The 121,896-nt window shown below is 43.8% G+C and overlaps 3 protein-coding genes across 3 annotated transcripts; 2 read left to right on the plus strand and 1 right to left on the minus strand.

Annotated features, from left to right (window-relative positions):
* Positions 1-41,157: 41,157 nt before the first annotated feature.
* ZDHHC15 (zinc finger DHHC-type palmitoyltransferase 15) lies at positions 41,158-64,664 on the plus strand. Its single transcript, XM_039731110.1, has 13 exons — positions 41,158-41,231; positions 42,830-42,924; positions 48,584-48,610; positions 50,675-50,769; positions 51,434-51,554; positions 52,559-52,628; positions 52,996-53,028; positions 54,098-54,218; positions 55,572-55,704; positions 56,873-56,999; positions 57,538-57,647; positions 58,793-58,873; positions 59,832-64,664. The coding sequence occupies exons 1-12, from the start codon at positions 41,173-41,175 to the stop codon at positions 58,834-58,836; spliced, it is 1,035 nt and encodes a 344-aa protein (XP_039587044.1). The 5' UTR covers positions 41,158-41,172; the 3' UTR covers positions 58,837-58,873; positions 59,832-64,664.
* A 2,295-nt stretch (positions 64,665-66,959) lies between these two features.
* Positions 66,960-80,503, minus strand: UPRT (uracil phosphoribosyltransferase homolog). Its single transcript, XM_039731111.1, has 7 exons — positions 80,188-80,503; positions 74,765-74,807; positions 71,135-71,204; positions 70,060-70,122; positions 68,637-68,798; positions 68,085-68,183; positions 66,960-67,356 (listed from the first exon to the last, which is right to left on the minus strand). Exons 1-7 carry the CDS (start codon positions 80,472-80,474, stop codon positions 67,250-67,252), a joined length of 831 nt encoding a protein of 276 aa, XP_039587045.1. The 5' UTR covers positions 80,475-80,503; the 3' UTR covers positions 66,960-67,249.
* Positions 80,504-84,630: 4,127 nt separating this feature from the next.
* On the plus strand, positions 84,631-120,099 carry ABCB7 (ATP binding cassette subfamily B member 7). The gene is made up of 16 exons (XM_039731091.1): positions 84,631-84,708; positions 90,494-90,571; positions 92,043-92,129; positions 96,990-97,109; positions 104,341-104,473; positions 105,321-105,589; positions 106,745-106,833; positions 107,355-107,442; positions 108,080-108,254; positions 109,636-109,793; positions 110,323-110,486; positions 110,656-110,785; positions 111,289-111,460; positions 114,967-115,070; positions 116,526-116,633; positions 119,106-120,099. The coding sequence occupies exons 1-16, from the start codon at positions 84,631-84,633 to the stop codon at positions 119,322-119,324; spliced, it is 2,172 nt and encodes a 723-aa protein (XP_039587025.1). The 3' UTR covers positions 119,325-120,099.
* Positions 120,100-121,896: the final 1,797 nt, after the last annotated feature.

Here is a 121,896-nt window from a genome sequence, read left to right on the forward strand (position 1 = left end):
AATGCCAGACCTGCCTGTGTTTGTTGCTGGAGTTGTGCTAAGGAGGTCTGTGATGGAGTTAGGGTGTTATGGCTGTGTTAGAGTGGCAGGAGATGCAGGACAAGTTGGGTTTGAGGGTGAGGGAGGACATGTGGTCATGAGGGAGGACACTGCTGCAGTCACATAGTGCCCAACAGGTCTTAATTTCTTGCACACTAAATAGGAAAAAGACTTCTGGATCTGAAGGCTGGCTCTTGGAGGAAAGCAGGAATGTTTTCCTTACAAAGTGGGCCCAGTGCTCAGCTGCAAAGAGTTACTGCCCCTGGCTCAGGGGAGCTGTGTCCTGAACAGCTGAGAATCTGTTACAACAAGAGAAAGGCTTAGGAATTGCCCCAGCCCTCTCATAAAGAAACAATGAGTAACAGAGATTGAAGTGGCTGAAGGACTGGAAGTGGCTCTGAGCTTGCTCTGAGGTGCTCCCAGTGCTGCTGGGCAGGCTGTGCTGTGGGATGGGCAGTGAGGATGGTGCTGGGGCTGTGCTGCTGGCAGGGACAGCCCTGGGACAGCACAGAGGGGTGAAGGACACCTTGGCACAGCCGGCAGCTCCTGAACTGCTCTGGGAGGCTCAACGTGCTCCAAGGTGCTGCAGTTGGGACTGATTCCTGCCTCGAGTATTTTGTGGAGGGAAATCTCTTATTGCCCAGAGAAGTCGTGGGTTCACCATCCCTGGAAGTGTTCAAGGACAAATTCACCAGGGCTTGGAACAACCTTGTCTGGTGGAAGGTGTCCCTGCCCATGGCAGGAATGAGATGACCTTTAAAGTCCATCCCAGCCCAAACAATTCCGGGATTCTGTGCCCCCATCTGGGAAAAATGGGTGATAGAGCTGTGACTGCAGGGTGAGCTGGGTCAGGCATGAGACAGCTTGGGAGTCTCCAAACTCTTCCCAAGCCAGCTGAAAATACTTGCACACATTCATCCATGCTCAGAACGTGAGCCATGTGATATCTGCACATCTCGCCAGTGGAGCACTTCGGGGAACAGAAAGCATTGTTTTTGTGATATCCAGTACTAGGCTGCTTCAGCTAGTCTGAGATTTTGTGTGACTTTCTCTCATTTTTTGTTGATTGAAGCCAACTCTCCTATCCTGGTGTTAGTTACTGAGAACCCTTTCTTCCCTTCATCCTTCCATCCTTCCTGGTGTGTTCCTCCTCTGGGAGACTTTCAGTGCAGCACCTGAGAATCAATGGAAGGAGCCAGACAAGACAAGACCAGTGTTAGTTACTGAGAACCCTTTCATCCCTTCATCCTTCCATCCTTCATCCTTCCATCCTTCCTGGTGTGTTCCTCCTCTGGGAGACTTTCAGTGCAGCACCTGAGAATCAATGGAAGGAGCCAGACAAGACAAGACATGTTGTACAAATATTTCATTTTCATATTTATCTGACTTTCTTGTCATTCACTTTCCTGCAGTCAGAGCACCAGGTTTCACCAGCAGTCCCTCAGCATGGCTGTGCTCTGACTGCTCAGCACAAGCTTTCTCCTAGAACAGTTTTTAAGGTTTGATTACTTTTTTATTACCTTGAAGCTATTCCTCCATGTAAATCACAGTAACACCCACCTGTGCATCTGCCACATGAACAGAGTTGTTGGACAGAAAGCTGTTTTGCAAATTTTCATAGTTCCCAACTCTGTGCTTGGGGAATGTTGCTGTGGGAATTTTCATCTGATGAAAGGTCAGTTGGGAAATGTGAGGTCTGACATTTCTGTTTTGCACAGACAGCTATAATTATCGTCATACTTTTTTGCTCCACACTTATTGGAAACAGATTTAAGGAAAGAAAAAAGAAAGCAAAACTTTAATTCAAAACTCACTAGAAGAAAATGCAGGCTATTTCCATGAGCTCCCCAGCCAGTGCTGAGCTTTATGTTATTCCTGCCTATAACCCACTTCTGTCCATTGCTGCCTGTAGAGATTCTGGGACATCTCTTTTATCCTGAGACTGTGTATAAAAATATATTTGTGTATAATAAGAAAACAAGAGTGACTTCACTACGTCCAGAGTCCAAAATACAATGCCCACGGAAGAAATTGGAGTGAAATGATGCTTCATCTTACATTCTTCCCAGTATTTTCATTAATAAGGTCCAGCTAGCAAAAAAACCCAAGAATTCCTTTTGATCAAAAAACAAGGATAATTTTTCTCCCTTTCCCAATGTGTCTCTGTTGAGATGGACACATACACACACACATGTGCAGAGACAACAATGGTGACTATATTATTACAAGGTGTTCTCAAGTTTTATACCCAAAGTGTGCTCTTAAGTAATTAGTTACATCAAAACAGCTCAGTATGTTCACTGGGCAAAGCAATAGCTCATTGTATTCTATTGGTACAAAGCACTTAACATCAATGATTTATTGGCAAGAGTTTACAACTAATTATTTAGGCACGAATGCTGCTCACTAAGGCATGTATCTTTTGACTTCACATATCCCTGATGTGTCTCTTTTATCAGTTTCCATGCTAACAGCCTATTGGCAAGAGTTTACAACGAATTATTTAGGCACGAATGCTCACTAAGGCATGTATCTTCTGACTTCAGATATCCCTGATGTGTCTCTTTTATCAGTTTCCATGCTAACAGCCTTGCTTTCTTCCCTGCTATGGATAAACCCCTATTTTATCAATTTCTTCTGCTGCTAACTCAGTTGTTTGGCCTGCAGAGCAGCTGCTAAGCCTGTCCACACCAATGTTGGTTGCCTCAGTGGAAGAAGTTCCTGTTCCATGGCCAGTGAGTTTGTGAGTGAAAGGTCCAGGCCAAGGGAGGGTACCCAGCTCCTGACTAGGGTGCAGCAGCCTGTCCCAGGTGGGACCTTTTGCCATCAGCTTCATTTGCCAACCAAACGATGTTACTGCTAACACTTTACTCAGACTAAACTGAATCCACTCAGCAGTGTGTAAAAGAAACATAACTGGCCTCCTTCTATAGAGTGTAATTCCCTCTGGCTTCATAGATCAGCCTCTTTCCAGGAATCTTGTGGATATGAGGAACACTGCTTTGTGGTGGGAAGTTCTGCTTTATTATAGCTTTCTGCTCAGTGCTTTCTCTGCTGAGCTGCATTTCCAGCCCTGCTGTGGATTTGGTTTCCAGCTGGTGCCAAACACCAAAATAGATGTTTATAGTTGTTTGTAGATGTTTATAGATGTTTATCACATTGGCCTTTTTGCTTTGCACTTGTGCCATAGCTTAGAAATATAATAAATCTGGCTTTCAGATTCCTGGTACCTGATAAGAGTTCAGTATTCTCCTAGTTTAAATCACTGAGATGTGTTCAGATTATCAGAGGAGGTTAAATCCATGCTGATTGACTTTATTCTGGTTCAGAGTTTCTCTGTGGTACTGCTGTGCTTTTATGCTTGGTCTGATATGCTCTGCTGCTGGCAGGGAGCCATGGAAAACTGGCACAAACTCCACTTTGGGGGTTCTGGCTAATTTTAGAAACATCTGATCCCGTGCCCACACCTGATCTGGATCAAATTGTGCCATGGGGTGATCTGGTAGTGCATGACCTGGCGTTGGTGCTGGTGTAAGTTTCAATAACCTGGAGATGAACCTGATAAGTTCAGACTGATGCTGGTTTCTCTCCTGAAAACAAATCTACAAGCATTTGCATGTGAAGGATCTCGCACAGGATGAAATAGCAGCACTGTTACATTTTCTGAGCTGAAAAATAACATTATTTAAACAAAGTTCCTGTAGATAAGTCATACAGTCCTAGCAGTTATTCAGTACTTGAACTTCTCACCAGTTTATCAGCCTTTGTCTTTGCAGAATGTCATGCAGCCATCCTTTTTTGTTTTAAATGAAAGTTTTATCCCTAAGTCAGTGTGAAACTCAGTTGCAGGTACCAGAACAGAGCCAAGGTGGCAGGAGGGGGATCTCTGGCACAGCCAGTTGTTTTGGGCTAAAACCTTTGTGAGAAAGCAGAGGCTGCTCCCTGCCAGCCCTCCCCTCTCTGCTCTGCTGCCCAGCTTCAGGTTGTAAGACCTTTATCCTGAATAAAGCCTAGGAAAATACATTGAAAGAAAGGATTGTAGCTGACCAATGTCCATTCTTGCTGTGATAGTCTCTTCACTCTTTTACTCCTGTTTGCCAAATGTCTGGTTGCTATTTTCATTTGCGTGGATGCTACTTCATGGCCTTGCTGTGCCCACTCAAAGCATTCCCAAAACTCCTGTGGGAGAGCAGGCAGCCTTAAAGAATGTTTGAAGGTTAGAGAGTAGTGCTTGTTGGTTCATTTTTAAACTTTGTCTAAGTCTTTAAGGAAGTGCATCTTCCAAACTCTTTTTAGAGAATTTTAAACATATTTTTCTACTAAAAGTATTTTTGCATCTGTTCTTGCTTTTTCAAGTTGGTTCTGAGTTTAATTCAAGCAGAATGTTTTCATGCTTTCATCTAAAAATAGTTTGCCTGCATTTTTTACCCAAAAATTTAGTCCAAAAGAGGCTGTGGCTCTGTTCTCCCACCTCATCATCCTGTTCTTCCTCAGAGGGCAGCAGCAATGCCAAGCTGTAAAGATCCATTCCAGTGCTGCTGTCCGGCCTCTCCAAGCAGTCACACGTAGAAAACTGCTTGCACAATCCAGCTGTGGCCTTTGGATGTGGTTGGACCCATTGAGGAGTGGCTGAGGTGTCTCTGGTGTCTGTGGTGGGTTCAGTTCCTCTGTTCTGCTGCTGCAGTGCAGGCTCCTGGAAATGCTTGGTGATGTCGTGGAAAGGAAAACTGAAAAATGGGATATCTGGTGTCACACTGGGGGCACATGACCCAAGGAAAGGGAGCCATCACCAGGAACCAAAATATTGATGTTTGCACCAAAGTGTGATTTCCCAGGAGCATTGTGAGTGGCTGCACAGAGATTAGGAAACCAGGAAATCCCATCAGCAGAAACAACAGCACATGGAGGGAAACTGGTGTGAGTTTGATTGGTCCCTTAGAGCAGAAAGCAGCTTTGGAAAAACAGCCAAGGGACACCTGCTACCTTAATGTGGGGGCTGCACAGTAAATAACTGCTAGGTTTGTGTTCTCAGGGACTGAGCAAGAAGTCCAGTCCCTGACCAGCCTGTAGCTCCTGCTCAGCCTGGCCTTGCAGCCTGGGAAGTTGGCAGATTGTGCAGAGGCAAACCCCCCACCAGGGAACTTCCCCAGGGCTCCCCTTGGCACAAATCCTGGCAGCCTGTGCTCAGTTAGGATCAAGGCTCCCAAATCCATCTGGGGACCATTTCATGCCTATCCCAGATCCTTATTGATCACATTGAAGATGGAGCTGAGAAATTTCTGCCTTTCCCGAAGCCATGCTGGGCGAAGTCATGCTTTTGGAGAATGTTCCCATTCCCTCACAGCTCAAGTTTGCTGTGGGCTTCCTGTGGCTGTTGCATTTGGGGAGCTGGGTCTTTGCATACTTGATTGGGTGAGTGTCCATTTTATTTTGTTAATCAAGTTTTCACATGATTCTGCTATTGCTGTTGTCTTGAGACAATGTTCAATTCATTTGTTTTATTTCCATATATTCATTGACTAATTTCTGTGCTGCTCTACAAGGCCTGGCTGCCTGAGTTGTGGCCCTTCTTAATTTCAGTTTGTGTGACCTTAGAGTCATCTGTAAAAGGTATCATTAATGATTTCAGAGCTTGAGCCATGAAAGCTGAAGTGGTTTGAAGTTTAATCACAGCACACAAGTGACCAAACACCTCTGGGTTTGCCAGACCATTTGGAGTTTCATTGACTAAGGGGCAGCATCAAGGACGTTCACTAAATTTGAGTGTGAATTGGGATTTAAATGACTGGGGAGGTAGATGGGACCTTCAGCAGAAGCTCAGGAATCTCCTGGATGGTGCTGGATGGGGGAGGAAAAGCCATTGCTGCGTGTGATCCATGAGTGCCCTTCCCATGGCTCCAGTCTGGAGGATTCAGGAACCCTCTCTGTGGTCTTGCTGAACATGTTCCTGCACTTGCATGGCCTTGTTGTGACTTCCTTTTGTTGTGACAGCCTTGCAAAGCTCCTCACCCTAATTTGAACCACATGCCTGGGATGGTGTCATGCTTGGAGAGGAACCCATCAAACAAGGCACGAGGGGTGGGCTGGCCTCACTTGTCTTAACAAAATTAAGTAAAACATTTCTAAGAGGATCTTCCAGAAAAACCAAACTTCCTCCAAGGCCATGGAACCGAGGGGTCAGCTCATGTCTCTCACTGGTTCCCAGTTACCTCTGAGGGAAAACCAACTCAGACAAAATTTGGATTTACAGTGAGCTCCATTCTTTTGTTGCACATCCCTGGTTTTAATTAAGGACATAACAGGTGGAACCATGAGCACCAGTGTCTTCACACACTTTTACAAATGATTCTGTCCAGTGGAGATGTTGCTGTTCGTTTTGCTGACACATCTGATCGTGTGCCCCACAGGTTCTTAAAAACGCACATGAATCCTCAGAGTTGTTCTGCTTAAGTTACTAAAATAAACAGTGTGAAGGAGGAAATTGGTGGTGGAGGGCATCAGAGGACTGATAATCCTACCAGCTAAAGGGAAGGAAGGGAAATAGTGGAATGTTTTAATTACCAGATGTTAAATCATTATTTCTAGAGTGATGTCTATCACAGATGTTTTTCTGAGGCCATACCGTTATTCAAACTTTAACAGAGTTATTTCACCTTTTCAGAGCTATCATCATATTAAATTCTTCCTTAATAAGGAGTGAAACAATTTGCAAGATACCATAATTTTATTTCTGTAAGACACAGAAATTGGCTAGCATATTCATGTAAATATGTATATTTATAGGTTATGTTACATCTGTTTGATTAGTCATAAACAATATTAAAGTCCTGGCAGGGACAGAGGAGAAATTCAGCAGGAGAAATAGGTTCAATTGCTTGTGGAAGTTTAACTTCTACATTTTTAGTCAAGTCTGTCTAGTTTAATAACGTTATATAAATCTAGTGGAATACATATGGATTGTTACCATGAATATGGTTATTTTTTTAACTGAGTTCCCATCATACAACAAACTAGCAGGTAGATATTATATAATGAATAATATTATTGCCCATCCAAATTACCAAATTTCAAATGCATTTTTGCAGTTCTTTTACATCTAATACCAATATTAGCTCTTCATAATCTTCTCTTTTTAACCATTCCAATTGCATCTCTTATTAAATGATGCATGGTGTATGGTTAGTTTTTCATTATTTTAACCCAAATCTGTGTTTCTGTAGTTCTAGGATTTTATTGTGTCACCTTCTTACATTCTAATTTTTACATGTTGCTTTATAGAAGTTATTTGCTACAGATAAGTAGCTATATCTTGGTTTATATTGGAAACTCCTTGATTTTAGCTACAGAAAATACACATTTCAGCCAGTAGCATGTAATTCCTAGTCTGTAATAGTCTTGAACTGATTAGAAAACGTATTGAGATAGAGTTTCCTCTCATTTTTAGTGACAAATTTCTGTTTATTCCACAAGTTCCACCTTCATTGCTGCTGTGTGGGCTCATGTTTAAATCCCTTCCCACAGCTCTGTTGTTGCAGAGGCTGCAGATGGATGAGAACAGGCTGCTTACAAGGGTCAGGCCTCTCAAATCTGCTGAAGCTTGCACAGGGGCTACCAAAATCTTTGAATGTATTTGATTTTATGGTGAAAAGACAAAAAGACTGCTGGTAGCACCCCGTTTTGCATTAAGGAATTGATTTTTCTGCTTCTAATGTTTCTTCAAAGTAATCAACAAAACTTCTAAGGGGTGATCCCACCATAGAAAGGGAGAAATGTGCTTTAGGTGTAAACTGAAGCCTGTTTTGACTGAGTGCAAGCGAGGAAGAATTTCCCTGCTGCCAGTGGATTTCTGTCATCACCGAGCAGGGCAGAGGAGCCATGAACACAAGGCATGGCACTATAGTGCTTCTTCTCTGCCTCTGCCAAATTTTAATGGCATTGCTTGGCAACTTGGGGAAACTGGATAGGGCTGAAGTTGCAAGAGGCCCATTGTAATGGCTGTGGATGTTGTTTTTATTTGATATCTTCAGCAGATACCCCCCAAAGAAACATTTTTGGTCATAGTTTTCTGCCCTGATCACCATGGAGCTGAGGGTGAGAAGTTTCCTCACCTCCTGTAAAGTGTTCCCAGCTGTGCAAAGCAGCAGCCCCAGTACAATCCCAACAAATATGGAAAAGGGTGATCTTGTTTCCTGGAGTCTGGTTTTTGTTTATGTTCTTTTGTGACCAAGTAGAGATAATAATTCAGCATTACTTCTTCCAACAGAATGTGCACTAGGAAAGAGCTTAAGATTTTTACTCAATGATTATTAATTCCTCTTTTCCATATTCTCCAAAAGGCTTTGTTGGCAGGTTTTTTTTCTCACTAAAAAGAGAATTATTGGCTAATTATTACCCACAGATGTGCTCCCGGATACCCAGATTTGACTCCACTGGGTGCAGTGGGTGGGATGATCAAATAGAAGAATTGAAGAATTCTTGGGCATCTTGAGTTGTTTTCCAATAAACTCACAATAAATGTTCTATTCCTAAGTGACCTAATCCTCCTTATGTCGAGCTCAAAGCAAAAGTATGACAATAAAACTCAAAACACTTTATTTTGTAATCCTGACACTCCCTCCTCTTATCCTTTAAAGATGCATCTTTCAGCCAATTTGCTTTTTGTTCCTAAATCTCTCTCCAGATCCAGCCTATAGCATAATTATATACTTTGATTAATTTTCAGATGGCAAGGTTATATTTGCATTTCTGTACATGCCTGTGTGTGAAGTTCCTTATATCAGAGCTTTGTCCAAAAGGGTGATTGCACACATCTGCTTCAGTGCTCCTGCCTCTGTATTCCCAGCAGTGACCAAGAGACAATTTTGTTATTCCCACCTCTCTCTGGGATAAACCCTACCTGCAGTTAGTCAGATATTTAGGAAATACTATTAGTTCCTCCTCAGCTTGATGTACAGCTGGTCTCAACACTGAATTGGAGAAGATAAAGTATAAATTTAATATTACTCCTTTTATTCCAAGGAAAGTGTGGTTATTAGGATGAGGAATGAAGAAGAAAATTTTAAACTTGAATCTTGAGGTCTTGTCTCTGCTTTATGTAGTTGAAACCACATAAATTGAAAATACTTGTGTGTGCTTGAAACGCACTTGAAAGTTCCCAGAGCAGTTTTCACAGAAATGGAGTTTTGACAACATTATCTTTGCCAACGTTTGATTTCCCTCAGACGTTCTACAACGTGTTTTTAGTTGCCACTGTCTGCCACGAGAGTGGCTCTGTTTCAGTGGCACTGGAGTCATTTGTGAGTGTTGGAATGAAGTGCTTGGTGTAAAAACAAGATTTGACACCAGTCAAATTCGTCACCCCTTGTTTGGAGTGTAGTTATTGCTGCTCACTCAGGGCACAGGCAGAAAACTCCTCTGTAGTGCCCAACACTTCACCAATGTGAAACAACCCCTGAGCTGCTCATGACTGCATGGAACTGGGAATTTTCTGGCTGTTTTGACAAGGACAATCTGAGTTTTAGCAAAGATATCCTCGTGCCACCAGACTTGCATAAAATGAGGATATTTCCTGTAAATATTCCATAGCAATTGTCTCTGTTGCAGTTTGTAGAAAGCTCTGTGTTTCTCACACCTTTTCTTGCTTGAGGCACTCCTAGTGAGGAAATGGTGTGGTGTAAGTATTTATATCAGTTGGGAGGGTGGGGTATCTTGCCTAACCCCCTTTATTTTGGCTGAATTGTTCTGTAACACCTGTACATGAAGGAAGAGTTTCATTTTCAAAATCCTTAGCCTTAGCTGCAAGCCCAACAGCTGATATCTGAAAGATGAAAATCCAAGCTGATCATCCAAGAGGCTCCAGAGAGCAGCTGGTTATCAGTGTGGTACCTGTTGTATAGACACAGGATTTACAGGAGGTGTTCCTGCCTCCAGAGATGTTTTTCAGTGCACTTTGCCTGGTGGTATTTGTTTTTTTGGAGTCAGAGCTTTCCCTGGGATTTCATGTGTAACAGGGAGCTTGGTGCCCACCCTGCCCTCTGTGCTCATTACTGTGAATGGAGGAGTGAAACCACACCAGCATTAGTACTGATCCTGAAGATTTAGTAATTACAGGAAAAAGCCTGAAGGTCTGTGATTGTCAATATTTCACTGATAATCTGCCAGGAAAACAGAGAACTCTTAAACCGTTTTTAGTGGATGCCAACTAATTTAAGAGCCTGGTCCCATGCTGTGTGGGAGCCAGAAAATCTGGTAATCAGAGCAAGGACAATCTCTGTCGCTTCTGTTTCCCAGCTGCTCCTCTTGGGATGCAAATGGAAATACAGAATTTCCTTGCAAAGGCTGTAATGCTGTAATCCAAATAATTATCTGGATTATTATATATCACAGTCTTTCTGTGATTTCAAATCTCATCAGGACTCAGGAATGAAAAACATTTATTTCGGCTATGTGTTCTCACCTGCTAAAAGAAAGCACCAAAATCATAAACAAATCACCTGCCTGTCACCAGAGGAGATCACCAAAACTTCTGAGAGGGGGCAAAAGCCACTTAAAAGTTAGAAACAGCAATTGCTAGAAAAGATCTGACTTTGTGCTTGAAAACAGTCCAACGTCAGGCCACTGCTCCAGCTCCCAGGCTGCCCATTCCAGCTGGGCCTGGCTGCTTGCACTGCAGAACAATGGAAATTTGGGTAATGGAAACTCCCTGCACAACAGAACCACGGAGGGTTTAAGTGCACCTGCAGTCTCCTTCTCTGTCTGTGGGTCTGTCCTGTAAAAGGTAACACGGAAATGTTATGGGAAAAGGTAGAAAAGACAATGCTACACAAAAGTTCCAACTGTCACAGCTCTAAGTGGGGTAGGGGTACACCCAAGAAATGGGGCACACTAGGTAGGTACCTACCTCTAAGTAGGTATCCCTACCCTAATTAGAGCTGTGAGATTTTGAAGAGGGATTTTGAAGAGTTTGAATAGTTTATTATCCAAAGCAATGGTTAATCTGAGTGAAAAGCTGAAGGTTTTTGGGGTTTTTTTGGCAGCTTGTTCCAAGAGCTAGAACTGAATATTTGGCCCTTTTGATCTCTGGAAAGGTTCAGCTCCAGACTGTGCAGGCAGCTCTTCCTTCATTGCAGACTGAATCAAAGCTTGAACAAAGGTGTCCCATTTGAATCTGGGCTCAAATTTGGTTTCTGGGGCACCTCTCTTTGTCAGTGTCCTTGTCAAATCCTCCTCCACACTGCAAAATCTTACAAAAATCTTACAAAGCCACAAAGTGTGTGAGCCTTCCCCTTGTGGATGGGCTGGAGAGCAGAAATGCTCACATGTGGCAGATTTATTGTTGACTGGTGCTGTGGATTTCCCTGGCTCACCTGGCAGCCTCTCCATCTCTAACTCTGGAGTCTGATTTTCACAGTGTATTTTGGATAAAGCAGAAAGAAGTGGAGGAATGTCTAGAGATGTTGAAGCTTTGTGTCATTTGCTGAGGTGTTTGTGTGCCTGATTAATTATTGCTTAATTATAAACCCTCAGGGTCATACTTTTCACCAGTGAGAAGAAAATGTCACGCAGACTGCCAAGAAATATCAGATTTTCCATCCCAGCTGTTTTCTGATTAAATGGCTGCACCATGAATTTAAGTGAGCTGTTCAGCTGCACTTGGGGATGGTTTGCCTTTTGTTTATCCCTCTAATGTCATCTCAAGCAGAACCTCCACTTTTCCTCCCTCTCAGCAGAGGATTTTTTGGTCTAGCAGCAGTGGATAGGTGCAGCTGAAATGACACACTTGCTTTTCCCTTTTTGCACCCCAGAATGTTGCTGTGCCCACGCCAGGGGAAGGGGACACAAACACAGTAACACTCACACTATGTACTGGGCAAAGGAACAGTGGAATTCTTTCTTTTTTCTTTTTCTATTTAAAGACAGAACAAAACTGTTCAGAAAACTTTGGAAAGGGTTTAGATGGCTAAAGGAGATGGTGGAGCTCCTGTTCCTAATTTCCCAGCTCTTTTCAAAAGCAGAGACTTAGTCCTTGACACTGCAGTTCACAAACACCCTCAAGTCTCTTCCAATGCCCTTGAGAGCATTTTGGAGCCATGAGCAGCAGAGTTAGCATTGCCTGTGTGAAAAATAGACCCTGGGATTGGTGCTGCTCTCTTTGGTGCTGCTCTGAGGGAGGTGTAAGGGGCAGGTTTGGTCACAGGGCTCTTTCTGGCACCACATTCCAGAGTAAAAAGAAGATGCAGTTTGGAGAATTGCTGACCCCTGGGCTGCTGGGGTAGACAAGGACTTCCTACAAATTCAAAATAGTGAGTGATGGAGAACTTGCAAGTCCCTAACAAAGCATGAAGCAAAGACAGAAAGGATGATATTAAGACAGTGTTTTGTGCAAGTTAAATGATCTTTAGTCTTTTGCAAGAAAGGAGCAGATTAAACTGGGCATTTATCAACAGCAGAGCCATTTAATAGACGTGCAACAGGTTTACTGCTGTTTTGACATTTGTCTCTGGCAAAGAACTGTCACAAATATGAAAAATATCCATGACAAAAAAAAAAATTAGGGACCAGCAAGTGACCTGAGAAGAGCACAGGTGAGAAATCTGGGTATGAGGGAGCTCTGAGGAGCAGCTGAAACACTGTGGGATGTGTGGTTTAGAGAGTGATGGCTGAGGGGAGGCAGTGCTGGGTGGAAGAAGGCAGGGAACACCCTGCTCTAAGCAAAGAAACAGAATAAAAACCAGCAGGTAAGAGAATTCCAGAGTCAGACATTTGTGAAACATGTTTAAATGCTGATAATTGTTCACTGGGAGAGATTCTTCAAGGAGAGTCTCTTGTTGTAGACTGCAAAATCCTGTTGAGATAAACACCTGTTAACTTGTGTAGAGCTGTTCTAGCTCATCTGGGGTGAGCTCCATTTTCTGGGGACTGTATCATGAGTCTGTGCAGAAATGGAACATCACATTTCCATTAAAAGGCAACATGAAGAAAGTTTTCATTTTTGTCCAGCTGTGCTTTATAGGAAACTTAATAGTCCAGAATGATGTTCACTTTTTCTTAGGACAGAAAACAAAGACTGTTGTTAGAGCTGTGCTATATCCATTAGGAAGTCACTGCCCTGTGTAATTTAAACTGTGCATAGGAGTGGATATCTTAAAGGTATCAAAAACAGGAGGACACCTGATCTAATAAGCAAAATACAATTGCTTCTAGCAAATGTCTCTCTATATCTACAGCTAGAAGAGAATTTTGGCCTTGGCAGGTTAGCCCATACATACATGTGTGCCAAGGGGCATTTCAAGCCACTGCAGTGTCTTGTTTGGAGGATTTAATGCAGAGCTGTGTTTGAGATGAGGTACTTCCACTGTCAAAGGGTCATCATCAACCTGGCTCTCCTGGGAGGAAAACCAAAACATCCCATCAAGCAGCTAGTCTGGTCCAAATCTTTTATTTACTTATTTATTTGAATATTTTCCTCTACTCCTTGAAATGTGCCCAGGACCAAAGTGAGTTATTTGGGGGTTTAGATCCAAAATTTTTGTTGATACTTACTAAATATGCCAATTCCCAGTCTGTTCTGTGCGCTGCCATGTTTAGCCATCTTGCCAAGCACCTTCTTTCTTCTATTCAAATCTGATAAGGTCATCTATAAAAATCTTTTATCAGTACTTCAGAATGAGCTTTACTCATAGGTGTTTGCCTGGAAGCTGTTAGCAGGAGAGTTGTGTTTGCTATGAGAGAGGAGAAACCTTCTGCTGCTCACTGCAAAACATTAAATTCTCCTGTTTCTGGCCTTTAAAATATCAAAATTTTCAGTGTTGACCTCAGTACTTGTCCTTAAGCACCTGTCCCTGCCCTGCAGCTTGTTCTGAATTCAGCCACTGTGTCAGTACAGCACCAGCACTAATGGAACACACTTGGATTTGTCAGCACAGGGAGTTGTTATTCCTGAGTGGAGAGCAAATTCAGATAAATAAACTGCTTCATTTCAGCATTAATCCAAAGGGGAATGGATCCCTACAATGAATCCCCATTGGCACACAGTGGTTCTGTTTGACCAGACTGTTCACCTCAGAGTGCAGCTAAAATGATTTTGTTGTAACACCCTCACTTTTTTTCGTTTTAAAATATTTGTGCAACATTTTCTTCTTGAAAAAAAACGCTATTTTTGCATTAGAGGATTTGAAATTGACCTGTTCCTCAGACATATGAGCAACAGGCTCGTGGTTTCTTCCCCAAGAACTTAATCCTGCAAGCACAGCTCACATGGAGCAAGCCCTTAGTCACAGAGCAGTTTGTTTTGACAGTCCTAAATGATCCATACAAGTCACCCTTGCTGTACAAGAATTAAGTAATGTCTCCATGTCAACACTTTGTAGAGAGCATGCTGAAGTTAATTTGCACCCCAGGTCAGAGCCCAGATTCTTTCAAAGGAGTGACATTGAGCATGACTGGTTGGATTTCTGTAGCCCTTGGCAGCAGGGTTTGTGTGAGTGTCCCGCACAGCACCGCTGGGAAACCAGAGCAGCGAGCTGCTCACAGCCTTGGGCTTGACTCATGACCAGTCCCAGAAATTGTCCAAATTCATTTCACTGCTGTCTGCATCAGCAAGTGAAGAGCTGTGAAATTGCCAGTGGTAATTGCCATCACTTGTTTGTGATACTTTGTGTTTAAAAGATAAATTAAAAATTCCCCTGCAGGTCCTTGGTTTCAGTGTGCTGCCTATGACAAAGGAGATCCACAGCTCTTCCCGCACTTCCCTGCTTTTGCTGTCAAAGTATGAAGCCAGAAACTTCATGTAATCACAACGCGGTAGAGAGAGTAAAAATCAATGACAAACATCACTGTAACCTTAATTTTCCTGTCATTTACCCATTTAAAATGATGCTTAGAATCAGCATGCAATCAATTATTATCTTCAAGAGAAAAAATAATTGTGCAGAGTCAGATCTTTCTTTTTTTGTGTGTGAATCATCCCTAATTGCCTGCATTCAACACAGGACAATTCAGTTTGTATGGAAATGGAGGAGATTTCCAAGGGAGAATAGTGTTAGCAATAAACAGTTCCTTCTTGATGGAGCCGTGATGGACCAGTATCAACAGAGCCAATCCCAGCTGCTGGTTATTTCAAATTTATCTAGCAAAAGAGAAAAGACCTGGAAAGGGACCCATTAATAACCATCTTGTTATATTTTGGATAGAATTCTTGATGCAGAAAAAAAATTAATTGCAATTATGATTTTGCTCAGCCATTGTTCCTCTGTTCCCAGTAAAACTGGGGTTTTTTTCCCTTTATTTTGTTACAGCAATAGTATGGCAGTTATCTGAAGTCTTTGTAACTCACCCCAGTGATTTAGATGGGAGCCTGCTGGTGAGATCAGCCCCAAATTTTTTCTTACTTCATTTTCATCAGTAGTTTCCATGTGAAGAGTTTGGTGCTCTGGGGATTGGTAACCATGTTCCATAGGGATGGAACCCAAACTCACAATTGTAAATATCTTCTGTAGTATTTGCAGCCCTGCTGCTGCCAGCTGCTGACACACAGAGTGTGGGATTGGGATTTCCCAAGGCTGTCTGGTTCATGCAGAGATCATCAGGACCTTCATCCTTCCAGAAATTCTCTTTGGTGTTTTCCTTTGTATGTAAAGATTGTCATGAGCATAAAATTATGCCACTGTGAGATGGGAGTAGAATAAAAAAAAATACTGGAAGCTATGTTTGAGAAAAGGGAGTAAGGAACATCCCCTCTGCCATCTGTGAGGTGGGAGGGTTGACCCTAAAATCAGCTCCTGCTTGCTGGGACTGCAGGCGGGCTGTGATGCTCTTCTTTTGTGGACATCCAAGAGCTGCAATTCCTTGGGGAAAGGGAGGCTTTGTTATGAGAAGCAATCCCAGGGACTCACTTTTTCCAAAAGGTACCTTGTACTTGCCCTAAGATTGTTGCACTGTGTGGTGATGAATAACACTTGGAAGCAGATGTCAAAGGCATCAGTGCTCAGTGGAAATAGTACATTTTTTCCATTTTATGTCTAGTTTAGACTATATTAAGGAGGAGGGAAAAAATTTAAAAGCTGAAAACATGTTGAAACAAGTTACGGTTGTAACAGAACTGACGACAGCCAGGAAATTCCAAGTTAGGGTCCTCACTCCATCCTCTCTGGGCACTCAGAATAAGAGTTCAACATCCAAGCCCTTGAGTTAGTGCTGGTCACAACAGCTTCAGCCGTGTTATTTGCTATGATGTGTCTGCCTGTTTGGTGCTGGCTGTTTTCCTCCTTCCTTTTGATCTTTCACAAAAATGTCTGAAGTCCCTGTTCTGCAGCATGTGCCTTCATGCCGGTTCAAAGCTGTTAGGTAACTATGAACTTTGTAAACACTGGTCTAAAATGCTCTGCATCTCAGAAAGGTCACAGAAGGTTTGTTCTAGAGACAAGAATGAACACAATTATGAACTTCTATCACTGTTTATTAAAGCATGTGATATTCACATAAACATTGCAATATTTTCTTTGCATGTGTTAGTAATAAAAACATGCCGCATTACTAAAAGATGAATATTTAAATCATGTCATGTTGTTTTTTCTTGAAGGTAATATCAAATTTTGCTCAAATGTTGACAATAAAAACTGCTCTGAGTGGGTTTGCTTTGATGGCACAGAGCAGTTCCATTAGACATGGGGAGGCACAGGCCAGGTTACGCATTAATAAATGCAGTATAACCATGCCAGCCTTGATGCCTCTGCCCTGTTTACCCTGCCCCTCTGATGTGGCTGGGTTGTGAATTTCTGCCATTTGTTAGATTTGGGAAGGTGATATTATCTGGGGACGTACAGATCATAAAGGTTGTAGTCAGAAGTGAACTCCTGTGGTCACGTACAGCAGTTATGGATCACTAGGCTTAATCCCCGTTGAACAGGAAGAATCCTGATCTTACAGTTTCCACTGATTCATCACAGTCTGTCTTCACTTATTCCAATAGTTGGTAACCAGAGTGTCTAAATTTGCTCCTTAACTCCTACTCTGTGTTTGTGCCCACTGGACTTGAAAGCATTCTTGTCTCTAGAATGAAATGTGCCTCTTCTTGGATTTCTTCTATTTTTTTTAGGTAGCTAAAAAGTTAGCACAGAATCCTCTCCTTAATAAGTTAAACCAGTGTTGCTCCTAGGCTTCTTTACCCAGATCAAGCTTCATTTTTAATCCTGAATCAAACTAAATTAAGATTAAGGCAGATTTTGTTGATACCAAATGTTGGGGTGGTACCTGCACCACCAGTACCATACCCTGAGATGATGGAACCACACTTCCCAGATGGGATATTCCACCTTTGGGAGTTCTTGATCACTGGGTTATGCAGTGGGATCCCTGCAGAGGGTCTGGAGGGGTTGTGGAGCAGAGGGAAGTGGCTGCAGCAGGAATTTGGCTGCTCTGGGGCTGCTGCTGTTGCTCAGCTTCCCACGTGCTGCAGATCACAATCAGTGACCAATCTCTTCCTGCTTCCTCCTCCCATGACGTTCTTTGCACCCACCTTTGGTCAAAGTTTATTGTTTGTTTCTTCCAGTTAACAAAAAATGTTCATGCAGTCTCACAGTTACTTTGGGATTCAGTAGGCAGGTACATTTCTCACTCCCCATTTAATGAAGACAAATATCCTTTAACCAATTTAAAATCTTAATATCTACCATGTTGATTTTGTCTTTCTCCCTTCTCAATAAGCAGCTTTTGCTGGTGTTCTGCCAAAACAGTTTTCTGTAAACCTCTGTTGATTTGGATTAATTGGGAGTCCTCTGTGAGCTTCATGGGTTGAAACATGTGCTGTTATCCCTATATTTTTTTGCCTGGGAAGTGGGGCTGACCAGGCTGTCTTTGCCAGACTGTCCAACTACCCTTTTTGGAAAACTGGCACACCACCAGCTTTCTTTTAGTTCTCTGGAAATTCCACTGTCTTTCAAGAATTCCAAGTATTCCAAGACTTACGATGTCGTGCGATCCTGAATCCAAACTCCCCACCACATTTCCCTTCACAAAAATAACTATGAACTTTCTAAATTAAATTTATTTCTTTAAAGCATTTCCAAAGGTATAATGTTTTGTAGAATGTCTTTTATTGCAAAACCTAAATTTGAAGCCGAAAAGCTAGTTGGCTTTATCTTTAAAAACATGTTTTTTAAAAGATTCTCATTGTTCTACCCAAGCAATTCCAGTCTGTGGTATAAATAATTGTTTTAGTGTCTATTATGCTTAAGCACACTGTGTGAAGAAAGTGAAATTCCAGCTGGACATGTGTAGATAATTAATTTTGGGAGCAAGTTGTATCTCAAGTATACAGGGTTTGAATTTTCTGTTTGAAGTAAAATCATTATTTATCTACACACAAGGCATTAATGTGTACTTCCTGAAGGAATACCATCAAAAACACACTTCAGAACAGGTGAAATTTTAATAAACAGAGAAGCTGGACACCCATGAGATGTTTAGGGCAGGGAAAGCTATAAATTATCAACTCCAAAGTGCCTAAAGAGAAGGGAAGGCTTTAAAGGACAAGTGTCAGAAGGGCTCTGGGATCACTTGGAGTTATTTGTTAGACTGAGAGCAGGGTTTGGAGATTTCAGGGTTTGAGGAGGAGATCACAGCATGGAAAGAGCAGGGTCACAGTGAGGACATCCTGGTGGTGCAGTCCAGGGTCCCTCTCATGGGAAAGGATGATCACAGCTCCTGTGGTTTTTGAAGGCACGTTCTAAACTTCAAAAGTCTCTTGTCTGGAGCTGCTGCTCTTCTCCTGCCCTCTTGATGTGACTGGGAAACCTTTTAGCACTTGAGCAGGTCCTTCAAAGGTCTTTGAGGAGCAGAAGCTGCAAACAGGACCGGGACCATCACTTGTCTGAGCAAGTGAAGGATCCATGTGAATTTTAGCCGCACAACTGTATTCTCCTGATAGAACTGTATTCTCCTTTGATAAAACTATTTGTTCTCAGAAAACCCCAACAATGGAACAGAGGCCAGATGCTTTTTCCTAATACTATTGGTTCGTGCTACAAGCTTTTAGTTGTTCCTCGAGGCTTGATGCCTTCAGTGGTTTGGTTTCTCTAAGATGCCACTGGAAATTGTCACACATGAAATTAATGTCAGTTATTGTCTGTTTAAAACTGAAAGTGCCTCAGTGGCGTGTGTATATGGCTTACAAGTTGAAAGCATTTTAAACCCTGTAACCTATTAAATACAGAACAGTTTTGTAGCATGAGAACCACTTTTTGTTTTACAGCTGAGGGAAGCTGATGAATAAAGAACACCAGTGGCAGAGCTGGTGGGAAAACTCTCAAGTGTTGAACATCAGGGCACCTTCAAGGACCCTGATTTTTTAACCTCAGCTCATATGGCTTCTATTATTTATTGCATTTCACTTTTTTATCGGTGGCTTTAATATTAAAAGATGTTATCCTTGGTGAACTTCTGTTCAGCAAATGTGCTTTCTGCCTTTAATCTGCTACACACAACCCAGAGCTCCCAAGGTTACTGCCAAGTTACAAACCCCTATGAAAATGGGCAAAACAACCAAAATGAACCAAAAGGAGACCCAAGATCAGTTTCCCTACCCCAGTTTTGTTGTCAGGGAACATAAGGACTGCTGTGACCTCAGTGGCCTCAATGGAATATTTAGAAGTGCTGCCTTTTGGGAGCACAGCTAATCTCCAGCCTCCCTGCCAGCTCATGCTGCTGGCCATGTGTGGCATTTGTGGGTGAGAATGACTTTTTGATGCTGCCTTTTATTAAACTGAAATAAAACCAGCTCCAGTCTCATGCAAGCTGCTTCCCACCCCAGTATCTGAGCAGGCAGTGCAATGGGATATTTGGGGTTGGGTGATGGGGGTGATGAGGGACATTGTTTTGTTATGTCCATCCAAAGTCTGTGGCACTGACCTGGCTGTGATATCTGCTCCTGGTTGTGAATTCAGCCCTGATTCATTAGGCAACCACAGGAGGCTGCAAAACATTACTTGGCCCTGCAAGTGCTCATGGTGCTTTTTTAGGTTAGGGGTTTCTTTCCCTTTTCTTTCCCACACAGTTTCGGACATATTTCTAAAACGTGATAAACTAAAAATAGTAATAACAGTCCAGAGGAAAATTCATGATCCTAAGTGAGATCTGGCTTAGGTTTTAGGCTTTGTTAAAAATCTGAAAATCAAAACCTGCATATTTGTGGGTTTGCAGTGACCTCACCGTGAAATCCTGGCTGCCAGGGCAGCACCCAGAGCCCTGGGACCCTTCTGCAGGGCCACTGCCACCCTTCCCAGCCCTCCACACCCCACATCATGAAACCTTGGGAAAATTTGGTACTTACAGGTCTAGCACAGGAGTTGAGGATTTCAGCTATGCTTCTGTATGTTTGGGTCTTCAGTTTTGATTGGAAATCTTTATTCTGCCAATGTGCTGCTCACACAGCGTGATACCAAGTGTTCTCACTTCTGAAAGTCTTTGTAGCTGGAGTATGAATTTATTGTCTCTGAAAACAGAGTTGATCTTAAATTAGGATGCTTTCAGCTTTGCCAACCTGAAGCTCATCAAGTAATTAACACATCGAGTTAGTGAGTCTTTGTTGTTATTATCTGTAGATGGTTCCCAAAATGCCTTTACTCCCTACTAGAGCAATAAGTCTTCCCTTGTACTTCTGTGAACATCTGCAGTCCCACAGGAAAAGATTCTGCACAATTACACTGATGCCTTTTTCCAGGAAATATCTGCAAATTGTGTCAGTCAATCAATAAACAAAACTCCCTCTTGTTTTTATCTTTGGTTCTTGTAAATGCTACGGTCAAAGCACTGCCTCTATTGGAAACTTCTTTTGCAAGTGCTGTAAGAGTTTGGGAAATGTGTCAAACATCCCGAGCAGCTGCTGAGCAGAGCCTGCGATCCCTGTGTGCTTTGGCACCGGGGGGATGCACAGGAGCAGCGAGTGAGTGGAGGAGCAGGGCTTTGAAGTCTGCCTGGTGATGTTATATTATTCTTGGCTCTCTGCACTCTGGAAAATCCACTGCAGCGAGTTCTCAGCGCTGCTGCAGCACACGGCTTTTCTGGAGGCTGGGGAAGGGTGGTTGAGCATTGCACTCGCCTATGAAACACCTCGGGCCTGTTGCTGCTGACATTATGTTATTTTATTCAATTCCCATGAGGTTTTTCCTTTTATGATTGGAGCAGTTTCTTGGGGTGTTTCATGCTCTCACCACATCGCTGATGAGTCCCCTCCTCTGCATTTGCAGCAGGGGTTTGTAATGACAAAGTCACAGCTGAATTTTCTGCTTTGTAATTGGATTCACCTACACCTCACACTTGAAAAATAGAGTTACTTCACCTTCTATTGCATCTTCCACCTCCAGCTGAAAAAGCTCTTTACAACCTGTAATGTACTCAAAAGACAAAACCACAGTTCTGGGGCTCTGCATAATTGGAACATGGGATGTTTTCATGGTTATCTGAGTGGTGGCCTCTGAAGGATGGATGGGAGTCAGTGAACTCTGGGTGAGGAAAGTGCTGTGCTACAATAATTCCTTGTGAGGCAACAGCAACCTATGCTTTTGGAACAGGAGTGTCTGGAAGGCACTGCCACTCTCTGAGTGGCCAAGTGACAACAATTGGGCTAAGCTGTTATCTCAAACTCACCCCAGTGCTCTCCCTTTAGCCAAGAGAAAAATAACAGTAGGGAAGATTCAAGGAAGGGCCAGTGGCAGGAGAGAGGTGACATGAGATTATTTAAGACACAGGAAAACGCTTTTTTTCTCAAGGCAGACTTGAAAACCCATAGGGCTGTTCAGGTGAGTCTGAGTCTCCCTCCAGCTGCATCCCAAGGATCATCCCCCTCTGGTACAAATAGTGTAGTTTGCACTCTTAACTAGAAAAGCATGTTGAGTCCAAAGTGCCAAATTCTGCTTGCCAAATATTGCTACAGATCTAGAGCCTTTCTTCTTCTTCTGTTTCAAATTTTTGGGTTGCTACTTCATGGCTTGGTAATGTTTTCCTACATGCACACTGGCATTCCCATTTCTGTCCTTCTTCTTATTATTGTTTGTTATTATTAGTGTTCCTGTTGTTATTTCAGTGAATGCCTCACAGCTGCATTTTTCTCATCTCTAAATTGCAGTGGAACATTTTAAAACCCATTACATTATCTCCCCTCCTGACTTGAATGAAGTGTTTCCTTCAGAGTTTCTTTATACCTCCATGTCCAAAAACCCCCACATGGCTCAAACCCCAAAGCAAGCTGTAGATAAACAGTTCATCTCAATCTGGCCTTTGGTTGTACTTCAAGATAGGTAGAAATAATAAAGAACAAAGGAATTCCCACGGACTTGTAAACCATGGTGAGCCTTTGGTGTGGGCACAGTGCATGGAGTCATTCAAAATTTGTAGCAGGACCCAAAAATTTTTTTATTTTGCAAAGAGTCAAATTTTTTAAAGTGCTTCACAACCTGATTAACCATGTCAAGTATTCTTGCAAATGAGTCCCATGTCATGTGAGCAAAGGGTGTTGAAGCAGGCTCTGAAATACTACTGATCCAAATTACTGCTTTTCTCTCTCTTATTTTGGATGTTTTTGTCTTGTTGTGCACATTAAAGGGATGTGAGGGGTTTTTCCTGGACTACTGTAAATTAAAAATAAATATTATTATTGATAATATGCACTAAGATTGGAGAAGAGCTCAGTTGTTCTCAGTGTGGGCATTAATCATTGTTAGAGGGGGTTCAGCACCTGCTGCTTTGACTTGTGATCTTCCAGTAGGAGCAGTTGCTGCATTTCTGCTTTTCTGCACAAATCAGGTACATGCAGCTCATAGGTGAGGAGAAAAGAAAGGAAAATAGGAACAATAGCAGGAATGGATATGTAAGAGAAGTTAAAAGCTTCTCCTTGAATTTGTAAGTATTTCTGTAGTTCACCAAAGTCTAATTTATTATTTTCTTTTCCAGAAGCAGTAGGGGCAGAAGAGCCCTGAAAAGGGGCTCCTAAGCCTTTAGGTGAAAGGGAATGTTTAGAAAAGCAATGGACTAATTCCAGGAATGTGCCAATGACTGCAGATGGGTCTGAGCATCCCAGAGCTGCCATTAGGGACAGTGGGGAGCTGCTGGGGCACTAATTTACTGTAGTTGTGCACTGCCTCCAGTCACATGTGGCTGGACTTATTCCCTCTTTTTTCAGTCACCAGTTTTGGGGTCTCAGGTACTGAGATTTTACAGAAACAAAAAACCCTCAGTACAGGGACTCAGAGAAAATAATTTATTGCCACACTCCTAAAATAGTTTTATCAGCCTCTGGTTTGCTACTTGAAAGACAAACAGGAGTTTAAATATAGGACAGATATGAGTTCACAAAGCAGAAAAGTTGCTTTACCTTCTTCTACTCATTAATTTGAGAATTCTCTCCTGTCTTTTCCTGTTTTCCTTCTTGTCACAGAAGTCACTCTGCTGGCCTGCAGGAGATGCTGAGCCATGAGCACAGGACACATTTTACTGTCTTAGACAACAGAAAATCTCTGAGGCAGCACTTGACTGAGGAAACAGGATTGTGAGTGTGTCACAAGCATTGACAGGAGTGCTCTGGCTCTGCAGCATCTGCTCTGGTCCCCTCCTGCTGTAATGTTTTGCTGGTTTCACAGCAAGAGGTGATGGCTGGGTGTCCCCAGAGGCTGCTGGTGGCAGCCAGCTCCTCTGGCTGCACAGCACAGCCACTCACCTCACCTCTGTGGGTCTTGTTTGGTGTGTGCCAGAGACACCCTCCTTCCATGCTGCTCTCGTCTGGCAGCACTCCCAGCTCCTCCTGCAGACCAGAGCATCTTTCCCCTGGGAAATGCACATCTCCTCAGAGCCTGGGGTTGTTTCTGAAGGATCTTTGCAGCTGCTGAAGGCACCAGAGGTGCAAGCAGGGTTTAATTGCCCGTGCAGCAGCACCTCTCCCAGCACGTGCTCCAGACAGCCAAAGCCCCAGAAATTTGATGCTCCATGTGAAGAACACAATGTTCACCTGGTGCTGGCTGCCAAGACTTGAAGGATGATTTTTGAGACCAGGGCAGCCTATAAACTCACACATTAGGCTGAGTCACTGTTCTGGCAGGATAGGTCTAATTTCTCTTTATATAAACTTATCTCCAAAGTACTTTATCATCCAGCAACTGCTCAAACACAACAGCCTCTGAATGGCTGAGCATTGCAGAAGCAATTATTTACATCAGGTGGGGGAAATAACTCTGTGGTAGGTCTTCCAAAGAAATGAAACAAACCCAGATATTTTATTTTTGTGCTTTGTTTTAGTGCTCAACTCCCCTTTGGATGATTCAGATCTCTCAGTTTTCCATGCCAATTTGTCTTATCCTTCCCAAGAGCATTGGGTCAGTTCGTGGAGCTTTTCATAAAGGCTCCATCTCTTCCACAAACACACACGCACTGACAGCACTGAGAAATGGTCCCTGGTAAACAAGAATGGTAATTGCTGGTAATTATAGGCCACGAGGAGGAGGGAGGCATTTAAAAGAAGCTGCAGACTTTGGAAGACAACAATTTGTAGCTGGATTAAGCTGGAATAAACCCAGCTCTCAGGAGTGAAAAAACAGCATTTCTAAGCCTAAAGCAACACTTGTCTGCCAGTTAGCTTGGAGTGTGCAGTGCCCAGTTGTAGTTCCAGGTTCTCTGGAAGCATTTCACAACCAAACATTAAGGGGACAGGAGCTTAACCCTTACATGTTGGAGGGCTGAGTTGTTTAGGATTTTCTACCTGTATATATGAGTCTAGGAGGATGGTTAATAATTTTTTGACCTAAACATAACAACAATTATTTTCCTGTAGTATCTCATGAGCATCACTTGCTTAAACAGCCACTTCAACAGTTAAAAGCATTAAGCTGAAATTCTTGGATTTTACTGGAAGGGCATCCTGTCCCTATCCATCAAGGTCTTGTTGCCAACAGTTTTGCCAGAGATTTTGTTTTGAAGAGTGATGGATGGGCAAATGTTTGTTAAAGTGTTTATTGGAGAGATTTTGTTCTGAAGACTGATGGATGGGCAGATGTTTGTAAAAGTGTTTATTGGAGACTTTTCTAACTCCAAGAGCACATTGGCCACGATGCTTATCTTGACAGACGTTGGAGAGCGGTGTGCAGGACAGGTATATTGTGATTTTGGGCTGTGAATGCTTTGCAGAACTTTTCTCTCCTGGAGTGTTGGTATTTCCAGACCTGAGGGGATTGTCAGAGGTCAGAGTTTCGAAGAAATTAATCCCTGTTTTGGACTGTCCCAGAGTCTTTATGTCAAACAGCACAGACAGTTTGTAGCACATGGTTTGGGTAGTTTTTCCTTTTCCCCCTTTTCTGGCTGCAAATGCAAAGAGCAGATGCAAATCTGAGGTTTTACAGAAAAGTGCTCACAGGAAAAAAATTGTCCTCACAAAACCTGGGCAAACTTTAAAGGGGCCTGGAAAATTATTGGCTTCATCAGCATAACTCACGACTGTTAGATAAATATACACAGCAGAAGCGTATTTAAAAATTATTTTTCTCTGCAGATCCCTGTGCAGAACTCCCTTGCAGGAGCTGATGCCATCAGGGATTCTGGAAGGAAAATACTCTGTTCAGGGCTGGGTTTTAGCAGAGCTTCTGGGAAATTGATGCTTCAGAGGTGAACTGCAGGACAAGGGCAAGTAGGGTGTGAAGGGGAAGATGGTGTGGGGTCCATCAGGATCTTTTTAGGTGGCTTTGATGCTACAGAAAATACTCATGGAACTGCATCCTCAGGTTCTAGTTGTAGTCTCCTAGAGCATTCTTTAGGGCATGCAAACAGATTAAAGACTTGGCAGGGTCTTTATATAATAATCATTTATCTATATGGAGTATTCAGTGTCTTTTTAAGTCTTCATTTTCTAACAAAGCACATGCAGCAGAAGAAATAATTTCAGGCTTAACGTATTTTGTGTTGTTTTTCAGCTGTTGCAATTACATTTTCTGAAGTTTTCCTTTAAAAATGCCAAGCATATAAGTCCAGCTAGCAGCTTTCCCAGCCTAGCAGCCTCTTGCAGGGTTAAAGTAAAAAAGCAACAATTGCTAGATCTTTTAATTTCTGGGCCTCGCTGAACGTGCTGCCTGTTAACCCCTGAGGACTGCTGAAACATTTGTGCTCTGCAGGCCCGTGGCCAAGCTTAGCATGCCACAGATGAAGTAATGCCATACCTGTCCATCTGTTTGGCCTATTGCTTTACAATATTTGGAATAAAAATTGAATTTCATCTCATTTTCTCTGACATTGTTTAGAAATAGACCATTCTGACGTGTCAGAATGAAATGCAAATCACCCCTTTAGCAAACCAAAGTGTGATTTCTGACTGATATTTTGCAAGCCCTGACTGTTATGATTGCTACCCAGTTGTATATCCTCCCCTTCCTCCAGAAGAAAATGTAATGGAAAACGTAACCCTGACAATTACATACAGATGGCACCATCCCATGATTTCAGCTCTGCGTGGTGGCTTAGATTTCTGTGCTACAACTGGTGTAAATTAAATTGTAGTCATCCCCTGCACATGGATCATATTGTATCTGCAGCAGCAGTGAGAGCTGCACATCTGCTGGGTGAGAGGCCGTGCTGGCAATATTCAGTTTATTTGCTTGGGACACATTGCAAGTGCCAGTGAGGGCCCAGGGATCCAGCTGAATTTGCTGGAGAAATGCCTCATGTCACCCCAGCCAGGATTTATCATCTCTGTCTGGTGACAGAGCAGGCTGGGGTGTCATTTTTTCTTCATCTTCTCCCATGCTGGGAACAGCAGCCTTTTCCAGTTGGGGTTGTGGGATCTGATACGGGATCATTCTGAGCAGGGGGAGAGAGGTTGGGTTTGTCAAAGCAGAGGAGGGCAGGGAGGGAAACAAGAGTCTGCACCCTGCCCACCCTTGAAAATCAGTTTTCTCTCTTTTTCTGTCTCTCAAATGCTTAATTCTTCTTTGAAAAAGAATCAGAGTAAGGAAGTGTCCCTGAGCCACACAGGGTCCAGCTCAGCTCCAGTGACAGCCACCACGGCCAACACTGCTGTCACTTGTCCTTCCCTAAACCCAGCACAGTTCTGCAGCCTCAGGAGACTTGGTCTTCAGCTGAACTGGGTGAGAACATCTTTTAGAGACAAGATGAAATTATTTTGGGGCTTGTCAGAAGAGTCAAAACATCAGCAGTAGAGCTTTATCCACCAGTGTTCCCAGGGCTCTTGCTGTAGGCATTTGGCTAATTAAAATGACTGTTACCTACATTTTCCTTTACTGCTTCAGGTGGTTATAAGAACCTTCATTTCATGTCCCCAGCTATTCTAATGTGTAAACCAGATGCTCTGTTCCACTCCAAAGTGGCAGCATTTCAACAGTGGATCAAATGATCCTCCTGCATAAGATCTGTTACTGGCTTGTGCCTTCGAAGATTGTGGCAAGAATTTTAATGAAACGTCTAAGAATAAGATGAAATTTTAAGATTATAAGTCTTTGTGCAGTATGAAGTGCTGGTTTTATTTGATTTTACCTTCTTTCCATTCCATGGGTATGTGTGTGTTTATGTGTGTATATATATGTCAATAAATTAAATTAGGAGCTCTTTCTAAAAGACCAGGCTGTGTGATTCATGCAGGGGAAAAGGGACAATACCAAACATGTGAGTTGTTGCTGTAAGATTATGAGCCCAGTCTTATTCCCAGGGAAATTGGTTTAAAGCAAGGCCTACATCCTTAATGTTTTCTACAGAAAAGCCTGAGACAGTAACCTTAGGAGAATGAAATGTGAAACCCCCGGGGCAATTTAAGTAGGGCCACAGTTGAAAAGCAGCAAGAACAGGTTCCCTTTGTACTTGTCTGAGCTGCACTTGGCATCCCTTGGGGCAAATTGGGAGAATTTCAGCCTTCAGTGTCTACACAATCCCTCATTTTTCAGGAGGGAGGCTGTTACAGAGGAATGCTCTCTGTTCTTGGGAGCCTGGAGTGGAAGGTGATCACTGATTAAAGCAGAGCCTTTTGATTAAATGATGAGGCTACTTTAGTGATTAAACACACACGAGAAGGTATTTTGGAGGGTGCCTTCTGCAGAGCTTGGGCAGGAGCTAAAGTAGAAGGCTCAGTGGTGGTTTGGTGGTTGGGAAGGTGCACGGCTTGGAAGGGGAAATTACAGATTCAGGGTTATGCCAGTATTCATCTGTAAGTGGATCTCTGTTTATTTTTGTTTCCTGAGATGCTGTCACAGGCATGTATTGTATTTACCTTTGTGACTGCAGACACACAACGCTGTGTCACTCATCACAGATAAAAGGCTTCAGTGTCCTCGGGTAATTACGGAAGTTTTATTAGCTATGATGAAACAATGATAAAAGGTATCAGGCCTTTGATTCCATCTTCTGGAAGGGAGCCTATTTTTTTGTCCACATTTTCCTTTTATTGGAGCAATTTTTAAAGGCCTGGTAATTTTTTAGGAGTCAAACTACCCATTTTCATGAAGCTTTTACCCACATTCTCAAGGCATTGACTTCTGTAATTACCATAATTAGCATTGCACACAGACCCACTGTTGCAGAATGATTCATTAGGGGGACTGCACTGAAATCTCCTACCCAGTAATGGCAGTGCACAGAACCACAGAGGTTTTGTTCACCAGGACAGGAACTCTGGTTTATGTGTAACTCTGCTCTGGTTTGTGTGTGCAATCCCAGCTCTGTGGAACTCCTATAAAATCGTGGAAAAAGGCTGTTCTGCTAACATTTGTTTCTATGTATTTTGCTGAGTTGCTATGCTTGCATTTTTTAGTGTTTACATGCTGCAGGGATGTAAAAAGCACAATGTTATGGGGGAAAGGGCAGGGCTTGCTTCAAATTATCATTGAAAGAAAAAAAATGCAGAGAAATGTCAGGAGATCTTGATGAACATGTTTCTGCGGGAACTGGAAAAGAGACCAAGCCACAAAATTGAGAACTAGATCCAGATTCCATATCCTTCAGCCTCACCCCTAAGGGGATGAGAAATTCAGAGCTGAAATACCACAAGTTTGGATGAAGTTTCTTGACTTCAGCCCCTCTCCCCACAGCCTGGTTACACTGATAACCTCCTCAGAAATGTCAGTGGAGCAACACCTCTATCTGATTGTTGTATCTGAGCATAACAAGAGGGTTTGCAATCAGACCAGGCATAAATGTGATTTCTCCCTATTTTTTCCAGTATGTGAATGCATTGTTTGAAACAAGCAGTTAGGCTAAATATTACTGAGTTGCCTACAAAAACATTGTGAGATGTTTTCTGCTTTTAAATTCAAACTAAAAAAATCATTGAACTTGTTTACACTCTGGCCCTTTAACCGATAAAACATAAATTAGTGGTTGTAAAAGATGGGCAAACATGTCAGCTTTTGGACTGCAAGTCAGAGGGTTTTTAAATCTGAAAAATTAATTTGATTCCAAGCCAAACCAATCCACAAGCCAATACCAGAAGCTGCATTTAACAAAATAATCCAGCCTTTTCTCCCAACTATTTAGATAAATGAATATTTATGTCAGAAATTTGTGATACTGCTTCTTATTTCTAAATATCTTGATGACATTAAGTGAGAACTAGTTGTAACATGTCTTTGGGTACCACAGAATTTCCCCTTCCTGCATAGCAACATTTAAGACAAAGCAAAAAACAAAATCTTCCTGTGAATTTTAAGATTGACATTAGAGTTGTTATAATAATTAAACGAAAGTGAGGTTTGGTGTCTTGGGTTGGCAAGAAGAGATCAGAGGATGTGCTGATGCCAGAGGTGCTGGTTCATGACCCAGCTCCAGGCACCTGCTGGGATCCCCCAGGTGTGATTAAAGCACAGAATTGATGTATTTTGTCCTTCACTGTGGTACAGAAAATGGTCTGTGTTGTACAGTACAGTATTCTGCTGCCTTACCCCAGCTGAGACTTTTAGGAGCTTTAGTCATTTAATTTATTATGTAAAACTCTGCTAATTATCTTCACAGGCAGGATGTTCTCCTTCCTATTTTCTCTCTTCTGGCTGAATTCCTCTGACAAAACAGAAGTGAAACTGTACAATGATGGGAAGGAGGAACCACATTTCTTACTCGGGGTAGCCAAGACATAAAAGATGAGATAAAGAGACTCAGGAATAAGAATACATCACATCAGCCTGATCCTGGCTGTCTGCCTTGTGCCTTTTATCCTCTATCACAATGGTACCTGCTTGTCTCTCTCTAAGTCAGAAGTTCTGTATCATTGATCTGCTGCCAGGTCAGCTATGACAAAAAGAGTTTCTGTAAAGAGAAAATAACAGTTGAACAGGCGAAACTAAGTATTTTGGGAAAAAATTATAGAACTATAATTTATAGAATTATTATAGAATATTTTATCAGAATGATTCACAGCACCAGTTCAGTTGGTTCAGCCTACCTGCTCATTAGAACTGGCCGTACCAGAGCAGTTTAATTGACTTTCAATAGCAACCATGTGTTTATAACTAATCCTAGTTCAATACCTTGACTTAGGTCAATTAGTTTATTGATTAGGACTAGGAATATTATAACCTTTGTGTAGAAGTCTCATTTCTTGCACTGTTTTACTCTGTTCACATGTTGCAATTCATTTAAAAACACATGTAGTAGATAAGGGTGATATTTAGGTGCCTTTAATCTGATCTGAGTTCTGCAGAACTCCCTTATCTTCACCTGTGGATCTCAAAAGCAGGAACACAAAGCTGTCATTGCACCAGAGCAGCAGCAGCTGAGCTCTGAAACATGTGAGGATGAGAATCACCTTCAGCCTCTCTCCACAGATTCTGTCTTTTGACAGGACTCCCACCAATGTGTAGAAACATTGTCCTAGTAATGAGAATTACCGGGATTTGTAATTTTGGTTTTTGGGCTGTCTGTCCCGGGTTTGTGCTCTGGTCCAGCAGCAGCCCAGGAAGGGACTGTGGGAGCCCAGGGGACCAGGCAGGAGGGGCTGCAGGAGGAAGGGGCTGGAGGAGGTCAGGAGGAGCCGGGGTTGCCCCTCCCAGCCCAGCCAAGAGCCAGGGCCAGTGGTGGGGCACAGGAAGGGAACGGGCTGAAGGTGTTTGGAGACTTAAATCATCACAGCTGCCTTTTTCCACCCGGTTTTGTTCTGCCTCCTCTGAATTCCGACACCTACACAGTGCTCTGTCTTTTCAAAACAATGTTGGAGTTCCTGACATTGAACTCTGCAAACAAGTGTGTTCTCAATTAAGGGAAGAACTTCTCCTGCCCCCCCTGCTCCATCCCAGCCTTGGCTCAGATGTGCCGGCCTCCAGAGGAATCACACCAGCACATTTTTCACAAGGTTTCCCCCTCCCAAAATCCCATCGAATGGCTGTTTCTTATAAACCAATGGAGATAATTTCATGGCTTTTCCCTTTCATGGCCACCCACCTCCTCTTCCCAGCTAGCTTTGATATAAAAAGACAAATCCTTTCCCATTCACATCAAAAGCAGGAGGGTCGCCCTGTGTCACCTATCCTGGGATTTTGACTCAAGCTTTTGGAAAAAAATTAATGGAAAGAGCAACTTGGTTTTAACTCCACCACAGTGTGTGTCACCGAGAGTTTTCAGGGTCATTGACAGATCAGTTTCATAGACCAAACAGATAAATAGGCACAAGTTATTCTTCATTATTATTGTTCATAATTTGTTCATGCCATAAGTGTGCTGAGTGCACTGCAGGGATACCAGCCCTTCCTCAGGGAATGCAGGGTCTAAGTTGGACATATGTTTTGTATATTTTCAGTGTGTATTCAGGCACCTCCAGCACTGGATAGGCACTTTTAAAAACAAATTTGAAGTAATAACAATAACATGCTGAGTGATAACAACAGGCATGAGGGTGAGAGGAGGACGAGGGTTACAAAAATAAAGATCATGTGAATTGTTTGCTTTATGTCACACATGAGGCTTGGGATCTCTCTGTTTTTCTTTTTCTTTGAATGCTTTTGTCATTCCTTTCTCTTTGGCAAGAAAAGCTGACAGACTTCAGAGGCAGAGGAATTGCTGCTGGAGTGAAGGAGCAACGAGGCAGAGGAAAGGGGCTGCTCCTGCTGATACCTGAGAAGCCTCTGGCCTTGCTGCAGGCTGAGAGCTGACACAGAGAAGGGGAAGAAAAATCTGAACACAATTTCTACCATCTCTGGTGTATGAGGGTGTCCCTAGTACTAGGCTTAACACTGATTTTTTGAGGGTTAAAACTAGAAATACCTTTCTTCGTTCTTATTCCAGCTGCCTCTAACAACAGTGAAAGTTTGTGAAAGCAGGAGAAAAACTGAGTGAAGTTCCCAGGACTCAGCATTGATAGTTCAGTGCTCATTCTCAGCACATTTACCTGCTTCTACACATACCTGGTGCCTTTCCCTGAGTCCTCTCAGTGCTTGGAGCAATCCTTGCATATGGTGGATGTTTCTAAGACACCTTTAGCCCCAGACAACTGCTGGACACTCTGCTCTTCTGAATGGTTTAATCTTCCTCAGATCCATCCTTGAGCATCCTTCCTGGTGGAGGATACCAGGAGCTCTGGGTAAACTCCTTGTGGTTGCTGTTTGCTCCTGGGGGTCTCTGAAGAGGCTCTGAAGAGCTGTGTGCACACTGGAGGATCTGCTGAGGAGCACAGGCAAGTCCCAGCTCCACAGCACCCTCCCTGCCCCGGGCAGAGGGGACAGCCCAGCCCCAGCACAGATCTGTGTTTTCCTGTGCCCTGGTTGCTGGGCCAGCCCTTGGACAGAACCAGGAGTCAGTTGGACTCGTGGAGGGGGCTCTTATTTTGTCTCAAAAAGTGGGGTGTAAATTTACTACTTTCTTTGACAAGGTTGTCATTACACAAATGCCTTTTTGCCTGTGCCTTACATCCTGCAAATCCCTTCTATTTCAGCATGTTCCCACCACTGCATTCCCAGTGCCAAGGTCTGTGCCTGCCAGGAGATGTGGGCTATTTGTGCTTTTGTTTCCATTAAGTCTATTTTTTCCCTCATCAGTGCTTGAGAAATGCTGTGGCCTGTAGAGATAGAACACATTTCTACATTTTCTCCATTGTGTGAAGGAGTTAGCTGCTAATAAAGCCAATTCTTTTATCAGATGCTGTTTGCAAAAATATTTGTAACACATGCTGGAACTAATTTTTTTATCAGTTATTTGCTTCATGTGGGGATTTCAATGGGCTGTGCTTCATCTGATAACTTTTGCAGCTTATTAGATGTGAATTTACTAGCTGTGAACAGTTGAATAATATAAAACTCACAGAAGAAACAAGCTGCACCATCACTAGTGTAACGATCTCTCTTAAATTAGCTCTGGCCGAAGTTCATATTTCACAATCCACTAAATAGCTTTCTTATGGATCATGAGATGAAGATACTCTGAGTGAGGCAACTGAGTTTGTAATAGCTTTGGTATAAGGTGAACACTTTCTAACAGATCATGACATTATCAAAGTGCTATTTGAAATTGACTCCATATGCTGCAGCAATGCTGTGAGATTTCACCCAGAATTTCATTTTCAAATGTTTTCCATTCAAGTTCACTGAGGGTAAATTGGAAACACTTGGTTATATCCCACTTATGGACCTGTTAAGTCCCACTTAATTTTAACGTGTGGATGTGCAGGGAGAGAGGAAGGGGAGGGGAGCTGTAGGATGGGGTGAGCAGGAATGACTCTATCTGCTGATGGCTTTGGACAATCTGAACAGCGTGCCTTGGGTAGGGGTTGCACAAGCCCTGCTGTAAACCCCCTCACCAGGGCATGACTTGTGTGAAGGATGGGACTTTGCTCTGGAGGGGGTGACAGTCAGCCTTTGGCTCTGCCTGCTGCAGTTGGAGCAGGCACCAAGGAAGAGCCAAGGTAGAGCTGCACTGGAGCTGTGCTGTGGCTGGCAGGCTCTGGGCTGGCTGCAAACCTGCCCTGCCAGAGCAGGGTCTGCTCAGGGTGCTCTGAACCTGCCCTGCCAGAGCAGGATCTGCTCAGGGTGCTCTGAACCTGCCCTGCCAGAGCAGGATCTGCTCAGGGTGCTCTGAACCTGCCCTGCCAGAGCAGGATCTGCTCAGGGTGCTTTGGGAGCAGGGCTGAGTGTTGCTCACTCTGCTTTGTTAGGCTCTGCAATGTGGTGATCTCAATATCGGGTTTTTTTGTGATTGTTGGGTAACAGATTCATCGTTGGGTTTAAATTATTTCCTTTCTTTAGAAGAAACTGTATGAGGGACTTCATTTTGCAAGGAAGGATTCAAGTTTCTAATTTCACCAACAGGATGAGCTGAGGAAGGGACCAAACTGCTTCAGTGGCCAGTGGCTACAGAGATGAGGAATCTCCAAGAGCTTTGTTACACTTGGAGGCTAATGGCATTCCTTATGTGAACATTCTGCATCTGCTGCTAGGAATGGGTATAAAAAATGGGAGTTGGTAGCAGTACTAAAGAGTCTTTTTAGCTATTTGTATAAGATATTATAAAGTACTTTAGTATGGATCCCTAAGGCTGGACTCGATGATCCTTGTGGGTCCCTTCCAACTCAGGATTCTATGGATCATGATAATTAATTCAATTTAACAGGTTATTTGGAATAATGCCTGAAGGGGAAAAGTGCAATTTTCTTAGTGCTTGTTCAGTTCTGCATTTACATTTATCTGTGATATTTAATTATGGGCAGAAACACTGACTATTATTTGCATTAAGTATCTCTGTACCCGTCTGGTCCTATTAAATATATTCAATTTTTCTGGTGCTGATAGTTGTTTTGTAGGTTAACCACATTCTCTAAACGTGTGGGTTTTTATCACACTATTTCTAGCAGGTTTTCAGTGCCAGACAGGACATCTTTTCCCTAAGGGGAAAATGCAGAAGAGAGCTAACTGGGAAATGGGATGCAGCAGCTATCACAGCTCCACCACATCACCCCGCAGAAACCACGGCAGGGGCGGTGATTGCACAGCTTGTCCATGGCTGGAAGGGTATGGTTCTCATTTGGAAACTGCTATTCATGTAAAATCTCCAATTCTTCTGCCCTCAGCGTGAGTGTTTCTGAGTTTTGCATCAGAGCCTGGAGTGGAGCCGCACACGTGCACACCTTTACATCTGGTGTTTTATGGATCGTTTGGAGGAGCTGTTACTAAGCAGCAGCTATATCAGGGCTCCATTTTATAAAGAGGAAGGGCTGTGTTACTCATTTTGTTTCCAAAAAATTCATTTGTTTTGCATTCCCAGAAGGTACTTTTATTCTCCCAGAAAGGTCAAGCAGAAACATTGATGTAAGTCCTGTTTATGGCAATTTTGTTAGATTTCCAGCAACTGCAATGGAACATATTTATAACAAGTGTGTTTCTCTCTGGGGTGATACCATTAGTCAAAATATGCTTTCTCATATTTCCTCTACATAAACACAAATATGTTTTAAGATTCAAGCTCACTGGTCTTGAGGATTCCCACAGCCACATCTCATTAGAGGTTCAGAAGGCTGCACTAGCCGTGGTTGCAATTTGGGATGAAAAAGTTTTGTTAGGAGAAAGAACTTCAACCAAACTAGAAGGGTAAAAAACAGGATAATATTCCATGTGTGGGCTGTGGTCCTGAACAACACAGCAAGCCTGAGAAGTCCAGTGCTTTAAACACACAAGTTGTGATTTGATGTGCTGAGGACCCAGGTCTGGGCTGGGACTTGTGCCATTTCTGTAGCAGTCAGCATCTCCCAAACTTCCACTCAGCGTGCTCAGGATCCAGCTGTCATCTGTGGTGCAGTGCAGCCACGGCCTCTGTTCTCTCCAGGTATCCCAGAATATGTGGGGTCCTAGCAGAAAGTGTAAGGAAGCAAACTGTGCCCTGCTACAAATGTCAGGAACAGACTTGTCAAGTGAAACTGATGGCTGGGAAGGAGACCAGGGGTTGGGAAGATCAGAAGTTGGGACTGATATAACCATGGGGATAAAATAAGTTCTATACCTGCACTTCCATCTCATTTCTTCACTCAGAGGGCTTCTCTTTCAATAATCCTAGTGTTAATCTGGGTTACTGAAAAGGGTTCAGACAAAGAGGTAAAATCAGTCGAGCTGAAGTGACATTTTAGATTTCAATGTAATAATGAACTGGCCACGAATTAATTATTGAAAGCAGAGCCTTCTGTGATGTCTTAGGAGGATATGTCTGCAGTATGTGTCAACTACATTCTTCCATGGACGTCTCAGTCTGAACAGAGCTCGGTACAGACACAAAAACTGGTTTTATAGGAATTTTAGAATTTTGGGACCTCGAACTCTGCATTTTAATGCAAATTTCACTGATGTACATGGAACAAAAGTGAATAAAACTGGAAAGTGCAAAACCTCTTTTTTTCCCCCTCCTCCTGCTCCAGTTGAAGAGCAGCTGTTTGAAATGCAGAGGCCCCCCTTCCTGGGGTCTACCAGCACATGCATTAACTATTTTTTGGCAGCAATATCTCCAGCTGATCTCCATGTCCTAGGACCTCAGTGAGTTGAACCAGAATTTCAGGCCGAAGTTCCAAGGAGCAGCATTAAGGGCGTTGTTATGTATCGCTGTGTTAAAAACACTAACTACAATTCAGCAGGAAAAAAGCTGGCAGAACCCTGCCTCCTTTGCTCTGCCAATATTTATGAGCACTCTGGGGGCTCATCGGCGCTGCGAGGCAAGAGCAAAGCGAGTGCTTAGATTATGTTCTGAATATTCGGGGCCAAAACTTGTTTTTTTCACACAGCATTTCAAGAAAATTATTTTGTTTTTCCCACAGATTAGAATGGACAATTGACAATAAATTGCATTTTTCTCAGGGTCATCAGCCATCCTTCCCAACACCCATCACATCCCTTGCAGTCACAGTTTAGAGGAGCTGGAGCTCATGAAAGGCAAAGAGAAAAGGGACGTGGGCTGTCCAAGGTGGGTTTGACCAGCAGCAGCCACTGCACTATTATTATATATTTTTGTACATTGAAGGCTAAAAGTGACAATGTCAGATATTTGAAAGTGTCCTAGTTTTGTGTGAAATGGATTTATTGGAGATTCATAACAATGAGAACAAAACATTCATCGCTGATGGACTCAGTTGTATCACAGTGAATAGAATTTGCTGAAGCTAAGATAGACCCCATGGCAGCTCAGAAGAGAAAAATCATGTGCTAGGAATAGAGAACAATTTAAATTACACAATACTCACCAAATCTTCTTTAGTAGCTCGTTAATGGAATAAGAACAAGGGAAAAAAGGTGATGGAGAAACAGAGTTGAAGAATTAAATAATAGTTTGGGAATCACTTGCTCTGCAACCAACTTTCTGCCAGCTAAAAATAAGTTTAGAAATAAAGCCATGTGGATAATGTGGTCCTTTCTTCTGATTGCTTTAGCTGGACCTCATCAATTGTGGATTGCTCTACACCTCCAGCTTCTCTACCCCAAAGTCTCTATCAGACAATGAAATGTCTGATGAAATGAAATTCAGCAAAGGAAATGTATTGGAACTGAAGACAAAATAATAATAACGAAGAAAATGGATATTATCTCTAAAATGTAGAAAAATGAACAATTCACCCATTGGAATTTTATGGACAGAGCAATGCAGAGTCTGCTGAGCACAGTTGAGAAGACACATTCTGAGATGATTCCCACTAGGAAATGTTTCCCTCTGTGCACCACAGTCATGCTGGGGTCTGTCTGTCACTGCTGGGGTGGTTGAACATTGTGAAAAGAAAAACACAGGGGAAGATTGTCATGATTGACAAGAGATTAAAGGATTAAACAATAATAGCTTGGATAAATGACAATTAAGGGTGAGAAAACTTTCTGAAAGTAATTGAAGTTGAGCTCTGGAGAGCGAGTAGAACTGCTCAGGGTTTTTCATGGGGCCACAGTGGAATCTGAGAAAAAGAACCTGGTAAAACTGGGAGTAAACCCTGAACTTTGGGGCAGTGGCTCTGGTTAAGGTGGTACAAGCTCTATCACCAAGTCCTTTATATTTCAATGTTATAAATCTTTGTATGCTGTGGGGGATGATGTGTTACTGTCAGATGTGTAAACTAAATCTAACATTCTTAATAGATATTGTCTTCTATGTGCCCTTTCTTCTTGGATAGGACAGCAGAGGAAAAAGGTCATGGAATTAACAATTCATCAGCTATCATTTGTTTCTCTTTAGGAATCTATCTTACACATATAGTAGTAGATTCTTGTGGGCTTTTCCATATGTTTTCTGAGTCAGGAGTTAATATATTATAAATGAAAACACTAAAAAATTGTTCACAGGACCAGCTAAACTTTTGTATATCTTGGATTCATAGCTTTAGAAAGGCAAATATTTGAATAGATCTTTTTGCCAAAAAATCAACAATTCCAGTGTCCTAGCAACAGTTCCATAGTTGATTACAAATATCAGACTTCCCAGAGTATTGTGGAATTCATTCTAGCAATCCAATTTAATTAATTCTCTCTTCAAACTGATCACCAGACTGACACAGATTCTGAAGCTTGGAGGAAAGCTCAGGTGTGAATGAGAGTGGAGCATCCTTCAGGAGATGGGCATGGATCTGTGAAAAAAGGAGTAAGAAAATCCATTCCCAGTAGTGATGGCACTGATTTCAAAAAGGTGTCTAAAGCCAAAGCTTATTTCTCTTTCATGCTAGCAGGATTTTTGAGAGATTTCTGCAGCACTTATCATTGTACTAAAGGAATGGACACTGCTGCTCCAGAGGAGACCGTGCCTCAGGAAGTGCAAAACCTGAGAAATCAGCTCAGAAGGTTCAGTTTGTGTTTTACTTTCAGAGCCTGAAGAGCAGTGAACTGCTGGAGTCACACCAGCTCTGTCCCGTGGGACATGGAGGGTGTGAAATCTTTTAAAGAAAAAAATAAAACTCCAGGAAGATAAGGCAAAATTACATAAATAGAAAAAGACAGTTGCTTTTTCCATATGAGTGGTTCTGTAGGCAAGAGAACTTGAGTCAAATGCTGAAAATGCCCCCCTTGGCTGATTAAGGACGGCTCCTCCTTGCCCTGATTAGTCTAAATGAGAGTTCTGTGCCAGGGGCTCATCAGCAGGACCATGGGGTTGGATTTCTGGTGTCCTGATCCTGTGCAGGCTCTTCCTCAGGCTCTGCCTGGCAAGCCCAGTTCTGTGCTGCTCTGCCTCGGGCCTGAGCTTTCAGTCACAGCGCAGGTTCTCCTCACTGAAATTCATTCATGTTTCATTGTTTTCAGAGGAGAGTCCTGCAAGGACCACGAGCAGTGTTTTCAAGTCTATACCTTGAGTAGAAACTCAAAGCCACGTTGTTCTCCTGATTTCCTTGAGATTTTTCCTCCTTCAGTGCCTGGGGGATAAAACCAGTAATTTGAAATTTGCATCCATATTATCTGCTGCCTTCCCCATCCATATGCACTGTCTCCAAGAGCCCAGGGCAAAGATGCCATTATGCTCAGTCACTGCCCAGCCAGGTGCAGTCAGGAGATCTAACAATGTTAATAAAAGGGTTGATGAAGAACAAAAAATAAACAAACCTGCTATTGTGCCTGTAAGAATTGCTGCTACCAGGAAATTAAAAAATTACACGTAGCATATGCTGCCTGGCTGCACTCAGCACTGCTGTTCAACTCTGAAATCATGGCCACCAGGTACACAGAAAACCAAGATTTGCAAAAAAAAAAAATTTACAAAATGTGGTGAGGTTACAAAAATGTCGCTTTCTTCTCTGCATCTCTGAGACTGCATATTTATTTTTATGGCTTAAAACATAACTCTAAGAAATCACATTACCGTGTACATCTCATTCTTGAAAGATGGCCTAGACTTAAATTTAAAAAAATATTGCTGAAGCTTCACCACACTCAGAGGACTACAAGCCCCACAGTGTGTTATTTTAAAAGATAAGGAAATAAGAAATTGGCTGGGAGAGTGTTTATCTACTTTCAAAAGTCAGTAATGTGAGGGAAAAAAGATATCAGGGAGTGTTTGAAAAAGACACAGATTTAAAAAAACTAATTATAGAAGGCAGCTATTTCAGAAACCAGACACTGGGTATCCTGCTGTAGTGCTCACAGACATGGAAGGATGGGAAACATGGAGGAACTGAGTCAAAAAAGCAGATTTCTGTCATATTTATTTCATCAGACACTGCTCCCACTTCTGTGGGACCGAAGTCAGGGTTTGCAGCCCTGCAGGTTCTGCAGGGGCCTGGGCTGGTGGAGCCCTGGGGCTTGGGAGATGCTCCTGCTTCTTTTGGAGAGCTGCACTGATTGAAACCACTGGAAAGCAGAATTTTCTCTTGTTTGTGTTCCCCTCGTGGGGTTTTCTGTGCACAAACATTTCAGGGACAGAGGGTGGTGTAGCCCAGAGGAGCAGCAGCACACACTCACCTGGGACTGGTGGGATTCAACAACCTTAAAGGTCTTTTCCAACCTAAAATCTGTGATTCCAAGACTGTTTTAACCACTGTAGCAACTCAGGATTTGTCCCAGCATTCATCCCATCCCTTCCCTTGAGGCAGTCAGGTGGGACAAGGCTCTTTTGGCTGAAAAGACAGAGATTTAAGACATCACAGAGGAACCTCTCTGGATGTGAAGTTTCTCTCCATAGCTCTCTTTCATGTGAGGAAGGCCTTTATTCTTCACAGAGTCAAGGGAAAAAGAGCCCTCTATCAGGTCAGTAGAGTCAGTCAGTGCCAACTGCTGTGGTTAATCCAATGTCAAATAGCAAATGGCCGTGAGAGAAATTCAGGATTCACTTGGTCAGCCCAGGAGAAGAGGAGGGATGAGTAAGACAGCTTGGCTGCAGGTCTGTAGAATGATATTTGTGTTAATGTTTTGCTTTTGAAAGGTATGAAAAGATAGATAGCAGCTGTCTTACTAGAATAATGTTATTTAGGGTGCAAAATGAAGAATTTAGAAAATAGGAAATGTCAGGTTTATGATATTTCATGGCACTTTTAACCTAAATCTACCTTTTAAGTGCATTTGATCAGACGTGAGTCTTTGTGGGGTCTGTGAAGACAATAGCTGTGGGGAAATATTTCAGTGGATATTTGGGCAAGGCTTATACACGTGACAAAACAGGATTATGGTTTTTCATCCCCAGATTTGTCTTCCTGAGACTCTGCTGTCCCTGAGGAGAACGAGCAGCTCTGGAACTGGATGGGGCTGGATGTGGATTGGGATTGTGTGGACTCCAGCACCCCCTAATGGTGCCAGCACTCGCTCCCTGTGCGTCCCTAAATCCTTACAAATCCTTTCAAACTGTGTAATAATGAGAACAATTCTGCTGCAAATGGCCAATTTTTCACTCGGTGGCAATTAACAGTTTTGTGCTATTTTAAACAGCTTTAATTGCAGTCTGTGCTGTCAGACCCTGTTGCACACTCCATATATCCTGCTCGTATTTCCACGTTAAATTAGGATAAAATGTTCCAGTGGGGGATGGGACAAATGAGAAATCGGAGTGGGCAGATGCAGGTGATGACTAAGAGCAAACAACACCCCGTGTGCAGCTTGGCAGGGCTGCTGCTGCTGGGTAGGACAAAAAAATCTGAGAAACCTGAAGGGAAAAAAGTCAATCCACTTTGGTTTCATATTAATGGAAGGATAATTGTCTAAATCTAACTTTTGTCTGAGAGGTGAAGAGAAACGTTAAAACTGAATGTTCAAACAAAGCTCCACCTGCTTCATTAGAGCCCTGCTGATTAACATGAGTATGTGCTAGCAGTTTCCTCATTGACTTTCTCCACTGCGAGGTAGCATCCATGGGTTGTATGGATAAATTAAAAAATTTTAAATTGTGTGTGTGCACAGGACCATTGTGTGTGTGCACAAACTCCCGTGAAATGCAGGAGTCCCAGCACAGAGCTGCAAAATCCTGCTGAAATAACAAAAACTAGCTTTTCCTGGGGTTTCTGGGAAGGTGCTAATGTGTAAATGTGATGGCTTATCCCACATAGTGGAGAGTTCTTAATGCTTGTAACAAAAATAAGCTTGCTGGTAGCTCAGTACCAATCCTCAGTGCAAGCTCTGGAAAGCTTTGCCTGGCTCCTCTGGGCTGCAGCAGTTCTGAGAGAAAGCCCAAATCTGATACGATAACATCGAGCATTTTAGATGAGATTCCTCTTATCTACAAGTACAATGTGAGAAAGGCCAAGATGGGACTGAGATAGGGAGGGTTGCTGTGTTTTCCTACAATAAAGGACAAAAATGGGCCAGCCTTGGGGCTCACAAGCTTTTTTAGCTCAGCAGGAGCTCAGGAGCCAGTCAGGGTTGGGTTTAGTTCCCATTTTAGCTCATGGATTATCAGATCTTCTTGGATCTCTGTCACTGATAAGCAAAACCACGTGTAACCTACCCTGATAAAAATATGTCTGATAATTGGGTCACTCCTTTATTTTACATGCCCTGGCTTCAGAGTAGTTGGAAAAGTTGGCTCTGCCCAAGGTGTGGCTCCCTGCAGGTTGCAGGGGTTGCAGCTCACTTTCCCCACAGCTCCAAGGCTCGTGTGTCACCAGCTCAAGCAAGTTTGGAAATGAACAGTGGGGAAGTAACTTGTGCAACTTTGGTTTTTGAATCAGAATATAATTTTGAAATTCAGACTAACCCAAGCACAGTTTCACATTCAGCACTGCAAAGACAAACTGCATTTTCCAGTTGTGGTTTTTTTTTAACAGGACAATTGAGCATTTTCTACCATTAATGATTTTTAAAGCATTTTCTCACAGGCAAGAGCATCTCAGTGAAATTTGTACATGTAGGGTTTTCTTCAATTGTACACACTGGCATTTCTTTCCTGATTTCTACTGTTTCCTGATTTATTTTAGCTGGTTTTGGAGCAGTGCCACAGCCATCCTAGCAGCTGTCAGCCTTGGTCTTCAGCCCTTGGGGATGACATTCCCTGGTGTCCAGAGTGCCACTGGTGAGTCACCACCATCTTCCTTCCTTTAAGCACCCAGCCATTTGTTTCTCCAGAAGAACCAGTGATAATGAGCCTTATTTAAATTACCCTCAAGCTGCTGGGACTTGGGGCTTTTCCTGCAGTCTGTGGCAGCAGTTTTGGACAGTGTAGCTACACCGTGAGTGCAGTCACAGCTTGCTGAACTCTGCAGAATTCCTCTCCCTGTTGAAAGCTGTGTGAAATGTGTCTTAGCAGGAAACTGCTCATGGTCAGGTTAAATTTAAAGATAGGGATGTTAATTAGGATAATCTCACTGTTGTAGTTCTGTGGAGCCCAGTCAGACTGCACACCCAGAGAGGTTTTTCTTTCCTTTCACAATTGGCTGAAGGTCAGTTTAGATTTAATATTTACTTTGAATAACACATGCAGTATTGATTTCTGGAAAGGGCACAAGGTGCCTTATCCCACTTACATCTCACTCCAGATTTTTCAAATGGGGAGCTACCAGCAGAACCACAAGTGCAGAAAAACATCCTAAGAATCACACGATTTAAGGTCACCTGATTTTTTTGTTTTAAAGAGCTGTATTTGGGGATCTCACCTCAGATAAGCTCGTGTTTCTATAACTAAGTGTCCCCTGCAAGCCCAGGAAACAAGAATTTTGAGGATGATCCATGTGGACCTTAGAGAGCCTAGAAAAACTGGCTGTTGAACAAAAGAAAAAGTCTTAACTTTATTTGCAGAGGCTTTACCTGACACAGTCTGCTCACTTTTGCCTGTTCTTTGCTGTCTGTTGGGAAGGTGCCTTCCTGCTTTACAGGAACATGCAGGAAAAATGTCCCATGGATGTGCTGTTCCCATCTGGCTCAGGAGAGGAGATTCTGTGAGTTGCTTCAGGGAGTGATCTAACTCACAAGAGTGATTTTTAAATCTTAATGATTATAAAATGTATTGCTGGCAAAAATATTCCTCCTCAGCACTTATGTAGTGGGGGGAGGAAGGAAAGCAAGGGGGCACTCACATCTTCTTCCCCTGAATCCTCAAAACTTGGGGTGTTTGTGTTCTAAATCCCCTTCCTGAATCTCCTGGGAGGAGGTTTTCATATGGGTGTGTATATATGTAAAAATAAATATCAATTTCTAGTTTAGGGTCACATGCAGCTCAGGCCAACCTGTGTTGTCCAAGGCACTTTTGGACAGCAGGGGCTACCCAAAATCTTGGTTAAGTTCAGCCACACACAGAAAATTAAAACAAGTACCAAAAAGTTCAAGTTTTATATTAAAGAAAGAATTGAGTAGTCTGGAGAAGAGGATAATACTGATTGTAAAGCCTGAGCAGGGTAGAGAAGAGGTTAAGACAGCTGTCACCTCAGTAGAGAACAGATTTTTTCAAAAAAACCCCAGAGGTTGTAGATCATATCCATCTTAAAATATTGAGAGAGCTAAATATGGAATTACAGGTGTGGTCTGAGGACTTTGTGGTGCCTGGGTGTACCACAGGCACCACAAAGAGAGAAAAAGAGAAAAGGATTGGTAGAGGCAGCACAGCTCTGAATGTGATCCCAATAAGGGAAGTTTTAGAACAAATTCTGAGGGGAAAAAAACCTTGCTGAACAAAGAGGTGACCAGAAAGCGTCACAAATTATACTAGGGGTTTATCAGAAGAACATTCTACCAGAGAAGTCGTTCTCTTGATGAGAAAACTAATTTCCTTACCAGACATGATAGAGTGGAGTTAATTACCTGGAGCTGCAACTCAAATCACTGAGAGTGAGAATGAGGAGATTCCTGCCAAAATTCAGAGGGGGTTGTGGAGCACTCTGGGGCAGGGGGGTTTATTTTGTTTTATTTTTGTACATTAAATGCCGTGTTGGAGTGGGCACTCCTTTTGTTCCACGAGGTGTGTGGAATCTGATCCTCCCATGGCTATTCCATAGTAACAAGTTTATTTTGTTTTATTTTTTGTACATTAAATGCCATGTTGGAGTGGGCACTCCTTTTGTTCCATGAGGTGTGTGGAATCTGATCCTCCCATGGCTATTCCATAGTAACAAGTGAATATTACATATATATTCACTTGTATATGTGTATATGTATGTATGTATGTTTACACACTCCTAGGTGTGTGCTGAAGGAACTGAAGGCAGTGCCAGGCTGCTGTCTGTGCAGGGGACAGGACAGTGCCACAAGGTCCAGGATGCTCAGGAGGGGAGGCACCACATTGGGTTTATCTGGTGCCACCTCCCTGCTCCAGCAGAGCCATCCCAGAGCACGGGGCACGGGATGGTGTCCGGACAGCTCCTCCCAGGGAGGAGACCTCCCAGCCTCTCTGCTCAGGGCTGGGCACTGCCAGGGAAGCTCTTCCTCATGTCCAGCTGAAACTTCCCAAGCATCAATTCCTCTGGTGCCATTGCTGGGCCCCCGCAGCAGAGCCTACTGCATGCTCCGACACCTCCTTTTAGACGTTTATTTATGGATGAGCCGTCTCCTCCCGAGGCTGCCGAGCCGCAGCTCCCTCAGCCTTCCCCTCAGGGACGCTCCATCCCCTCGGCAGCCGCGGGTGTGCTGCTCTGCGGAGCCCCAGGGCTGAGCAGAGGGGCAGCAGCGCGTCCCCAGCCCAGGGCCATGGCAGGGCAGAGCAGAGGTTCAGACAGCTCAGGGGTTCAGACAGCTCAGGGGTTCAGGCAGCTCAGGGGTTCAGACAGCTCAGGGGTTCAGGCAGCTCAGGGGTTCAGGCAGCTCAGGGGTTCAGACAGCTCAGGGGTTCAGGCGGCCGCCTCAGCAGCGGGCGGCTGTGAGGGGCAGCGCGGCTCCCTCAGCCCCAGCGCCCCCGCCCGCCCCGCCAGGGGGCGCCGCGGCGCGCAGGCCGCTCAGCCGAGCAGGTCTTGCCCGTGCTGCTCATCGCGCTGCTCCTGCTCTGGTCCTACTACGGATACGTCTGCGAGCTCTGCCTCGGTGAGCGCCGCCCGCGCCCGGCGGGGCCCGCCCGCCCCGGGCCGCGCCTCAGAGGGGGAATGGCCCGCGGAGCTGCGGGCGGGGGGCGCGGCGGGCCGGGGGCTCGGGCATTCCCCTGCTCCCTCTCCGCTTCCTCCTCCTTCTCCTCTTCCTCCTTCTCCTTCTCTTTCCCTCGTCCTCCTCTTCCTCGCCTTCTCCATTTCCTCCTCTCCTCCTCGTCCCGTGTCCGCGGGGTGAGCGGCCCGCGGTGTCCCGGGCTCCTGCCCGGCCCTGGCGGGCTCGGCGCGCTCCGGGTCCCGCGGGTTGGTGCCCGGCCGGGCGGCTGCGGGCTCTGCCGCTGTTCGGCACTCGTGAGACTCTGTCCCGGCAGGGGAGGGCCGGGCCGGGGATCCCGCCCTGAAAGGCAGCGTTGTTGGGGTTTGATAACGTCCGGCTGTGATTTATCAGCTAAACAGTAACAAACAGTCTGTGCGCTGCCTTACAGTCGTTTTATGTTTGTGTTCTGAAAAGGAAAGAAATTCATTCATATGAAATCGCACTGGGGCGTGGAGTTGTTACAGTAGCACAGAAAACATTGCATTTTAGAAGAGGAAGTTTTATGCTGGCTGGTAATTGTATATTTAATGTAGCAATTTAACTGTATAGTAAGTTGCAAAGTTTCTCGTGTTTGTTGTTTCTGGTTTAGTGTGCTGTTGGAAAAAAGAGTTGCCAGCTCTGGTGGAGAGAAGAGCTGGAAGCTTGGATTTGTGAAATTGTGAGGAGGAGCTGTGGCTCCTCGGGACAGAGTGAGGCAGACAAACGAAACCAGAGGTGCCAGAAAGGACAGTCTGAGATGGTCCTGGGGCAGGAGCTGCCTTCTGGTGCTGCTCAGTAAATCAGGTGTGTGTTAGGGCTGGCAGTGCAGTGGGACCTGCTGGTTTTCTCTCCATGGGAGCTGGAATGAAATGCAGCTTCTTTGGCCTGTTTTAATCAGCAACTTGGCAAAGCCCCCAAGCACTTCATCACATTTATCCCATCTCTGAGGCTGTGGGCTGTTTCCTTCAAGAATTCACATGGGATGATATCTCTGAGGTGCATGGAACATGTGAGAAAAAATATGGAGTCTTTTCCTGAAACTCTGTCAGTCTTTTGAGATGTGCTGTGCAGATTCAGTAATGCTGAGCAGGGGCTGGGCCCAGGTCTCAGTGCAGCTGCTGCAGGAGGCTCAGGTGATTTCAGTGAGCTTTGGACTGGGGCTGTGCTGCTCTGCAAGTGCTGGTTCAGCTGGCAGGAGCTCAGCTTGCTCTGTGGAATCACAGCTTAAATTCATTCATTTGCCCACACCCACCTGGTTTTTTTGCCTCATTTCTCTCTCGTTTCTTTTATTTGTGTGTGGAGGAGTTTATCTGCGCAGAAGTTGAAATGATTGAATTATTTCAGGCTTTGAGCCTGAACTGTTGGCCTGTGCTGTTCCTTGCCAAGGAGGATGTTGTCTCTCCACGTTTCCAGCACAGCAAGGCTTGCTGAGCTGGCTGCCTCTTCTCAGCTGCTGTAAACAGTGACTGCTTTGTCTGGAATCTTGCTTTGCACTTTCAGCTGTGCCCAGCACTGCAGTGCTGTGGGGTGACGGCTGGGAGGCATCTCCTGCTGCTGGCTGTGAGCTCTCAGTGCTGGGGTGCCCGGTGAGTCACAGCAGGAACCTCAGTTCTCGTTTGGCTGGTGGTTGCTGCCACGGTGACAGCAGTGATCCTGCCACAGAGCCTTTTCTGTCACTGTGGTTGTGCTCTTGTCTCAGGTGAATCCTCAGCCAGGCCCTGCTGCAGGTGTGGTCAGGAGGGAGCCAGGCAGTGCTTGTGAAAACTCATCACAGCTTGACTGGCAGCAAAGCAAAGGAAAAGCTGAAGTGTTGCTAACAGTCTTGTTTACCTGAAATTGAGTGAGCAGAGACACGGCACAGATTGTTTCTTTTTTCATCTGCATTGCTGTGTGGCACAAAGCTTTGTCTTCCGAGCAATGCTCTATGAAAACATCACAGAACTCCCTGTTTGCAGTGCAAGAAAGCTGTCCTTGTCTCTTCTGTCAAACCTGGATGCTGGCTTTTAAGATAAGGGATAGATTTTCAAATAGTCACTACATTGAGCAATGCACCTTTTGCTGCTTGCTCAGAGGGCTTCTGTTAGTAGGGGCTTTTCTCTCATTGTGGTGGAGTAAGAAGGGGTTGTAAAATTTCTGCTGGTGGGTGTGTAAAAACAATGCAGTCACTGCAATTGCTGACTTGGCCCAAGCTGGGAAATTTATAACTTTTTAATCCTGCTGATGCAGAAATGCTTTGGGACAGTGCTTACAGTGGAGGGTCAAGGCCACCTGGAGACCAGTAGAAAGCAGCTGCATGTATGTGGTAAATGCAGAGATACAGGTGCTAGAGGAGCCCTGGTGATCTCCTCACCATCACCAGAGGATTGCTTTTATCATATTCCTAATGCAAAATATACAGGACACATTTTATAAGCAGGGAGAACACAGCACAAGTAAGAGTGAGTGAACATCTTGCTGTGGGTGTGTGCGTGAGTGAAGAAGAGTTGTTAGGGATGCTCTTGGTGTGATGCTGAGCTGTGGGCTCTCTCTTTGCCTCTTGAATTTGAACATTTTTCCTCAAATGGCTGTATTTCACATAGAAATGTTAATTGTCACAAACTTCTCTGGGATTCATATTTCCTCTGTGGACACATGTTTTTTTTCTTTTCCAGTGACTGTGAGCAACCCTGTGGAGAAAGGTACGTGATAATTTATTATTTGCCATGCAGTCTTCCTGGAAAAGGACTCACAAATGTTCTGGCTGATACATCAGAAATATTTGCTGTCATTTTTTTAAAGGTACATCCTCTTTCAGTGTCTCCTTCCTGTAAGTGCACCCTCCTGAGGAACTCAGCATGCTGCACCTCCTGGGTGCTCTGGGACATGCTCTGTCTAGTCACAGTCTGGGCAGAGCATGGAAAGGCTCTGATCCCTCTGACTCTTCCAGGAAAAGCTGTGTGTTTCTGTGCACACCCACACCCCTCTTCTCCCTTTCCCCTTCACATTTCCAGAGCTGTTTTTACAAGCCAAACAGAAAATACTAGTTCCCATCTGCAGCCCACCTGGCTTTTTTTGCTGTTCCGTTTGATCTTTCAGTGAGAGCTATTTTTGCTAAGTTTTCTCTCAGTTCTGGTGCCCACTAACAGCTCCTGAGTCACAGCACAGTAGGATGGCTCAATGACACTCTTCAGACCGGTGTGTTGGTGGAGGTAATGGCCATGTTCTAAGAATAAGGAGTCAGTGGATATTTTAATATTTTTCTCCTTCTTTCCTGGAGGTGCTTTGGATGCTTTTGGCTAATCCAGGTGTTCTCCTGGTGACTTCCTCCTTCAGGGGTTATGAAGGACAGAAGTAGGTGTAGTGTAAGCTGTTCCATGCAGAGCATAGCTGACATTTAAAGATCCTGCAGATTGCTTCATCCAGTAAATTCTCTTTCCCCTGTAGAGCAGTTCTGATGTTTGAAATTGCTACAGAGAGACTGCAGAAAGCAGGATGTTAATGACTGCTCTGCAGAAGAAAGTTAATTGTTGCCTAATCTGTTAGTGCATCTCCAGGTCAGCTTCCTCTAATGTGCTGCTAGGCTGATCAACAAAATTAAACCTGTTGCAAGATTTATCTCCCTCCATATTAATTAAAAATGGCTCAGCTCCACCTGTAGTGTGAGGATAACATCTCAAACCAGCTTGGAGCATGAGAATGACTTAGCTGTGATTCACAGCTCCTTCCCACAGTCCATCACATCCTTGTGAGATGTGTCCCATCATTTGCTGTCTCATTAGAAAGTCTCACTGATGCATTTGGCCTTTTTTACCAATTTTCACACAGGAAAAGAAGTGTTTTGACATAGTTAAGAAGTGTTTGAATTTTAGATTTCACTTTCCAACTAGTTATTTTAAGCTTATTTTTTAGAATTTGAAGCTTAAATGAAATGGGGAAACAAGATTGTTACTGCAATGAAATGATGTGTTTAAATAAAACCATCTTGTAACTTTGATAATGTCTTAATGAGTTGAGTGTTAAAGAAATGGCAAATAGCCTGTGGAGCTGAAGGACAGCTCCTTTGGCTCCCTGTCCATGGAATGCCTGCTAATGCCAAAGGCTCTGGAATCAGGTTTGCACATAGAACCGACTGTTCTGACATGGGCTGGTTTGCAATTCTTCCTCAGCCCTATTTTGATCAATTTGAGGGAAGTTTTCCTGATTTATTGTACCAATTGTGGCAAATGTAAAAGCTGTTTAATAAGGCATTTGGCTTTTTCTGGTGATGTAAAGCTCATATTATTTCTCTCTGCTCTCACAAGAAGAACATGGTGCAGGGATGGACAGTGCACACTCTGCTTCCCACTGCTTTTAGTAACAACTGAACCCCAATGCTGGGAGGTGCAAAATTCACCCTTACAGTGCTCAGCAGCTGCCAGTTCTGCTGGGCTGGTGCCTGGGATGTGGGGAAGAGACAGGAATCCTGTCATTCCCAGGGATAAAGGTTGTCACCTGCCCTGTGGGACAATTCTCTGACAGCTGTATCTTCCTCTCCCACAGAATGGGAGCAGGGGAGGATCTGAGACTGAGCTCTGGATGCTGCTGACACTCAGCCATGAATTTTGGCTGGACTGCAATAATGGGTGGCACTGGATGGACATCTGTCTTTTCCCTTCTTTTTTTTTTGACATTGTTGTGAAAAATTTGAATTATGCCCATTGTGGATGAAACCTTTGCTTAAGAAGTCATTACTCTGTTTTTTTCTTTTCTTGTTTTGTTTTTAGTGGCCTATCTTGTAGTATTCCATATTCTCTTTGTGCTCTTTGTGTGGACATACTGGAAGTCTGTTTTCACTCTCCCAATACCACCAGGCAAAAAGGTAAGAGAGCCAACACCTTTCATTCCTTGCAGAACAAAAGCACAGATGTTAAAGAGAACTCAAATATCCTTCAGTCTAGTTGATCTGAAGAGGACAGTCAGAGGCAAATGTGTTTTAGTTATTTTCAACCAAATATTTACTTTGTCATGTTGCTTGGATAAGTAGATTTAATTTTTTTTTTCACATTTTGTTTTACCTCTCTATGAAATACTAATAAAGCACTCAGATTGAAGCAACAAAATGAGCTCAGTATTTGTGCACTCCAAATATACTCAGCCTTGCTCTGATCCTGATTACAAGAATGTAAATTTATAAATAACAGCTAATCCCAGTTTTAAAAATTTAAAAATATAAAGGTTCTTGCTCACTGGAGAGGTGCTGAATGTATTACAAAAGTGAGTAATGGTATTCATCTAGGGCAGCAATAGGAGCAATTCTAATAAGTTGTTTTATGAGCCTTAATTTCACTTTTTCATTTCTTCTTGCCGTGTCTCTCAGTATCCTGGCTCTCCAGCACTCACTGCCTCCCTTTGTCTTCTTAACAACCACATTTTCCCACTGCATTAATCTCAGGATGGGAGGTAAAAACGTGTCCAAGCTCACCTGTACTGGGCAGGCTCCGTGCTGCCCCGGGTGAGAGCTCCCTGCTGCCCTCTGCTTGCAGTTCCACATGTCCTACGCTGACCAGGAGCGCTACGAGAGCGAGGAGAGGCCCGAGGTGCAGCGGCAGATCCTCGCCGAGATCGCCAGGAAGCTGCCGGTGTACACCAGGACAGGCAACGGAGGTCAGCCCACATCCACCACACACCCCAGCAGCACAGGCTGGCACCAGGGGATCCTGCTGACCAGCAGCACTCCCAGGCACCCACTGACTCCTGCTCTCCTCTGCCGTGCTCACAGGGAAAACAAAAAAGGCATTGAACCCTCTAATTCAGTGCAGTAGCAGGTGCTGCCTTTGAGGAGCAAGATGTTACCCTTTGCATTTACAGTCCAACAGCCCACATGTGCTGTCTGCATTTAGAAATAGCAATAGAATAATTTAATGTGTCGTAATTTTTGCTAAAATGGAGTCTGGCTTAGGGATGCAGGACATATTTCTGTGACCAGTTTTCTGGACTGTGTTCAGTGATTAAATGCCTGCTGCACTCCCTTCACAGCTTAAAGAAATCTGTGTTCATATTGGAGGCTCTGACCTGTTCATTTCTGTCAGGCAAGCCAAAGAATTTTGAAGCAGAGAACTGGAATAAATAGGGAATTATCAAAATGAAGTGTAGGTAGTCTGAGTAAATGTGGAGGCAAGTGTGCAACTTTGGTTTGTCACCTTTGAGCTGGCTGCATGGGTTAGAGGAGGTTTGGGATAGATGTTAGGAAGGAATTCCTTCCTGTGAGGGTGGCGAGGCCTGGCTCAGGTCCAAAGAGGAGCTGTGGCTGCCCCTGGATCCCTGCAAGTGTCCAAGGCCAGGCTGGACAGGGCTTGGAGCAGCCTGGGACAGTGGGAGGTGTCCCTGCCCATGGCAGGGGGTGAAATGAGATGAACTTTAGAGTTCCTGCCAATCCAAAGCATTCCATGGTTCTAGGATTTTATGCTTTCACTGATTGTTGCCCCATCTGTGAGTCTTCATCAGAATTATGAGTGTTGCTTACCTGATTGTGACCTGCAGCAAACACCAGGTCACCTGCTGAAGTGACAGAGAAAAGAAGAATAGTTAGGAAATGAGCACAGTATCAACTAGCACGTGAAAAAAGAGCCATTTTTCATAGTTTTGTGTTCATTTGTCTCTGATTCCAGGGATTCGGTTCTGTGACAGATGCCAGCTGATCAAACCTGACCGTTGTCACCATTGCTCTGTTTGTGCCATGTAAGTCATGGGTTGCCCTTCACCCAAGTGCAGTCACCACAAGGCTTTGGGAGTGGGCTGCTCCTTCCTGTGTCTTTTTACACAAAAAGATTCCCCAGGGTCTCTGTCACAGCTGCAGCTCTGCAGCTCTAGGGCAGAAATCATTCTCATATCTCTACACAAGGACCAAAGGACATTGGTTGGTCTTCAAACACTAAGAAATGTATAATCTTAAAATTATATCTACCTTTAAAAACTTAGAGACAGTATAATTTTAAGCATCTGTTGTGTAGAAACCTCACAAAAATAAAAGTTTTGCTGTTGATCTGCAGTTGGTAATGAAGTACCAATTAAAAATCTTCCATTTTTCTTTTTTGTCCTTTTGCAGGTGTGTGCTAAAAATGGATCATCACTGTCCATGGTATGTCCTAGATACTGGTTTGTGGTTTTCTGAAAGGAAAGGTTACTTAGATATATTTCTGTAAACCCCTCATGTCTGTATTCCTCTCACATTTTAGGCCATCCATCTCTTTAGTTTGGGAAACTTATAAAATAATTGCACTTTGAAATTGCTTGAAATTAAATCTTAACAAAACATTCATGTTCACTCCATAACCCATGTGTAAGAATGCTATTACACTGATAAAATTTAAACCCCAACTGCTAATTCACTCATTAACTATTATTTAAATTTGGAAGGAACTCCAGCTTAGCCTTTCCTTTGGGCTCTCTCAGTGTTTCAGCTGCACTTGGGGTGTTTCCTATAACAACATTTGCACGTGGATTGTTTCTGAACTGATGCTGGTCAGAGACAGTCTGCAGAAAGCTGCATGGAATAATTGAGCTTTCACCTTTCAGAGTTGCTGCCACTAAATTTCTTAAACTCTTCCTTTTTTGGAAAAAAAAAAAAAGGAAGATTTAAGAATTCAGAAGCAACACAAACATTTCCCTACCTGAACCTTCGTGGTGATCAAAATTGGAGAGGATTTTCCAAACCTGAGTTCTGACACAAACACCCACTGGGGTTTCTGTACATCCCCGTGTTCCTTTCTGGAGTTGTCCTGTGCATGGAGAATTCTAACCAGGAGTGGGGTTAACTGGGCTGTGTGTAAACAAACAGCAGGGGTGAGGTGGCTCCTGAGGTTTGCAGGGGAGTAAAGCAGCACAGAACTCCCGGCTCTGATTTCCTTGGCAGACAAGAGCCAGACAGGAGGAACGAGCTGCTGCCTCTGTGACCCACTCACCTGTGGTACCAGCCTTGAAACAATTCCAAAAATCTGAACTGCGCTTCTCCTCGGCCCGCAGGAAGGGTTGGAGGGAGGAGCAGAGCCATCGGTTCTGTTCCCTTTCGGCCACCAAGGGGAGCTGCTCCTTGGCAGACGGGGTTGTGTGATCAGGGGTTTCAAAGCCCCCAAAGCCATCGTGCTCTGTGTGTTACAACCACCGTGTGCTGCACCAATCCTGATTTCAACTTTGCTTTTGTCCTCCAGGGTGAATAACTGCATTGGATTTTCTAACTACAAATTCTTTCTACTGTTCTTAGCCTATTCTTTGTTGTATTGCTTGTATATTGCTGCAACAGTCTTCAAGTATTTCATTAAGTATTGGACAGTAAGTCATGAAATCCGGTTACTTTTTCATCTCCTGTCAGTCTCGTGGGCTTTAGTGACTCTTGGTGCTTTTGTTGCTGTCAGGCACTGGAGGGGCTGCATTTTCCTGGGAGGTGTTTCCTGGGCCCTTTGGGAGTCCACCTCCTGTTAGATGTCCAAAATGCACAGAGCAAGAAGCAAGGAACTTCAGACTGTAGATTTTTTTCTGGCAGAGGGGCTCTATCCCTTCCCTGTCCTTGTGTTTGCATGGGTGTCCCTTTGAAAGTTTGGCTTCGATGTGTAAGGTCCTGGCAGTGATTTGTACATATTTTACTATGAAAATAAAAAATTGGGTTGAAATCCCTTGTTCATGATGTGTAAGGTCCTGGCAATCATTTGTACATATTTTTACGGAAGAGAAAAATCGGGTCGAAATCCCTTGTTCATTTTCTAACTCCCATAGGCCTCCTTTCTCAATTTAAAAACAGCGACCCAAAGGAGGCTTTTATGCAGATTTCGGGGGCTGTCCCGGCGCGCGCAGTGCAGGCAGAGCCGGGGCAGGGCCGGGGCAGGGCAGGGCCGGGGTTCTAACCCCCATAGGCCTCCTTCCTCAATTTACAACCAGTGACCCAGAGGAGGCTTTTATTCAGTTACTGCTGATTGCTTCTATGCAAGCAAGGCCAGCTGACAGCTCCTGCAAGACACTGGCCCTTGGTCTCTATTTCTGTCCCCTCTGCTCAGTAACTGTGTCTGTTTGTGTTTAAGTACCTTTGCTGTGCACTAATTGTTCCCCACACTCAGCAAGGCACAGCCCTGAGCCCAGGAGGTCCCCAGAGCCTGCCTGTGTCCCTGCTGGGCACCTCTGGCACGTCCTGCTGCAGAGGGAAAGGAGCCTTTCTTCTCCTTGGAATGTCCCACTTGGCTTTTAGACTTTCCCCATCCATCTGTGCTCATTTCTAACACTCCCCAGTAGCTGCAGATGTGGAGGGCAGGTTTCTCTGGGCTTACCTTGAGCAAGGTGCAGAATTTTAATGTGTGCACAGGAAACTCAGCAGAACTTAAACAGGGCTTCAAGAGCTTCTGCCTGCTCATTTCCCACGGGCACAGGGTGTTCATGCCCACCTGGCAGCTGTGGTGGGCTGGCTCGGAGCCATACCAAGGGTTAATGACACCCCCTACTCTTTGTGCTGTGGTACAGGAGGGGAAATGAACCACATTCATTTCTTTGTCTCTTTTTGCTTTATATATAATATTCACTTTGTCTGTAAAAGTTTGAGAACTCACAATAAGAGTTTTAGAGTTATATGTCTAAGTACAAATAATTTCCATCTTTAATTTGTTCCCATCACTTGTTCTGTGTTGCTTTCCTTTCCAGGGTGAGCTGACCAATGGACGTTCCAAATTTCACATCCTTTTCCTTCTCTTTGTGGCAGTCATGTTCTTTGTGAGCCTCATGTTTCTGTTTGGCTACCACTGCTGGCTCGTCAGCAGGAACAGATCCACTCTAGGTAAGGCTCTCTGTCTCTTCCTTCTAGTAAGACACCAAAGGTGCTGTAAGAAGAAAAAAAGAGAAGAAAAGAAGGCATTTGTTCTATTTCTGTACATTCCTGCTGGTGTATGAGGGGAGGAAGATTTAAGGTCTTGGTACAAGCTGCAGAAATTGGTCTCTGCAAAAGAGCTGCATTTATTAGCTGGTGTGACAAAAGCTTTTTTAGGGAAAGCAGAGCCTTAGAGTGTAGAAGTCCAATTATAAAAGTGTTAAGCATATGTAAAACTGCATTTGCTGTGAAATGAGTGCAGCTTTTCAGGAATAATGGCTTATTCCTGTACTGAGGTGCTCCCCAATCAGCTTGGTGAGCTTGGGAAACACAGTGTCCATCTTTACTGATAAAGGCACAGAAGTTGTGACTGTAAAATTAAAGAAATTATAGTCTAAAATAGTATCATTTTGCCAAAGTTTCTTTGCTTGTCCTCAGATAAATGTTCAACTTACAAAGCTTTTGGGATAAAGTTTTGTAACAAAACAGACACTCTCAAGAGAGAGCAAATATTCTGATTTTATCAAGTGATTTACTTCAAAAGTCATTTCATGGGGCACTGAAGCTCATCTATCCCAAAACATCAGACCTGTGCAGCAGCTGAGAGGGGAGATCAAGCTGTTCCTAAGGCACTCAAGGTTCTTCTCTCCTTTCTTTTCTTAATTTTATGCCCCAGCAGAACCCAGAGTATATTTGCATTTGTTTGTCCCTGGTGCTTGTTCATTCTAACATTAACGAATGAGGTGATTGAAATCTGCAGTGCCACTTCTGGAATATGCACTGAACACCAACCCACTTCATCCTGCAGAGTTTTTTACTTAGAATCCTTTACCCTCTGAATTTCATCAAGTCCCACAGGAAAATCTTTTCACTCCATTCTCTGGATGAAACAACCCATTGTGGGTTGGTTTGACTGTTCTCTAGGTTCAATTGCACAACCAAATTCCTGCCTTCAGCTGGAAAGTCTTTACAGGCTGTGCAAAATGGGAAAATCATTATTTTGAAACTCTGTAGTGCTGTATCTCTATAATCTGTTACATCACGTTGGCTTTAGATGGTTACAAGATGCACAACCTTGTTTCAGAGTGTTTGCCATTGATTTTCATTTTTTTTCCACTGAAATTGCCTCTGTTTGCAGAGGCTTTCTCAGCTCCAGTGTTTCAAAATGGCCCAGATAAAAATGGATTCAATCTTGGCTTTGTGAAGAATCTCCAGCAAGTGTTTGGGGAAGAAAAAAAGCTCTGGTTGCTGCCTATTGCCTCTAGGTAAGTAACCCTGCTAAAAGCTGATATAATTACAGTTTTTCACATTTTGTGTACAGGCTTAGGTCACAGGAAAGTGAGGGTTTTATGTGTCTTTCAGTGAGAGTGGGACCATTTTCTGTTGGGTGTCACTCAAACACAAGTGAGATTTCTGCCCTGAAGAATCTGTGGGATAAATTGATAAAATTTATACCTGTTTGCTTAGTTTTCGTAAATGTTTTCCTTAGTTCCTCTGTCACTTCTAACTGCCCACATTTTTCCAGGGCTTTTTTTCTGTGTTCAAATTGCTTGCTCAAATTAGCACATTTACCTTCTGCTAAAAATTACTGGATTCCAGGCCACAAGTTTCAACTTTTGTACTCCAGAGACCTTGAAAAAATGGAGAACCAAAAAGAAAGATAAGACATGGTGCTTTGCAAGCTTAAAGATGATTTTAAATAAACGTGGAAAATACTGGCAACAGAAAAAATGTAGAGAAATGGTCATCTTTTAGAGTCACCTGCTGCTTTTGCAGTGTCCCTCTCTGCCTTTTCCCTTGCAGCCAGGGGGATGGACATTTCTTCCCAATGAGAACCTTGAGTGAAGCTCGGAACCCTCTCCTGACAAATGAGGAGCAGTGGGAAGAGGATGGAATAGATGAAGAGCCTCAGGGTAAGGAATTAATGAAATTAGTTGTCCTGACCTACAGTGGCCAATAAATAAACTATAAGAGCTAATAAAATAAAAAAAACTGTGTTGGTTAAATCTCTGGGCAGCTGGGACTTGATTAATGAGCACAGACTAAAAATAAGCTCTGCTTTGGAAACAGTTCTTTCTTTTTTTTTAATAACTTTCTACTTGCAGGTGAATGAACTTAAAAGGTGTTTCAAGGGTTAGAGAAAATTAAGTTGCCACAAACTGAGAGTGTTTACATGTAAATGTTGCTGCTTGCAGCCCAGTTATTTGGGATGTAAAGTGTGCCTGCAAGAAGGAGAATGTTTAGATTTTTTAAAGTGTATTTATCCTGTGCCAGTGTGTGAAATCAGGCATGCAAACACAGGAGTTCAGGGATACTGCAGTTTAGGAAGCTGCTTTATATATACTTTGTCCAGCTTTATTTCCAGAGTAAATTTACCTCCTCTCCCTGGTTGGTTCTATACATTTTGGTACTTACACAAGGTAACACAAATGAGTTTTAAAACCAACAAAATATGCTTTAAAAATAGCAAACTATGGCATTTCTGTGAATTTTTAATGATGTTTAAAATAACTCTTGTAGGAATGAGTCAGAGCTTCTTCCAATTTTTACGAACTTCAAATTCTCTGAATCAATAATTAATTCTTCCATATGAAAACAGTGGCAGTGAGGTGATTTTTGGCTAGATCAGACCCCAGACTATGGTCTGGAGCTTATATGAAGTCTTCCAATTTATAGAGCTTATAAAATAACTGACATTTCCAGGCAGTTGAACTGGATGATCACTGTGGGTCCTTTCAGCTGAAATATTCAGATTCTCACTTACACAACAGAGGTAAGCCAGTAAAAATGTCTAACTAGAAAGACCTGAAATGTTCCATTAAAACTGCAAGACCTTTATTTGTCTTTGTGGCTTTAAAGCTTGTGACTTGGTTATGAAATAAATAAAGCCAATAATAGAGTAATCTCAGTTTAAAACAGCTGTTCAGTTCTCTCTGACAAGTGCTTGTCTATTTTTGTTTGTAATTATCCATAAAAACACAACCCCATGCTTAGTGAAATATGTATTCTCAGTGAGAAAACCAGATTTATTTGCCTCTAACTGCTTTGCTTTTCACAGGTTCTGGTGAAGCTTCATCCCTTGCCATAGAAAGGGAGACATAGCAGTGTGAAAACAGTGGTGTAAAGCTGGATCAGAAAGGTATTCCTTTCTTTATTTCCCTCAAATCAGTGCTCTGCAGGGAGTGGGGAGGTGATGTTGAAAAGGTTTGGGCTTTAGCAGAAAAATATTTCTCCAGCTTGCCCAGAAATCCCTTGTTCAAGGGGCCCTGAAGGGAAGCAGAGGCTCTCAGAGGCCCTGGGCTGGGTGTGGCACAGGTGACACCAGAGCCACCAGCACTCTGTGAAGGGCAGGACACCGACCCTGCAGCTCCTCTGGAAAACATGGACAGTGGCAAGATGGAAATTCTGGGATCATGGGAGGTGTGGGAAGGGCAGGTGAGCTGTTGAACTGAAGCTGAGCACAGCCAAGCTGCAGCTGGGGATGCAGGGAGGTGCCTTGTGATGTCACATCAGCTGTCACTCTTCTCCAGGCTTTCTCTCCCCCTGGGAAAGGCAGGTCCCACAAGAGCTGACACCAGCTGGGGCAGGTGCTGCTTCCAGAACATTCCCTGCTCTGACTTGGAGAACGGGGGAGATGCTCCACACACACCCTGCCCCAGGAGCTGCAGGCAGTGAGGAGGGCACAGTGTCCTGTTGTCCCAGGGGGATGACCTGACCCAGACTGCAGCAGCATCCCCTGCTGTCCCACTGCAGAGGTGCAGTTGCCAGGTGCAGTTTGCCCCTCTCAGTGCCAAGGCAGTCAGGAACTGGGGGCAGAGCACTGCAGCCCCTGCCTGGCTCCCCTGGCAGACAGGGCCCCTCCACACTGCTGGCTGTGGGCACCCTGTAGGAGTCTGCCTTGTCCCACTAAGAGAAACCCCAGAGTGTTTTTCTGTCAGCACTGAGGGCTGCATCCTGCCATCCCAGCAGGGCAGGCAAAATCAGCATTTTCCTGTTGTTCTTCATGGCTTTAAAACGACTCCCAAAGCCCAGATCAGCCCTCAGTCCCTCCTAACAGCACTGCTGTGGTTGCACAATTGTATTTCTTTAAATTTCAGCTTCCCTCTCAGGAGCCAACATCCCTTCTCTTGGCAAGGACTTCAGTTTTGAGGGGCAGAAAACAGGTGGATCTTCAAGATGAGAAAACATCCTGAAGTATTGTCTGATGGGAATCTGCATTCCAGAGTGTTCTCCAGGAATCCTGCTGTCCAGATGTCCCAAGGCTTTATAAATTTAAGTTACAGAGTTAACAGAACAATTTTACAGAGTGATTGTGGCCAATCTTCTTTGGCCTGCTCTCTTTATTTTATAAATACTCTATATTTTTTATTCAGAATGGGTAAAAATGTTGATGCGAGTGTGTTTCCGAAGGCCTTTTCATTTTGCAAACATCAGGGACTCAAGCTCTTGAAATTCTTCCAAGCCATAATATTCTTGGGGATGGTTATTTATTTTGAGGCTGATTCTCCAACCTTCTCTGACAAGTGGCATTTTCTAATGTATTTAAATTCTGAGTTCAGCTCAATGCAAGACAGACCCAGTTAAAGCTGGCACTAAATTGGTAGCTGAATGTGAGAGTGTTGAAAGCAAAAGTGCTGAACATGCACATGTACATGTGCAGCTGTGAGTGAAAATAAAATTTCACATTGCCAGTATCAAGATTCAAGAATATTGTGGCCATAGGTTCTTTAAAACATTTTTAGGGGTGTTATTTTCCTTGAGTTTGGGTTATAGTGCTCTTGCATCCTACTTGCAGGCTCCTAAAATGCAAAAGGGAACTTCAGACAGTCCAGTTTGCATTAATTCCTAGGGTTAAAATATCATCTCATTCCTGGATCAGTGTTTGATGGAGATTTGTGTGTTCATGGAGTCAGAAAGGAAGATGTGAATTCAAAACATGCACTGAAAGTTTGGCTCCAAGAGTCGTGTTTGGAGTTTGCACTCCACAGGGGTGGCTTGAACCCCAAATTGCTGAAGACACAATTGAATTTTTCAGACTTCTTCCCAGCTCAGTGCACTGACTGGCTTCAGGGGTTTCTGCACAAGAGGTGATCAGATTTGTTTCTGCATTTTGCTGCATTTACAGTCAAAGAGGTGTATCCCTGTTTTTGTTCTGGGGAGTGGAACTGAGACGTGGCTGGCTGGATTATGGATATTTTTCTAGACCTGAGTCCTTTTTTTTTTAATCTGCATGATTCAGCCCAGTCCATCATTCTTGTTTGAATTAGGTGCATGCTAAAAGTATTGGTGTACTGCCTCTAAGATCATTTAGTACCATTTTCTATCCCATTTTTGTGTTTATCAGCCCACTGGTGTTGGCAGTGACTACAGGAGCAGCTGTGAATGCCAGCAGAAAGGAGCTGAATTTGGAGGTGGAGGTTTTGCCTACAGACTAAACCCCTTTTTCCTCTGTTCCTCTGCTGCTGCTGCCACAGGGAATGTGTTTGTGAGCCAGGAGAGCCTTGCAGAGGTTCCTTCCCTAAGAGAAGGTGTCTCACTTCTGGCTGATCCGTGCCCTGTGGGCAGGAATTTTGTCCCTCAGCCTCTGCAGTCTGTGTGGAGCAGGCAGTGCTGACCTCCCTGCGATGTCTCACTGCTGCATTTGGCTGTGAGGGGCCAGGGTGGGCTGGCCCAGGCTCCTGTGGGTTTGTGTCTCTCCTCAGGGTGGCCCTGAACACTGAAAATGTTCCTGCTTCAGCCACCTGAGCCCCATCTGTTGAGTGGCTCTGCCACCACATGGCTGCTGAGTGCTGGAAGGGTTTTTCCTGTCAATCTAAAGCTGCATTTCTAATGCAAATCTGGTGTTGGACCTTGTGCTGTGTGTGATGCAGGGTGGCAGCTGAATTAATCCCCTCATTCCTGGCAAAATGTGCTCTGGAGGGGGAGCGTGAGAGGATGATGGCAGCTAAACACAGCCAGAATTTAGCACCTGCAGAGGTGCTATTTGTGCCTTTAAAAACTTTAAATTCCTTGTCTATAAAACCAGGAAGGTGATTTGGTGACTTTCTGTTTCATCCTGCCAGCTGAAGTGTTTGTGTGGATTTACAGGAAGGTTTTTTGGTGTGAATTTACAGAGCTTGTGTGGATTTACAGGAGTTTTCTGAGCAGGTCCTTGTCCCCCTCCTGGGTTTGGCTCTGGTTACAGCCCTGCCTTTATTTGAGTTGTTCCTGTGCCAGGCAGCAGCAGCAGAGCTGTGCAGGAGCTCCCCTGCCTGCTCCTGCTGCTGCACTGCTCATTGGGGAGTACAGAAAATCAGGTTTTGTCTTCTAATACTAAGGCAGATATCTTTATGATGGCACTGGTTCCAAGCTCAGATTGAGAAAGGGATTTACATATTTCCAAGTAACTTTTATTTAGTCACTTTTCTTGTAATTAATTATGGTTATCTCTTCCCTTTCCTTCAAAGCAGCTCAGCCTCCCGTGGTTGTAACAAACTTGTCCAGGTAGAAACAACACAAAGTTATCACTTCAGAGCCACTTCTTAATATCCACACATCAGATGCTGGAAAGCTTAATGAAATGTGAAAGAAACCCAAAGTTGTGTAAAGTGAGGCAGAACAAAATGGGAAAAACCCACATGTCTGAGTGAGCAGCTCCATTTTGTTCCCTTCTGCTCACTGAAGGTGATATCCTTATTTTACCCCTGGCCTTTGTCCTTTTTATGCTGAGTAAATGCACTGGAAAACAGTTCCTCAGGCTGCAGGTGACAAAAGAGAATATTCAGCCCAGTGTGTGATAGGTTTTTTTAACCTGCAAGTGGCCCTTCAGGGGCTCTGACTGCAGCCCACTGCAGCACCTCCTTTGTTTTCCATGCCCTGATCCTCATCCAGAGGCTCTCCACCATCATCACTGATTGTAAGGGCTGTATCACCAAACCTCTCCCCCACCTGCCCTGCCTGCACTCTCCATCCCAGCATTCCAGGAGTGGCACTCATCCCCCAAGTCCCATCAACAGCAAGGACACTGCAGCTCTGGGAGCTGGCCAGTGATCCCAGCTCATCCTGGGTGTATCTCACACTGCCTGTGCTGGTGGCCCAGCATTCCAGGTGCACCCTGAGTGCCAGGAGCACCCCAGCAGTGCTCACTGTCACTCTGGGTGTGTGCTGTAGGTGCAGTCCATTCAGGGAACCTGGAGAGCTGTCAAGGTTCCAGTCCCAGTTCTGCTGTCAGTTGTGTGGCTGCAGGGGCTGCTGGAGGTGTTCCACTGTGGAGGCAGCAAGGGAACTGTCTCACCCCCTCCAGGGGCTGCTTTCTCTGCTTAGCACTGGATCTACACTACAGCTTTCTCAGCTTGGAGCAACTTTTCCAAGTGATGTCACCATGGAAAGGAGGGAACTCTTTTGTTGGACTTTACTGTGATGCCTCCATTGTTATCCCTGTGCTCCTGGATTCATCCTCTGAAATAACTGACCACTAACAGCCACCTGCCCACCTCCCCCCCTTCTGTCCCATTTACATTCAGGTCCAAAAACCCAGACAGAGCATCACATTGATGTTTCTCTGTGCAATTGTCCTTATCCAGCCCTGGGCCAGCAAGTCCTGCCCAAGGAACCAGGACTGTGCAACCCCCACTGCGCTGCCAGGTTTCTCTTGCTGAGTTGGAAGTTTTTGGAGTAGGATAATCTTGTTTTCCTTCAAGCAGGGAGCATTCTGTATGTTTGAGGAGGCTGTACCCAGTGTGTGTGTGGGGTGCAGTCACTGGTGAGAATCAGGAAGCTTCCAAATCACACTATGCAATGAATGTTTGCTTCCTGGGACAAACAGGAGTGGATTCAGCAGAATCCACACCAGCTGCAGCTCTGTACTTCTAGATGCTGGTCTGGACTGAAAGCACAACTTGATGCATAAAGTCTGTCATGTGATATGAATGTAAAATATAAAGGGGAAAAAGAAATTACTGTTTTTCCCCTGAATTTAGCTATGAAGAATGATGTACTGAGCAGTTACTCTGTGCAGAGTTACTCTGCTGAGCAGTTGCTCTGTGCAGAGCTGAGGCACTCATGGAAGGGTTTAATTAGCAGGGGAAAGGAGCCACTACTGACCTTGTTTATTAAGCCAGAACTAATTAACTCAAAAGGGTCACGTTTTCATTTCTGTGACTCCTGTGGTACAGATTTCTGAAATGGATCCATAGTACTTGAAAATACCTCAATTTTATTGATATTTTTCCAATTCTATCAGCTTCTGCTTTATTGCAGAACTCTTGCAAACCTAAACTGACTCTGAACTGATCAGATCATTCAGATGACTGAAGGTGTTTGCATGGCAGAGGGGCTCTGGCCTGGCAGACCCTGTCCTGGCTCTGCCATGGGCTCTTCCTGCCCAGTGCTGCATTCCTGCCCTGGTCACAGGCACTGAGCTCACACCCACTGCTGCAGGGTTTTAGTCTCTTGTCCTTTTCCCATCCCACTTTGAGTCTTCCCTCTTCCTCCTGAACATACAGTTTAATATTTTCAGCTGTGAGCTGCTTGTGCTGGTTTTTTGGATACTGTGAAGGTGAGTAGGTGTCATTTTATGCAGTTGTGCCATGTTTTATTTGTAATTAATCTCTGTTTGTCAGGTATTGGTTTGTGGTTCCCATCATCAGGCCCAGCTGGCTTTGCTTAGAGCAGGATCCCACTTCCTGCATTTTCTCTTTCCTAAAAGCCTCATTTCTTCATTCTCCAGCTTCCGTTTGGGATGTAAACCTTGTGAAATAAAATGTAAGTTTACATTTCAAATACAAGCCTGTAAGTTGCTCATGCCTGCATGCTCCTTAAAATACTATTTTTTTTCTGTATGAGGTTTTAAGATTTACCAGCAGCATTTGTAAAACTTCAGTGGGTAACAGCCATTGTTTAAAAAAAATATGCTAAGGAGGGGGGAAGCCACAACCACAAAAAAAAAAAAATCCAACAAAAAGGACAAAGGGATCATCTCTGCTTCTCATTCCAGCTGTGCTTGAAAAGAAATGCCTGCTTGCATGCAGTGGTGGTGCCAGACAGCCCTGGGACACACAGGTACCTCACCTGACAGCTTCCCTGCTGTTTCAGTACTTCCTGAAGCACTTCCTTGGGTTAAACCTTGGACTAAATCCCACTGGAAGCCTGAAACCCAACAAAATCAGCCTCCCCCTCTCCCTTCTAACCTGGGGAAGGTGTGTGCAGCCCCTCCTCAGCACTTCCCTCTGTAAAAAAAGCCCACAGTGAAAGTGTTGGTGTATTATTCCCCCCACACCTGTTCTGGAGGATCTGGGAGCCTCCAGGATGTGTCCCAGAACTCCCTCAGCACCTGGAATGCTGCTGCAGTCATGAACTGCTGGGCTGGGGCAGGTGACCTTCCCTGGGAGGGACAGGGCTGTGTCTGAGAGCTGGGTGAGGAGGTGGAGCTGTGGTTCCTCTGTTCTCATTTAACTCCATCCTTCTTTGGAGTTAACTACACTATGGAATGGCTTCCTGCTGTACTCATGGAGCCACTCAGTGATTCCAAATCCATTGCTGGAGCAGGGAACTTTGGGTTAGGAACACAAGAAGTAGGAAAGGTCTTGTTATTTTATAAATTTATCATCTGCCTGCTCAGATGGCCGCTCCTCATCTGAAAATGCTGCTTGTGGTACAGAGGATAGAACTGAGTTAAATCTCAGGATCAGAAAACAGCAGAGCATGGTGTTGGTAATTAGCAGGAGGGTTTAATGTCAGCCCAGGAAAGCCAGGGGGTTTCACACACTGGAAAAAGGGGCTGGAGCAGAACCCCACTGCAGGGGCTGCTGGGGCCAGGGGAGCCCTTTGGGAGCTCCCTCTGGGCAGGATCAGCCATCCCCATGGAGCTGACAAACTGGGACACAGCAGCCATCCCTGCAGTGGGAACTGCTTCCAGCTGCTTCTTAGGAGCCCAGCAGGGCCTGGGGCTGGCAGCTGCTCCAGTCAGAAGGGTGCCTGAATACACATCCCTCCCCCTAATTCGATGGGAAGTAATTATTTTCCAAGGAATGTCACACCAGGATTGCCCACCTTTGGGGTGTTGTGTTCAGGAATTTAATGCTGCTGCTGCTGGCATTGAGACTTTTGATATAAAATGGGTTTTTACAAAAGCCTTGGATACTCATTTTAACTGTCAGACCAATGCTCTGACTATGCTGATGCTCTGTGGAGTTTCACTGGTATTTTCCAAGTGTTTGTACAGTTTTAACTGTCAGACCAATGCTCTGACTGATGCTCTGTGGAGTTTCACTGGTATTTTCCAAGTGTTTGTACAGTTTCTACAGCTGAATATCCTGTATGTTCTGCTTTGTTGTTTTTTATTATGGTTTATACTGCACTGCAGGCAAGGACTGCATTAAAACCATTTTTGGCTAATGAATTAGACTTGTGAATGGTTATTTCCTATGCTCGGGCTAAACATTTCCTCTCTGGAGGTGTTACACAACTTTAATTAATTGGAATTACTGCTTGGAAGAGGGAACGTTCTTTATCTGTGACAAAAAGATTCCTTGGTGTGGGCAGCCCAGACCTCAGCACTCCACTCACCTGGTGAGAGGTAAGGACACTACTGGAGACAACATTCCCCAATCCTGCAACTGTAGAATATGGATACATGTAAAAATAATAATGGCTTATATTGTGTTCATGGATTTCCCCAAAGTTCCAGTAAGGGCAGGTTCTGGCCAGCTGGGTATGGTGTGCTTGATGCCAGGGGATTCAAAGAAAGAAGGGCTTTGGCTGCAGATTTAATGTGACCCAAAGAGTGCCCTGAGGCTCTGGAAAGGCTGCTGGGCCCTGAGGGCCACGCTTGTCTTCTGGCTCTGGAGCTCTGTGAACAGGGCTAAAAATCGAGTTCCAGCTTTTTGCTGCAGTTTTCCTGTCTTTTAAAGGGTTGGTGAGACTGATCCAGCCACAAGTTTTGTCTCATACAACTCCCAAGTTCTGTATGTGTAGAATTTCCACAAGCAGTGCTGCTCCCACCCCCAGTTCCCACCCAGTTTGCAGCTCTGCTGCACCAGGAATCTTCCTGATTCAGGAGCCCAGAGCAAGACAACCAGGGCTGTTTCACTATTTGAGAATAATGTTTGCAAAATTCCAAAGTTGTATCTTTATTACCAGCCAAAGACCAAAAATCCATGTGGCTGCTCAGGAGGACCCTGGGATTTGGAAGCACTGGGAGTGGCTGTGGCTGGAGTGATGTGACCCTAGAAATGAAGGACACTCCCTTGGGGTTTAGTTGGGTTTATTTTGCTCTTGCAGGCGGCCACGGACAGGCTGGAGAAGAATAAATAGGAATAAAAGCAGAGTGTGGCAGTTACAGAGCCCCAACATGGAGATGCTTGACCATGTAGCCAGAGTGCTTTGTCACTGTACCTGATCCCTGTTCAGGCCAGCACTAACCTAAGTTAGTTGGCCAAAAAGGTTTTTAAACATGCCCTCGACCAACTCAATAGTAATAAAATGTAAAAAAACCTCTTGTAATGCCATAGAGTCATATCCAGTTGTTCCAAGACTGTCAGTCTGTCCCAAAATACTTCTGTCCAAAGTGTGTTGGTGCAACAGGATGCACTTCTGTAGTTAAAATGGTGATGTCTGGGAATTCCTGGATGATGGATTTGGCACCTTGGAAGAGACAGCAAAGGCAATAATGACTACAGTGCTTCAGCCCATGTCAAACTGTGATCAGCAGCATTCCAAAAGTAAGTCAGGCTCTGTGCTTGTCTCCTCTTCCTGCTCCTGCCTTAGCTAACCATCTCTGAGGAAAACTGCCTGGCTTCAGGGGATTGTTTTTTTTAGGTTTTCTTCTTTGGAATTGCCTTTCCCATATAGCCATACTCCCAATTAAAGTGGTTACAGGCTGCTCTGCAGTTCAGCTGAGTTTTCTGATAGAGATTTCTGCCATGGCCAGTTTCTAACACAACACACAAGATCCTCTTTCCTCCCAGAGAAGCAAATGTTCCTCATTTAGATCTGCTTTCACCTTTAACCTGCAGCCAGGCCAGTTCTGTAGCTCCATTCAGCTCCCACTCCTGGTGTTGCTCTGGAGCTGGGCCAACCCCCACATTCCACAGTCCAGAACAGCAGCTGGCCTGGCACTGCTCTGTGAGCCATGAACTGGCAGTGCTGCAAACTCCTGCTCTGAGGAACACTCTCCCTTGGCATTTTGCCACTCAGTCCCCTCCTCACTGCCCACATAAACACAGCTCTCTTTGCTCAGTCTTACAATTCAGCCAAAACCCCAAATCTGCTCTGAGCAAAGCGATGCTGCCATAGGCTCAGCTCTGTGCCCTGTGTGACTGATGGCACTGTCCCCAGCAGCCAGCTGTGCTCACTGCTGTGCCCCCACTCACCGTGAGGGGTGGAGAAGAGGCTGAGCAGGATGATGACGCTGGGCTGCACCCCGTGTTCCACGAGCACCTTGACAGCCTCGATGACCGTGTTCCCAGTACCTGAGAGGGCAAACAGGGAGAGGCTTTAGGGGTTTTGCCCTGGTTGATGAACTTGTCCTAAGCTGTCTGAGAATACCTCTGGTACAGTTGTGACTGAATGGTGACTCTGTCCTTTCCCACAGGAAAGGCATCACCTCTGCATGGACTCCTTGTTCTCCTAATGGCAGAACTTGGAGTGGACAAGCAACCTCATCCCAACAAACTCCTTATAATATTAATCTAGAAATGTCTCAGAATAAGAAAAACACTGTTTGAGTCTTTTCCCAAGGTCAAATTCATATAATTAAATTTATATCATGTCTTAATCTCATCCTTTCTCCCAAGAGTAGCCATACCCAAACAATTTGCTCTGCATTCACACTGGTGCAGCTGAGGAATCCCAGCAGAGCCCCAGAGTGTGAAGTTTTCTCGCTCAGCGCCCGGCGGAGCCCGGCTGTCCGCGCTGACACTCACTCAGGATCGGGTACATGAGCAGCACTTTCCTCCTGTAGATGTCTGGGGGGAACTTGGCGTAGTACACCTTGGCTCGCTGCGTCTCCTCGTCGCTCTGGATCAGGATCTTCCCGATGCGGATGGAGCGGCAGCAGTCCCGCAGGCCCTGCTCCATCGCCTCCCCTGCAGGGCCAGCACAGACACAGCAGCCGATGTGACACTGGGACAGGGCTCGGGGCAAGGGGCTGCAGGGACGGGGACAGTCCCAAAGGAACAGTCCCCAAAGAGACAGTCCCACAGGGACAGTTCCCAAATGGACAGTCCCCAAAGAGTCCCAAAGGAACAGTCCCAAAGGAACAGTCCCCAAAGGAACAGTCCCATAGGGACAGTTCCCAAATGGACAGTCCCCAAAGAGTCCCAAAGGAACAGTCCCAAAGGAACAGTCCCCAGAAAAGGGACAGTCCCAAATGGACAGCTCCAAATGGACAGTCCCAGAGGGACAGTCCCCAGAATTAGAGTCCGAAAGGGACAGTCCCAAAGGAACAGTCCACAAGGGAACAGTCCCAAATGGACAGTCCCATAGGGACAGTCCCCAGAATTAGAGTCCAAAAGGGTCAGTCCCAAAAGAACAGTCCCCAAAGGGACAGTCCCAAAGAAACAGTCCCCAAATGGACAGTCCCAAATGGACAGTCCCAGAGGGACAGTCCCCAAAGGGACAGTCCCAAAGAAACACTCCCCAAAGAAACAGTCCCAAAGAGACAATCCCAAATGGACAGTCTCAGAGGGACAGTCCCCAAAAGGACTGTCCCCAAATGGACAGTCCCAGAGGGACAGTCCCAGAGGGACAGTCCCAAAAGGACTGTCCCCAAATGGACAGTCCCAGAGGGACAGCTCCCCCGTGCTGGTGGACAGTTCTGAGCACTAAAACACCTGAAGCTCTTCCCCTTTTTCTCCTGTTTCCAGCAAACCGAGTCTCCTCGCTGTTGCCGAGCCCTGGTTTGGCGCTCCCAGCTGTGCTGAGCTCCCACAGGACAGAGCTGGAAGGTCAGAAGGGGCGGGTGGGGTTTGGGGACATCCCGGTGACAGAGGGTGGGGCCAGAGCTGGCTTGGCCAGCACAGAGCCAAAGGTTTGCCCAGCACTGGGCACTGACAGGGACTCTGCCCCCACCGAGCGTGGCTGGCTGGGGCCCTGGCTCTGGGCACCAGAGGGACATGGGAGGGCACTGGGCCCCTCACAGGGAACAGCTGCCAGGGAAGGGGCCACAGGAGATCTGTGCCAGCCATTTGTCTCTTAAAGGTTAATGGGAGATACTCCTGGACAGTCTCTGATCAAGGATACCTAAGAAAGAGTTTGGGTAAACCTGTTGTTGCACATCTTTGAAAGGAAGTTGCTTCCAGGCTTCCAAAGCATTTAACGTGTCCTGCAGCAGCCAGCAGCACCTACCACTTCTCATGATGCTGACCCCGCAGTTTCCCTTTTCGAATCGGACTCCTTCATACTTGTGTCCTGTGAGGGAAGAAACCAGAGCTCAGTGGCTGCTCCCTTCTGGCTCTCTGAGCAGAGGTGGTCCTGGCTCTGTCACTGCCTTAAGGGAACAGATGTGACACCAATGCTCAAAGCTGAAAGGGGCTGCTGTTTGATGTAGAAATGGGCACAGGTAATGGATGTGCCTCCTGGGTGGGTGTCTGAACTCTGCTTCCAGTTGAGGGTTTGCAGTTCATCATTTCTCTAATTGTAAGTACAACCACACCAATGCTTTACTGCAGTGAGAGTGTCACCCTGCAGGAATGCAAGTGGAGTTCTCAGGGGGACAGGACTCAGCTGGTGCACATCTCAGTGTGCTGTGGGTCACACCACAGAGCTGACAGTTCCCCCAGCCTGCTGATGCACTCAGCAGCTGCCTGAGTAGCTGTAACCTTACAGATCTTCACAGCTGACAGGAGGAACCACAACTCCTGCAATGGTTTTCTCCAGTGCCACTTTGCCTTTCCTGCTCATCCTCACTCCCAGCTGGCCCCAGCTGCAGGGCCAGCTTTAGGCTGGCAAAGCAAAGCTGCTTGTGCCAAGCACTTTCTCCTTAATGGGCATGTGAAATGTCATCAGTTTTAGTTCAAGGCTGTGGTGTGGGCAGGTGAACTGATCTTGCACATACACTGGTACATTTTCATCATGGTTTTGCAAGACCACTGTAATCCTTAGTGAAATGACAGTATTGACTGTTTTGCTCAGTTGTGACGTGTGCCCTGTAGCTTTCTAAAGCAGCAGGGACAGTCACTCTGCCCTGCTCAGAGCTCCCCAGGGAAGCACTCGTGGCACCAAGTCTGTCAGAATTCAAAGACCATCTGGATGTTGCAGGGTTCAGTTTTGGGCAGTTCTCTGAGGAGCAGGGAGTTGGACTCAATGATCCTCTGAGTCCCTCCCAGCTCAGGATACTCTGTAACTCTTGTAATAATTCTGTGTATTTTGATGTCAGTATCAGTTCCAGTCCCACCCAGGCCAGGGGTGATTTCCCACATACCTGTTGGAGTGGTCACAGTACATTCTGTGTAGGGCAGTTGATTCAGTCCCTCTTCAACCACGAGTCTGATCTGTGGAACCAAAGAGGTGGGCCAGCTTTAGGGGATTGTTATCTCTGGAGATAAGGCACTACATGGCAGTAGTAGCTACAAGGTCTGGGTGAGCCCAAGTGGCCTAAAAGGGTCACTTTAAATTCAGACCCTAATTGCTGTTAGAGACCTTTTGGGGGTGAGCTCTATGTTTTGGCCACAAATCAAACAAAGGCATTGCAGAACAAAACTGGGAGAAGCAATAAGCAATATAAAGCAATCATAAGCAATCATAAAACTGAAAACTGACTGACTTTACATCTGGTAGGCAGAGGCTTCACAGACAAATTCTTCTCAACAACAGATGAGTGAGGCACCAATGTAACTCCATTTGCTGACAGGAAATCCTGCTGAGGGAAAGGTGAAGTTCCCCCTCAGCCAGGCTCCATTTTCACATCCCTGTTTCTAGGACTGAGCTGCAGCTGGGCTGCCAGAACAGCCCCAGAAGCTGCAGCAATGCACACACACCACCAGTGCCCAGGAGTGTCTTTATCACCTCCACCTCCCACTCCTGCCAGCTCTGGTTTCCAGGTGGTGCTGCCAATCCCTGCACTTTTGGATGGTGCAGGTGGAGGGGCAGCTCGTGAGCCCCCAGGCCTCCCCTGGTGCTGCCCTGCAAAGCACCAAACACATCCACAGAGTGGCTGTCCTGGAGGATGCTCTGGGGATTAAAGATGTGAGAATTCTCTCTGTTCATGAGTCAAAGATTCACAACCCAGAACTGCTCAAGGAAAGCCACTGCCAAGCAAGAGCTTTAACTAAAAAAATCACTGATTATTCAAAATTCACTGCGGGATGGAGAGTGAGGCAGTGCTCCTGGGATGCAGCAGGTACTGCTCACCTCAGGCAGTTCTTATTCCAGAGGGCAGCCTGGAAGGTTTTCCTGTCCTTCCATTCTGCCCCAGTTCCTGGCACACAAGCAGCCTCTGCTGGAAATGGTCCCTTACATTTATAATCTCTCTTTCAAGGTATTTTTAGTCATTTTAATACAACTTATTCTTCCTAGAGCTGTGTTTGTGGCAGCCATACTCAGAGGTTGTGGTTAGTTTCTGGGACATTTGTACCCAATTTTATTTTATATTTTTGAACTTAGTTCACCAAAAAAAAAAAAAGCACACCTATTTGCCAGATTTGGAAGAAAAGCCTTTTTCATCTTGCTGAAGTGCTGACATTGCTCCACATAATCTACCAAAAATTTAGAGTAATCCAGTAAAGGTCTTATGGTCAAATAATCTCTGTGATCTCCCTACACTTATCAGCGTTTTACACAAGGGCTGGAAGGATCCTTTGTAAACTTGTCAGTGTTGATAAAACATTTATTTTTGCAGTGTGCTTCCTGCCACCTCCACACTCAGGGATTAATTTCCTCTCTCTTCTCTCATGCCCCGAGAACCAGCTGCTCCTGTCCCAGAGAGGTGGCTGCCATTGCTCAGAAGATAAAAGCAGTGTTATTACAGCCCCACGTGAAACAGGAAGTACAGCTTTGGTCCCAAGGCAGAAAATCCTCTAACCCATTATGTGTGGCTGTTCTTGGAAGCTCAGGAGGAGGCAGAGCATCTGTACAGCTCTTTGCAGCTCAGCATTTCAAACCATTTTGAATGCTCACCCCTGAAAGAGGCAGGAGGGCAGAAAGGTGAAGTGACCTGGGCAGTGTTACACAGGGAGCTGCTGGCAGGGCTGAGAAGTGAATTCATGGCTCCACCTCAGGCCTCCAGGCACCCCCCAAAATGTGCTTTCAGCAGCTGTGACACCAGCTCGGTGCTTCCAGTGTGGGTGCTGGTCAGGGGGAGCCTCCTGCCCCCAGAGGAGCTCTGTGCCCTGAGTTCCAGCTGCCCCCAGTTCCACCAGCAGCAGCCACAAGGACTGACTGGCTCCCATGCCAGGGCTGCTTCTCCTCCTTCACAAACACCACACAGGTTTGTCTTGGTCCTTCCTCCTCACAACTTTAACCTCACTTCTTTCAATTCAGGATCACCGCAGTGGCTTTCAGACACTCCCTGCCAACCTCCACTGCCCATTAACTCCTTTTTCTCACAAGTATCTTCAAACATTTCCTTTGTGTCATCTCCTTATGTGTGAAACAAACTGCCAGAAGAAAAAACTGCACCACCAGCAATCCATCACCTTTAGAATCCCTCCTTAAGTCTTCTCCCTCTGGTGACCTCAGGAGACACTGCCCCTAACAGCTGCCAAGGCAGCTTAACTTCATTCTCTGCATTCTTCTGCCCAAGCTTAACTTCATTCTCATTTCCTCACTGCAACAAGGTGGATTTTCTTCCCCTATAATCCCACACTTTTCTTCACACATTGCCTCTTGCCATTAAACTCTGTTTGCTCTCTGGGTGAAAAACATGGCAAGTCATAACTGTTTGCACCTTGCCAAGTTTAGTAGAGACCAAATCCCACATGAAATTATAACTGTTCTTTGTCACACCTAGGAAAATATTCAGAAAATGAGAGTCCTACATATTCTTTTGTGCAAAATTCCTCCTACAAGATGGAAAACAGAGCAGCAGTTCTGTGGCAAAGAGCTGCAGGACCAGCACACAGAGGACACTGGTGCAAGGACCTGAACTCACTGCCTGGATCTGCAGTTTCCAGCAATGAGAGGGGGGGAAAAAAAATCAGTGTTTGTCTCAGAACAGGGCAGGACACCCAAGAAAGGTGAGAAAGTACATGGGAAAAGGTCCTTCACACTAATTACTGACAGTAAGGTACTGCAATGCAGGAAACATCCTCAAAAAGGGGAAAGTAGGGGGGAAAGTGGAAGATAGCACTGCAGTCACAGCCTGTGGTCATATCTAAACCTGAGCAAGCCTGGATTAAGCTTGGGCTCATCACAGGAAAGCTGCCTGCTGGGGCTGTAACTGTGAATGGTCTCTGGACTATGCTGGAAGGGGAAAAACACTGCCCTCTGTTAATGAGAGTGGATTTGAAAGAGCAAACACCCTTGTGGACACAAGTGTGTGTGGTAGCAAGTGCTGGGGTTTTTTTAAGCTTGTAATTTAAATGAGATAAAGGCTACACTCTCAGCAGTCTTTGTTCTGACTTACTAAAACAAGTGAAAACTTCAAACTGCTTTGTCCCTGCCTGTAACCACCATATGGCTAAAGACAAATTCTCCATGTGGATGCACCCAGAGCTAATAATCTAATACACAGCAAGTGCCAGGAGGCACTTCTGCATGCAAGCAACTGGTAACATCTGTAAGAAATTGTACTGCTCTGTTCACAAGATCAAAAGTGCTGCTTCAAACTAAAACTCAATTAGCTGCAACCTCTGTGCATCTGGTTTTGCTCAGAATTTTCTTATTACTGAAGGCCTCTGTCTTCAAGTAGCTGTGTCTGGTAACAGAATGGTTTCTGGAACCTGTTGAGATGAACAGTGAACAGAAGTCCCTATATAGAAAGTTGCAGTCACACAGCAATTTCCTTTGGGTAGAAAAGTCACTGTCACACTCCCACACTCCCTGTGTCCTGAAAGACCCATTTCATGGAAGAGTTGCAAAGTACAATATCAAGAACAAGAAATTCTTCACCTACCAGACGATCAGCAGAAAACACGAAGTCTCCTCTACTGGATTTCCTGGAAAATGTAATAATTTACTTGTTAAGTTGGGGAATAACTTTAAGAACGTTGCTTAAATACAATATTAAATACTATATTCCAAGACAGTTCAGAGAAATGTCTCCTATCACATCCTGAATTTATCCCAGAGGTTCTGTGTCCTGGGTTTCCTGGTTGGTGGCAGAGATGCAGTGACCCAGCACTGGGGTTTGCCTCTTGCTGCTGCTCTGTACCAGTAGCAATTAAACACAAGAGGATGATGTTCTCTAGGTTTCCCATGGTACTGCTGCTCCAGCTCAGTTCCAAAACACCTCCTAAGCTCAGATATTCCTGCATTCCCTGCAGCTCTGAGCAAGAGAGCTTTGCTTGCCTGTCCTGCAGTCAGACAGAAGCTGTGGGACAATGATCATGCAGATCTAACCCAGGGCTGACAACACACCTGATAAGCAGGAGATACATCCTATCTTATCTGGAACTCACTGAGTGTGATTAGATCTGTGAACGTGAGGTTAAACTGAGCAGGGATTAATGAGCATTCCCATGAAAACACCTCTCTGCCTCTTAGAAGTTTGGGTACAACCTTTTGCTCGTGTGCCTCTGTGGCTTTTGGCCCCTTCAGAAGGCAAAATGAAAGGTTAAAAGTCTGAATTTTGAAAGCAGCTTTAACACCTTGCTTCCCATGCCAAGAGCAATTCTCACTACACCAGAATAGGACACATTTCTGATCAAGGAGCCAACACTCACAGGACGGTGGCTTTGAAAACCCTGAGACACAACACCAACATGCCAAGAGATCCTTCTAAATGAAATGTTCTCTTAATCCCTCTCATGTTTTCAATATAATACTCTGCATGTCTCCTTAAATGCCATTTTGTATTTAATCCCCAAGATTCTGAGACACCTCATGCTTGCATGAATGAAAGTCAAAAGGTTTGCCTGCTCATTGCCTAGAAACCAGTCACTTATTCCCACTGTAAAAAAGAGGTTTCAAAAGAGCATTAACTTAATCTAGTATCATTCCTTGCACTAAGAACACACTGTTAAAATACTGTTTGCTTTTCTTTTTTCTTCTTTCTGGTACTGACAGGATATTCCTAACTTTCTGCTATTTTGACATTAACTGGACAGGCAATGCTCAAAAAGACCCCAAAAATTGGGGGGAAAAAAACCAAACCCAAATCTGTACAATTATATGACCCAATTTTATTAAGGCTTTTGGAAAGTTTCATACTTCTATCTGTAGTGTAGGTAAGTATTTTTAAAAGAGGGAAGTAGCTAAGTGGCCTATCTAGGTTCTTCCAGAACCTAGAAATTTCAGAAAATTTTGCTGAATTTCACAAACAGGTGTAAGACAGACCCAATAATGTCCAGGCCACAGTTTTGACTCAAAGTGATAATGTGTTCTGAGTTACTAATGCAGATTATGAGGCTTTGAACCAACTCCTCTGTCCTTGCAGAGACACAGATGTTCCTCTGCACAGTTCACTGAACACCCTTCATTGGTCACACCTGGTTTTTGAGAAGGGGAGGGCAACAGAAAATGACAATGCATACAAATAACAGTAATACAGAAAATGTCAGACCACACGTACAGGGGCAGCTGGAAAGCTCAGACCATATCTCAAACCCCACAGCCTGTCAGAATTGCCAGGGGGCAGGGAAAAAAAAAAGGGCTTATGTGAAAACACTGTAACTGTTCTGCCTAAATACCAGATAGAAATACATAAAGCAACAATTCATGTCAGACTAGAAACTGTTTCAGCTGCTTCATCAAGTAGCAAGACAACATCTAAAAATATGAGGCATTAAAACCTAACTTGTAGCAGGAACATTGTGTTACACAATATAAATGAGTTTCACTTTGTTTCTGAAGGCAGGGGAGTGTGGCTGATATCAGTGTCTGTCTTGGGAGGTGAGAAGAAATGGGTTTTTTGGGGCTGTATTGTAATATAAAGTAGCTGCAGGGTTTCTTCCTGCTTTAGCACTTGGTGACAAACATTGCCAGGTCTGCAGGTATTGGGGCATCAGTAATTCCTGTTTCTCTCATTTCCTCACAGAAACTGTTGAGAGACAGCCAGGGTGAGGGCCAGGCTGGAAAAAAGCCACTTCCCTACAGAGGATTTGTAAAAGGTTTTTAAGAAAACTGAAGGCACTGGATGAGCTGTTGGCACTCAGGGAGATGATGTAGCTGGGAACAGGTCCACGTTCTACCTGCAGCACTTCAGTACTTAATGGACTGCAGTCCTTAATTTTTCTCATGCTGGGGCTGGGATGCAGAGTGATCCCACCCTCCCTGCCTGCAGCAGCTCTCCTTACCAGCACAGGTGAGTTCCACCCTCCTGAATCCCCTGCTCTGTGCAGCAGCCAGGACTGCACATCCAGCCTCTCTGCCATCTGCATTTCTATGTTCTGTTCCTCAGGGAATAAGAAGCTTTACCAGAATACCACAGCACGATCTCACCCAACAGACACAAGATCCTTAAAGTACCTGGATTTAAATTGTAGTTCCTGTTAAATCATGAGTTAAAATGACACTGCCAACCTGAGCTAATGAATTTTCTTCTATATAAACACACTATTCATTTCAGCTTCCAGATCCCTGCTTCACATCTGAGGGTAGAAATTACCTTGAGATCATTCTCTCCTTGAAAAGAGACTGTAACTGTTCTAGAATGTTCAGTACTTCAGTGCATCAGCTCACACCCCATTAGAGCACTCGAGGTCCATCTCCCAGTCAGGATAAAAGGCACCTGCCCCCATTAAGCACTTGCTGAGCAGAAAAGTGACAAGGCTGAGGGAAAATGAGGAAACCCAGGCACAGTGATCTATCCATCTCCCCAACCCTGGCACACAGACCAAGTTCTTGTTAACTTTAAGGAAGCAAAAGTGCCATTTCAGTCTGCCAGGAGGACATCCCTGTCCCAGCCAGCCACCTCTGAATCCCGTGAGACACCATGACCAGCCACAGGAAGGTGGGCTTTTCTTTACAGTAATACCAATTGAAAGGCCATGATTTCTTTCTCTGAATCCTCTCAGGAACAAGGAAAGAGCTTTCCACTTCTCTGAGCAGCTCATGCTACAGACAAAATAGTCCTCAAAGTCTTCTGCATCTGGCCTGACCAGACCTTAGCTCCATCCCACTCACTGGGATTATCTATCTGAGGATTTACCCCTTCCTCACCTACAGTAATAGTCCCAAACTGACTGGGTTTTCCCCCTACTTTTGTTCCATTTCTACCTCCACAGGAGCTTGCCTTTTAATGTCTGCCATTTTCAGGTATTGCTGTATTTGGAACATCCATCCTCTGCAGCCATTGAGGAATCTAAATATTCTCCTTGAGTTAAGGTGTTACCTGCTCTTTTTTAATCCAGAAAGTCTAAATGACAGCACTCTAATTTCCTGTAGATAACAGCTTCTCCTTCTTCCCAAACACTGTATGTCAACATACCTCTTTATCAGCTTAAATTGGATTTTTTGACCAGTAGCTGCTCTGAGCCACATTGCTGCCAGTTCACAAACAGCTCTGAGGAGAAGGAGTTTCTTTTAGCACCTGGTTTGAATGCTACAGTAGCTACAGAGTTGTCTTAGGGCAGATTGCAGCAGTCCAGGGTAAGGTTAATGAACAGTGCCTAAAAAATCCTCTTCTCCCTTCAGCATCTTTCTGAATGACAGGTATGAAAATAGGTCAGTCCGAGGCCTCTTAATGAGATGCAGCTGAATTCCTGGGACAGAACACAAAAATAATATTTCCCTACTGTCCTTACCTACAAACCCAACCTTGCTGAGCAGGCTGCTATCTGATTTTCCTCACTGGTTGGGAAGGGAACTTGGAAGTGACAGCTCCATCCCCACTTCCAGGGCAACATCACACTCAGAATAAAGTACAGCCCGTGATTGCTGCAGCTGCTCTGAGTAATTCACTGTTTACAAGTCCTATTCTAGACTTCCTCTTACCAAAGTCTTGCGCAATGAAGCAGATGTAACTCTAAAAAATGTCCTTCAAGTTCAAATTGCAGCTGCTGCTTTCTGGATAAGCTCACTGTAACCAGAAACCTCTTAAATGCATTTGAAAGAGGTCAAAACCTGTGTACAACAAAATAATAATAAAACCCCCGAGTAAAGTAATTACATTGCTAGTATTTGTCTAGACATCAAAACAATATGGTTTTCACTAACCTCAAAACCTTTCACAGGCCATCACCAAGCCTAGTTTGGATTCTGTCTCTCCCTGCTTAGCTCACTCCCAGCTTCCTTTTCTGCTCCACAGAGAAGCTGCCAGGTGGGTGTTCTCACCTGCAGAGATCTTCTGTGTGGTCTTGCCAAAAGTGCCCTCCTTACATGAAGACTGCACTGCCTCTGGTGCTCCTGCTGCCAGGTTTCATTTTCCCCCACAATGCTTTGAAAATTAAGGAAAATCCTCTACAAACTAGTTTAAGGGAAGGAGGCTCAGCTATATTAATAAAATTAATGGAGGTACTGTCTTTGAGAAATGGTGATCAGTTTTGCATTAAAAAATTAATTACAAAATGAATTTTAAAATGTTACCTACAAAGTTGAGCCCCAAGAGCCAGAAAATAGCAAAACATGGACTGTGCAAATGGACAGATGAGAAACACAGCAAAGAACAGTGTCTTTGCAATGACTTATTGAAGATGTCAGAAAGCCACTGTGTCACAGGAAGAGAGGGTTTTATTCAGACCTGATCACTCTATTAATAGGCTTGATTTCACACCTCTTTGCTGGTGGTTCTTGCAAACCAGTAGTTTTTAATAAATAGATGGATGCTACTGAAGTTTGTCTTATATTGTATGCTATATTTAACACTTTCCACTATCACCTTCTCAGTGCTGAACAAGCACAGCTACAAACGCGATCAGTGGGAGGGACGCGTTCAGCACCTGAGCTGCCTTGTGGAACACGGAGCTCACAGTTAGAGCCTGGGAAGGGCTCCCCGCCCCTCGCTGCCTGCAGGATGCGCTCTCCAGAGAGCGGCGATGAGCCCCGCGGGACCCTAAGGTGCAGCCTCCTTTCTCAAGGGCTTTACACACCTTGTGCTGATGATGTGGCACGCAGGCTCCGAGCCGCCCGCCGGGCGGAGGTGAGCAAACACCCCACCAGGGACCGTCCGAGTGCGAGAGGGGTTCAGGGACCGTCCGAGTGCGAGAGGGGTTCAGGGACCCGCCGAGCCGCGCAGTGCCCGGCAGCCCCGCGGCGCGGGTGGGCACGGAGTCCCGGGGGCTCTGCCTGCGCCGGGCACGGAGCCCCGGGGGCTCTGCCTGCCGGCTCGGCGGGGCTGTGGAAGGATGGGCTGAGCCACAAGCGATGATCCCCCTCCTCTCCCGGCCCGCCGCGGGCCCTCCCCAGCCCGCCCGGCCCGGCCCGGCCCGGCGCGCTCACTTGTCCCTGATGATGGTCTGCAGCTCCCGCAGCTGGTCGTTCATGGGCAGCAGCTTCAGCTGCGGCCCGATGGCCGGCACGCCGCCCTCCCCCGCGGGGACCGGCGCCGCCACCACCCCGTTGCTGCTGCTGCTGCTGCTGTCCGGGCTGGGGCAGCCGCTGTCCTCGCTGGGCTCAGCGAAGCGGATCAGCCGCGATCCTCCGCTCGCCGTGGCCGTGGCGGCCGCCGGCGGCTCATCCTGCGGCCGCGGGCCGAGGCGCTGGTTCTGGCAGGGCATCGCCTCCATGCGCCGGGGCCGCGCCCCCGTGCGCGCCGCCGGGGGAGTCACCAACTGCTGTGGATTCACTGCAGGTTTGATCTTCTCACAGGCAGTAAATCCATGACCTGGGCAAGGCTGGATGCCTCTGCTCTGTGCTGGGCTGATGTGCCACATTCAATTATTTCTTGAACGCTTTAAGGGATGGTAACTCCACCACTGTCCTGAGGGACTCCTTCCAATGCCTAACCACATCTTCAGTGAAAACAACTGGACTTGTCATTCTTGTAACACAATCAAACACATTTTAAAATATAGCTTTTTAATGCTACTTGTTTAATTGGCTGTGAGATATAATTCAGACTACATTTCCAAAGTGCGTGCTGCTGGTCAGTTCTTAAATGCAAGGTCTGAGGATTAATAGTTCATATTTTTCTAGAAATAAGTGCAACAGTTTCTATCTCCAAAAGAGCACTGTGCCTTTCAGCACACATTCTACTTGCCAAAATTATTTTACACCTCTGAAAAAGGGCTTCTATCTGCCCTTAACCTTGTCCCGTTTTTCTATTTTTATTTTCTTTGCATTACTTCATTCTGATTAATTTTCCCTCTTGCTTAATATACTTCCTTGAAGCATTCCCCTTCTTGTGTTCATAGCCTTCCAATACCATTGATTGTAAGTGACATTTGAATATTGACACTTCTCTTTTTCCTCCAGCCTGACTCCTGGATTGATTTGGATTCCCATAGACCTGGGGACTTTCTTTCAGGCTGATGCCTGCCACAGCTGGAACTGTCAATGTTACCATACAGAACAGAGGTTTCAGTCTCCCTTTGGCATACTGATTATCTGGAATTCAGTGTTGATCCTTTCCATTATGTAGGAATGGTATTAATTATAAATCTGACTTCTAGAAGATATAAATACTTACTGCTAGAAGTGAAATTCATTACAGCCCTAGAATCATATTAAGCGCCTTTAATGAGAAAGAAGCTAAGAATTTCAAGAAACTCTAAATAAAATGTTATTTCACCTCCACAAGATGGGTGTTGTATTTGTGTTGCTGAGCTGCTTCTATAAACTTTTCTAGCTGCAAAACTAACATGCTCTCATTTAGTACGCTGACCTTGGTCTCAAGCCCTGGTTTGTTGCCTACACAGCTCCTGGAAAAAGGCCAGATTAGATATCTTTTAGGATTCTATTCACAAATCTTCTTCGTGGTGAGTTATTTCCATTACTGGAGCTTCTATTTCTTCAACTGAGCTGCTTCTGTCATCTTTCCAGAGTGCCAGCTCTGGAGCAGGCATTGATTTGTCTGTCTCCAAGGAGATCCTCTGCTTCCACAGCTAAATCTGCAGAGAAATAGATATTTATTTTGTGGTGAGCTACTTTAAACAGTGAAAGTTCATAAAACTCCTCTGCTGGCTTTCTGTGTCTCTATCATGAGCTCTGTTCTCCTGGTTCAGTCACTCTGGGATAGAGTGACTGAACCAGGAGAACCAGTGGAATGCAGGCTCTTTTCAGCCTGGATGTCTCTCAGGGTTTGAGCAGTGTCTCGTGCAGGTATCAGTAATCTGGGATCACATAAATTAAATGGTATCAAAAGGAGAAAGAGAAGATCAGAACAGGAAACAAGACTGAAATATTAGCAGGAGGAAATAAAGCCAGTACCGTGGAAGAGTTATTAAAGAAGAAACAGCTAAAGTAAAATTTGCAGGGAGAATACTCATATCAAATATATTACGTTTGGAAAAAATAAAATGGTACATTATCTAACAAAGACAAGGCTGAGATGATGCAGGGGTTGTGTAGTTTGACAATAACCATTTGCTGAGGGATTTGTAAGTCTCTGTTGGAGGCATTGGAGCTGTGAGATCCTGTGACACCACAGCACAGGGTGCTGTTATCCCTGTGCAGGACGTTCCATAGAGCACATGTCCAAAGAGCCTGACATGGTCAAAATACTGGACACATTTCACAGGGCCGAGAGCCTGGGCTGCATGTTGGACTGACCCCTAAAGCACCACACGTGCACACAAACACTGTGCATGAAACCATCGCAGCAGTGCATGTGGGAAAACTGCAGAAACATTTGAAATCACTCCAAAGATGCTGCCATGCTGGCCAGCCTGTCTGTCCAGGCCATCCCAGACAGAGCTGTGATTATCCCGTTTTGCCTGGTCAAACTTCCATGTAGAGCACAGCACAGGGAAGGAAGCAGATCTATGGAAGGCAGAAGCCCAGAATTCCTGTTTATCCCTCTGAATGATGCCACGGGGAGGCACTGTTCAGACCCAGCTCTGCCAAATGCAATTATGATGAAGAATTAGATTAGTGCCAGAGAAATGTCGTCTCTGTCGTTTGAAGTGGATCCTGGTCAGGAGCAAAGATGCGTATCAAAGTACAGACTAGAGAAATCCTGCCTCATTAAAAATCGACTTTAAGCCAATTGTCCTCTTCCTTTCTGTCTGTCTGTCTGTCTGTCTTTCTCCCCTGCAAATGAGCTTACAACTCTCCCTCAAGGCATGAGCATCAGCAGTCAAGCTCTGGTAGCTTTGAAGAAATCTTTGTGTGATTAGAAATGCCACACAGAGTTACAGCCTTCTGACAGCTCTGCATGCCGATCACATGGGAGTATATAGGCCATTGGAAATGTAATCCATGGCATAGCTCTATCTTCCTAAGTGGGTGTTTAATTAGGAACTGTACTATTGCTGCATTATTCTGGCTCAAAGGAGCTACGGCTGAGCTGTGTGGGCTGGAGGAGGCCTCTGAGGCAGCTCAGAATTTAACCCTGGGAAGGGTGTGGAATATAGGATTAGGTCTGTGTGGAGATGTATCATCCCACATGCCATCCACACCTTCCCCTCCAGCCTGTGCTCCCTCATGGTGCTTTTCTGCGCCCCAGGCAAGGAAACTGCCTGGGCAGCTGCTCTGTGGGGCACCCAAAATCCAGAGGGACTGTGTGCCAACTGGAGCTCCTCCTTCTGTCTGCAGCAATGTCAGTGTCCAGCTGCATCAGGACAAAGCATGGCAGTGCTAGCAGCTTGGAAGGAGCACCCTGCATGGAGCACTGACAGAGCTGCTGACCAACATGAGCGATGCTTCCAGCCGTGCGGTTTCTGCTGAGGACACCCATATTCCAACAGCGCAGTGTCTCAAAGAGAAGGCTTTTATCTGCACAGTCTGAACAGAAAGGCTTCTGAGAGGCTCAGAATGGCCTGGTTCATTCTGGCTTAGAAGGGCCTGGTAAATCCCCAGCTCAGCAAGGGTGTGCCTGACCCCTCAGGGCGCCATGGCAAGACTGAGAGCAGCTCTTTTCTGGATGCTGTTGTGGGACTGATAACAGAAGGGCTTCTGAGAGGGGCATGGCTCAGAATGGCCTGGGTCGTTCTGGCTTAGAACGGCCTGGTAAATCCCCAGCTCAGCAGGGGTGTGCCTGTCCCCTCAGGACACCATGTGTGTCCTGAGGGGACACCATGTGTGCTGAGAGCAGCTCTTTTCTGGATGCTGTTGTGGGACTGAGGGCAGCCCCTCTCACTGCGTGCTTTGCTAGGGCTGTGGGCTGCTCCTCTGGCATTGCCATGGTGGCACTCAGGACACTTGAGACAGCATAGCAGGGCTGAGGGCTGCTCATCTCTGGGCTCCATGATGGGACAGACAGTAGCCCCTCTGAGAGTGCAACGGCAGGACTCAGGGCTGCTCCTGAGTCCAACAGTGGGGCTGAGGGCAGCCCCTCTTTGAGTGCCATGGTGGTACTGTGGGCTGCCCCTCTTTGGGTGCCATGGTGGGACTGAGGGCTGCCCCTCTTTGGGTGCCATGGTGGGACTGAGGGCTGCCCCTCTTTGGGTGCCATGGTGGGGCTGAGGGCTGCCCCTCTTTGGTGGGCTGCCCTTCTTTGGGTGCCATGGTGGTACTGTGGGCTGCCTGCTCAGGGCACCATCGTTCAGGCCACCTCCTTTCGTGGCACCATGAGGAATGAGGCCGGCTCCCCTCACGGCGCCATGGCAGGGCTGAGGGCTGCCCTTCTCAGGGTGCCATGGTGGATCTGAGGGCAGCCCCTGTCAGAGTGCTGTGGTGGTGCTCAAAGCTGCCCTTCTTGGGCCACCATGGGGCAGCTCCGCTCACAGAATGCCAGGGGGAGGTCCAGGGCAGCCGATGGATCAGAGGGCAGCCGAACCCACCATGGCACCGCGAGCCGCCTCCCCTCAGAGCGGCCGGACCCGCCCCGCCCCGCCCCGCCCCGCCCCGGGGGGCGCACAGGTGTGTGGGGGCGCCGGGGCGGGCGGTGAGGGGCTGAGGGGGCGCCGGGGGCTGGGATGGCCGAGGGGTGGGCGGTGAGGGGCTGAGGGGGCCGCGGGGCCCGCAGCGCTGTTCCGCGGGTTCTGCGAGCACCGCCCGGTTCGTCCTTGCCGGTATGGGCGCCTGCTCGCCCCGTTGCCCGCCGGCCCGGTGTCGGTGCCCGCCGCGCGGGGCTCCCGGAGCCGCGGGGACGCTGGTGCGGAGCGGCCGCGGGTGGCGTGGGCTCTCTCTGGGGGCAGGCATCAAACCCTCGGTGTCTTTGTGAGGGTGCTGAGTGCGTGTGTAGTGAGGAGCTTGTGCTGACGGCTGGTTCCGCCGCTGTGCGCGGAAAGGCAGCTGGAGCTGGAATGCTTTCTGTCAGCTGTGGAGCGCTGTAATATGTCCTAGTGGGTTATTTTTATTACCAGTATTGAGTACTTTATCTCAAACTAAGTCCAGCTTTCAGTAATTCACGTGCATTTTTCAAAGTGGCTTAAGGAAGTGTATCCCAAAGACTGAGGCAATGAACTTTCATAAACTCTCAGCTGGTAATTCTGTTTGATAATAAACTTTTTTATCGTCTCGAATTGCTGCTGGTTTTGAGTAACTTTTCTTTGTCACCTGCCTTGATTGGTTTTTCCTGACAGGCAGAATTCTGTCAGGGACTACAGTCAACTTCATGTTACTAGATGAGATGAGCAGGACTGAAAGGGTAAATTTTGGAGGTTTTAATTTTGAAACTTGTGCAAGAGGCTGAGAGCTAAAGTCGATGCAGATCAAGTATTTTACCCATGTCTTTGCATACATTAAAATACACCTGAATACTCAGTATTGTCTGGTGGTCCTGGAGACGTATTTCAGCTGTTAGGGAACAAACAGCAATGTTATCATGGTGATGAATGGAGGTATTACTTATATTCCTGCTTTCCTTCTGAATGACTTTATTTTCATGTGAGAAATGCCAGTCCCTGCTGATCAGTTTTAATTGCCACGTGTCACTAAATGTGGATTTGCTGAACTAGAAGGCCAATACTACATCTGTGAGATATATATATATATTTATGTGTGTTCATCTCTTTGGCTTTTTAATTTCTAGGCATTTTTTGTGTTAGAAAGTGGTCAATGAGTGCATTTTTTAATGGTCTGATAATGAATTTTCACTTTTGGATCCAGCTCTATTTGGCTGAAAATTAGATTTCATTAAATGCACGAGCATTTATTTTATTAAACAAAAATTCTAACAGGAGTCTCAGATTTAAGTGTTCTGGACTTTTTGGTTATAATGCCTTTCAGAATTTTGGGACATGGTTTTTCAGACATTTAGACAAATTTTCTGGCAGAAGAAGATGTGTTTTCCTGACAGGAAGGACTTTACCTGCTGTGGCACAGTTACACCAGAGCTCCTCAGTGCTGGGAGTGAGCTCCACAGCCACAGTTGTGCATTAATTGATGTAATTACACAAATAGCAGAGGTTTGTGGCACCAGAGCTGGGTCAGTCAAGAGCTGTGCCTGTTACAGCTCAAGGTGGTGAACAGTTCAGCCATAGCTAAACTCCTGAGGAAAAATGAGATTAAAGACAGGAAGGAGCTCTGGTAAACTGACTGTAAGAGAAAAGTTGTAACCATTCTTTTTCAGGAAGTTAATTTCAAAGACTTGGCTCTCATCCTTCTACTGTGCTTTGCATTCATGTGATACTTGGTCTCCTGTCTTCATAGTTCCATGTCCATTGTGGGTTTTTTTTAAGCTTACAATTAATTGTAAGCCTAATTGTATTACAATACAATATATGCATTTTCTATGGCACTTAGTACCATGAGAGTCAAATACAGTAGAGTTGTTTGGGTGCTGTTGCATTACAGATTAAAACCTTTTTTTCTCCTCACATTTATATTTTTCAGTAGTTTTGATTAGAGTCTTGCTTTTCTGAATACTCAGGCACGTAACATCTGTATCCTGGAGAGGAAAAAACCTATGGAGGGGAAAAACAGGTTTCAGGAACAAGGATCAGGCCTCGTTTTTAAATATTGAGATCAGCTTGAATTTCCATAACCACAGCTCCTCCTCTGTGGTTTGAACAGGCAGGGCTTCATCATGTCAAAACTTGTGTTTGGAATTTAGGATCTCTGCTGAGTGGAGAACTGGCACGTTGGCTTGGTAAACTCTCATGAGTAACTGAACAGTTGCTGTTGGGTTTTTTTTCTAGGAAACTTGCAGGGGTTTATTTGAGGTTGTTTTTGTTTGTTTGTTTGTTTTTTGTAGGAGTTTGCCTATATTCAAAATAAAAGCAGTGACAAATTCTGTTCAGTGTAAATATGGAAATGAAATGAATCTAAAAATTAGTTAAATTAGCTACATGGAAAGAAAATAGCTTTTGACTGGAAGGGTCAAACAGCCCTTCACTAAGGATAATTATTGGGAATCTTTATAAGCAGAGAAATACATTGGGAAGTTTCTTTCGGGGAGAACTTTGGCAGTTGTAGAAAGCAGGGCTGTGTAAATTTTTGTAACTGTAACAGTACAAAATAGAGGCTTTTTCCTTCCATTATCTTGCCCTTCCAGCTGCTGGTGATAATGAGCTTGTTCTTCTGCATAACTTAATAATATCCCCTTCTCTGGCAGGGGTTGCAAGAGAAGTTTCATGTGTTTTTGTTACATTTATTTATATTTCACCTCAGTTTTTTATTTACTTATTTTCACCTGAAGCTTGGTCTGTTCTGTAAAATGGCACTGATGTTTATTGTCCAGACATTTCATGTGCTTGTGTGCACTGTAAATTCCCTTCTCTGGACTCTGAAGGTGCAGTTGGACAGTCCCTGGCAGTCAGCAATCCTCACTGGCAAGTACCTGCTGTGTGAGGGGCTGTTTGAAATTCCCTGAATTTTAAAATCCCTTTAGGGAGGTGTTGCTGCTGAGCAGGGCAGCAATCCCATATGTCTGCCTATAAAAATGGACATCTAAAATTGCTGTGAGGAAGGATCTCCATCCCTGGAAGTGTTCAAGGCCAGGTGGGATGGGCCTGGAGCAGCCTGGTGGCTTGGAAAGTGTCCCTGCCCATCCAGAGAGTGACACTGGATGAGCTTTAAGGTCCCTTCCTTTGCTCTGTTCACACCCATCCACGTGTCCAGAGCAATTGCACATTGGTCACTGGTAAATGTAGCTGCAGTTAAGTTTATATTGTTCATTCTGGTGACAGTTTAGCCTGTCTTTATACCAGAATATTTCCACCTTTTCCTCTCATTTTCCTCCACTCTTTCCTATTTCTTTTCATGCCTTGTAAACTCAGCAGGATTAACTGTGGGACTTAAATGCTCTACAGAGGAACTTGAATCCCACCTTCAGTTATCTTTTCTGTTGCAGTTATTTTTAAAAAAATCCCCATGAGATGAGTGCAGCGTGCCTGGAACACAACGTATCATATTCCAGAGAGGAGCTTCTAAGTGTGGGTTTGACCTTGCACAAATATGTTTAATCCCTGTTGTTTGTTTGCATTTGTAGTATTTAAACTACTACCCACAGTCATGACACTTTAACAACATGACTTTTATGTGCAATCAGCACTAGACATCTGTTTCATCCTTTAGAGTTTGTAGAATCATATCCAAAAATACATTAAAAGAACATAATGGTGCAGAGTCAGGCATTCAGGAGTTAGGAAATGCCAGAATTCCAGTTCCCTGCATTATTTCTTAAATTCTGAAATAAGCAGGACTTGCTCCTGGTTCTTTAAAGCAATAACCTGCTTCTTTTATGTGTTGTGATTAGATTAAAGGATGGCTTTTCTTTGTAGTCTTAAAGCTCCTGGGAGCCCTGGTGAGGGAGAGTGGAGTCCCCAGTCTTCCTGCAGGATGTGTGGCAAGGAAAGCTGCAGCCCCTCTCATTTGGGCAGTTTTGCTGTCTGTACTGATGGTCAGAGGAATTACCAGTGAAGGAAATTGTTCACCTTGTTTAACTCTTTGTTTCTTTGCTCAGATTTGTTTTTGACAGGAGCTTGAGAGAGGATTGAAACCTCCAGTCTTCCAGGCTCAAGACTGAAAATAAGAACAAGTTTTTCTGTGTATCTTGTACAAAACCTTTAATGTTTTTGCTGACTTAACCCCATGACAGTTCATAGCTTCAGTCAAGAATGAGGCTATTTATTTATTACTTAGGCTATTTATTAATTGTAAGCCCAATTGTATTACAATACAGTAATGCAGTAATTGAGACCAAATCTGCTGGTGTTTCAGAAGTTGTTTCTGTCATGTTGTTTGCTTCATATTTCAGTCAGAACTGAACTCTAAGAACTTTGAGGTCAAAAGAGATGGATTTTTAGTGAAACATTTCTATTATGTCCTGTGTATACACTTCAAAAAACAGTAATTAGCTACTTTGCAATACTGCTGAAGCATATTTTTCCCATTATGTTTTCTGTTTATGGCACTGACAACATTCCTGTGGAAAATGTCTTGCTTTAGAGGGAATCCTCTGTGCTGACACAAAGCTGTTGAGTTAGGAGTCATCTACAAGGAAAAGCTTTAGAAATGCAGCTCCTTTGTTTAACCCAGATGTTGGAAGTATCAGGGTGGTTCACCCAGGCCAGTTAGCTCTACTAAATGCAAAATGTATAATTATGATATTCACTCTTTCTCTATATATAATGTCATGTAATAGAAATGTTTGGAATAGCAGGTCCATGTGATGACTTGTGGAGAAATGGTTTTAATTTTCTTTGAAATGACTCATGAAATTATTACTTGAGATGTGTGTCTTAGGAAGAAAAGGATGTTTAAGGCAAAGTATAAATTATATGATGGTGCTGCTGTTTGTCAAGGTTAAAATTACCTTTTTGTGATCAAGTTCCTTTTTTTTTCTTTTTTACTGTTTGTCCTTTGCCATGGGCTGGTGAGCAGCTCTTTTTCTCTTGGTGTGATTGTTACATGAGTGAGGGGTATGGTTAATTCTGTCACAGAGCAGTGAAAGGTGGATTACTGAGTGTCAGAGCTGATGTGGCACCCTCAGTGCTGCCCAGGAGAGGTCCCTGTGTTCTGCCAAGGGGAGGCACTGCCAGCCAGTCCCTCTGAGGAAAACAAATGCTCCTCTTAGACTATTTTGGCCCTTTAAAACATAAAAATATAGATTACTTCGCAAGGTAACATGCAGAGCCTGGTACAGGTGGTGCCAGCTGTGTGTTACAGGTTTAGGTGCATTGCAGGAGCTGTGAATATTGCATACATTGTGTCCTGATCACCTGGGACTTGTTGCCAGCCCTGCTCCCCTTTCTCATGGTCCCAGAGCTTCCCAGGCAAAAGCTGTAGCTTGGATTTGCCTTCTGGAGACAGGCATGGCATGAGCTGAGCCAAGAGGAATTGGGAATGGCAGAACCTATAAGCATAAAAATAACATTTCTTAATGAAAAACAGGACAAAAGAGTGTTTGAAAGAATGCAGAAGACAACCTGGGAGAAAATTAAAATGAGAGAAAAGGGAAAACTGGGCTTTTGTTGTACAGAAGAAACAGTCTGATGAGAGTGGGGATTCAGGGAAGGGAAATTCAGTTCATTGTCACTGAGCATTTCTGATGTGTGAATGTAATTTATTTTACAGCTGCTCCCCACCAATTTTCTTTTTCTTTGGTCAGTTGTTAAAAAACAAAGCCATCTGCCTTCTTTTCATGTTATGCTTGTTTACATAAACTAGATGAATATTCTCTGAATGTGAAGTGCATGTTCTGCATGACTCTGTTTTCATTTCTCTTTTTTTTCTTTTTTCCTCCTGTTTTACTCTGCAGATTCCACCAGTCTGCAGGCAAGGATCATGGCACAGTCTGGGAGGGAGTTATTCAAGACCATTATTGGGGCATTCAGAGGTGAGTATAAATTGTTATTCCAACTTGCAGGTCATGAGAAACTTAAGCCTTTGGAGCATCTTTCAGTTTAGACTGCTGTTACTTTTATTATTTTTCATTTCACTATTTACAGTTCTGAAATTAAATGGCAAATTATGTTTCTGCCTCTAGAAATCTTATTGAATCTCTGCAAACTAATGGTAACACAATAACTTCAAAAAACAGTTTTTAAAGCTGGGTTTGTATGGTGATAATTAGATTAATTTATTAAGCAGAGAAAATACACAAGTAGGAAACTGAGTTTTCCTTCAACACGTAGGGCTTTATTCCTTCAAAATTCTGTTTAGGTTGTAGAATATTCTCATCACTGAGTGCCAGGATGCCAGGCTCTTACTCCTATGAGGGCTGCTTGCCTTAAAACCAGTGCAAACACAAGGAAGATGCAATTTTCCTGTTCATGGAAGAATTATGGCACATTTCTGAGTAACACACTTGTTTGAATGAAGCTGAGAAATGTGTTTGTCTTGCCTTTTTTTTGTTGTTTTTAATTATAAAATAATAACCACTCATAACTGACTTAAGTAGCTAAAATCTTTTGAGGGTCATTGTGACTTCAAAGCATGAAATCTACTTAGATTGGGGTTTTTTTATCCTTTTCTTTAAAATGTGGAAAGTGACATTTTGATTTGGAAACCCTGGGGTCTGCTATCAACCAACATACATAAAATAAGATTGTTAATGAGCTTTTACATAACTTGAACCTGGAAATTGTCAACATGTAGCAAATCTTTCAAACAAAAAGCAGATTCTTTTTTGAAAAGCTGTAACAGGTCCATTGTTTGTGGCAGGCACTTTGAACTTGGAAAAATGCCTGGTGGTAGTGAATTGTTATTTTTTAGTACATCTACATGCATAAATAAATTCAGAAATTTTCTCCAGGGAATCTTGGCTACATGCTAAGGGAAGTGAGCATTTGTTTTTAACAAGCAGGTTCTTTTCCCGACTGCCCCTGTGGCAGGGGCAGGACCTCTGCAGTGGGATAACATGTGCCCATTGCCATCCTGGGAGCAAAGACAAGTGTGAAGCAGATTGATCTATTTTTTTTGCCCTCAAGTAAAGTTACTCTTACACACATGGAGATATTTATTGCTCAAATGTGTTCCACTTTACATATTAATGTGCCTGAGTATGGTTATCCTCCAAAACCTCAAGGTTTTTCTGTGTTCTTCAGTTCATTTTCAATATTTAAAGATCTGTTATCTTTCCCTCCTGGCTGCTTGGAACATGCTCTTTGCTGCTAGGATTATTATATCCCTTTTTTATTATTGTTTTCTTAAGCAGGGCAAGGTTTTTAGAGGGAGGTGAGATCTTTTATTAAAACAAGTTTAAGCTGTTTGACAATGAAGGAGGTAAAACAAGCCAGTAGTTCTTCTTTCTGCTGGCTTTTATGTTTCCTGAAGTTCTTGCAAATTGAATTTGCATTTTCACACAGATCCTGCCCAGGTGGCAACTGATGGAGAAGAGGATGTGTTGGCATGGCCATGCTGGTGGAGGCCTTCACACAGATCCAAAGGAAGGGGTAAAACTTGCTCAATTATATTTGCTTTTTAAATAAAAAATGCTATCAGCTTCCCCAAAAAACCTAAACCTAAAAAGTCAAGACCTCAAGTAACAATTTATCCAAAATTCTCTTGGTAGATACATAAATATTGTAGTAGATACTGTTAAATTGTCAATGTAGACTTGCTAGCTCTTAAATCACCAAGTGTTTGTGATTTATTTTTTTAAAATACCATTTTACTGTTACACACTGCCTTGAAATTGCCCTGGATTAGATTCTTCTGATGGAGAATGTTTCCTTGTCATTCACTAGTCTGTTGATCTTGTTTGTGGCTGATATTTCCCTGTGACTTGGCAGACAGGATGGTAGAAATCAGCTTGTGGGTTATTGCACCAGTTGGTAAAATCACACTTGGAATGGGAGGGGAGAGAAGCAATTAAGCTGTGTGTATTTTTACTTGGAATTAATGGTAATACCTCTGGTGTATTTTGCCTGTATTTCTATTCAGGAAGCACATTAAAGTAATGATGATGGTATATGAGGAGAAGCAGGATCTTTTATTAGACCAAATGATTACAATCAGAAAATGAGGCAAACTTCTGGTTAAAACAGGACAGTATCAACTGTGATTAAAATTGCCAAATCAAAGCTCTTGAGTGTACAGAACTTCCAGCTTCTCATTTCCTGGGCACATTTATTTCTGATGCTTTGTGTATTTGCAGAATCATTCTGTGTGAATGTTATAACTTGTTCAAACTTGGGTGGAATCCTCCCTAAAATTAATGAAGACCACATTGATGACAAACAATTTTCAACTTCACAATCCAGGTCTTCCAGGACTGCTTTGCTGTTTTAATTGTTATGGGGATGTCCCTCCTACAGCCTCAGTTGTAAAGAAACTGAAGAGTTCACTTTAGGATTTTCTTTCAAGTTTTCATCTGAGAGTTGTCCCCTCATTGAATCCAGACCTGTTTGTGCTACAGGCAGAAGTCAGGAGAGGTGTGTGTTTTATAGTAAGAGGGAATTTCATAACCTGAGGTGTAGTCAGCTTGTTTTAGTAAACATCTGTGGTCTTTTCTGCATGAGGCACAGGGGGAAACAAAATCATTGGCTGTCTCCAGCCAGTGGTACCAGGGCTCTGCATGTAATGTTAACTTCAGACTCATTTTAAGACCCTCCTTGCAACAGGTGTAAGCTCTTTTCAGAGGTTTCCTGGGCAAAACAGACTTCAAACCTGAGTCTCCTTCTCTGTTTCACATATTTAAATTCCAGGGTTTTTCCTGGTCAAAAAGGAAATGGAAGGTTCTGTTTACCACAACACAAGTAACCTTAAGGGATGTTGGATGTTCCTTAACACTAAAACATACTAGCAATGTGTTATCCAAAAATTTTGATGCCAGATGATATTTTTTTAATTTGCTGGCAGTGTAAAACTCCATTGGCATTCTCCCTTCAGCCTCTACTTGCAGCTATTCCTGTATAAATCAATCCCTTAAGTTCTTTATTCCAATAAATGCAGCTGAAACGTGGTTAATACAGGACATGGTCAGTTAAGGCTGTTGTCTAACTAAACAAATACCAGCTGTCCAGGAGAAAGCAGCAAAGACCAGCTGTGGAAGAGGTGAAATGCATGAGGAGTGGAAAAAACCAGGGTAACATTGGGTTTGCCAGGAATTTCTGAGCAAAACTGAAGGGAAGGAAATACTCTGCTGCTCCAAGTCCTCTATCTCATGTGTACATGCACTTGTATTCAGTGGGTAAAAGTACTGGCACCCCATTTACTGTATTTTTCCCCCTAGGATTATACTTTCAGGAGAACTGCAGGTGAGATATCTGTCAGCTCTATTACACCTTTCCCTGTTCCAGATTTTTTCTGACAAACCAGGCTGTTTATTCTGACTTTGGGAGTGACATTTTAAATTGCCCCTTTGACAGCAGCTTCTGCAGGTACAGAGCTGAGCCCTAAGGATGAGCACAGAGTGAAGAGCACATTACCTTCATCTCACTTGTAACTACTAAAGAAACTTACACTTTTTTAAACTCCAAAATAACTTTTGCTTACAGCAGTGGCTGCTGTGCTGAGTACTGAGATCAGAACTGATCTTTACCAGCTTTGGGGGATTTTTTGGTGCTGGTTGGGAGAATAACCTTGTGTAGGGGGAGAAACTTGTGCTGGTGCAATAAAAGGGATGATAGAGCTCCCTGAGGAAGCACACAGGGAGCCAGAATTGTGTCTTTCTCTCTTCATCAGCAGTGGCAGCTTAAATTCAAGTCAAACTACCACTTGCTTGTGTCCCACTTCTGACAGCTCATCATCCTGGCTCAGGCTTTATCCACCAAGTGGCAGGGTCAGCCCAGTGAGTGCCTGGCAGTGCTCAATAACCATGGAGATGGTGAACAGGAATTATGGCTTTCTTTTTTCCCCCTCTCTTTAGGTATTTTAAAATGTCCAGAACCTGGTTGGGATGGGTAGAAACAGGGTCAGCCCAGTGAGTGCCTTGCAGTGCTCAAAAACCATGGAGATGGTGAACAAGAATTATGGCTTTCTTTTTTCCCCCCTCTTTAGGTATTTTAAAATGTCCAGAACCTGGTTGGGATGGGTAGAAGGGGCAGGAAGTTGATCAATGGTCATTCTTCTGCAGATAATCTTCAGTATTGCATAGAGTGTTTTGAAACCATGCTGCATTCAAAAAGAGGAAAAGGCTTTCCTTTTTCCTTTTCTGCTCCCTGCTGTACCAGATTTATAATATTTTTCCTTCCATTCCTTGCATTTCTGTAGGAATAGACCTGTAAAGAAAATGTAAAACATTACTACCATTTAAAAGGAGGTAAAAATGAATTCATCTCTTAACCTTTTTATGTACCTCAGAGAATAAAAAAAGGGCCTGAGTCCATTGAACAGATTGCTCATTTTAATTCTTAATGTTGCCACTTGCATATTTAAACAATTTTTTAACTCATGTTTCTGTACAACAGTAACATTTATTTCATGGTAAACTTTGATGTAATATGTGTGCATTTTGCATCCTTTGATATTTCTTCTTGTTCCTTTGCAAGGCCTTTGGCAAGTGAGTGGCTGCCTCCTGACTCTTTTCTAAATGGATTTGCTTCTGTCACCGTTCAGAGCCATGAAAAAAGGAAATAGATTCCTTGTTTGCAGCCAATATATTTTGTTCCTTTTAATAGGTTTTCTGTGCAAAGTCTGCCTAGCCAATAGCAACATATAATTAGAACTGCTCTGATTGCACTTTTGTATCTTTTGTGTTAATGTGGTACCAATTTTTTTTTACTTCCTTTTAACCTCTAAGTGGTGATCAAAGATATTTTCCACATGTTTGAACTGCTTTTTATGCATATCCTTGGCTCAAATGGAAGGATTCATGTATATACTGCAGCAGATACCTCAGTCTTTTAAGTGGGTAGGACAAAACAGAGGCACTTTTGCATCCTCTCTCCACTGACAAATCTTCCATATCCCCATGTTTTAAAAGTAGTTTGAAATGTGCTTGTCCTGTGTAATGTTCCAGTACATTTGCAGTGACATTTAGTGACAAAATGCCTTGGTTTTGCTTGAAGCTGTGACTAGAAAACCTGAGATGAATTTCCTGGTGCTTTTAAAAACTTCTCTTTATAGGATTGGCTTCCCTGGTTGCCTCAGCAATTTTACCTTTGAACAGACCTCTCCTTTCTTGCTTATTCACCCCAGACCTTAACAGAGAATTTATTTTCTAATTTGGCTTATCCTCGAACAGTAAGATTTATCATAATGCTCCCCCTTCCTACTGACTTCTGTCACAAGAGTCATCTTTGAAAGGTGTGCACTAACTTTTTGTTTTCCTCCCTCCTCCCCACTACAAAATATTGCCTGAAATGGGGAGATTAGCTGCCCTTGCTGCCCTCCTTTCTCTCCTAGATAACCCTCGTGTCTTTCAAGTTAACCCCAGAGCAGCCAACACAGAAAAATGAGTTGTTGGTACTTGTGCTCTGTGTGGCTGCACATCCTCTTGTTCTCAATTAGGAAATGTGGTTTAGGCTGCAGATAATTTAGCTTGGGAGTTCAATGGGATTATCAGAAGTGTGAGTGATAAACATCTGTCCATCTGGAAAATAGCCTACATTGCTGTATAAAAATATACAGCAACCAAACCCCACAAGAGAAAACTAAGCCCAAAGCAAAACTTAAAGTAAACCCAAACAGAAAAAGTAATGTTTTTCAAGCTGTCTTGTTTAATGGATTGTGCTCTTACTTTGAGCAAAATTTGAGATTTGGAGGAGAACCTATTTTAAGAATTCAGTTAGAATTGATAGCATCAGTTAAACCAGCCCATGGCCATGTACATCTTCTGCCTTGTGAAGCCTGATTATCCATGTCAGGGAATGTTCTCCAAACTGTTTATGTTTATTGTGGACATTTCAGGCTTCCTTCTTGTTTTAATTCTTTTGTTAATTTGTTGGTTTTTTTTTTTTTTTGCATTTCTCTCCTGCTATTTTAAAACATCTTCCAAAAAAGAAGTAGCAAGCTCTTGAATTGAGCAATTGAGAATCAAGCAATCTTGAGGAGATAAAAGAGAAGGGTCAGTTTGTTCTGTGAAGTATTTCAAGGTGGGGAATTGTGGCTTTCTCTGTGTTTCAGTTGCAGCCAGATGGACTTACACTATTGAGAACATGGAACATTTTAATGTCATATCATGGATACAAACCTAAAAACTTCCACCATGAAATGTTCATGGGCAGTCCTAGTCTCAGGCATTATCAAGTGTCTGTTCCTATCAAATAAAATACAGAATTGATCCAAATGTATAAAATCCATCCTTATTTATAGTTATTTGGCTTCCCAGGTTCTTTGTAAGACAGTGCCTGTGTTTGTGCTCCCCACAGCTGAAGGAGATCGATGCCAAGAAGATCATCCGGGCCATGCTGTCCTACGTGTGGCCCCGGGACCGGCCCGACCTGCGCGCCAGGGTGGCCCTGTCCCTGGGCTTCCTGGCAGGTGCCAAGGTAAGAGCAGGTACTTGCTGTGCTCTCACAGTGCTGTTCATCTCGGCAAGGAATCATTTTCTTTTCTAGTATTTAAGGGCTTTTACACTTTGAAGATGTCTGGGTTTTTCACAGGAACATCTATAAGAAATGATAGCTTGGGTTTTGGAGCAGGGTATATCTGCAGGTAATACCCATGTGCATGTTTAGGGAGGTGAGATGGCAGCTAGAATGTTTGTTTCCCTTAATCTCTTTAGTTTAGCCCAGGATTTTCCATTTCTGGTTAATTTACCTCAGAAATTACAGGAAATGGGAGTTAAAGGCTGTTTTTCTTTTTTTGTGTGGTGCTGTCAGACAGGATTTCTTCAAGGCTCTGTCCCCATTCTCAACCCTGAACTTGATCAGTGTGGTGGTGCCTATTCACAGGTCTTGCTGTGCTGTGGAAAGGGGATTTGAGCTCCAGTCTGTTGATATTTCTCTGTGAGATAACAGAGGAGTTAATTGTTTTGGGGACTCCTCTGGGGTCCTAATATGAGAGAAGCTGTATAACCTTTTATATTTAACAAACCTGCTTTCATTCAGATGATTTTTCATGTGGTCTTTGATTATGAAATGGAAGATTGTTCTTACTTTTATTTCATTATGTGAGAGGATCTATATTCTTACCTGCAACAACATTAGTGTTTATTTGTTCTTTCAAGGAATTTGGAATGCAAAAGTGTTTGCAGATTAAAAGGGGATATAATTCAAATTCTGTGCAAACCTTGTAGAAATAATTCAGAAGAGCAAATGTTAGCTTCCTTTTGCTTTAAATAAAAAAAAAGAAATATTTGATTGCAAAATACTGGAAGGAAGTTTTGTGAGTTCCATTGAGACATACAGCTCAGCTGGGTTGCTTTTAAGTACAGCAATTTTAACCAAACATAAAGCTAATATTAGCACTCAGCACCATTGCCATGTTATGAAAAGAGAGGAGACAAATTTCAGCTCTGTAGGTGTTAAAAGAGGAGTGCTTGGGAGAGAAATGTGCTCATTTCTGGGAGCTGAAGAGGAATTGCTGGTCTACTGTGCTTTCTCAAGAGGTTTTTATCTCTCAGGTACTTGTGGGTACTGTCTGCAGCAGATACTTGGGTTGTGCTGCAGTTCAGGATGTTGCTGATAATGCAGGTGATGACATGCAGAATATGGCTGGACTTGCAAGTGAGCTTCCCCCTTTCTGTGTGCCTGGGCAAAACACCCAGCAATGCTTTCCACTGCATTTTAAAACTGGGGGAAACTGCTCAAAATGCAGATGCCTTGAGGTTTTGTGATGTGGATCTACCAGGTGGATATGAAAATTACTCTAACTAATTTCCTTTTTCAAGACTTTTATTAGTAATCTTAATAATTATCTAAATTAATTTTTAAATGTTTGAAGTAATTTTCCCTGTTCTTCTCCCCCCTTCCCTATTCTCTAATTTGTAGTGTTATATGGATATGATGGAGAATGTGAATCCAGCCTCTAATCCTGCATGTGGCAGCACTGTACCTTGCCTTTAAGAAATCTTATTAATGTTTCAGGCAGTTTTTTGGGGTGTTAAGAAAACAAAATTGATGACCAGGATACTTTGACTCTTGCAAATATCTCTATTTGGTGTAAAAAAGAGCTATTATATTTCTACTGGGAGAGAGAGATGTTTCCCCCATCAGAAAATCACTGAACTGCTCTTTGGGGAGGTAACTGGTGTTTGGATCTCTTAAGTGTTCTCTTAAGTTTCCCAGTTTATATTTGTACAAGGCAGCCCAGAAGCCCTGATGTCCAGAGCAGACTCTCAAAAGAAAAGCAGAAAACCTGTTGAGCTTTTCCCATGTTTTAGGAGATGCTTGTTAAAGCAGAAGTGTTTTTGTGAGAATGTTTCTTTGGGCAAACAAGGATTTCATTGGGAAAACATACAGCAAGCTCTCTATGGAAAATAAATATCATAAGTGCAGGGGTGAAAAATTTTATGGATGTCTTCTGGCTGTCCTTTGCTACTGTTCTTTGTTTTGTTCTGTCATTACAAAGCTGTGCTGGATAACTGCAAATTAAGGAGTTACCCCTCATCTTAGGAGCTGTGCTCACTCTTCCTTTGTGGGAAGAACTTTTCTTGAATTGCTTCATACCTTACACATACTGTGTGTGTGTCAGTGTGACACAAGTGATGTGCAATAGTTCATTCCAGAGCTGTAGTGAGTCTGTCACATCTTTGAGCCCTGAACATCTGCTGTCCTTCAGAGCACACAAAAGGTCACTTTGTCCTGGAGAAAATGCAGTACAAAGTAGTGTACCTGTATCTTTCCTGGACCATGTGTAATTGTGTGTGGTTTCCTCATTATCCCATTTGGGAGCCCTTTGTTCTGGTTGCTTGTGAGGTTAATTACAATGCACTCCACAGACCACACAAGCTGTTTGTTAAAGTTTTTCTGCTATATAATTGTGTCAGCACAGGAACACCAGCATGTTTTTCTCCTCACTGCAGTCCTGGCCTGATTTCTTTGTTCACTATGGAACAAAGTGAATTCTGTGTCTGAAGGATTTACATCCTTATTGTGGATTTTGTCTAAAGGCCCCTCATTCTGAGGGGGTTTGCATAGAGAACTGTATGGTCATGATGGCTGCTTCAAGTCACCTTCCCCCAAAAGAAACACTTCTGTAAACCCTGTGGCCAATTCCTTCTGAGTTTGACAAAAGATTTTCAAGTTTTATGCCTCTGAATTTACAATGTTAGGTTTCCAGTTAAAATACAGCGGCTGTAAGGTGGCTTCAGTTTTATTCTGTGAAAACTCCAAGGAATCACAGAGGACAGGTAGGTTATGAAATTCTCTGCTATGGGGGAAAATATAAGGAATACACCCCCAGTTTAATTTGATTACTCACCCACAAAACAGCTGGAGCTCATTTCTCCTTGTGCTGCTGCTTGAGAAATAATTTGTCTCTTTAAATCTTCCAGTTCAGTAAAATCCACTTTCAAAACAAAAGCCAGTTTGTGTGCAGCTACTGAAGAGCCTGCAGTTACAATCTGTCTTGACTCCTTTTGTGGGGCCCAGTTGCCTGTCATTGAACAAATTATTGTGATTTTTGGTTCCTTTTTGTCTCCACATAACTGCCAGTGGTATTGTGAGCCTTCAAAGCGAGCTGTTAGTATGGCTTTTTATGACAGGATGGAGTCTGCTCCAGGGCTAGTGAGGTCTTTTCTTCCTTGCAAGATGTGTTGTATTATTATGACACACTTTAAATTTTTACCTTAAATATTTATAGCCTATCTAGATGTGTGTACACGATCTGAAGGATGCACGAGGAAGGCAGGTGAGAGGAGTACACAGGGAAAATTTGTGTTTTCAGACACATAGCTCAGCCTGCTCAGCTTCTGCATATCTGGATTTTCTTTTTCCATGTTCTTCTCCCTTTTTTTTGGCTTCTCTACTGGTGATTTTATAGCAAATGCTTCCTTACTTTTCTGTTTTTTCCCTTTTTCTTCTGTGGCACAAGGAGAAAAGTGCTGAGGCTTCTGAGGAGCTGGATTAAACACATGAATATGACAAAATCACTTGTCACCTCTGTCAGCCTGCAATGGGTTTTGGCCTCCTGGTCACAGACCAGGCATGTGTTATTCATGAGCCAAAGAATTCTTTCAGACTCTCTGCATTTCTACTGACTGCTAATTCCATCAGTTTCAGAACAGGAATGGTTGGCTGAGGAGGCAGGACACAAGGGTTGAATTGCAAATTCTGCCTGCACACGAAGATAACGATATCCAGCTGATCAGTGAAGCATGTTCCTGTGATCTTGGTGTTTGAGCTCTTTCTGGGGGCTCAGATGGAGTTAGATAATTGCAATAAACCTTTAGAAATGGTTAGCTTTCTGAGGAGTTTCAGGTGAAAAGTATTTAAATTGGTTTGGGTTTTTTCCCTACTGGAAAAAGTGTAGTTCGGGTCGTCATTAAATTTGAAGAAGCCAGGTGCTTCTTCCCTCATCTGGAGCACATTTTGGAGCTTCTTTAGCAGTCTTGCCCCCACAAGGGATGGAGATTTCTGTGTGTATCTCCACAAATGGAGCTGTTGCATGTGTATATTTATATTGGTCCAGAGATAAATTCAGTCTTCTTCATGCCAGAATTTCTCACTGAATTATTGGCAAAAGAATAGTTCACTGTGGACCAGTTTTATCTTGTTGGGGCTCAGCCTGTCATTAATTCATCATCTTTATTAAACAAAAAATGCTGGGAAGAGCAAAATGAAAGATAAGGCTGTTTGCCTTAAAAGTAGTGTAGTCCCATGGGGGAATAAAGATGATACTGCACTGTCAGCTTAAAACAGTGCAGTCATTAAAAAAATGTTTAAACTCATTTACTCATGATTCATTTTAGGGCAACCTGCTGTTAAATGTGGGCAATTGAGTTGGGATGATTTCATGGGATGCTGTATTTGCTTTCCAATAAATTCAAGCAAGGATAAGCTATTAATTCAAACCCAGAAATAGAAAATGTACAAATTCATATTGAAAGAGTCTTTTTAATGGGAGTTGTTATCAAGCTTTCAGGCATTAGGCAGAGGAGGGAAGCCTGTACAGATATATTGTGTAAGACAATTGTTTTTCATGGTAGATTTTCATGGTCTACCAAGGTGTGCTTAAAGCTTTTTGTTCTGTGCCAGCAAATACAAAGAGAGAGCTGTGAATTTATGCAGAAGGATGAAATTTTGTTTCCATTGCTATGAACGTGATCTCATTGACTTAACAAATTGAGTAGGAAAGGCCTGTTTCTAATAATGGCCTCTCATCTCTTGCTATAAACTTTGTAAGATTAACTTTTTTCTTTTTAAATTACTGGAAAGCAGACTGTCTTGATTGCTAATGAAATGCAATACTGAGCTGCCTTGTTCTTATTCAAGCTTTACCCTCCAGGAGTCAGAACAACTATAACCTGAGACCAGGCTTTAAATTTCATTTAAAACTCTATTGGGAAGAATTATATTGATGTAAAAGAAGACATTTCTGCAAAATTGTAGGCTGTTACCAGTTAAATTAATTGTGAGTGGAGAACAGCAGTTTAAAGAATACATCTCTTTTCTTTAAATGGACTTTAAATATATCTGTAGCTCTACATCAAAACTACCTGTAGTGTGGCACAGTCTAGTGAGGAATAAAATCCCTGCAGAGAGATTTGTGAGAATCTGCAGCAAATGAAGACCATCTGCATTACAATATTCTTATTTTCTCCTGAGAGGTCTCTCCCAGGAAAACCTGCATTTTGTCATGTTGGTTGTCACTGGAGCACACATGGCAGTAGATTCATCTTTATCAAGAAGAAAATGCCACCCCAAAATGGAGTTTCAGTATCTCTGAAGGCAAAGTGGAGTTGTTTGGTTATACTGGGGAAGGAAGAGGGATTTGAGATTTCCACAGTTGCCATCTGTTGGAAGGGGAGCTGTGGCTGAAGGACTCTCAGGCTGCACTGGACAAGTTCCAAAGGAATGTTTGATGTAGAACCTGATCTTTCAGCTGTTTTCTCTTTTCAGTCACTAACCTCACCCAGGTGCCCTTAGATCTCAGGTATCTCCTCTAAGGAGTTATCTGAATTATTCTGTGTTTGGAATTTTGATGTGTTTTTTGTAATGTATTTCATAGGGAACACATAGGGGAAGAGGAGAAAATGAATTCCTTCTTCATTTGCATTTAAATCTTTAGCCTAAAACACTGTCTGAAAAAACTTAACAGCACAGATTCAAAAAATTAATTTACATTTTATTCTTTAAATCTGTAGTTAACAAAAATATTTTTAAAACCCAATTACTGTGCTTGGTGAAGTTTGTACCTTCCACACTTTGCCATAACTTGTAAAACTGGAATATTGGATCCTGGGACATCATTAGAACTTCTGGAAGTCTGTATTCGACCTTGAATTTGGACTGAACTTAAGAATGACTTTATCACTCTTTTCTCTCAGAATCTGGTTTTATCCAGTTAATCTACAGTTTTTTCCCTGGGCTTTCAGCTCTGACAGATGTCCCTAAATACAATTGAGATCTAAGTGGGTATCCAAAACATTTGGTGGAGAGAGCTGAAATATCTGTATCAATCTGGTTTCTGTTTTTTGTTTCTTCTCTTGTAAAATAATTTGTCATCTACTCACAAGTTTTTTTCCAAATACTAAAAAAAAATGCCCAACCTTAAGCAAAGTCAACTTGCTGTAAAGCATTTTAACATCTGCTGTGATTGTAAGACTGTAGGTCATAACATACTTGTTCAACTGCTAAAAAAATTGTGTCCTTATTTTCAAATCTCAACAGTTAGAAGCAGTTTGAATTAAGAAATTCTGTTAATTTTGTGAAGTTTGTCTGTGAATTGCCTTTCTTGTTGGTATAAGGGAGCAAAGAAACAATGGTGCATTGACAAGGAATTTTATGTTTTCTGTGAGATTTTCCATTTTTTCTTGTGCTACAGTTGTGCAAATAAAAAACTGCTGGAGTGGTGTGTTTACATATCCATCTGTTTGGGGATTCACATCTCGAGGGGCCACCACTGTTGACACACTGGGTGATAGGTGGTGGATGTGACTCCTTTGTTGAAAACTCATGTTTGTACATTAATTTGTAGTGTCTTATAGACTGTACAGGAAATCTTTTGTGCTGCTGTGCCAAACCCCGGGGTTTATGCTGACACCAAGTTAATATTTGGAGTGATGTTGCAAATGGGAAGCATTATTTAAATTTTAGGGGAGTATTAACAGGGACAAAGGAGGGCTTGGCTTATTTTCTTTGACTTCTCTGGAGCTTTGATTTAATCCATCCCAGTGACCCAGTGTTAGCAAAGTGCAGGTGAGTGGTTTCCTGTGGAACAGAGCTTCTTCACACTGAATACTGCCAGCACCACAAAGATCAAACAGCTCCAAATGACACAATTTAGTAGCACTGTGTGTGCCATGCAGTGGCTGCTGCTTGGTTCATTTCCTGGGCTTGCCTCACTGTCCTGAGAGCTCAGCCTCACTTCAAGGGCCCTTGCAGTGTAGTTTGTTGAGGATAGAAATCCATATTTAAAAGGAGACAGTGAGAGACACGAAGTAACCCTGCAGTCCCAGCAGGAAGGATTTAACATCCTGCTTGAAGTAAAGAGCCAAGTCACCTGCACTGAGTGCTTAAGGACTAAATATAACAGTAGAGCAGTTTCAGGGAAAAACAGTCATGCTCCATCCATGCTGTAATGCAGATGGTCTAACTGGTGTGCTCCTGCTTTCAGGCCATGAACATACTGGTTCCCTTCATGTTCAAATACGCAGTGGACAGCCTGAACCAAGTGTCTGGCAACGTGCTCAACCTCGGCGATGCCCCCAGCACCACGGCCACCCTGGCAACTGCTGTCCTCGTGGGCTGTGAGTGCCTTCCCAAACTGGGGCTGGGGGTTAGGGGAGGGAGGGACAGCCCAGCTCCTGCCCTTGCACTGCTGGGCATCACAGCTGGTTGTGAATCATGGAATCATGGAGTGGTTTGGGCTGGAAGGGACCTTGAAGGTCATCGCCTGGCAGGGACACTTCCCACTACCCCTGGGTGCTCCAAGCCCCATCCAGCCTGGCCTTGGACACTTCAGGGATCCAGGGGCAGCCCCAGCTGCTCTGGGCACCCTGTGCCAGGGCCTGCCACCCTCACAGGGAACAATCCCTGCCCAGTATCCCATCCATCCCTGCCCCCTGGCAGTGGGAGCCATTCCCTGTGTCCTGTCCCTCCATACCTTTTCTCAAGTCCCTTTCCAGCTCTCCTGGAGCCCCTTCAGGCCTTGGAAGGGGCTCTGGGGTCTCCCTGGAGCCTTCCCCTTTCCAGGTGAGCACCCCAAGCTCTGCCAGAGCCCCCAGAGCAGAGGAGCTCCAGCCCTCAGAGTGTTGTAAGAATTTCATAGTTACTCTGTGTTGATGTCTGTTCCCAATATTCTCTGACTTTGCTTCTGGTATTCCAATTAAAAAATGAAATAATGCTTATAGAAATTATTCTTGATTATAAATCCTACCCTTTCTTATAACCAGCTATAAAAAGAAACTGATTTAAATGTGTGCACAATGGTTTATAAATGAAAAATTGCATAAAGCTTGGGCAATTAAGTATAAATTACCTTTGAACTAAAATTGTTGAAAATATATAAAGAATGAGTCTAGTGTAATTTCATGCATGAAGGGAAGTTGAAAATATAATTATTTTCATTTTGTAAACTTTTTCATTCCTTTTTAGATGGTATCTCAAGAGCTGGGGCAGCGTTATTTAATGAAGCAAGAAATGCAGTATTTGGGAAGGTAGCTCAAAATTCAATCAGGAGGATTGCCAAGAATGTTTTCCTGCACCTTCACAACCTGGACCTGGCCTTCCATCTAAGCAGGCAAACAGGAGCACTGTCAAAAACCATCGACAGAGGCACCAGGGGCATCAGCTTTGTTCTCAGTGCTTTAGTGTTCAACCTGGGCCCCACAATGTTTGAAGTGGCTCTGGTCAGTGGAATTCTGGTAAGTGTGGTGTAGTCATCACTGGAATTGTCTCATTTAGGAATGATGCTCTTACCAAAGTCTACTAAATGTTAATAATAATAATAATTGAATTTACAAGGTGAAAGCAACTACTTTAAAAGAGAGCAACCCATAGTTTTCAAATATCTGTTGCTTTAAGTAAGCTTATTTGAAAAGATTTTCACATTTAAAGCCTCTCTTCAGCCAGTTGCATTTATGTAGACAGTTTTTAATGTTTTTCTTCAGAACTGTTGGAAAAATGAAATCAGAAAAGTAAACTGTGCACACAAGTGACAAATATACCCAGGTGAATAGTGAGGAAACAGAATAAAAATGTTGTGGTTCAGGCTAGAGGAGGGAATGATTATTGGCTCTTTCCTGAATACTGATCTGGACTTGTCCAGAACTTAAAAGTGAAAATTAGCTTTTGAAAAACAGGCTTCTCCTGGCAGGTTTTAAGCTTAATGCCCTGAAATTTGAACTTCTACAAAATAAATCACACGTTCTGTCTTTGAAATCAGGATCTTTGGGTGGTGCAAAAATCTAAATCTTGATTATGTATCTCGGTTTAAATTTAAAACAAGAATCTTGTTCTGTTCATTGGCCTTTTTAGAAGGACTTAATCAAGTTTGAATGGAACAGTGAAATGCCTGTTGGGTTCCATTTTCTAACCAGTGGAAGTTGCAGACCAGGCTGGCTGTCAGCCAACCCTCCTTAGGGGTTTTCTCTCCTGATGTGCCCTGAAGTACAGAAAATGCTTTCTAAGTTGTTTTGTAAGGCCATTTATTTCTTCTTCTACAGTCCAGCTTTCTTTCAAAATCCATCGAAAAAGCACAGAAACAAATACTTATTTGTGAAAACAGCACAAGCATCAGCAGCATTTATGGTTTATAATTTGAAAAATAACTTTGCAGTATTATATACACTTGCTCTTGGTTGTTGCCTCCAATCTTTTTGTCTAAATCCTTCTTGCTGCTTTCCTTTTGAGTTTAAGCCTTTATTGAGCCTTAAGCTGTTCAGAGCAGGGATTGTGTTGGGAGGGACCATCATTTCTTGTCTTAAAATTAGAATAGCTTAGCTGGAGACAACAGTGAAGTTTGAAAATGATGATGATTCTTTATTTTTATTATTTTTATTGGATTTGAAATCTTGCAGTATTACAAATGTGGTGCCGAGTTTGCTTTGGTCACTCTGGGGACGCTGGGAGCCTACGCAGCGTTCACGATAGGAATCACACAGTGGAGGTAAGGCAGGCCCTCCCTCACCTTCCTCAGGGGGCTCTCATGCCTCAGCCTGAGCTTGGGATGATGCCTTGCAGTGGCTGCCTGGAACAGAGGCTGGACAAGATGAAGAGAACAAAGTGGGTGTTCATTAAAGGCCTTCAATAGGTTCAGCTTGGGCAGTGAAAAGCCTCCGAGGACACACCCAGGATGGACAATGGTCACAAGTTTTTCAGACAGTTTTAAGTTTGGTCCATTTACATATCAGGGCTTAATCCTGCAATTACAGCTTCAGGCAATGGAGTCATATTCCACCAGTTTGCTCCCACCAAATCACTTCTGTTGATATTTTTGGGGCCTGAGGCAATAGAGTGTCTTTGAATCTCAGGCCTAGAGGAACTATTTTGTCTGACCAAAATGTGGAGACAGTTAACCAACACTCTATATGGAGTTTAGAGTTATACACTAATGCAGTACAGGGTTTGAAAAATATAAAAGCTAAAGTCCTGAGGCATCAGTGACGGGGTGAAACCTTCCTTTCCCAGGACAAAGTTTCGGATAGAAATGAACAAAGCTGACAACGATGCCGGTAACGCTGCCATTGACTCGCTCCTGAATTATGAGACTGTGAAGGTAAGGCCAGGCTTTACTACCAGGCTCTTTGTCTTGCTTCTGTCAGCCTTAGGGAAGTGAGTCATAAGATTCATCTTTAAAGGGTGCATATTTGGAGCAATAGCATATTTTTAAGCATTATTCATTTGAAGAGGAGTGCGTGGCATTGACAGAGTAGCAGGAAGGTTGTTAGCGGGGGCTGGAAAAATTCTCTTTGTTAATACAGAGTGAGAAGTTTCTTTTGTGGCTGAATCACCTTGACCATCAATTTCTGCAAAGAGTAAACTTAATCTTGAAGAGGAGGTTTAGGATGGATGCTGGGGAAAGGTTCTCCACCCAGAGGATGGTGGGGCACTGAACAGGCTCCCAGGGAACGTGCATGGCCCTGAGGCTGCCTGGGCTCCAGGAGTGTTTGAACAACTCTGTCAGGCACAGGGTGGGATTGTTGGGGTGTCTGTGCAGGAACTGGCCTGCACGATCCTTGTGGGTTCCTTCCAACTCAGGATATTCTGTGATTCCTTCCATCAGTTGTTAGAATGGTTGGAGAGGAGCTCTGTGTGTGTCAGTGCTCTCAGTCTGTTCATACTGGATTTTACAGCCACTGAAACAGTCCAACATGTTTGTCACTGTCACATTTACTGTTTTGTTTCTATTGTAGTATTTCAATAATGAAAAATACGAAGCCCAACGGTATGATGAGTTCCTGAAGACCTATGAAAAAGCCTCCCTGAAGACTACCTCTACTTTAGCTCTGCTCAACTTTGGCCAGAGTGCTATATTTAGCGTGGGTTTAACAGCCATCATGGTGCTCGCCAGCCAGGGCATTGTTGCAGGTAACTCACCAGACTCTAAAATGAGTCTCCTTTACCTCACTTCATCCATAACAGAGGTGTTAGTTTTAATTAACTGAGGGTTGATGTGATAGTTCATTTTGAGAGTTTTTGGTTGAGAGTTGTTTGATTAAGTTTTGTCTATATATTTCTGGTTCTTGGAGTATTATTAATTCCCTTATAGCTCTCTCTCAATGACTCTCTCAATCATACTATGATTTTATCAAAAACATTATAAAAGTTTAGCAGTTAAAGAAAGGTCCCAAGAAAATGTCACTTCAGGAAGTTTTTCTTGAAGGTTTTTGAAAGGCACTTCTATAGATAAAAATATTTCTGTGGACATTGTACAAAGACCCTTTTTTTTGCCCTTCTCCCTTCCCATTTGGGCAAGACTCCATGTGTGTATACCCTGTGCTTTGTCTCCAGTAGTTTTGTTACCAATAATTCACTTTCCTTCCATTAATAAGGGCACTTATTAAAAGAATTGCTTCCATCTGTTCTACACTTGTCTAATTTACTACATAAAGTAAAGCCTGCTTGATTAGGAAGACAGAGTACAAGCTTCAAATACAGAATTGGGATGAAGCTCTGCTAAAGCAAGGTGGTTTTAGAGTGAAAATAATGATGCTTTAAAGACTGTTAACATCCACAAGTGTTTGAAGGGCAGACCTTTATACCATGTGCTCTTTCTTGCATCTGCTTTGCCCTTTTTAAAGATGCCAGGGCAGGGAAGGGTTACACTGAACAGATCAGTCAGTAGGTGCAGTTTATAGCTGTTCTTAGGAAGATTTAGAATAGCTTGAAGCAGGATGGTAGACATATGGCTTTAAATCATCTTTCTGGGCCTGTTTCAGCTGAACTGACCTGCCACTTACCTTTAGCTGCTGTGACATCCTGAGTTTTCCCTTGATCAGCCTGTTTGATACCGAGCTGCCCAGAGGTTCTCAGTGTGTTTTAGCAGCTCTGTGGTACATACACTGTGAAAGCTCTGTCTTGATCATGACAAAATCTATCATTTGGATTTCTCTATAATTGTACTAAAGATTGTCTTTCCTGATTTGTGCTTTCATATATTATTTCTTCCGCTTTTAAATTCCTTAGGCCTCTCTCTGGATCTTACAATCTGATGTATGTGCTGCTTGCCTTATTTGCCAGTGCTATTGCATCTTTTTAAAGTTAAATCCACTCAAACATTGCCATTCATTTCAGGCACCCTGTATAAAATCTGGGAAGGATTCTGGGGTTTTGTTTGTTATTTAAACATCTGGATTTAGAAATGGGATAAAAGAAACCAGGCTTAATGGACTTGATTCTTTCTTTTGGTGCATCCTAAAAGGAAATCCCTTCAAGTCTCCTTATTCTCTCACACCCCTTTTGTCTTAAGGCAGCCTTTCTGTTGGAGATCTGGTAATGGTGAATGGATTGCTGTTCCAGCTTTCTCTGCCCCTGAACTTCCTGGGAACAGTGTACAGAGAGACAAGACAGGCACTGATAGATATGAATACCTTGTTTACACTTCTCAGTGTAGATACCAAAATTAAAGTAAGTAGTAGCTTATTTTCCTAAAGTATCTGGGCATTTAACAGGGCTGTTAGTGGCAATGCCATTATTTCACCGTGTTCTCATCTTCCAGGTTTAATTTCTGTTCATGAAAGATTTGTTGTGTGTGAGGTTGCTGTTCTGCCTCTTCTTTAAGTGCAGTTACTGCAATGACTTGATTTTTTTTTCTTGCAGAGAAGCAGAAATTGCTTCATGGAAGCTGTGTTTGTATTGAGATTTTTTATTTAAGTATTCATGCCTTGTGCTTGAATTTTTATTGGTAATTAATGATGCAGAATATATTGCAAAAGAAGTTATGAGGCAGAGTGTTTACAGCAGGAATTTTTACCTCCTTTGGGGAAAAGGAGGAGCAAGCCAATGTCACTTGTGCACAAATTATGATTATTTTCCACATATCTGAGCTGGAGTGTCTGTTTGCCTTTTTCTGAGGGGGGAAAGGGACTGTTGAGCTTGTTGAAGTGTTGGAGATAATTTCTGGGCAGCTGATAAAGTGGAATTCTTCTTTTCATAGGACAAAGAGCTGGCTCCACCCCTGCAGATCACCCCCCAGACTGCTTCCATTGCCTTTGACAATGTGCACTTTGAATACCTGGAGGGGCAGAAAGTCCTTGCTGGAGTGTCCTTTGAAGTCCCTGCAGGAAAGAAAGTGGCCATTGTAGGAGGTAGTGGGTCAGGGTGGGTAAATGGACTAAATGTGCCAATCAATGCAGAATTTCGTTTCTTAAATATTTCTTAAATCAATGCTGCTTTTGTTTGCTTTTTATTGTTTGTACATCATTCCCAATTGGAGATTGTAAATGGTGAACCAGGATGTAACACTAACTTCAGTTCTTTTCAATTCCAGGAAAAGCACCATTGTGAGGTTATTATTTCGCTTCTATGAACCTCAGAAAGGAAATATTTATGTTGCTGGACAGAACATCCAAGATGTCAGTTTGGAAAGTCTGAGAAAGGCAATAGGAGTTGTGCCTCAGGTATTCCATGTTTCCTTCTCCCCAGACAGTCCATTGGAACAGGAATTCTAGTCTGTTTTACTAGTAATTCTCAGTATCTGGCCCTGTTCAGTGAAGGCCAGTCCTAATGCAGTGGTCTTGCATGGTGACTTTCAAAGGAACTAGACTTTTTTCCCCCAAGAAATATTATGCTTTTATATGCATCATCATATAGATCCAATTTCTAAAATGTGTTTAAGTCTCCCCATGAGAAATTGCCTCCAGCTTTAAGTGATTTAGCTTTATAGTTGATTACCACCCCTAATGAGTTAGCAGAGTGGTGAAACTATGCATGACATACATATTTAGGACACAAAATATATTAATCCCTTTTTTGGGAGAAGAAACGTCCCCAAACACTTTTACCTTCAGGCTGCATAAAGAAAAATACAAGCCGTTCTCTATTGATTCTTTCATGTGCTGGGGACAGTTCTGCAGCTGATGTTCCTAATTTCTTATTTCAAACGTGCTTCCCACCAATGCAGGATGCTGTTCTCTTCCATAACACCATCTACTACAACCTGCTGTACGGCAACCCGGCGGCCACGGCGGAGGAGGTGTACGCGGTGGCCCGGCTGGCAGGGATCCACGACGCCATCCTGAGGATGCCCAATGGCTACAACACCCAGGTCGGGGAGCGAGGCCTCAAGCTCTCAGGTTGGCTCCCAGCTTCTTGGTGTCCTTTGTGCTGCCTCAAAGTTTCATGCTGAGTTTAGTCCTCAGGTTTGCTTTTAGTTTATTTAGATTATAACACGGAATCATTAAGGTGGGAGAAGGTCTCCAAGTCCAGCCTTTGAGTAAATCCCACCATGCCCATTAAACCACATCACCAAGTGCCATGTTCACTCCTTTTTGGCTTCCAGGGATGGTGACTCCACCACTGCCCTGGGCAGCCTCATCCAATCCATGACCCTTCAGTGAGGAAATCTTGCCTCTCATCCAACCTGAACCTCCCCTGGCCCAGCCTGAGGGCATTCCCTCTCCTCCTGTCCCTGTTCCCTGGAAGCAGAGCCTGACCCCCCCGGCTGTCCCCTCCTGTCAGGAGTTGTGCAGAGCTACAAGGTCCCACCTGAGCCTCTTTTCTCCAGGCTGAGCCCCTTTCACATCTCCCTCAGCTGCTCTTTGTAGGACTTATGTTCCACACCCTTTCCCAGCTCCATTTCCTTCTCTGGACACTCTCCAGCCCCTTAATGTCCTTGTAGAAAGGAGCCCAAAATACCTAAAGGCTGAATATTAATATGAAGGTCTGCAAGATGTTCAAAGGAATGTATTTTCAGGGGATAGTGTTAAATGAGATTGTAAGTGAGGCTGGTGGTGCATCTAAGTAAAAATGATTTTTCTCATGATCTCTTTGGGTAGTGGACTGGAATTGGGAACTTTGTGTGTTTTGGGCCCTGCTCATGCTGAGGGATGCACTGGGTGCAGACAGGGGTGCTGCCTGTTCAGAGACAGTTCTGAGGGGGATTTCTTTCTCTGCAGTTGCTGCAGTCAGGAGTCCTGGTGCCTTTGAAAAAGGGGGTCAGGGGGTACAGCCTGTACCCAGAACGTGAGTGCAGGAGAAAGTGTGCATGCTGCAGGAGGGGATTATGCAGAGACCTAAAAGAGAAATAAAGTATGTGAAGCACAGATCTGGGTGAGGGAATAGAAGGTGCTAAATAGGTACTGGCAGAACTGAAGAGAATCGTGCTAACAATGCAAGATTTGTCTTGTGCTGCCTGTCTCCCCACACTCATAATTGCTAGAAAGAGGATTTGACTGACAATAGGTTTGAAATGTCTTGGTGTTGATAGAAGAATAGAATGGTTTCAGTTGGAGGGAATCTTCTAAAAATCATCTAAACCAACTCTCCTGCTGTGAGCAGGGGCATCTTTCACTAGACCAGATTGCTCCATGCCTTAACCTTATGTTGAGGTTTAGATTGGATTTTAGGAAAAATTTCTTCACCCAGGGCAGTTGGTGGACTCCTCATGCCTGGTGGGATTTAACTGCCATGTGGATGTGGCACCAGGGGACACATGGGTCAGTGGTGGCTCTGGTGGCTGGGGGAACAGTTAGACCCCATGGTCTTGTGGGGCTTTTCCAGCCTGCATGATTCTGTGTCCCTTTCTGAGTGTGGAGCACTGTGTGTGGGTATGTTGGAGTTTCCTTCTGACCTCCTGACTCCTGTAATGGAGCTTTCTGAAAATGGGTTCTGCCTTTCCTCCATCCTTCAGTTTGTGCTGCCACTGGGATGGTCATAAGCACCCACCTGGCAGTGCTTCCACAAAGGTGGTGTTGAGAAAGGTAAAGGAATTGTGTTCTTTTACTACTTTCTTTGTATTTAAAGAAGAAAGACTATGTAAAATACTCAGGAGAAAGACAGTGGAATTCTTCTCAGCTCTGAATAAGCATCTGCCACTGAAAGAACAGCTTCAGTTTCTTATTTTCAACAATTAGGTGAATATTGACAAATACCAGTTGTAAACAAGCTTCAGGAATGTGTGCAGCCAAAGTAGAGGAGTCTCAGACCAGTGCTCTCAGAACTGGTGTCATTGTTCAAAGGACTGGAGATATCAGATGGAGGGCTCTGAGTTCCTTCAGTGGCTCTGTAAAAAGCTCCTGCTAATTGGAATCTATAGTTCTCTCAATAGTAGATTGGCTCCCTAAATTCTTGTAAAGATATGTGTTGGATTCATTTCAGTCAGTTTGTGGGGGTTTTTTTGTGTTGGGCGAGGCTTCCTCAAGTCTAAGGAGAACACAAAGTCCTGCTTTGTTCTGTTATTTTGTGGCAGGAATAGGGTGAGTAAAAGCTGCGTGGACTGAAGTGATTCTCTGTAAAATCCAGGGGTTTATGTGCACAATGGAAAAACAAGATTTTAGCTGCAATGACAGATTTGCCAATTTAAGTGGTGATGTAGCATTTCGTGCAGTTCTTACTGTTCTCAAGGATTGATTCATCAAGAGTAAAGAGTGCAAAACAAGTTGTTTGGGTTGTTCCAATTAGAACCCACATCAGTGTTGTCTAATAGATGTGTAACAGGCAGAGCTGCACCAGCCCCAAATCCCTGGCTCTGTGAATGGAACAGTTCCTGTGCTGCTGCCCTGAGCTGAATGGGGAACAGCATTCCCTGCAAATATGGGGGATCTGGTTACTGAAATATGTCTTTCAAACATGGCTGTTGTCAAGCTGTGAGTTTTGAAGATGCTGTACAGGGGAGGGAGGGAGAGCACACTAAAGCAGACTGAGTAAATCATACAGTTCTAATTGCTCCTGAGTTCTGCCAAAGACAGTTGAAAATGTGAACTGCAGCATTACCACCAGCCTTTTAAATGGTTTATGAAAGCATGTTCTCTCCTGATAGGAATGGAACATTAACAAGAATATAATGGTATTAAATGGAATGTTTTGAAGTCTTGCATAAAACAAAGGAGGACAAGTGCACAAATGTGACGTGTTTGCGTCGCGTACCAAATGTTTAGCAGATTTTAAGTTCTCAAATGCACCTGTTTTCCTGTCTGTAAAAGTTGCCCTGAGTTATTCTTGAGTAGATGTTGGCTGTAAGAATTGTTTGGGAAGGAAACTAGTCTGAAACTGGGTTATATCAGAAACCAGCAGGCTGTAGATTGCAGGCTGATGGTGGTTTTCAGTACAATATTAACTGTTCTTGAGTGAAGTTTGCCATTGTGGGCTGGGAAGTTGGATGAACATCAAGGAGACCTGAAAGACACAATGTGTGAGCAAGATGCCTGAAATCCAACACAGCAGGTATGGACAGAGCAGTGGTGAGAGAAAACTGGATTTGTGTGTGCAGAGTTACTGGATGGAGCAGAGCTTAGGCCAGGTGAATGGGCTCCTACTCCCAGGTGTACAGAGTGAGTAACTGTACAGCATTGGTACTCACCTGTGTCAGACTCTTGCCTTGGAGCAGATACAAAAAAGTTCTCTGTCCTTTTCCAAAAGGATGAGCAATCTTGAATCACTAAATTTACCAGGGAGCAGGAACTTGTGTGCTATCTTATGTAACCTGTCAGACATTTGTCAGCAGTGACTCTGATGTCTATTAAAAAAAGGAGAAAAAACCCAACAACCAACCCTCCAAAATCATGTCTGCTGTTGAATTTAGACTATCACAATTGTAACTTAATCTTTTTTTCTTTTTTTTTCCTCTTTCCCCCTCATTCAGGAGGAGAAAAGCAAAGAGTTGCAATTGCTAGAGCAATGTTAAAGGAGCCACTTATTTTTCTCTATGATGAAGCCACATCATCTTTAGATTCAATTACAGAAGAGGTAAATTGGGATAAAAAATTCTAGAATATAAGTGATACAATGATGTTTGATTCTGATGCTTTTCCTTGTTCTTTTCCTCTCAGAATTCTGTTCTTTTTCAAGTGTTTTCTCAGTATTATTAAGAGAGGATGTGTTGAAGCTGTTGTCCTAAAGGGTGGGGCAGATGCTCAGTCCATCTACCTGGAGAGTGAGGGATGTCAGCTGTCTCTGGGATATTTTCTTTCCACTCTGGAAGTCCCATTCACCCTCACACATTCATCCTTTGAAGCTGGTGCAGGTGGCCATGAAAAATCCCTCTAAATAGTTGAGACACAATGCAGGACAAGCCCCTCTTGTTTGTTGTGCAGCAGATGCAGGTGATGTAGGTGTGCCCTGCAGTGCTGGTGTTCATCTGTGCTCATTCCACAGGAAGGGCTGTGACATGCATGAGGTGACACTGTGACAGGGGCTGCATCAGCCTTCATAACAACATCTTTGCTTAAGCACAAAGCTCTCAGCACCAGCAGTAATTTCCTAAACTAATGTCATCAAAAATGAGCTAAGCTACGGCTCTGTTCACTTATGCAGATTGAGTGAATTTATTGACCTGTAATCACTAAATTACTTTCATTTTCCAGATGCAGAGAATCCAGAGGGTGAACTGTACATCCATGCAGCACAGCACTGAAATGTAGCACAGCCAGAAATGTCCACATGCCACTGAGTTCTTGGATTTTTCCTCTCTTGTTTTGCTGTGTCTGTGTCATAAGCAAAGCAGAAAGTTTCAGAGTAGAAATGCACTTTGAAGACAGCACATGAAAATGAGGTTTTTCCATAAGAGTATGCCTGAGAATGGAAATGTTTTCTCACAAAAATTTTCAGAGAAATAAAGTGGTCACTTCACTTCTGGTAGTGAGGGCACAAATTCCCCATCAGTGCTCCTTGCAGAGGGATGTGGTTTGGAAGGTGGCACAGAGCTCACAAAGGAAACACTGGCTAGATAGATAGATAGGCAGAGCAATTCTGGGAATTATCTTTGTTCCACATTAGCATAATACTGAGAGGGATTTTTTCTTTAACAATCATGGGAAAGCATTAATATTACAACCACGAGGAGTTCTTATTTTCAGATGCTTTTACTGCTGTTTGCTGCTTGTGTAGCATGGCTCCGTGGGGAAGTTTTTCCTGAAATGAAGTGACACTTCTCTTCCTTTGTCCCTGGGGATAGCTGTGTTTTTCTGTGAATACAAGCTTTTTTTCAGTTTGAGGCTTTAGCAAAACCACAGATATTCCATGTTTGGGACTCTTCTGTTTCTCCTGTACATACTCATGGCTGTTTGTTATTGGGAAGCTGTAGCAGTACCAGAGCTGATTTTCAAAACTTATTTACAGTCATTTGCATATTTCCAGCAGCATTTTATTTCTCCTCATCTGGCTCAGGAGTGTGTAAGAGTTTTGTCTGTTCCAATCTTGCAGAACATTCTCAAGGCCATGAGGGACATGGTGAAGCACAGGACGTCCATTTTCATTGCCCACAGGTTGTCCACGGTGGTGGATGCAGATGAGATCATCGTGCTGGATCAGGTGAGGGCTCACCTGCTGCTGGGGGGTTTGCACATCATGTCAGGGCTTGGTTTAGGGCCTCTGTGTGTGCAGTTTGAATTGTTACACTCCCACCAAGCTGCTGGAAGTTTTTTCTTTGGAAACGAACCATGTTTGAAAATTGCAGCCCAAGCTTGGCGTGTATGACTGTCTTGTATGTTGTTATTTTTATGCCTTATTTTTGCATGTTTTTAATCTAATTTTTTGCATGCTTCCGTCATCTGAAGTTTCCTAATGTGTTCCCCCAATTTGTGCTTCACTCTCATTGCTCAGTGTCTGTTTTTCACATACCTCCATTTTTCCTCTCAGTGGAAAGAGAGAGGACAGTGTGTTCTGTTTCCATGCAGATAGAACTATTGCAGGGTTGTTCAACCTCGTTATATTAAAAATCTGAGCACCATTCTCTGTTGTATCTGTAGAAAAGTGTGATTGTTCCTTTTCTGTAGGCTTCTTTTTAAGAAAAAAACCAACATGTCTCAACATTTGATTCCCTAATATCAGTGTTCAGCTGTTACCTTCTACCCATCCAAAGTCCATTTTTTCTCTATTATCTGTATCTGGCAAGAGATCTAAAATAAACAAATGTCCTTAAGATAACTTAATAATTGTTCTTTTAACTGATAATGCTGAAAGTACAGTGCTCTAATCTGTTGATAATCGATGTTAAATTTATCTCTGTGTTCATTTTTATCAGTTGCTATTTATAAGCTTGTGCTCATAGGTGTCTTTAGTGACTTAAAATACACATCTAAAAGCAAATAAATTATTCCTACACTACATCCAATGATTTCATGGATAGTTACAACCATATCTTATGAAACAGTGATGTTTGCTACACAAAACTTAGCTTTATATGAATCTCAGGATGAAGTAGTGGAATAAATCACTTGCAGTACTCCATGGAGTTATTTGTTTTTGATCTGCCTTGTTTTTTCAGCTTTTGCTGAAAAACCCTCTCCTAAGGTGTACCCTTCCTACAAGTGCACGTTAAAACATCTCACAAACATTTTGTAACGTGTCACAAGGCAATTGGCAGCTTTTTGTTTTCCATGCAATTTTTCACAGCTTCCTAAGAGCGTGTTTTGTGTTGTAGTGTAACTGTTAAATTAAAAATAAAAGCACAGCCTCGAACTGTGAAGGAGCCAGGGCGCTTCCTTTGCTGAAGGATAGAATTGTGGATGAGGGAGGCAGTGCCTCTGCCATCCCAGCAGGATTGATGAGTTAGCAGCCAGATAAATAAGGCTCAGGAGCAGGAGTGACACAGGGTGACTGTGGCTGGTTTTGCTTAGCAATGGTAATCAGGGAATCACAATTCCAACACCTTTGCTGAGGTAAAATCAGAATCATTCCTGAGCAAGTAAACGTTGGAGTAATGATACAGATCCTGATGCTGTGGAGCTGAGCAGAGAAATTCCATTTTTAGGATTAGTCAAGACTTATTAAAAAAAAAAGCTGTAATTCAAAACCTGGTCTCTACTCCAAATTAGTCACTTAGAGAATTTAAGTAAATTCTGCAGTTCTGTTGATCAAGTGTATGTTTGTTCAGATTCCACTGGCACAGCTGCTAATAGAAGTGCCAAGACCCATATTTTTTTCCAGCTTCTCCATCAGCAGATGTCACAAGGAGGTAGATTTAATTGTAGATCAGAATTTAGAACTGATATCAAATCCATGTGGTTGTCTGTATAATGAGAAGGAAAGGTAGCTGGAGAATGAATTAATGTATCAGTTTAATTTGAAGGCAGTGAATGTGTCTCTCAAAGTAGAAAATTAGTTTGGTTTTTTGAAGAGAGGTGGTATTTCTCTGTAGGGTTGGAGTTCTCATGGGATTCTCCTCTCCAACTCTTCCTTTCCATGCTGATAGTCAATAAATCATCTCTGCTCCTGAGAACAGCCCAGAGAACTGAACTGCTCACACAGTTTTCATGGTGGTGATTGCAGTGACACAAGCTACAGAGCCCCTATAAAAGCACAGTTTACACTAATTGTTTTCAGGATTTGATCTTAGATGTGCTTTGCTTGTCTCATATAAACCCCTTTCTTGTCTGCTTTTCTCTTTTAGCTTCCTCACCTGTGTTTGTTACTGAGCAAAGATAAATCCGTGTTTATTTTGGTACATTCATGTCACCTTTGCAGGAGTAGTTGAACACCTTACTGCTCACATAGAGGCCCACATTTACTTTAGCTAACTCCTGCAGTTTAGATGGGAAGCTTTCCATGCTGGTGGGCTTTAGATTTTGTCCAGATGGACAAAAGGCACCTGCAGTCTGAGAAGAGCTCAGCTCCTTGTTTTCAGCTGGCAGTGCCCACCCAAGTGAGGGCACTGTGCAGTCAGTCCTTCCTTGCTGTTCCAAGCTCTTCCTCATTAATCACTGCTCTAATCCATACTGTGAAAGTGGTCCATTGCTGAAGGTCTGGCAGTGTGGGTTCCTGACTTGTGCCCTTGTTTTGCAGGGTAAAGTCGCAGAGCGTGGCAGGCACGCAGAGCTCCTGGCAAATCCCAGCAATCTCTACTATGAGATGTGGCACACACAGAGCAGCAAAGTGCTCCACAGTCACAACCACCCAAACTGGGAGGAGAGAAGTAGCCACACATCCAAAGAGGAGGAAAGGAAGAAGCTAGAAGAAGAAATTATCAACAGTGTGAAAGGCTGTGGGAACTGTTCATGCTGAATAGGAGCCTGGATCTTGTACAGCAGGTTAAAAATGCACAAGAATACAGTGAAATACAGCTCTTGTTTTTAAGTCAGCATTCAAAAACTTCTGGGTTTTGCAATTTTTTGGATTTTACAGTTTCACAGAGGGACATAATTTCAACCAAAGGAGTTCTATTTTTGCATCTTTAGGAATCTCTAATATTCAGTGGCATCTGCAAGAGCTGAGCTTTTTCAAAAACTTTAAACTTCCCAACCAAGGGTGTAATTTATGGCAATTTTTAGGCATTGATAAATTCTCCTGGTAGTCGCCTGATGTGGATTATTAAATTGTAAACAGATTTGTCCTTGATTTACATTATTTCTCATCATTGATGGTTGATAAATGCGTCATGTTTTAATTGTAATTGGGCTAATTTGAACTCATTTGCTAGTGAGGAAGATGCCTTTTAAATTCTTCAGTGGTGTTCTGGTTTAAAGTCTTCCTTGTAAAGAGTAAGAACAGCCTCAACAAAATATTAGACTTGTAGTAGCAAACTAAATATTGGAATTACCCCTCTCACCTTTCAGAAGCACCTTTCATACTGCACTATCAGGAAATGGATTGGTATTATTCTGGGAATAGAATAAGGAAAACTAACAGCATTTTTAAGTGAAAAATTAACAAATCCGAGTTCAGGATTCTGTATTCTCAGCATCTGCTGTAGCAGTCAAAGCAGAACGAAGTCACTCTTTCTAGTTCAGTCATGGTCTTAGGGAGCAATTAAGATTCAATAAAGACTTCCATAAATTTCTATTATCTCATTAATGTATGAGAAAATGACCTGGATAATGCTGAAAGCATTGCTATAATAATCTCATTTCAACAGCCAAAACTTCTCCAGTGGGAGGAAACCTCAGTCTCTGGGATCTGCAGGACACTGTGGGTGTGTCAGGTTTGGGTGGGGGCTGCAGGGGTCATGTTTGGGAGAAGGTGCCAGAAGCTTCCCCCGTGTCCAGCAGAGCCCAGGCTCACACATCACCAACAGGGCAATGCACTGCTGGGATCATGGATTTGGGAAGGGAGGAAAAGCCTTGTGAGTGTAAGAGCACCTGCAGCCAGAGAGAGGAGTGGGAAATGGGAGGGGAGCAGTCCTGCAGCCATGAGGGCACAGAAGAAGAAGGGGCAGGAGGAGCTCCAGGCACTGGAGCTGAGATTCCCTGCAGCCCATGGGGGTCCACGATGGAGCAGAGATCTACCTTCAGCTTGGGAAGGAGCCCTGGATGGAGCATGGATCCACCTTCAGCTTGGGAAGGAGCCCTGCATGGGGCAGGGATCCACCTTCAGCTTGGGAAGGAGCCCTGGATGGAGCAGGGATGCACCTGCAGCCTGGGAAGGAGCCCTGCATGGAGCAGGGATCCACCTGCAGCCTGGGAAGGAGCCCTGCATGGGGCAGGGATGCACCTGCAGCCTGGGAAGGAGCCCTGCATGGAGCAGGGATGCACCTGCAGCCTGGGAAGGAGCCCTGCATGAGGCAGGGATGCACCTGCAGCCTGGGAAGGAGCTCTGCATGAGGCAGGGGATGTTCCCAGAGGAGGCTCGGGCTCTGCGGGAGGCCCACACTGGATCAGGCTCCTGGAAGAAGCCATGGAGAGAGGAGCCTGTGGTGGAGCAGGTTGCTGTGATCCCATGGCTGCAGCAGCCTTTTCCTGAAGGACTGCACCCTGTGGCAAGAGGACACATGGGAAAAACACGTGGAGGAGAAGAGAATGAGGAGGAAGGAGCAGCAGGGACAGCATGATGACCACAGGCTCCATTCCCCACCCCCTGCTCTGCTTGGAAGGAGGGGGGAATTCTGAAGTGAAGTTGAGCCTGGGAAGAAGGCAGGAATGGAAGCAAGGTGTTTTAAGATTTTCTTTCATTTTCTCATTACCCAACTCACAGTTCTAATTTGCAGTAAATGAAGTTAATTTCCCCAAGTGGAGTCTGGTTTGCCCTTGACAGGAATTGCTGAGTGGTCTCTCCCTGTCCCTGCCTTTCCAGGAGCCTTTTGTTGTGTTCTCTCCCTGCCCTGCTGGGTGGGTACCCAGCATCCAGCCAGGGTCATCCCACCACAGCTGGGTTGTATTTTCAGGCCTTGTCTCTCCAGGGAAGTTCACCATCTCTTTAGCATGAGCACTCCTGAGGTAATTCTTCATGTTGAATTTAACAATTTAAATCTTTCTCTTGGATGCTGAAAAAGAACTTTGTTATTTCTGAGGAATTAAACTGGTATAATTACACTGATATAATTACATTTGTAAATCAGATGCAAGATTTCTCAGTGTGGGCACTAGGGAAGGGCTGAATTTGGTGCTTCTGGAAATTTAATTGCAAATAGCGTTTATTTTTTTGGTATACCCCTCCCCTACAACTAAAAATAGGAACATAACTTAAAAGGAGTGAAACCTTTTCTAGTTACTTGTTTTCTCTCTCTTAAAAGGATGAATGAAAAACGAACCTGGCATCATTCTCCAGTTAAAAATTATTCTAAAAGCACTTTAATTTTCATCCTTGGAGTGCAGAAGCAAAGTGAATTCCAGTTAATGTAGTGGCAGTGCAGAATTCCAGC

The sequence above is a fragment of the Passer montanus genome, unplaced genomic scaffold (assembly GCF_014805655.1).
Source record: "Passer montanus isolate IOZ18808 unplaced genomic scaffold, ASM1480565v1 scaffold76, whole genome shotgun sequence".
In the NCBI taxonomy this organism is placed as follows: Eukaryota; Metazoa; Chordata; class Aves; order Passeriformes; family Passeridae; genus Passer; species Passer montanus.

Coding starts and splice junctions, on each gene's coding strand:
- ZDHHC15 (XM_039731110.1), top strand. CDS start 41,173: ATGTGGATTGGGATTGTGTGGACTCCAGCACCCCCTAATGGTGCCAGC. Junction 51,555..52,558: donor CACCAGGACAGGCAACGGAG/GTCAGCCCACAT, acceptor CTCTGATTCCAG/GGATTCGGTTCTGTGACAGA. Junction 57,000..57,537: donor TTGCTGCCTATTGCCTCTAG/GTAAGTAACCCT, acceptor TTTCCCTTGCAG/CCAGGGGGATGGACATTTCT.
- UPRT (XM_039731111.1), bottom strand. CDS start 80,474: ATGGAGGCGATGCCCTGCCAGAACCAGCGCCTCGGCCCGCGGCCGCAG. Junction 68,799..70,059: donor GGTCAGCATCATGAGAAGTG/GTAGGTGCTGCT, acceptor CTGGCCCTGCAG/GGGAGGCGATGGAGCAGGGC. Junction 68,184..68,636: donor GCTCATGTACCCGATCCTGA/GTGAGTGTCAGC, acceptor TTGCCCTCTCAG/GTACTGGGAACACGGTCATC.
- ABCB7 (XM_039731091.1), top strand. CDS start 84,631: ATGGCACCGCGAGCCGCCTCCCCTCAGAGCGGCCGGACCCGCCCCGCC. Junction 105,590..106,744: donor CTCTGGTCAGTGGAATTCTG/GTAAGTGTGGTG, acceptor GAAATCTTGCAG/TATTACAAATGTGGTGCCGA. Junction 106,834..107,354: donor ATAGGAATCACACAGTGGAG/GTAAGGCAGGCC, acceptor TTCCTTTCCCAG/GACAAAGTTTCGGATAGAAA.